General features: G+C 41.7%; 1 protein-coding gene across 4 annotated transcripts; it reads left to right on the top strand.

Annotated features, from left to right (window-relative positions):
* Positions 1–32306: 32306 nt before the first annotated feature.
* On the top strand, positions 32307–99805 carry RNF144A (ring finger protein 144A). Of its 4 annotated transcripts, none has more exons than XM_075201475.1 (8): positions 32307–32375; positions 66607–66752; positions 83131–83235; positions 87078–87138; positions 93857–94064; positions 95899–96043; positions 97187–97276; positions 99658–99805. In XM_075201475.1, the coding sequence occupies exons 2-8, from the start codon at positions 66618–66620 to the stop codon at positions 99787–99789; spliced, it is 876 nt and encodes a 291-aa protein (XP_075057576.1). In that variant the 5' UTR covers positions 32307–32375; positions 66607–66617; the 3' UTR covers positions 99790–99805. The 4 variants fall into 4 exon arrangements, with proteins under 4 accessions (XP_075057576.1, XP_075057574.1, XP_075057577.1 ...); XM_075201473.1 differs by lacking the exon at positions 32307–32375 and adding an exon at positions 32846–32962; XM_075201476.1 differs by lacking the exon at positions 32307–32375 and adding an exon at positions 56300–56386.
* The last annotated feature ends 9021 nt before the right edge of the window (positions 99806–108826 follow it).

Here is a 108826-nt window from a genome sequence, read left to right as displayed (position 1 = left end):
GGGCTATCAAGAGATGGCCACCGTTTTCCTGGTGAGAACCATTTTCCTGTATTGGTCTTCTTCTCGGCAAGGACCCTCACCAGTACAGTGGTGAGTAGAATACTCGGGTGAGATACTTCCTTGACTTGAGTATATGTTGCCCCATGCCCATGCCTAGAGTAACTCGAGGGGAACGCAATCAGGGAAGAGTTAAAGAGCTCTACGCCCTGTCGTCATCTTGTACACTCCCGCTCCTTCCAACGGTACACCTGCCTTTCAGTAATCTATCTGATTTGCTCCATGGGCCACGGTGGTGTGGAGGTTTTTGTGGGTCTGTGCGGACTGTAAGTGGTCCACCGTCAACAAGGTAGGACATCTGTGTCCATCTGTCGTTCCTCGCAGGCATTACAATATCTGTTTTATGAAATTTCAGAGTTTCATGTGTAACCCGCTGTCACTGTATGTAGTGTGAGGTGCAAAGGTTACACAGTGCACCTCCTTCTCAAGCCCTGGCTAGCTGATGGGCATGGGTGTACATGACCAGGGGGTCTCCACATGAAGGTGTTTCTTTGTAAGCAGCGGGACACAGGTGATGTCACTTTGTGATGCAGTGCAATAAAAGTCACAATAATTTGGGCGCCAGACCATCTCTATGACAAACTGAACTCTTCTCCTCTTCTCCAGCACGATAATCATAATGGTTGCAACAATAGAGAAATATATATACAGCTCCTTACTCTCTCCAGCATAGTTATTAATGAGCAGTAAGAATATGGTTGCAAATATATCTCCGTACTCCTCCTGCACAGTTCTTAATGTTATCTAAGACAGCTCACATGTTTCCTACACTCCAGTATTCCATACTTCACTGCAGTTCCCCCCTTCTCTGCAGGGGCATCACATGGATGCTAACAGGCAGGCAGGTTCTCAATGCAGTTGTGACACACGCTGTGTAACTCTTAACTACAACTCACCCCTCCTCTGCGGGGATGTCTTCTTCTTTGGGCTCTGACACATTCCTCTATGTACTCTCAGCCCCTCCAGCTCTGACACTTCAGCTACCATGTCTTTTGCAGCAACCCTCTCTCCAGGGTCTATTCCATGCAATATATCCCCCTCTCTGGGATTAGGGACTCCTCCCCTCTGTACATGCAGCCACACTGCTGCATGCAGCAATCCCCCTTTCTCTTTTGGGGTTCTTCCCCTTATGGGGCTCCCCCACTCTTGCTTAGGGGACAGTAGTGATTGTCTCTAGCAGCAGCCGCCACTCACCTGCTCCAGGGCAATACCAGGGGACCCTGGAATCTCCACCCCACTGTCCAAAGTCCCCAGCTTTCACATCATCTCTCCTCTGTCTTTTTCTCTGTCTCTCTGTGGGTCTCTCTCCCCCCTTCCTGACAGCTTCTCCTTCTTCTCACTTAGGGTGTATTTACTAAACTTCGGGATTGAAAAAGTGGAGATGTTGCCTATAGCAACCAATCAGATTCTGGCTGTCATTTTGTAGAATGTACTTAATAAATGTTAACTAGAATGTGATTGGTTGCTATAGACTAACTAACATTGTATTGTTCTTACTAAGGATTTTCACATCAATGAAAAATTTCACAAGATTTTAATAACTGTTTTTTTCTGCGAAATAACGACTCACAGCAGCCATTTTATTGAAGTCCACGTGGAGAGGCAGACACCATTTTCTATATTCATATATTATCTTACTCTCAACTAGGGTATTGAGGCTGCCATTTTCTTGAAGTCTATGCATTCAACATGCTGCCATAATTTTGAATGCACTCTTCAATACTCAAAGAGCTGTGTTTGCCATTTTATTTCCTAGGGCTATAATTCATTGAGGCCATTTTCAAGAAGTACAGGCCTAACTGAATAAGATTTAAAGCATTCACATATATTTAGAAATATTATAAATGGCAGATCAATAATAAGTACTGAATAATGAATAAAAATCTAGGTGAACAGATTCCACTAAAAATAGTAAAGAATACTAAAAAGAGAAAGAGAGAGGCCACTATGCATTAATGCTTTAACTGAACCGTTAATAATCCTGGCACTCATACATGTCATATATATATTTAAGAAATCTACTTAAAAGAATTTTGACATATTTTCAGAGATGTACTAAGGACATAGTTAACCACAAATTAAGAAACCAGTATTCTGGTGCAACCATTGTCCAGAAGAAGATGCACTTACTCAATAAAAGAAGATGCCTTTAGTTAAAAAAATAAAAATAAAAGAGGAAGCAAATAGATTTGAATAAAAATTCATATAAAATATATGCACAGGGCAAAAGTGAGTAACAGTTTAGACGAAAAAGATTTAAAAATTGTGAATTTCCTCAGTGCTGTGAAAATCCTTTAGCAAAATATAAGGCGGAGGAGATATGAACTGCAAGTCTGCATTGGGCGAACTCTACATTTTCACAAGGAGGCTTAGATCGGACTGGGTCATTTATACTGCCAGGAAATGTTAATGTGTTGCAGATAACTGACCTGTACAAAGCCAGAACATTCGGGAGTCTTGCAAATTACAGGACACTCTCCAGCAGGCTTGATGTCCTAATTTGCAGCGAACCGCATCATCATGGGCCGCACCTCTGCTGCACAAGGCAGCAAATCACAGTATTAGAGAATGCAATGGAGGGGAATTTTTTTAAATATGTGTTTTTTTTTCCTACAAGTGCTATTTAAACTGCATGCGTTTTGAGTAATCTCTTCTATAAGAACCACAACTAAAAAACTGTCTTTTTTTCTGGTGGTTTGCTGTGTGGTTTTGCATTTAGTAAATAAAACCACACATAAAAGCAAACAAACTGCGGTTTTAGTGAAACCGCACCTTGGTAAATTTCCCCTTCATCTTCTTCAAGAGCATGATGTTGAGAAAAGACTTTAAGTTGCCTTTACCGCTCTTTAACCACCAGGTGGCGCAGTTAAAGTGGTTTTAGGAGCTAATTGTCGCACTGTGGAATCATTATAAAAAATTATGCCAAAAGTCAAATAAAGAGCCAAAGAGATTAAAAAACTCTCTGAATTTATAACTATGTACAGCACATAGCATTAGCCTTGGCTAATATTAAATTAGCAGGATTTTTCATAGAAAACTTGTAAAGATTTAAGCACTTTAGTTAAATCTGCCAACCTTTCTGTCTTACAAAAGAACAAAAGGGTACACTCATCTTACTCTCATACACATAATAGAAACATCTATAAATACACATTTTCATAAAATACGTAATTGCCTAATAAAGATCATTTCTTTGCTCTGGATAGTTTATCTCTGTAAATGTTGGCAGTCTAATAACCATCTATGGCAGTGATGGCTAACCTGTGACACTCCAGGTGTTTGTGAAACTACAAGTCCCAGCATGCTTTGCCAGTAGATAACTAGCTGATAGCTGGCAAAGCATGCTGGGGCTTGTAGTTTCACAACACCTGGAGTGTCACAGGTTAGCCATCACTGATCTATGGGCTAGATTTACTAAACTGTGGGTTTGAAAAAGTGGAGATGTTGCCTATAGCAACCAATCAGATTCTAGCTGTCATTTTGCAGAATGTTCCAAATAAATGATAACTAGAATCTGATTGGTTGCTATAGGCAACATCTCCACTTTTTCAAACCCGCAGTTTAGTAAATCTAGCCTAAGAGTCATTTTCAATGTATAAAATCACAAATAATTAGTGTATATGCTTTTAGCCTTCTTTTCTGATTTTCCAATATCCGCCTTCATGGCTAAATGTGTAGATTTACAGCAACTATGAGGGTGTTACACTTTGCTCTAGATTGGAGAAGCAGGGCGGTTGTTCCTTGCGGAATGCAGGTTAGTCCTACTAATACATACAATGCTAAGCCCAAAAGATTTTGTGCTGTATAGCAACATACTTAAATGAACTATTTTTCGGTTTAGAGATTAGCCACAGCGCCTGTTTAGGAGCGCAAAATGACCTGATATTTACACATCCAAAGAAGTATCAGTCATTAACCATTACTTTCAGAGGCATTCCTTTTGCACCATCCATTAAAAGACTTTTAAAATGCATGAAAAAAAAAGTATTTCTGAAGTCCTCTAATCTCAGGAGTTACACAAGTATTTTAGGAGAAAAATAGAAAGTACACATTGAAGCAACACATTTCATTTTCCCAGCCTGTGTAGTCCTGTGGCTGATGGCAATTCTGCAAATGGTCACAAAAGACAGCTACATCCTAAAAGTGGAAAGGACTGTGCAAATTGTAAGAGCACAGCAGCTAACTAGGCGCATTTTTTGGAAAAATCTGCACTACAGACAGTATCTGCGTTTTTGCGGTTTTTATATACAATTTTCTGTATAGATCATCTAAGATCTGGGGCCTGATTAATTGAGGATCTTAACTTGAGAAACTTCTTATTTCAGTCTCCTGGACAAAACCATGTTACAATGCAAGGGGTGCAAATTAGTATTCTGTTTTGCTCATAAGTTAAATACTGACTGTTTTTTCATGTAGCAGTGGTCGATGTGGGGGTGTATATGGTGGTATGCCATACAGTCACTTTATTGTTATTAGTCTTTATTTACAAGGCGCTGCAAGAATTCCGACCATACAGGATAAAACAGCACAGAACAATAAACAAATAATACCAAGACTCCAAAAGCTCCAAGCATAGCTAATACCAGTGAATTTGGAGGGTAGAGACAGGAGGAAAGTGGGCCCTGCTCTTAAGAGCTTACATCCTAAAGGGAGGGGGCAAGCAGACAGCAGGGACCATGGGGAGTCAGTGTAGGGGTTTTAGCAAAGGAGGAGACCGTATAAGGAGAGGGGGAGAGAGAGGCGAGGAAATCAAGGATGGAGGGACAGTTAGGTGAATGTATGGTAGGCTTTAAGGAACAGTTGAGTTGTAAGTGAAAATTTGTAGGTGCACAGATTACGGGAGGGTCGGATAAAACGAAGGAGGTCGTTCCAGTGGAGGTGGACAGCCTGGGAGAATCTTTTAATCCGGAGTGGGATGTGGTAATCAGTGTGGAGGAGAGGCGACAATCATTGGCCGATAGCAGGAAATGGGGAGGTAGTGTGAATGGAGAGGAGGTTGGAGATGTATTGGGCGAGGGCCTTGTAGGTGAGGGTGAGGAGTTTGAAAAGGATTCTGTAGGGGAATGGGAGCCAGTATAAGGCAAGACAGTGAGGGAAGGCAGAAGAAGAGCTCCCTTCATTGTAAAACTGACAAATTCCTTTCACTTACATTCCCGTTACATTTTTCATACCTCCACGTTCAAATTTCCACTTCAACCACAATGTAATAGTATGAATTGGAATTCGATAGATAAAATCTAAATAAGTCTAACAAATGATTAATTAATGAAAAAGGAAAGAAAGCTTAGTAAGAGAGAGTAGTGTAAAAAATGAAAATAGTCAGATAGAGAGAGAAAAAAAGAAACAGTGAGAGACAGTTCTTGACATTCTGTCAGAAAGCCAGACAGTTAATGCCATTCAGTTAGACATTAATGATTTGTCAGTTTGCGAATCAAAATAAGAACTGCCAGTTAGCTAGTTTTTTCTCTAATCGTCAATTAGTTAATAACGTTTGTCAAATAACCAGTAAGTTAATGAAACCCTGTCAGTCAGTCAGACATTAAATATTTATCAGTTTGCTAATCAGCATACTTATAGTGAGACAGTATCAGTCGGTAGAAATAAATATCAGCCTGACAGTGTCAGGATTCCTAGTATGAATCACCATGGAGAATAATGTGAAATGGAACAAAGTGGTTTATTTTCAACACAGGTCATAGAGGTAAAACTGAGATGCAGTAAATGATAAGGCAAATAACACAAGTCCATAGATAGATGATGTGGACAGAGCAGAAACACACTGGATCCCAGGATACCCAGGTAACTAAGTGACTGGATACCTGGCCCAACAGATTTAACCACACGTATGGGTTAGACAGAGTAAGCAGGTTAGGCTAGGAACTGGAGACTCTGGTATTCCAAGTTATACCGTGGACTGTAGATACTGGATGTGAAGTACAGGCATAAAGAGATTGGCTTACCAGGTAGTAGCAATAGTCTGCAGATACAGAGAGTCCAAATGTCCAGGATAAGCAGGAAAGCTTCTGAGTTTGAGACCAGGCAGGTGAGATTAAGCATGAGGCATGAGGCACTGGAAGACTCACAGGAGAATCAGCCAAAAGGAGGGCTAGACAAGCCAAAGATCAGAAGCCAGAAGGTCAAACACGATACCAGGGAGAAAGCAGGAGAAAAGTCACAACAAAGTCGGGACTGGGTCATAAGAAGAGGTGGAAAACACAGGGAAAAGCAAGGGTCAATAACAGGAAGTCAGTCAGGATCAGAACACAGCAGTTACACTGAGAAACCAGCAGCAGCAAAGGCAATTGATGAACTGGCCATGACTGCTGGGACAGGAAGTCTTTTAAAGGCAGTAGACAGGTGAGCTTGATCTGGATCCAATGATGAGAGCTTAACCCTTAGTAGGCAGGATCAGGGTAAGGCACAGTCGCATCCACAGGGGAGATGCTGCTGTAAACAGAGACAGATCGTGACAGACAAACATCAAGGTGGAAGAGATCAGAAATTGGGGAAGGAATTGGAGTTATCCAGAGAATAGAACAGGAAAAGAGAATTAAGAAAACAGAGGTGAAACTAGCAATTGCAGCCAGGACGGCTAGTAGTCAAACAGAGTAAAGTAGGAGAAGGAGTTAGGATAGAGAAAGGAACCGCAGCAACAGTGCTAGTGAATCTCAACACATTTAAAGTGGACATCAGCAATGACTAGTTCATCGTCCACTGATATTAGGCTGAGCTAAACAGATAAGCGGTGCCGCACATGAAAATTGCACATTGAGCTCATCCCTAGTTGACATACATAACAAGTCAGCCCATGCCAGGTGAAAAGACTCTCAATCAATGCATTTTCCTGCATCCCTCCAACAAAGACTTACTGCCATTTAAGAGGTTCTAGTTGCTCGGGGTTTCATCTCAGTTGCATTGAGACTGGATGCGTCAACTCCGGAAATGGAGAGGACACTGCTGGCACCCCTCAAACCTGCAGATCCACCTCTAGACACCACACATAACTTGTCTCTCACAGGGAATGTCTTAATCTGACCACACAAGGGAAGTGTCCAACAAGGCCATTTAGTCATGTCTCCTCACATGTGTAATTGGTACAACATCACACAAAGGCCAAAGGCAGTCATCCTCTTACCGCTTTTACCAATGTGACCAAATATTTTCCGATCAATTTCAATCATGTTATTAATATGGGTCATTGTAGTTGTTCTCGAGTCACATGGGGGCCAATTGTCTGAAATCGGCTGCATGTCACTGTATGAGTTATGTATGAATAGGACTGATGAGCACTCCCACATTAGAAAAGCTTAGTATTCAGTTTGAGACAGGACCCACAAGCAACATAGTGACAGAGAGTGACCCCTTCTTTAATGGTTGCTTATAGATTGCCATTCAAAAATAAAGTACCTGCAGACTGATCGTTTATAAACAGCTCAGCAATCTAAAGAGGTTAAGTGTCCTCTGTTTGAATCATGCAGTTGGGAGTCTTTCCTCTTGGAAGTCCATACTCTTACAGGGGAGAGATGTAGCCTTTGGCTTTGGCAGATAAAATATCAATGGTGACGTTGGCCAAGGTGGTTTCTCTGGACGGAGGGGGCAGAAGCTAGATTGTAGAGTGTCGAGGAGGAAGTTATTGGAGAGGTAGCTGGTGTGCCGGTTGTAGACTACTAGACTAGTTGCTTGAGTATTTTGGATGCAAAGACGAGGAGATAGGGCAGTGGTTAAAGATGGAGCCAGTATCAAGTTTATTTGTTTTTTGAGAATGTGGGAGACAAGTGTGACACCTCAATGTAGTGAGGTGTTCAGTGTATAATGGATAGCACAGGTCAGATGGTTCCGTGTGTAGCGTAACTTGTGGGACAGGCTCTTGCTGTGGAACCCTGATGTCGGCAGCCCCTTTTATTCTATCCTTCAGTTAAGCTACAGCAGAGAGGCAAGGGTCTATCCCCAGTAGAGATTATAATAGATAAATTATACAAAGGTTAGAGGCTGAATAATTTCTGGTTTTATTAACTAAGTTCATAGCTGTAAACAGGAGAGTCAAATTCAGTCAGCCTTAATATGCAATCATAAACATTTAACATGTAAACAATGTATTTTACTATATAGTACCAATACGGAATAAATTCAAAACAAAACACTTTGTTTAGCTTACATATAAAGATAGAAATAACTATAAACAGTGCAAACACCTCTGAATACAGTATTTAAACTTGGTTTGCCATTAACTCGCTGCAAATGTATTACCTAGGCCAGTGGTTCCCAAACTGTGCACCTTGGCTCCCTGGGGTGCCTTGGAGATCTCACAGGGGTGCCTTGGTCAGGGCCAGTGGTAAGCAAGGCGGGGGTACTACTTGGTAATTATTTTGGCTTAGGGGTGCCTTGCAAAAATTTTGGAGACCCTAAGGGTGCCTTGAACTGAAAAAGTTTGGAATCCACTGACCTAGGCAGTAATGCTGAGTCTTTAGTCAGAGTTCCTGTTGCAATGTTACACACAAACTTATAGCTAAATATCTATATATAACCTGGGTTATCATAACTGTTTAATGTGCATGTTGGGGCCCTTGCTGTCTTGGAAGTATAGGATAGGAATTGTTGGTCTCTTCCACTTTACACAGATATGGTTGTCACAGTACTGTGAGTAAAGATGGTGCACACATGGGACATGCTTTATACAGTGTCCTTACTTGTTCTCTGGTCTGTCTATAGTATAGACAGACTACATGGTATAGACTCTATACCATGTAGAATAGGGGCTGGACACAGCTGAGGTGAAGTGCAAATATGTAAATTAAAAAAACAAACAAGTGTTTTACTTCTCACCACTGCAGACTGTCCTGGGAGCAATAGCTTTTCCCCCATTAATCATCAGTCACAATGTCCTTGTAGAAACTTGTGGTTGTCAGACACCAGTGAGTTATTTTTCCTGAAGTGACTCTGTTTTCAACTTGTTGCTCTCTCTTTTGTTAGACAGTCTCCTGTCAGCATACAGCACCTGCAGCTCAGCAGCTCCCTTGCAGTCTTTGTTTTTCCTGCACATTTCTCAAACACTCCCTCAGAGACCTCTCCTCTCTCTTCTACAACCGTTTCTCTCCCAGTGCATTCTGGTGAATTGTTACTATAAAGGCTCACCCAAAACGGCCGCCAGTTTTACATATGGGCTACTTAAATATGGCCGTCCACCAAGGAACTGACAGTCTGAATGATAGGTGAGTGAGGCTCTGCATCAGCAGGGTATCACACAAGGGCATGTTTGAATAAAAAGGAGAACGTACCGGTGTAGAGTGATAGTTTGAAGAGGTTTTCTTCTGGACATATCAGGCTTAAGCTTTGAACTCTGACATCCCAGCTCATCAACTTGAATTGGCTCAGGAGGAGACAAAGAGCGACCAGGATTCTTAAATTAAGGTTCTAGCAATGACACATGAAAAACAGGATGTACCTTCATGGAATCAGGAAGATCCAATTGAAAAGCCACTGAACGAATCTGCAATGATCTTATATGGACCAATTAACTTGCTTCCCAACTGAGTAGATGGTACCTTCATCCTTAAATGTCTAGTTGACAACCATACTTCATCACCAATATTAAAAATTGGAGCAGCCCTTCGTGATCTGTCAGCGTCACGTTTATATCTTTCTTGAGAAGTTTTCAATGTCTATTTTCATAATTCAAGATTACTTTGCATAACAATCAGTCTATTTTCCACAGTAGTAATTGGAAGGTCACAGGGTAGACATGTATTTGTATGCAGGTATTAATTGTAATAGTCCGAAAGGAGAAGTATGAGGAGTCTTAAATATGGCACACGTTGTACAAAAGGATACATATTTTGCTACATCCTCCTTATACTTGGGCCAACAAAATGAACGGTTTAACAGTTCTTGAGTTTTCTGGAGTCCCTTTATGGCCTGCTAATTTAGAGTCATGGAATAGTTGCATGACCGTTAACCGTGCTTTTTCTGGAACATATAGTCCATGTGCCATGTGCCAGACACTGATGTCATAGGTTAATTTTCATTTTTTTGTAGTATTCATGAGGGTAGAATCTGTATCATATCCATTCTTGATCTCTGTTAATAACTCACTTGTACAAATACCCCCCAAAAATTTGAATTAGGAATTATTGTGCGAACAGGCTTTACTTGTTGAGAATTCTCCACATAGGCTCTTGAAAGAGCATCGGCTTTTCCATTCTTCGATCCAGGTCTCTACGAAATTAGGAAATTAAAATGGATTAAAAATAGAGCCAATTAAGCTTGTCGGGGAGATAATCTTTTTACTGTTTTAAGGAATTTAGATGATCGGTGAGGACTATCACTTGATGCTTTGCACCTTCTAAGAGATGTCTCCATTCTGAAAAAGCAGCTATAATCGCAAGAAGTTCCTTATTTCCCACATCATAGTTCTTTTTAGGAGCAGTAATTTGCCTTCAATAAAAAGCACAGGGGTGAAGTAATATCTTTTCTGCTAATCTATGTGAAATTACTGCTCCTATGACTGAATCCAGTGCATCAGTTTCCGAAACAAATGGGAGTGTAGGATCAGGATGATTTAATATAGGAGCTGACGTGAACTTTTTTTTCAAAATGGAAAAGCTTTATCAGCTGTTGGTGACCACTGAAAGGAAGAACTCTTTTTGTAAGCTGAGTAATTGGGACAGCAATTCCAGAAAAGTTCTTTATAAAGCATTGATAAAAATTAGCAAAGCCCATAAATTGTTGTACATCTTTGCCATTTTTAGGTATGGGCCAATCTACCACAGCACGGACTTTACAGGGATCCATACACAGTTCTTGCGAAGATATAATGTAACCCAAGCCATTGAAGAATAATTCGAACATGTTCTTGATATTCTTGTAAAGAATTTGAAAAGATAATGACGTCATCAAGATATACAATAATAAATAGATTAAGCAAATCTCGAAAGACATCATTTATAAAATGTAGGAAGGTAGCAGGGGCATTACATAACCCAAACGGCATTACCAGATACTCATAATGTCCATACTTCGTTGGAAAAGCCGTCTTCCATTCATCTGGTCGAATGCCTATTAAATTGTAAGCTGCTCTTAAATCGAGCTTTGTGAAAATAGTTGCTGTCTGGAGTCTTTCTAATAATTCGGGGATGAGTGGAAGTGAACGTCTATTCTTTAGAGTAACTTTATTTATATCTCTATAATCAATGCATAAATGCAAAGAACCATCTTTATTTTTTTTTTAAAAAAAATAGAAGCCCCTGCCGGGGATTTTAAAGGAATAAAACCTTTTCCTCCAGGTATGTCTTTAGTGTCTTTAATTCTGGTTCAGCTAATGGATAAATTAGACCAAAAGGAATAGCAGCCCCAGGTAATAGGTCAATGGTACAATCATATGATCGATTGGGGGGTAATTTGTCAGCATTTTGTTTGTATCCGCAAAATCCTGATATTGAACAGGCAATTGTTCATCAACAGTAGAGGGGGCCACTGAAACCTGATTCTCTTGTACAACAAGAGGGATCACACTGATAGTATCTTCAACATTTAGGGTTTGATACTCCCAAATAGCCAGGTAGTTCTGTAGTAAACAGGATTTATTTTGATATATATAAATCTAAAGTATCCAACGAGTGAAAACAAAAGCCTCAAGTCAGATAAAGGTCTGGTAGAAGTATCAAACAGTTGCAATCCAAATCACAATAGGAAGTAAGTTTCTGTGGAAGCATCTAGTTCAGATACAAACACTCAAGCAAAGGCTTCAAAACAGGAAGTGCCTTTTCTAGGCCCAAACAGGAAGTGAGATTCAAGAAGGAATCTTCATGAGACAATCCCAGCCATCTTGAATGAGGGCAATTCTAAGGGCAAGTTCATAACAGGCAAGTTTATAACATACATCCAATTCATCTTCGAACACAAATGGTACTTCCGACTGCCTACATTTTCATGGGCGGAACGTGGAGGGGACTGGCCGTATGCACGTAGTCAATGTACAGTATGGACGTGTCAAGATTGATCGCACGCAGCAGTATCCAATTCAAACGTTGGGCATCTCTAAGATATATATCGTGCATCATTTGCACCAGTTACAATGCAGGTGTAAGTGCCAACTGATAGTAAAAATGCATTTTATGTACAGTAGGCATTAATAACATTCTGATAAATGTATTTCATGGGGAAAAAATGGAATACAATGTTTTTTTAATGTTTTTTTATTAATGACTATGTTATTATTGCACATGTGTATTGTTCATAACCTGCAGTGTATTATGTCTGCCTCAAAACAGAAAGAGCTATATATGCAGAGCGTACTTAGACCCGCATTCAACAAGAGATGTTTCTTCAGGTCCGCTTCTACGTGAATAGGGATGTGCGTATGCTCAAAATACATTCGTTTTGTGTGCCCCAATAAGTTGGGTCTAGTGCGTTCAGATGTGATCTGGTACCCTTCATTACCAGTAATGGGATGCATTTTATATAAGCATTCATATGAAAAATAGACAATTTAAGGATGTACCAATAAGCAATATTTGCCGACATGATCCTCCCCACAACGGGCTGCAATTCTGCAATGGGTTGCTTAAAGCATCTGTACAGATGGACATCATAACACCTGGCCGCCTGCAAGAATCTGATGGGTGAGAGATAGCAAGGCTGATTCACTTTATAGAACTCCTATAATAAACTCTGCTTATCAAATGACCATCTTGTTCTTTACAAAGATGTGAAAAGATAATAGTAAAATAAAATAAAAGTAGTAATAATTCATGTCCACATTATAAGTTTCCTTATATGAAGGTATTACAGACAACTTTCAGATAAATATTGTATAAACAAACATCATTGCAGAAACTGAACATATATATGATTTATAATCTAGAGGTCCGATTGTATAACTATTGATTACATAGAGGGAACTGCTCAGAGCCTCTTATGGAGGATTACATAGGAGACAACTGTACTTAACTTACTATCAAATATGTATCCAATGATAAACATCTTATATTCACCAGTTACCCAATTACACATGTCTAAGAATCCAAATACGTAGAAAATACATGTTTTCATATATAGTGAACTGAACTTTTATGTACACAAGTTATATGCTGACTATTCGTCATCCTAAAAATTAACCATTAGTCCTTTATTTTTTTTATGCTATCTTCAGATACTAAGTTAGCAGATTAATAGTGACGATGTATTGTCTCCAGATTTGAGTGCTTTAGAATTCTCCAAAGTTAGTGGCTTCAGAATATGCTTAAAAAAGTTGATAATAAGATAAAAATATTGTATTTTTTATGGAAAACGACCCAAGAAGCATCTCTCCTGTAATAGTAGAGCCACTTGTGAAAATCAGGTCTTGACTGAGAATACAGCTAATACCCCATTCATACTGCACCAAAATCCCGGGTTTTTGCCGGGGCGAGCTCAAACGACCCGGGTCTTGGTGCAGTATGAATGGTACAAGTCAACAATCCCGGGTCTAAAAACCCGGGTCTTCAACCCGGGATTTAATGAGGGGTAATTCCCGGGTCGGACCTGGGTTGCCTGCACTATGAATGGTGCAACCCGGGTTTTTCAACCCGGGTTGCACAGAAAACAAGCTGATTGGCTGTCTGCCAATTCTATTGTCTATTCTATTAATCCAATTGTCTACCTTTCAATGACATTACCATTTTTCAGCCAATGAAAACTGCTCTGGTGATGACTCCCACAAATTGCCAGGGCACAGACTTGTGCAGTATGAATGGGGTCTACCAGGGAAATTCCCGGGTCCGAGGTGCAGTATGAATGGTGTTTCTGAGCTGGGATGCTCCGAGCCCCGGCAAAAACCCGGCTTGAAAAACCCCGGATATTGCCGGGACGGCAGTATGAAAGCGGTATAATTGTTATCCACTAGTGACAAAATTGTTTGAGCAGGCATGCATGTTTGTAGTAGGCAGCCAGGAACTTTTGAGAAATATTTTGGGTTTGCCTTATATAGAGATCTGTATGAGTCACGGCTGTAATGTTCTCAAAATTTTTCAACCCCGTCGTAAACGGCTCACCACTACTACTCTGCGATTATTACAATACCCTATTTTCAGCCTTCAGTTCTGAGATCACAGGGAAATTTAACTCTTTTTTTACTAGTAATTAAAGTGGAAGGGGGATGATACTGTTTTTAGAAAACCAGTTATTGTTGTAGAATGTCCAGCATTGTGGTCTCTTTCATGTACTCCTAATCTGTCATTTGCCTAAAAAACCATTGCACAGAAATAGAGGTGAAGAAAGACTGAACACTGCCGTCTATTTAATTTAGGTGAATGTTCCATAGCAGAGAAAACTATTTAATTCCAAGATACATCCAGTAAATGCATTTAAAAGTAGTTTTTACTTTTGTAACATGATTGACTTTTCAGAGGCAGATAATAAATTAAAAGAGAACTATATGGACACATTAGGTTAGGCATTTAGACAACACAGAAGTCAAAGCATTATTATATCATATCGTTATAGAGAAACCTGGATTACTAAAAGATCTGAAAAACCGAAATGGTCAGGAGGTCTCAGGTGTAACAGGCTCACTTTAGCTATAGTAAAGGACAGCAACTTTGTCCTGGTGGTATTAGTATGTAAAAGTAGAGTGTGTGAAAAGAATAAGACACACTTCCTGAACTTTTATCAGAAAGAGTCCAGAGGTTCCAGGTAACCTCAAGCATGCTGTTCTCAGAGCACTGGTGCACATCCAAAGTCTTTTGCAGCCGGTAGGATGCAGAACAGACACTGGGAACCCGGGACTGTGAAACAGTAATAGTAATATAGTGTTTCTGTACCTGCATCGTGGCTTCCTCTGTAACAAATCCTCATTGTACCGGGCCTCTCTGTGGTTGTGGGGTTGGACTCTCACAGTCCCTATCCTGGCAGCCGTAGTGACATCTGACATTCCTTTGTGAGTTCAATTTGGCAGTGAATTACAATGAATACGTATCACTCTGATTCACTGCCAGACTGTCCCTGTACTGCTAAGGAGCTGAGATGTGGGAGGAAGATAAGTAATATGCAGGAGAATGTGTTGCTATTAGCAATGTGTTCTAAAAGGGTGATCTGTTTCCATGGGGGGCAATGTACTGCTACTAAGGGACCATTTGTTGCTACACGGGAAGAATGAGAGGGATTTGTTGCTATGGGGTGGGGGTAGGAACATTTGTTGCTATATTTAGGAGAGGGGAAATCTGCCGCTAAATGGGCGAGAGGTGAAATGTGCTACAACAATGGTTATACAGGTAAGAGGTGGGGGAGAATATGTTCATTACAGAGTTGAGGGGGCTGAAATGTGTTACTATAGAAGTTTTGGTGTGGGATAAATTGTGTAGGCGAAAAGCTAGGCCAGAAGGGGGAGGGGCAGTGAGCAAGGACTTACCTCCAACTTCCCTTCAGGACAAACATGTCAACCTGTCAACCTGTGGAATGCTCGTACAGTCCTTTCAAATAGGACAAATAAAGAAATGAAAGTTGCTCAATCAATTTATAGGCTATAGCAGGTGAGTGAAAGGGTGGGGTTATCCTGAAAGGAACAAACACACAGAGATCCCCCAGCACACTGCTATAGCCAGCAACAGATCTGCTATTTCTACTGTAGATAAAAATGCAAAAGTCTCAGTTGCACATATTTGCAAATGTATGTTAAAGCCACCCACCACACCAAGGTGCTTTTGCTAATAGGATGGTCCTACTCTAAACAATGAGAGTCCCATATATTTGGGCCATACATATAGGACAGTCTGCAAGCTGGCCCCTGCCTAAGGCTAATAATCCACCAGTGTTATTATATGCATCTTAAAACGCATGTAACTGACAGAAGTCCTTGTTTCTAGTGTCACTATAGCCACTGCCACTTTTACTAGCATTGTACTGGCCTTGTTCTACTCACAGCGTTTTTCACAGAAAAGTGCATTGTAGAAGTTTACAATGTGCCCCAAACATTACTAACAAATGTATGTCACACACGTTTAATATTTGTGCATAATGTATCTATACACAACCTGTACATCTGTCATACACACCTTGAGATAAGACTTACTGGTGCAGTTTGGAGGTGGAAGGTGAGGTAACCATTTATCGCTGGGCCTGTAAAATGCTACACATGGAACAATATTCACATAAGTCCCAACAGTCCAGATTTTATTTACAAGGCAATCCTGATTTTCACAGGCTAAAACCAGTGTGACCTTTTGGGAAAAGGGCACGGCCTCACCGGAAATGGATGTGACGTAGAGGACTCCGGATTGTAGATTTGGTAGTGACTTATTTCAGAATGTTCTAAGTTATGTATCCAGGTTCCAGCATCTTCAGGTTTTTGTGAATTCTCATAACTAAACCTAAATATACATGTTACTTATCCAAATCAAATGCACCTTGAGAATAAAGAGAAACACTGCTATATAAATGATGTAGGAAAAGAGCTAGTGATGCCAAAGATTCAGATTAAGCCCAGTGCAATTGTTTATTGAATTATTTTTATTGCTTCAGTGTTTATTGAATGATTAATAAATATAAATTTACACCCAAATTGGATTTTTCTTAGATAAACCAGTAGCAGGAACTGCCTGGGCTGGGGGGTCATCTGCCCCCTGGACCGGTCCCATAATCTACTTTGGACTGGGTCTCTGGGCTACCTGCAAATTGTAACTCTAAAATGTTCCCAATAGGCTGCTGAGCCAAATCGCCCCCCCCCCCCTACCAACCTCCACCACCCTCACAGCCTGACCAGTAGTAAATGCGAAATGAAACAGTTTGCGATTCAGAACATGACCAATATGCTAATTATTTATTTTTAATACAAGAAATCCTTAATACAATGTTTGTTAGATGAAAATATGAACTCTGTACATTATTTCATATAGAAAACATGACATCAGAGCATTAACTTATGTACTCGCTCCAGTATTGACGTCAATAGGAAGAGTCCTGTTTCTAAGGTAATATTCAGTAGATGATCTTGCCTGACTCATTTCTTTTAAGTGCTAAACGTGTATTTATAACTGCCAGCTGTGCACAGCTAATTGTACCAGGTCCAAGAAATCCTTTTGGTCACTCACAGTAGTTCAAGAACTTATATCTCAATAATAAAATGAACAATGTAAACCTAAATGACTAATCTGTTTGCATTTATTAAGCTGCTAGAAACTATTGTGGTAATTTCCTGTATCTATATATACACTATATGGACAAAAGTACTTGGCCACACCTGTTAGTTATTGAATTGTCCCATACATTGTCAGCTTGCGAGCAGGGTTCTCTTACCTCTTTTTCTGTATGTATTACCCAGTATTGTTTTATTAATGTGTGTTCCCAATTGTAAAGCGCTACGGAATTTGCTGGTGCTATATAAATAAAAGATATGAATCCAAAATTCGCAAGATTGACATTTTACCGTAAATAACATTTGACCTCGTTTTCAGATCCAAAATTGTTTAGTATTACACTGTAAACTATTGCTCGCCCTGCATATTGACCTTTTTGTGCAAATCAAGTTTTGCAGTGGAACAGGCCCTTTTGCAGAGGTGCAATCTTCCGCCAGTACAATTTTTGAATTTTGCTCTTGGTTTGTGTGACAGCACTGACTACAGCGAACATTCCGTCCTGAAGCCTTTTCATCATTTTCATTGGATGATGTAGATTTAATGTTCCTTGAGAATTAAGAACATTCATTCTTTTTTGGGGTTGTGGTCATTCGAGAACTTTTTATCCAAATGGACTTGTCGGTGGCACCACCTACAAGTCCCTTAGCCTGCGGGGTCCAGACATTGCTGCTTTAAATTAACATTAATGTACAGCGCACTGACGTGAAAGTGAAGTGCCGGACAGCTGCCTTATCGAAATGATTGCCTGTCTGCATGCTGTCGGAAAACTGGATCTTTGTTTTTCAGGTAAGTATGTTTATATTGGATTCGTTTTTTCCTGCAATCGGAATTTTGGTGTAGGTGTGAAGCCTGTCGTGGGTCTCGTCACCGTTAAGATGATTACCACTGGACTATTGTTCCCCATGTTCAATGGCAGCTGCTGTCACCAAGGAAGCAGCTGGGAGGAAATAGATATAGCAATACCAGTGACAATTGACAGTAATGACAATTAAACTCACTGGATCCAGCAGCTGAACTGAGATGTTGGATGTTCAGTTCTACAACTTAGTGTGATGACTCCTTGGCACCAGCATGTATGTTATTCCCCTCTGCCTTCAACAATTTTTAGATGTTTTATATTTGTGAGAAGATGATTATGTGAGAAGTTAAGCACAGAGCTGACCAAAAGTGCAGCCACCTCCAACTGCCGTCCACTTGCCACTCGATATGTGTGTGTCTAAGAATTGGGCTACACTAGAGACATGGACCTGCAATCAGTCCTTTGCCACCTCAGGGCACTGAGAAGTCATTAGCTACTTATGTCCTCTTTCTGTAACTGTCAAATCATTATTGGGCTGACTGCTCATTGTAGCTCTATGTTGTAGTGATGTCCAACAGTTGGATAAAGATGGAGCATCATTGTCTGACAGTCAAAGGCCAGCATGACATTCGACAGCTAGAGTATCTACTGCCATAGAAGGCTGTTATGTTGGTTACACATGCCGAGGCATCTACAGGGACAGTGACCGCAGAATGGCATCCATTTCTGTTAATGATTTGGTTGGTTCTATAAGGTATGTGTTGGCAATGATCACTGCAGATGGCTGCTATCTGTCTGTGTTTATAGCTAGATTCCAACATCACTGAAAGACTCCAGTATTGCCAGAAGAGATTCGAAAATTTGGCCCAAGCACTCTATGGCCATATAATTTGCATGGCCAACTTGGGCTCTGATCCTTTTGCTGAGTGACATGATTATACTATGTGCACAGTTTTATATGTTGTCAGGATCATGCGATATGTTCACAATTTTTCTTAATTCGTGCTAACTAGTGACTGATCCATCTCCATAGTACGTTCCTGCTGATTGGTTGCACTGTCTTCTCGTGCCCGGTGCAAGTTAAATTGGCACAGTGAAGTATTCAGGAGCCATATTGCCGGCAAACATGTGTTTTTGCCCCACCAGTGGTAAAAAAATAATCTGTTTTTAGAATGTATTTTTAATTCTTCACATTAATGAAATTGAACAACCAAATCTATGTATGCTTAAAAATTTATGTGTTCCATGTCTTTCAAGCAGTATTCCCAGGCACATGGTCACTTTTCCATGACCAGGGGCAGGCTGGGCCGGGGGGGCAGGGGAGCATCGCCCCCCCCCCCCCCCTCCCCTGGGTTGCTCAGAATCACTGCTGTTAGGGCTGGCCTACCCGGATGCAATATCGCCGATTTTTACCAGCGGCCGCATCTCATGACATGGGATGCGGCCGCGTCAGCGCACAGGCTGAAATCTGCCAGCCCGCGCCTGTCTCTGACCAAGCGCTTCCCCTTAATGGAGCCCTGAGAACTTCAGACTACAACAGGTATTCCCAGGGCTCTATTTCAGTTTCAGAGCACCCACAAATCTTTTATATTCACCACTTTAAAAAGGCTGCAAAGGACAGAACAATAAGAAGCTGCACTCACAGTGGCCACATTTTTGGCCACAGAAAATATTCCTTGAATACTGCAGTTACAGAGGACAGAAGAAAGTATGTACACCAACAGGTCACTCGAGTTTGTTTTGATATTGATTTATTCAGACAATTTGCAGCTACTGAGGATAAAATGCAGCTGAGCTAGATTGCTGAAAGACGTCATGTGTTACTGCTCTGGACTGGAGATGATTCGGTCAGGGAACGTGACAGTCAGAGAGTGAAGATGAAAAATGGTTTTGAGGAGATATCTTTGAAAGTCTGTTTATTGGTAGTTACAGCCCTGTTGTTATGCATTCTTTCAAAACTGGATTTAGAACACTTAGGACCTGAGTCATTAAGGAGAGCAAAGCAAAAAAAAGAAGTACATTTTCTCCTGGACAAACCATGTTACAATGCAAGGGGTACAAATTAGTTTATTATTTTACTCATAAGAAAATTACTGGCTGCTTTTTCATGTAACACACAAACATGTGATAGCTTTATTTTTACACTGAAATTTAAAGATGATCTAGTACATGCCCTATCCCAACAATAAATCTGTGCCCACATTTAAATTTGCCTCCCCCTCCAATGCAACATGGTTTTGCCAAGGTGCAAAATTTTTTTTTTTTGCTTTCCTCTCCTTAATGACTCAGGCCCTTAAAGTGTGATAGTATGTGGTGAAGTGGTTTGCTACTCATAAAATCACCTTTACACTGTGACACAAAATACTCACTACGGTTTTCGTTTCAGGATCCATGCACTCTATTCTGTGTTTATTTTAACATTTTGGAGGTGTTTTGTACAAACACACAAAGACATATCTGAACCTGCAGCTAGACATCCAACTGTATTCTTTCATTTTAGGGGTAGATTTACTAAAGCTTCAAAGAATAATAAGTAGAGGTGTTGCCATAGCAACAAATCAGACTGTAATGATAGCTACAGTCTGATTTGTTGCTATGGCAACACTTCTACTAGTACATTCTAGAAAATGATAGCTATAATCTGATTGATTGATATGGGAAACACCTCCATAGAACTTTTGTAAAGCTACCCCTTGGAGGGTTAAAAAGAACTCTGTCATTTTCAATGCTACTAAACTATAGGAGAAAACATATGCTAGTGAAACACCAGCCTTGGACCTCCATACACTCAAAATGTAAAAAAACCATAGTTGGTTTTTTTTCCCATCATTTAATTTTTTGGGCTCTTGATTGACTTTTTGTCCATGCTATTTTCGTTCTTTTTTTTCAGTACGTCTGAATTGTATGAAGTTATTCTTTGCAGGGGTTTTGTTATTCCAAAAACGCAATAACAGTAGATCACAAAAGCATCTATCTACCCAAGGGCTTAGCCTTGGTGGATTATTCATAGTGTGAGACTGGGTCTATATACCAGAGGTTATAATTAATCTATGCTTTTCATAATCCAGATTTATGGTCTGTTCACATTTGTAGGTTTGTGTGTTTTTTAGTTCGATAATGGAGTATTCCGAGAATATCGAGAAGTGTTTTATTTCATACTTACCCATTATCTCTGCAAATAAATCCTAAATATAGTAGAGATCATTTAGTAAGCACACAACAGTGGAGGTACAGCCCAGAATCAGCTTTGGTCCAGCTATGCATCTTGATTTCTGCCTAGATTTCCGCCAAAGAGCATCGGTTTACAGAGCAAGATAGCAGCATCAGCAAAGGCGGAGACATTTGCCCAGGTTGAGGGAGGCTGCTCCCTGCCAAGGGGGAGGTAGGTGGACAGTTTTTTCGTGCTGATCATGCGGAACAGCACAAAAAAAAGAGATTTAATTTTATGGAGCAAGATTATTGAAACAAGATAAAGACTTGGAGAAATAGAGAGGGTACATTTTTAGGGACACTCCATGCAGTGTGGAAGGGCGCACTCCAATTTTCATTACATTAAAGGACAAACATCTAGCAATAGCTTAGAATTCTGGAAATAACCCTCCTTCAATGTTGAATCGTGTTTCCAGGTGCCCTCCGAGCAATGTCATAAAAAGCTGCATGCGCACAAAAAACAACACATAATAAAAACAGTACTATTGTCCCATCGTTCTCATGAAGCAATTGAGATTTGTTGTACTGCTTTACATTGTAATTATGAGCAATATTTATATATATACATACATATATATATATATATATATATATATATATATACACATGAGAGTACAACATACTTACCAACTTCTGCAGCCAGCTAATACAAAAAAATTCCCAGAGCACTCCAATGAATATAAACAGCAGCCTAAATTTCATCAACAGGATAATCACCTTCCCAAAAAATGTCAATACAGCAAGCCGGATGGAGCGCTACATCCGGGCCCTGTACAAGGCTGAGGAAAAACTACTTCTGGTGTTATCCACTTGACAAGTGCACCAATACCCAATAAGAGGAATATCACCGAGCAACCACTTCACTCCCGAGGAACACCAAACAAAGAACAGGAAGACAAAGAACCAAACGACAGGAACATTTTCCAACAATTTCATCATCATCATCAACATTTATTTGTATTGCGCCAGCAAATTCCGTAGCGCTTTACAGCACTTTTACAACTTCATCACTTCTTAAAGGATTAAGAATACAATTGATCCTGGAAAAGAGATATAAGGGAAGATTCAAGTCCTATGGTGTGAAAAATCGATGTGTGAGAGATATGTTTATGCCTGCAATATTCAAGTTTGATGTAAGCATATTACCATAGGGGATGGTGTTGGAACCCATGGTGGTTGACCTAGTGTATATCATCACTTACCACTAAGAACTGGGGTGTCCATATATTTTTCCCCCAAGTGGTGAGGTATTGGGCTATTATCATTTCCTTATACTTTATTTGAGACGTACTACACTATTAGTGCATTTTTTTCTTTCTTACCGGTTTTATACCTGATGAGCATGAAAGAGTGACAAGAGAGAAGAAGAAGAAATAGATAGAAGATGACATCCATTTGAGGATTCCTCTCTCCTTTTTGAAGTACCGGTATCCAACTTTTTTGAAGTACACCTTGAGACTATTATTTATGTGACATATATCCAGCGTTTGTTGTTTTCATCTTTTATAGTTTTGCAGCCAGCTGTCCGGGAGGGGGCTCCATCTTGGGGGCGTGGCCATGTGAATCGCCCCATTAGGCCAAGACCCCTGTCAATCTTTGCCCATTTCAGCCTATCGGGGGTGGGGGCAGACCAGGATGACGCATTTAGCCCCACCCCCACGTGCTTCACAAACGAGGGAGCTGGACCCCGGATGTTGTCCTGTTCTCCTGGGAGTCCAGGATAACTCCCAAAAATTCGGGAGTCTCCCGGACATTTCGGGAGAATAGGCAACTATAGAGTACAAGGACACCTACTAGCATAGTGATAAAAAGATGTGTTCCATTATATATATAGAAAATAGCATACCAAAATATAATAATAAATGGCTTCCCTGCACACTCCTGGATTTCACAGAACTCTTGCCTCCATGGATCCAGTTAGATACAAAAAGAAAAAGACCAAGGGCCTGAGTCATTAAGGAGTGTAAAGCATAAAAAAGGAGTAACTTTGCACCTGGGCAAAACCATGTTGCAATGGACAGGGAGGTAAATTTAAAATGTGGGGACAGATTTATAGTTGGGGTAGGGCATGTCCTGGATCAACAGTAAATTTCAGTGTAAAAATAAAGTATCAAGTATTTGTGTGCTACATAAAAACACAACCAGTATTTAACTTATGTGAAAAATAATAAACTAATTTGCACCCCTTGCATTGTACGGTGGTTTGTCCAGGAGCAAATGTACTCCTTTTTTTCACTTTGCTCTCCTTAATGACTCAGGCCCCAATAGTGCAATATTGTCTTATAACTCACACCCATGTGACAATCATAACAAGTATCTGCATGCCAGAAATATAAACAGAAGTTTTTATCTGCCAATATTGCAGTTTGCCTGCGTGTCACAGTGTGCGAATTTCTCAAAGAAGTGGCCAACCTCAAACGTGAAATAAATATATACCCCCGCTATATACACGTTTACTAGCATTGCAATTGCACTAAACCACAGCACAATGTCGGACATTGGCATTCATTGTATAAATTACACAGGACAGTAAAAGTGAATTGCTGAGTGATTGCTATGATTCAGTGCAAGTTTTGCACCAAAAAATGCAATGTCAGTAAATGTGCCCTCAGGATTCAGCTAATGGAAACTTTAAATTTCATCAGTTACACAAATAAAGTACTGTGAGATTGGCCTTATGAAAAAAAGAGAAAATAGTACCACCGGACCAGATACCTAGCAATTTCAGTTCTTGTGTTCACCCCCGTGTATTAGTATGATCCGGTATGAACACATGTTTATGTTCCAGTTTGGTGCTAGTACATAACTTAAGTGGACATAAGTGGGCAACTAAGAGTTACACCTTAGTGCAGTTACAGATTGAGCTTAACAATACCTTTTATAGGGTATTTGCATACAATTGTTCATACTCAAATTATAATCTTTATTACATATTCATTAAATATTGTAGTCATCAAGGTTATTAAAACCAACAAAATAATTAACATTGTATAGTGTTTAGTGGCCTAAAAATCATTCACTGAGTGATATAGTGAATTATTTTGCAAATTAATTAATTCAATAGCAATCCATCCGCCTTTATTGTAAAATTCAATTACGGCAATATTCTTAATCTTAATGCAATAGCCCTCAGTTATTTGAAATGCAAATCTAGGATGTTAACTTGTTATAAGAGATTGTCATTATAACTGCAGTGCTTAGAAAGTGTGCCTTAGCAAACGATGAGCCAATGCATTGAATATTTTTATCTCTGCTAATGATTACTAACTTGGTTGCTGAGAGACTCAGGCTGTGTCCATGACATCTGTTTCTCACTGCAATGTGTGTTTACCATGTAGATCCATAGAGGCTTAATTCACTAAAGCACAAATGACAAAACAGTTTCTACATCAGCATTCATCCAGAAGCTGCTGTTGTTGCAGATGTTGCAGGCCTTGAACTCAGCTCTTAGATTTGGGAAGTTTGTGCATTAGGCTCTAAGTGACTCTTTTTTTTTCAGATTTACACTTTGATAATCAAGTTGGTTGTTTCACACCTGCTGCCTCTGACTTCACTCATACTAATGACACCAGTGATGGACAACTTGATACACTCCATCTTAAACCTTCCAGAGAGACACACACAATACCTATAATTTCAGTAAAAAGAAAACACAATGCACCACATCCCATTCAAGCTCCACGCTCACCCCAAAACAATCCTCAGACCAATCATCATCACCATTTATTTATATAGCGCCACTGATTCTGCAGTGCTGTACAGAGAACTCATTCACATCAGTCCCTGCGCCATTGGAGCTTACAGTCTAAATTCCCTAACATACACACACACACAGACAGACAGAGAGGGAGAGACTAGGGTCAATTTTGATAGCAGCCAATTAACCTACTAGTATGTTTTTGGAGTGTGGGAGGAAACCAGAGCACCCGGAGGAAACCTACGCAAACACGGGGAGAACATACAAACTCCACACAGATAAGGCCATGGTCGGGAATTGAACTCATGAGCCCAGCGCTGTGAGGCAGAAGTGCTAACCACTTAACCACCATGCTGCCCCTATCATGCTGCCCCTATCACCGTGCTGACCAATCATTATTCCCACTCACCGTCAATACCCTCATATACACTTTGATACCCAGTTTACCCCAAAACACCTCTCAGGCCTCTTACTTTCCCTAAACCACCCCTCAGCTTCCCCACTCACTAATAAAGGCTTTGGCTGCAGACGAATTTTGGTAGGGTGCAAACCAAATTATAGCAGCTGAGGCGGAGAGGTCATAAAGCAGGAAGGACTTGGGGGGTTGCAGGTAGAGGCCTGAATGTCCCAGGTGAAGGGTTGATGGGCCGCATCCGGCCCTTGGGCCGCCTGTTTTCATCACTGAATATGACTGTACATTGTATGTTAAACAGACTTAAACCCTATATTTTCATTTGTTTAATGTAAACATTGGTCTGAATGTATAAAAATATAGGATTTTATCTTGTTTATCTTTCTTCTATGGTTAGACTACTTGCAGAAGTCACCATTCAGAAGAGGTGTCATGTCATGTACTATCTATTCTACCTATTCCCATAGCTCTGCTGACAGTATTCATGAGATGTGATAATGCACTCAAATTACAATAGTTGGTGGTGAGCTCTAGTGATAAAGGATGTGTGTGACATCATTGGGTGCGGGCATAATTGTGAGCACGGGCTGGTGCAAAAGGGACCGAATAAAATTACAGAGAGCAGGCAAAGAGGTGGTAGATACTACTGTCTTCATTTACTCACAGCCCGTATAGAGGGATAACATAAAGCTATGTCTAGTCCTAGTGCAGGGTCAGTGTTGGGATCTCCGGCGTCCCACTTGCCCGCAGTAGGTGCATGGTACCTGCACTACTCAGAGCGACCAGAAGAGGACACGCCGTCTTGCCAAAAAAATATACTTTTTCATGGATAGGTGGGCTGGCATGGGACCCCAGTAAGTATGGTACCCTCGTGCCACGTTTACATGGCTTACCATATTCGCCAGCCCTGTCCTAGTATATGAGAGAGAGAGAGATGCTGTGGACAGTAAGTCCTGACATCCATCTGAAGTTCCAGGCAAGAGTGGAGGTGACGAGCGCAGCTGGAACAGGGCCTTCAAGATTCATTCAGTGTCCAGCTGGACCTGAAGCTGCATTTGTCAGGGAGTCAGATCCAAACCCTGAGGTATCAGATTCTAGGGGCAGGGTGGATATCTGTCCAACCAGCAGACAAGGATGTCAAGCCATTGAGGAAACCTGGCACAGACACAGAATTCAGTTTACAGCTTGATTAAGCTCCCCGCTCTGTTTATAGAGGACTGATTTCCTCTTATGTAGTCATTACAGTGATGGGAAGAGCAGCTGTCACATGTGGTGTCATTATAAAATCTATCACCAATGATCTGTCAGATGCAGGACTACCGCCCCTGCTGGGGGTGCAGCTCCCATGGGGCCTGGAGATGAGGGGGCCTGAAAATGCTGGACCACCATTCTGTTCCTCTGCACACACTAGCCTCCATACATGGTCAGAAGAGCAGAACAAGATCTTCTAGAGGTTGGCCCAGGATCACCAGGCCCTTCATCAAATTTTCCTATGGGGCCCATTTATACTGCGTTCTTTCCCTCATCAGATGAAAATGTTACACTGATATTTGAATGTTTAGAAATTGTATTGTATATGAAAATATCTTTTTTAGTGCTTTTTGATAAAAGACCATTTCAGCAATTTTATAAACAGATTGCTATAGTTGCCCTCTGTCAGGCGCCGTCCCCACTCTCTCCCTGGCAGACAGGAACAGTCGCCTACCTTGAGCCGTTCGTCCGGTTGCCAAGCAACGGGACATCTCCTTCCTGTTCTCCTTCATGATATCTTTATGAATGTTTATATAAAACTATTTTTAATTTAGATTCAGATAATTCATGGAGATAATTGTACTCTTTACTATAATTGTGTCAAAATGAATTTGCTGTGCCAAAATATCAATGAGGTAGTGTAATGGGTGCTGTAGGAAAAAGACAACATACTGTGTGTATGTATGTTAGGGAATTTAGACTGTAAGCTCCAATGGGTCATGATGTGAGTGAGTTCTCTGTACAGCACTTCGGAATTAGTGGCGTTATATAAGTAGCTGATTATAATAACCTGATCTCCACAGTAGCCGTCCGACTTCGATCCCACTTGGTACCCATAACAGCCCTCCCAGACAACTTAAGCCAACTCTAGCTTCAGTAAAGTAGACCACCCACAGCATGCATGAAGATCTTCGGAACTAACTGACTTCTGCAGCACAAACTATCACTACTACACACAACCCCAAATAAACAATCCAAAGGTACCAAACCCACTGTCACCATGTGAGACTGTGTCCTAGCTCCCAGGGCTTACTGTAGAAGCTAACCATCCATTGACTATGAGATGTCAACCCTCTCCTAAGGGCCAATTGATCACCCAGTCAAACGAAGGCCAGCAGGGAACATCACAAAGCAGATTGAGGAGTCCTCACCTGGAAACATCAGCGGGCGCTCATAGAATTCAGGATGAATACCTCCAACACCTCACGGGAAAACACTGCATAAATTGCAACCATCAGAGCTCAAAAATAAGCACCCAAATTGGAACCACCAGCGGCCACCACGGGAACTCAAAAGGGACTGTGTTGCACTACCAACTGGAAGCCTGCCAGACAAGGTCAGCCCACTACCCCTCCAGATACTGTAACCACCTCAGGGCACTAACAGGCTGCAGGGGCTTAACACCTTCCTGAAAGGATATATGGGGACATTACACTACTTTGCACAGGGACCTATCAAAGGGGAACAGAAACCAATTATATACTATCTGTTAATATTACACCCAACAAAATGGTTGCTATGGGGAATGCACAACTTTAGATAGCCCCACATATCTAAACTTGCTTATTTAAGTACAGACCTAGTATCTAAGCTATAACCCACTTAACGTTTTTCTTCGCAGTCCCCATAAATTAATATGGAAACTGCAAAGTTCTGCAATGCATGTAGCTTTGAAAAGCTTTGCATTGCGCAGAAAGGTAACGTCATCTCAGGGTGCCGTTACCTCTCTTTTTCAATGGGATCCTGCCGAAGCCTCTCCTGCTTCGCAGAATCCGTTACATGCGCTCAACAGTTCCTCCTATCACCGGTAGCGCTAGGCTGCCAGTGAACAGGAAAAAGACTTCGCAGAAGAGGGGTCACTTGGTCAAGGCTCCCAGAATAGCCCCAGCATGATGCATTCCAGCGGTGCTTAAACATGCATTGCTGTGATTTGCAGTGATGCATATTTAGTGGTACCGCATTTTATTCATGCGTAGACTCCAAAGTAAGTCAACGGGCTTATTAGTGACTACAAAATGTCAACCTGCAAACAAACAATTGCAATTATCCTTTACTCAACGTAAGAGAGAAAGGTTTAAAAATCCACTAATATATCAGAGTACTCCAATATCTATTTTAATTAATTATGGAAAAAATTCATAAACATCGAGGATTCTTTATTGTTTTTTACTTTATTGGGAACATTTATAAAAAGTGGTGCAAAGTTGCTTTATCCAACGGCACGCAGCCTCGGGAGAGGGGGCGGACAAGAAGCGGCCGTACCAGCGCCTAAGGTAGCTCTTATCAGCCCTGGTGCTGCCAATAGCTCAACAATTTCTAAACTGCACTAGACAAATGACAGAATCTGATTGGTTGTTATGGAAAGCTGTAACTTTTACTGTTGCATTAGCTGTGTTTTATGATCCATTTTGTTATCTCCACCCTCAAGCATTACAGAAGTATGTTTAAACAGCCATTAAACCTACAAATAGAATTTATAGTATAAAACAGCTTCTGGCTTATTTAGAAATATGTAGGACTCTTCACCCATTTGCTGAGTATAACCCTTTAACAGCCATGAAATTAATGGTTAGCATGCATACTGCAATAAAAAAACAGACACTTATGATTACATCACATATGACATGTAGGGTCTATTTAGCAAGGTGTGATCAGCCATGAAAACAATGGCAATTGCATAATTTATGAAGGATCTAACACAGGAGAAATCATAGATGTCTGTCCCATCGTCATACTGTTCCCTTTTTATAACACTGTTGCCCCCTTCATTACACCATTCCCCCTTCATCACACTGTTCCCCTCATAACAATTGTCCCCCTTATTACTGTGTCCTCATTATATTATCCCCCTCATTACATTGCCCCCCTCATTACACACTTATAATTTACTTACCTTCCTATGGTCTTCTCTTCTTCTCAGCAGTTCCTCCCAGCGTCTGGACGTGATGATGACATCACACCCGGTAGTCGGTGAGGAGGAGGCTAATTTGGTTCTACAGGGCTTCTGTAGTCTAGTAGAGGGACCCTATAGCACTGTCATTGTAGTGATGTAGGCAGCCTGTGCAGTCCGTGCACAGGCAGCCGCGTGGTATCCTATTCAATGTAGCTGCATCATTCATTAGGAAAAGCAAGGACCTGAATAGAGAGGAGCGTAGTTAAACGCCGGGCTTGTCTTGGGCACACTGATTGTTTACCTTAAAGGGTTAAATTGTTAAGTTTTTCATGGCCAATGAGGTGGCTGGGGTGGAGTCTGGATATGTGGTGATAATCCTGTGTGAAGAGGTGTTGCTCCTACTTTCTACTCATGGAAGACCCGCCCTCCCATCGCCTTGTTATGTTATATGTGATTTATATAGCACGTCTTATGTGTTGTAACCATACTTCTCTTTCTGCATTCAGTTGAGGGACAGTAGGCGGGAAAGTGGTGCAGGCAGCGGTTAATGCAGGGCGCAGTTAGTTTTGGTCCTCCTACCTTCGATCCTGTCTCTTTAGGGGGTCACATTTGCAGGTGCCCTGGCTATCGTTTTAGTAAGCGTACACATGAGGCCAGAGGTTTGTGCTGGGGTGGCCACCCCCTTTTAAAGTATTCTGATACAGTTGGTTTTAACTGGTAGCCTGCCTGCATCCACTTTCGTTGCCACCATTTTTTAAAATTTTTAACTAATTAATAAACTGTGACCTTAGTTCGCCAAAATGTATTACTGTGTCCGTGTGGTTTATTTCAGATTCATTATGGGAGTCATTATTATAAGGTATTTAGAGTTTAGAACAGTGTGGTGGAATCAGCCCATTGGCGTTTAATAGATTATTGTACTACAAGCGGTAGCACAATATTCTAAGAATGGATGACGTGGCCACATTGAGTAGTATGAGATGCGGTTACCTATGCACGGACTACATAGGCTGCCTGCACCCATTCCCACTGGAACACCAGGTGGCCCAAAATGGACTTTGGACGTCTGGCCCAGGGGGCACATGCCCCCCTTCCCAGCATCCCTTGCTGTTTAGTAAATGACCAACATCTCAGTCTGGGGTATCCCATGAAATGTAGGTTAGTGAAGGAGAAATCTCTTGCAGTAACCTCTTCGTAAATTGTGTAATGGCCATTTTCCAGAGAAAACGGCTGTTTTCTCAGGTTTTATTGCTGATCGCACTGTTATAAATAGACCACATAACGTTTCTTAAAGCATACCCTATATATCAATATAGGGACTCTGAAGTTCTCAAATTTATTAAGGTAACACCATCTCAAGATAGTTTGGTATTCAGAAATATAGGTCCACGCAGTGGCAAACCCAGGGGGGGCGATCGGGGCATTCGACCCCCCTAACAGCAAAAAGCTAGGTCCCAGCCGCCGATCACAATGGGAGGGGGCGGGGCCAATTGTGGGTGGAAGGCGGGGTTTAACGCGGGCCAGCCAATCAGAGCAAAGGAGGGGCGTGATTATGCAAAATCGCCCCCCCCTAAACATAAAGTCTAGATCCGCCCCTGGGTCCACGCTACATCCCTTTTAGACTAAAACTTAAAATATTAGCGCCTGTGGCGTGAAACAAAAATGCCGCCCCCCCCTAGCCCTCAATTTTAACCAAATGAACCTAAAATATTCATAAACTGCGCCCCCCTTCAGCGTTGCGCCCTGGGCGGTCGCACAGCCCTAGTTACGGCCCTGCTTTTAGTTACAACACTTTTTAACCCCTTCAAGTCTTAGGGGCATATTTAACAATAACCGCATTTTTGACATGATCATTTTAATTCCTTATCACAATGATAAGGAATTAAAGAGCGTGACCATTCCTGAATAGTGTTCTGTTGGAACAGCAGTCACAATGAACGGTTGTCCGGGTGAACAACTATCTCCTGTATGGCACAGTGCAAAATGGCCACCTTTGCAATAGTAACTGGAGGGAGACAAGCTAAGATGCGGTGAGAGATTCAAAGATTCATCTACAGCACTGTTCTGAGCCGTAACTAGGAATTCTAGCGCCCGGGGCGAGAAAGACAAATGCCGCCCCCCTAGCCCTCAATTTTAATCAAATTAACCTAAAATATTCCCAAATTGCGCCCCCCTTCAGCATTGCGCCCTGGGCAGTCGCCCCTGTCGCACAGCCCTAGTTACGGCCCTGCTGTTCTCCCATAGGATTTAATGGTTTAAGTCATCGGGCACAAGTTCCGAATATCGCTGATGCTTGGAACTTGGTAAATTAGTTAAATAGTTGTCCCAATAGAAACCTACAGGGACTACTTTGGTATATGATGACTGTAGGACCGCATCAGATATCGGAGATATGTGCTGCAAAACTTTGGTTATAAATAGCAGGGATATTGCGGTTGTCTCTGAAAACTGCATTTTTCAGGGCATTAGAAGATTCTTAAATAGGCTCCTAAAGGTGATTTACATCTCAGTGTTCAGAACTATTTTCATGGCATTGCACCAAGTCGGTTTAAGACAAAATAACTATTAACGCTTAATATGCCCATGTTTTTTTTCTCTCCTCGTGACATTAAGGAATTTACTCTGTAACACGTGATCCAATGGGAAAATACTTCTTCTGTTTTTACATTAGACAGTATAGCAAGAAGCTACCCCTGAATGTATTTATCTAATTACCCGAGTACATGAATAACAAATATATGTAATCAAGGTCTTAGTGAGCGACAGTGACAGAAACAAGGGTATTTCTATATGTGTCTTATGTCAGTCTCTTCCAGCTCAGGGCTTCTTATTACTGCTTTATAGCAGCATCAGGAGCAGCCAGCGCTGTATCCCAGCATCCTGTACTGCGCATGTGCAGCTCGGAGACCACCTCAAGCTGTTGTACGAGGGCTGTATCTCAATGCCTGCTGGTAAGGAGTCCCTTATGGTTATTCATCTATTATTTCTGATGTTCTTCTGCCCTATAGGTGCTGTCAATTTGCTTTATTCAGTTCCATGCATCCTTCTTTAATGGTTGGAGGCTGCACCTTGCAAGGACTCCATGGCCTTTTTGATTGTTGCTGCTTTTACTATTGTGCATAGATCCTGGGGACTGTAGACCCAGCACTGATACAAAGCCACGGCTCTGTATCTTTTTTTATTTGTTACTATTTATTTGGGCACCCTATGTTCTTATGGATTGTATCTGCCATTTATTGCTACAGTATAAATGATAAAATGAGTGATGCATATTTCCTAACTCTTACAGCCTGTGCAGCATTTAGACCTGGTGTGATTATCAACAGATAATGACCCCCTCCCCTCTCTCCCTCCTGGTTAGGAGACTGGCAGGCACTGTACTCTCTCCCCTCCTCCTGAGGCTGCAGGCGGCGCTGGTGAGGTCACCAGATAAGGAGGAAGAGGGAGGAGAGAGCTCTGTCTGCCTGTACCAGCTCTGGGAACTACAGGACTTCTCCAACAGTGTGCTGTCAGCAGAGGAGAGAGGAGCTGAGTGGGGGTAAGATAAGAATATGTACCTGTATCTGCAGACTGCACAGTGGGGTGCATGGGGTACACAGGGGTGATCAGTGTTGGCACTGGTACATACTAGAGTCACAGTGGGCTGCTTTCTCTTAAACAGCTGGATGAGACAGAAAGAGGAAGGAATGCTGTGTTACTTTTGTTGCTACATACTACACACATAGCACATGCCTGTCAGTGTTTGTTTGTATTCTACTGTATACTGTTTGGTAAATCTGCAAGTTTATGTTACACGTGAGAACTGCTTTAGTGTCTTCCTATGTGTGTAGCAGCAGAGGGGATAGACACAGTGTTACTGCAGGATATTGTCCTCACACAATTAGAGGTTTTGTGTTACATGAAAGGGGTTCCTTACACAGAGCTGCACTGTGTACATTGTTCCAGTGGCTGTGTGTGTGCATATAACACGTTGATGGCTGTCCTCCTACTGTAACACCCAGCTCACTGTTTGAGGTCTACAGTGTCATTTGCCAAAGACTTAACTACTTGGTTTTTTTTCCAGACATGTTAGATCCTTGAGGCTTTGGGTGTTTACATTTATTGTAAGACATATTAGTTCATTGTGACTGGTATCTACAGCAATAGCCTTCCTTCAATAAAGGTGTTTCCATAGTTCTCCTTTTAATCCTTATTTTAAAGGAATTGTGAGCAGAGCCGTTCAGATAGCTGCTTATAGGTCATATAGGCCAACTATTTATCCTAAAATGCTGGTTTCTAGCACAGATACAGCTAATACGCTCAAAAGAGCTGAATGCAAATTACATATCATCATCAATTTATTTATATAGCGCCACTAATTCCGCAGCGCTGCACAAGGAACTCACTCACATCAGTCCCTGCCCCAATAGAGCTTACAGTCTAAATTCCCTAACACACACAGACAGATATAGTTGAATGTCAGAAGTTATATCCATTCATACTGATGTTAAATATAGTGACCCATAGTTACACTATTCTTCTATATAATTTAAAGCAAAAAATCGGGATTTCAGGATAGCAGTAGTATTTTTTTTCTTACAGGATCTACATGTAATAACATAAAAACCTGTACACAATCAAACTTTCTTTTGCAGTCTTCCTGTTCAATGTTGAACTAATAATTTGGATAGATTTTTAGTTTAATTTTTATATCTATGACGTTGATTTTGGCTAGGTCATTGGCAGGAAAGGTCAACTTTGCAGAAATTTGTGGCACTAGTATGGTACAAATTTGGGTTTACCCCATGCTTTTGCATGTAATCAGGAGTGATGATTTCTGATGTATAACTGTGCTATCAGATATATGTGCAGACCTTCACCTTAAGAAAGGATAGGGGCACCCTGTTATCATTTCATGGATCCCACCTGTGACTCTTGCATCATTACCCTACCAGAGCTTACCTCTGTAATGTAGTTATGGATGATATAGGAGAGTTGCTGACAACCTGTCATTTAACCACTGCAGGGTCATTGAGACATCTGCCGGTACTGTTACATGCAGCACAGAGTTACAGGGATACCGTTATAGAAATGCTTGAATCTGAATGTGGCGGAATATAGAGTGGCCTGGAGGGCAGATATGCCTAAAGATAAAGATAATTAGTACTTAGGACAGAACAATAGAGGTATGTGTGGCAAGGAGAAATAGCCTTGAGTAAGTAAGAGATAAGGCGACAATCTACACAAATAGAAGGCTAAACACAGACTTTTGCAGGTGATATGGGACAATTTTCAGTTAATTTAATTCCATATTTCATTGAATGCATTTCAATAGAAAGAGTACATTCTACATCTCTGGAGAGTAGTCAGATTAGATATTACTGTGCAGCAGAATGTACCATACCAGTGATGGCTAACCTATGACACTCCAGGTGTTGTGAAACTACAAGCCCCAGCATGTTTTGCCAGTAGATAACTAGCTGATAGCTGGCAGAGCATGCTGGGACTTGTAGTTTCACAACACCTGGGGGTAAACTTGCCTTTACAAGCCATCGCCCCTTTAAATTTTAGCTGAAAAAGCGCTGATCTCCCGCGAGATGAAAAAAACGGACTTTGATACATTTACCCCCTGGAGTGTCACAGGTTAGCCATCACTGTACTATACCTACACATAGTAGACAGCCATTGTGTGACCTAAACCAATATTCAATAGGCTGGGTACACACTACAGAAATGTTCGATTTTACCAACGACTAATAAAAAAAAAAAACAATGCCTGATCAGCATGCTGATTCATGTGTACACACTATAGACCAAGATTTACCTTCAGATCTGCGCTCCTTATCTGCCATAACCATTGAAAAGATCATGGGGTATATTTACTAAACTGCAGGTTTGAAAAAATGGAGATGTTGCCTATAGCAAGCAATCAGATTCTAGTTATCATTTATTTAGTACATTCTACAAAATGACAGCCAGAATCTGATTGGTTGCTATAGGCAACATCTCCACTTTTTCAAACCCGCAGTTTAGTAAATCTAGCCCCATGACTCTGTAAACTCTATGGAGATCCTGATCATGTGTGCATACACACTGCAGGATTGGAACAGCATTGATCCATCCTGGAACGAGAGTTTAAGTTCAGTTTAAAAATCAAATGTAACGATACGATGGGCTTTGGAACAATAGTCGCTCTCTGTTTTAGTGTACACCATACTTGCCAACTATCCTGGAATGTCCAGGAGACTCCCGAAATCCGGGTGGGTCTCCCGGACTCCCGGGAGAGCAGGCAAGTCTCCCGCATCTCGCAATTACCTGGCCAAAATAGCACGATTTGCGGTGAATTTAGTAATTTTGCCCACCCCCCCAACGGGAGTTTTGTCATAGGGGCGGGGCCAAAAAGACTGTCTCGCCCCCTCCCACCCTGTCTGGGATCTTCTGGACTTCAGGCAAGTATGGTGTACACAATAATACAAAATTGGGTCGAACTGTTGTTTATCGGGTGATTGGCCCGATAATTGTCTGAAAACCCTGTAGTGTGTGCCCAGCCTTAGAATGCAGCCTATCAATTTACTAGTATCAGCCCCTCAAAATGACAGCCTCCAATGTGTGTCAGGGAAAAGAACAATGTAATACCAGGTGCTGCTGACATCTATGTTACAGAATGATAAGTTAGTTTGTATTTGTGTGATTACACAAACCAAAATTAACATTTCTAGGACATGTTATTCTGATTATTCTGCATTTGTAATGTATTATGTCTTAAATACAACATTGGATTTCCACATTTTTATTAGGGTTATTTACTGTGCTTGATCGTCTTGCCTGTTTATAGGCAGAACTGCAACATCTTGAGGGTTTGTACAAAGTCTGTATTGGTCTTTAGGTTACTAGGGAAACAAGTTATAGGCCTGAAGCCTGTCTTCTGGAATGCACACAAAAAGTAGTTAAGCAAAATGACAAAATTCTTCTCTCCTGCATAATGTTTTCCGAACAAGACTCCCAAGAATTTCAGTTTAAATTTACTTTACTTTATAGATTCTGATTGTCTGATTTTAGTAAATTGTGCAATGATAATATTGCTATTTTTACACAGTGATTGCATATCTATTGCTGAATTCTCCACTGAAGTTCAGCTGTATAATTATTTTATTTATGTAGTTTAAGCAGAGGACAGTGTGTGGTGGAGACAGATGGCATTGAAACTATTATACGTAAAAGCATCAAATGTACAAGTTTGTTCCCTTTCATTGATTCCAGAATAATGCAAGGTGTGCCCAATGTATTTTGCGATAAACATGAATTATGCCAGGAATAGAAAACAAGTCACTGAACAGGTGTTATTCAAAGAGAATGTGATTTGCATGGACCTCCACATCCTGTTCAAAGGACGCTTTTGGTTTTGTTTTTTTTTTGCAAGAAAAATTAGTTCTCTTCCTGCATCTGTAAAAGCAAAAATCTATTCATCATCTGTCACATTAATGAAAATAAATTGTAGTCATAGAAACATGTATCTGTGAGATTAGCTTTTAAGGCTTATGTATCTTTCATATGTTGCATTTGCATGCTTAGTCAGAGAGATTCTAAGCCTCAGTTTTTACTGTAAAGCCTCAAAGGGCCACTAAACCTAAAAAAAACAAGTTGGTTTATATAAAATCGTTATTAGTAACTTCCAGGTTTCCATACACAGGCAAATTGGCCAATATAGCAGTGTCTATGTGCTGAAATAATTGTGATCAGGTAGAAATCCTGAGGGCCATTCCCAGGCTTGGTAGAAAGTGCAGTTGGCTGATGACTGCTAATAAGTCAATTTTGGTCTGTTCGCAGATCAAAGTCTTTCGTGTGACCGGATCTTGCTACCTTTAGCCACCCACGCATGTGACTGAATTGAGTAGTAGTCTAGATGCTTGACACTCAGGTCTAACTGCAGGATTGGCTTAATGTGGCCAGCTTAAAATTTTGGGAGCTTATAAGAATTGAAGACATTTGAGATGAAGCTATGATCTTGGGGGGAATAATATTTTTCAATCATCCACTCTGGGGGACACTGCTACCATGGGGTTGTATGAGGGCGCATGGAGTTGGCACTTAAATAGTTAACAACTAAACTTGCTGCTGACTCATCCACTCTGCAACCCCTACAAGCCTCAGTTTAATTTAAGTGCCCAAGGAGTTGGGCTGCACATGGTACTGCTCTGCAGTACTTGCTGTTTTAGATTTAGTTTTTTTCTTGTTTTATTTGTAGCTATGCAGGATTGGATGTCAGTGACAAGCGCGCGGGTCATGGCTGTCACTTATTGCTCCTGTCGGGTCCACGTTGCCATGAGCATAGAGCACCGAGTCCCGGTCAGGTTGGGCGGCCATGTTGGGAGATACCAAGTTCCCCGCTGAGGCATAGGGGGGGGGACTTGGATCTCATGGGGCAATTCTAACGTAAAGGAGGAGTGGTGGCCAGTGTGTATACTGCAGAGACATCCTGGGCAGCCACGGTTTTGATCTATAAGGAACCAGAATTGGATTCCATGATTAGTCAGGATACTGGGGGAAGGAGTACGTTCCTTCCAATGAACGTTCCAAAAAGTGAGGACTCCGGCAGTCCTTTTGTGGGAACCCACCCTTCAGGGGAGTCCACTGGTGGCAAGAGGGCAGGCCGATAGAGGCAGAGGGTGCCACTCCAAGAGGTGTCCGTCATCCAAGAGTTCGGATAAACAGTCAGCATGAAATCGTAGACTGCTGGAAACCAACTCTTGTGGTTATTTGTCACTTAGGAGTAACTGTGTGTAGCCGGTGTTTTCCTTAGTGTCATGCTCCCTGCTGGAGAAAAGGCCTGGACAGTTGTTTCCCATGTTCGATGGCAGCTGATGTCAGCAGGGACAAACGCCCAGTGGGCGTGACAAGCATGCATGGGGGCGTAGCTATAATTTTAGACAGTGCTTGGCTGCTCTCCAACTTTTCCTATCCCCATAATATACATGGGCAATGCTGCGAGCACTACTGTTAGGTGCACGTAGCTATCCCTTTTCCAGCAGAGCCGTGTGAAGCGGGGGCAGGGTCCAGCCACCTTAATTATACAGTGCCCCAGGCTTAGAGGGGGGTTTCCGGGCACTAGAAAAAGACCTTATAGTTATCGCTTCTTCAAACATTTTCCATGCACTTTGGATGTGTTGTGCTTTTACCAGTGCAATCCATTTGGTATCACACATTAATGCATGAGAAATGCAAACAACCGCAGAAAAATATATACAAAAAAAGTGTAATTTTCTGTGCGTGTTGAGTTGGATGAATTGCAAGATGTTTTCAAATAAAACAGTAGTATTTACACTAGGCATATGTCCAGCTTACAAGCGTGTATACTAACTCTTATCAGTACAATAGACATGCGGCTTGACAAGTAAACGTTAAAGTCACTTTGCCCTATTTCTACACAATATAATAATATAATGAAGTGTCATATACATAAGAGAGAATAGTGTCTTGACTGTTTTTAATAAAAGCATATAAAATGTAACTAAATACAAACGCTACCACATCTGTTGTTTACTCTTTTAAACATTCATTGGGAATTTACAATCCTGCAGGAGTGCAAATGTAAATAACAAAGTAATACGAATAGATGATCGCAACTTGATATAATATTTATATTGCCAATGTAGTCCACATATATACTGATAGCTTAATTGGCTGCTGACTAGTGTGTGTTTGTGTTTTCAGGAATTTAAACGGTAAGCTGCAGTGGGGCAGGGACCGATGTGAGTGATTATTCTCTGTATAGCGCTGCGTAATATGGTTCTTCTATATAAATAAACAGTAATAAATAGACACAATACTGATTAATTAAGTACTGTCAGCTGGAGATGTCAGTAGCAAAACAGTAAATCAGAAGTGACTGGGTATTACTGCTGATGGCCAGTGTCATCGTATAGCTTTGTCACAGCCCTCCAGTATATGCAAGAGATACACCTCCTAGGGATGCGTCTTATTATGTCGCGGTTATGTGAACATGACCTTACTGTGTACAGTTCGCGCTTACTCGCCTTGTTCTGAGTAAGGGGGTGCAAGTCTATGCTGTGCAAAAATCTAGAAGCAAACGTGTTTTTGGTGCACACGCGTAGTACGGAAATGTTTATCTTACACAAAACAATTTCCATTTGCCTACTCCTAAATAAGGGCCTAAGTGTCCCATTCTGTACAAATGTAGTGATCCAAATTGGATCCCTTGGAGCACAATAGTGATACAAGTCGATGGCCGACTGTATTTTCCATTTATTATTTGGACTTAGATGAAGATTGGGTCACATTTTAGGCATATACAGCATACTTGCCAACTCTCCCGGACATTCAGGGAGACTCCCAAAATTCGGGTCGGTCTCACGGACTCCTGGGAGAGCAGGCAAGTCCCCCGCATCCTGCAACTGCCTAGCCTAAATGACGAGATTTGCGGTGAATTGGACACGCCACGCCCCATCTAGTCACACCCCTCTCCCGGACTACGTTTGCCAAAAGTAGGCAAGTATGATATACAGATGTATATTATGGATACCACTTTACGTTCGTTTTCGAATGCCAGCCCCACGCACAGTGTCGGACTGGCCTGCCGGGGAGCCGGGGTATCCCCCGGGAGGCCCTGTTGCCTGATAACCCCGCCCTCTTTGTTGGTGAGGCAGAGCAGAGAATTACCGAGTTGCGGTCAGTCTACATATGAAACGGAGACTGTCAAACTAATCCCTGCCTACAGCCAGCACGTGAGAACACTTCCTGCTCCTGAGACAGAGAGAGGCAGAAATGCTTCACAGTGACACAGATCTCAGATTACTCCTTCTGCTGTAGTTGCAGGCGTCCTGTAGTCATAAAGTTGCCATCCTAACTGCAGTGTGAGTCCGTGTAATCAGTAAGTAATAAATCGTGCAAACTTCTCTAGAGCTCTCCACTGTGTGACCTCGGAGGGAGGGAGATAAATTAGAATGGCTTCATTGCAATATACGTCTTCAGTGCCTCTATAAAAGGATCCTATTGCAGCTGACCAATGAATGGATTCCTAATAAACTAGTAACCAAATTCACTGTTTATATCATGTTCCATGTTTATTTGTTTTCAATCAATTGTGGGACTCTATTCCCTATAGAAGCATATCTTAATCAGAATAAAACACATTCAGACAGTTAGGTCCTTATAGGATTGCATCTGCTATATGCTTTAATATTAATGTTTTGCTTTTGTCCTTTGTAGTGGCATTGGATTATTATTGAGTGTACATTTTGTGGGTAGATCATTTTTTAGAGTCCTGTTTTTATTTGCCAGTGTCTAGAGTGTAATTAGATTTATGTAATATTTTAAATGTGCATATATTTTTATGCTAATAATTTTGTGGTCTCCATAGTGCTTCATGGATATATTCATTTTTAGTCTATACCCTTATATTGTGGTTTTCATATGATGAATGGTTGATCTCTAGTACTGTAGTATAGCATTTGTTTTCTGTGTACACTATGAGGGGAGAGAACACTAACCACAAAGAATGGACAGCACACAAATAGCTGATGATGATTGATTGTATTCAATTCATCCCTCCCCTTTCCCTGTCTCCCCTGTTTCACACAGTGCCCTCCATGCTGCATTTGCTCCCCTTCACTTACTTTCCTATTGACTTCTTTCTTCTCTTCTGTCTTTTCCTTCGCGGCTCCTCACTGCAAATGTCCTCTTTTTCTTTATGGACCATACTAAGGTGCTATACGTTGTCCTCCATGGCCTGACCTCATCCCCTTTAATGACTGACCACAACCCCTCTTACAGTTGGCCACACCCCATTGTAGTGGGCCCCTACCGCTGCATTTCCCCCGGTGGGCCCTTCATGTCCCAGTCCGACACTGCCCACGCAGGATTAGCATTTTGTCTTGTGTAAAAAATTACACCTGGAACTGAATTCAGCACAGTGGCACAGTGGTCAGTATTGCTGCCTCACAGGGCTGGGATCATGTGTCTGATTCCAACCAGTCTCCTTTCTGTGTTGAGTTTGTATATTCTCCCTCCACATGTCCCAGTTTCCTCCTACATGCCAAAAACATACAGGTAGGTTAATTGGCTCCTGACCAAATTACATAGAATGTAAGCCCCATTAGGGCAGGGACTGATGTGAATGATTACATTTTCTCTGTAGTCATGGTGCATAAAATGATTGACATGATATAAATAAACATCAATAATAATAATAATGTCAGACAGAATACTTCTATAACAATTATTCTGACTGACAACAAAGAAACAATGCCTGACATGGACTAAGCCAATGGGAGGATGCTTGTGAGTGGCTTTGTGTCACATAAGTGTCAGACAGGTCACTTAGAGCTTGTGTTTTATACATTATGATAATTCATCGATGAGGCCACAATAGTTGTGTCTTTCCTTTCCATAGGCTTTTCTCTTTTCCTTGTCCTTTTCAGGAAACCGTACTCTATAAATAATTGTTGTTGTGAGTTTAATAAACTGTTCTCAAATAAACACTCTACGTAACACAAGGGGGGGATTCAACTCTCCGCTGAATTTTTTTTAACGCTACGTTAAAAAATGCAAAACGATCCGCACGGGTTTGGAGATGCAATTGCGACTGTTTTCACTTAACGCAGCGTCAAAAATCGTGGTATTCAATTTGAAAACAGGTAACGGCGCCCCCCGCGCGTTAACCATTGGTGCATGCAAATTTTTAGTGGAGGGGAGGGTTTAACGCGATCATCTAGAATAAAATAAATGCATTGGCATACATAAGTATACATTTGAATTGCATTACACAACCTTCTATTCTATAATATCTACATACAGTACTTTATTTTACTATACTTTTTTTTTTTACTCTTTTTTACTACACAATTATTTATACCATTACAAAACACATTAGTACTTACATATTAATACATACATATATTAATTAGTGATTATTGTATTTATTAATTGTATTTATATTTTTACATGCTTTTTGTAAAAATTGAATCCCCTCCAAGGTACTTCTTGCTTAGTGACATTGATTCATATTCTGATGAGTCTAAATAATTATGTTATTATTATTACTATTGTTATTATCCCGTATAAGTATAAGAGCTCCAAAGTTTACTTAGTGCTGTACATTTTGTAAAATTGCAACTTTTAGCATAAATGTGTTGTAATTCGGTCCAACATTGCTTCAAGCACACTACAGTTTTGATCTGACAAAGGAGAGAGACATTATTGGATTTTAATTGTGCGATTATAATACAAGTTTCATTCATTTCCAATGCATTTGCATTTAGTTGCTTTTAATAATTCCAAGGCAGACGGATTGTATTATCAATTTATTTGGCTATTTGGCTATTGGATCGACGGTCACCACATACAGCTTGATTTTTAAACAATTGGGTGGTGACGTGTGGCCAGGGTAACATTCTGAGGATGGTCAAAGCTAATATCTCAGTTTATGAAGCATATATGAACGATTTTATTGTTACTAAAAATGTAATTTTACTGCTTCTTTATGAAACACATGACATGTTTTTCTACGCTCTATACATTTCTATACATAAAATGATGGCATTTTGCACACAAGAAGCTAAAAGCAAACACACATATAATTGCCAAATGTATAATTCCAGATTTTAAAGATTTGTCCCTCATAATGTTGGTCTCTTATTCTGTTGAATGCATACTTCTCTTCTCTCACATAATGAGACTCCCTCCCACATCCTGCCCACTTTTTTGTGAAGTAGGCAGGATTGGGGGGTTTCAATTGAGGCACAAGAGTTGGATTACTGCGAAAGGGGCAGTGACGTGCGGCCAATCAACGGTAGCACCTTCGATTAGTCATTGACTGCACTGCTCTCCTACCCACCGCTGAAACTCTTTAACGGGTTACCAGCCCGCCATACAGACCCCGGAGTAAAGACCCTAAATGCCTGTATAATTGAAAAATGAAAAACTAACCCTTGATTTGTTAAGTGTACTCCATCAGGACGGAAAAGATGAGTGTGCCTTACTGTTATCCACGGGTGAGCTATCACAGAACCTCCTAGAGCGATAACCACTTTATCTGTAGCTCTGTTATCTTTCCTCATTATTGATGGCATAATGGAAGCAGCAATGGGAACCCTCCAGTAGAGATGGGGAATAATATGTGACCAACACAGCTTATTCATGGGCCACCTAGCATGCATTGCCCTCAAATCCTCTCTCATATCTATAATTAAGTCTAAGGATTTTGATCGACCTAAATCGTTTCCTCCAGCATGCACTAGTAATATATCAGGGGGGGCCACAGTTACAGATCTCATCCTCTAGTAGGGGCATGAGCGAATGCCATATAAGGCCCCTTCTTCCCACCCATTTGATGGCTACCGGGCCAGGGAATAAGGACCAGTCATAGGTAAGGTTATGTTTCTCCGCCCAAAAAACATACGAGTGACCCATATGTTAATCCTCTGGTTCAGATTACCTATGACCAAAGAAAAATATACCACTCGTTAGGACCACTTAGATAATTATGCTCATTTTAGCGGATGTAGATTAGTGGATTCGATAATGGGACCTGACCTCCGCAGACAACAGTAGGTCATAATAACTGTACCAAATAAAATGAAATGCATAAACACCAAGCAGGTCCAGTTGCAAACATAGGACCGCTTTACTATCCATGCTGATGCGTGAAAGAGGATCATATCTCACCAAGCGTAATCCTTACACACAGGACCGCTTTACCAAAAACCGACCATTATGTATACTTTAACCATCAGAAAAAACTAAGCAGCCCCGAATACATGGGACTCTTTAACACTTACGTCTCCAAATTGATTTAATAACCCACAGACGTACAAACTATTATTATGTTATACTTAATGATCGTGACAAAGGGGAAAAAGGAGGGAGGGAGGGTGATCGGTAACCCATATGAAAGACAAAAAACCGACAAACCCCGGAGGCCAATAGCCAATCAGGCATTAATCCAAGGAGAAATAGGAAAAATCCCCTCATGCTCTCGCTAAAAGCGATAGGCGACAAGCAGCCTAGCCCTGGGTTAACGAAATGGCGAGGCAAAGCCAACTATACTAGGGTTGTGTCACGGGCACTAGGAGTCTTTACCCAGGGATCACCAGATGGTAGGCTTACCAGAGCAATGTAGATGGTAATAGGGTACTCTGGTAGCTGGGTGATCACGGAACATGAAATGATGGCCGATGAGATGCTCAGGAAAGTCTATGACTAGCAACACTGGAAATGAGGTAATGATAAACAAGGAACTGTATGGACAAGGACACGTGAAGGTAGTCAGTGGTCTGCGATAGCAAGTTGTACCACTGCTATAGTGAGGAGGAATGTCCAACAGAAACAAGGAGGTGATGAGAGTCAGCGGTCTGCGGGTAGCAAGTTGCACCGCTGTCTGAGTGAAGGAATGGAATCCAAGTGGAGGTATCCAGGTAGTCAGTGGTCTGCGGTAGCAAGTTGTACCACTGCTATGTGAGAGAATGATGGAACAGGTGATACCGGAAACAGGGATCAGTGGTCTGACATCAGCAAGTTGTACCACTGAATATATATGTGAGGAGGTGCACAGGGGAAGACTGCAACACAGGATATACACAGGCACCTTATACACGATCCACAGTAATATGCACAATATAGATATATATATATATATAAATGACTGAGCAGGTCTGCAATCTAGAAAGTCTCTTGAAGTAGTCCAGCACAATAATAACACAGTCAATGATGGCAATAGACTCAGCGGATAGCAGACTCCAGAGAGAACCAAACACAGTCCAGCAAGGTATGCAATACACAGCACAGTCAATGAGAAGTATGCATACCGTGGTTCAGCAGTAGCAGTCAGATGGGATTGCAGCGGTACCTGAGCGGCTGGAGGCCGACTGGATAGGAAGTCCCTGGATAGGTGAAGCAGCGGTCAGCAGGTGCAGCGCACAGGTGAGTAGACCGACAGGGACACGAATCCACAGGAGTCAGCAACAGGTGGAACTGGACTTATAGGAAACCCAGGAGAATGGAGATGATCCAGCAGAGGGTAGTAGAAGAGATACAAATCCAATGCTGACAGGAGGGTAGAGACCAGTGGAACACGTGAAGGCGTGGAGAGTGGATCAGCAGGAGATGGACGATAGCGCTGACCACAGCGGCAGGACTCAGCGGCACACGGAGGTAACCAGTAGCAACCACAGGAACCAACAGCGATGGGAAACAGGAGTGCAGCGCAGGGCAGGAGCAGATGATCACGAAGTGTAGCAGATGATAATGAAAAGCGGCAGTCTCGAGGAAGCCACAGCAAAGATGAGATGAGAGTGTAGTGCACGGAGGCAGCGGGTAACAATCAGCTGGCAGTCACGATGTTGAACACAGGCGAGTTGCAAGCAGGAGACTGTAGTGCACAGCGGCAGCGGATAGTAGTCAGCTGGCAGTCACGATGTTGAACACAGGCGAGTTGCAAGCAGGAGACTGTAGAGCACAGAGGCAGCGGATAGTAATCAGCTGGCAGTCACGATGTTGAACACAGGCGAGTTGCAAGCCGGAGACTGTAGTGCACAGAGGCAGCGGATAGTAGTCAGCTGGCAGTCACGATGTTGAACACAGGCAAGTTGCAAGCAGGAGACTGTAGTGCACAGAGGCAGCGGATAGTAGCCAGCTGGCAGTCACGATGTTAAACACAGGCAAGTTGCAAGCAGGAGACTGTAGTGCACAGAGGCAACGGATAGTAGTCAGCAAACAGACTTGATGAGAAGCAGGTGAATGAGGTAGAAGCTGGAGTGCACGGAGGCAGCGGATAGCAATGAGCAAACAGTAATGATGATACATTGATGGTAGAAGTGGTATGGAACCACAGAGATAGAAGTGGTTTGGAAACCACAGGAATCAGCAGGGCTGAATACACGAGTAATACAGGAACACCTTCAGAGACTCATGAGGAATGAGACTCCAAGATCAGGCAACGTGGTGTTGACCACAGGTGCTTAATATAGGGAGGTTGCCTGATCTGCCAATTAAGTTAAAGGAGTATACACTGAAATATAGAAAAGGGCTGCGCATGCGCAGACCCTCAGGCTGGTGGACGGCCACGGTTCCTAAATGTCCGGGAAGAGGCACTCACGGTCCGGTGAGTGACAGTACCCCCCCTTTTAAAGGTGGGCACAGAACGCCTGGAACCGGGCTTGTCCGGATTTTTGGAGTAAAACTTCTTCAAAAGGGCAGGAGCATTAAGATCTTCAGCTTTGATCCAAGAGCGCTCCTCAGGACCAAAGCCCTTCCAATGAACGAGGAAATGGAGGACTCCTCGCGAAATTTTTGCATCTAGTACCTCGGTAATCTCAAAATCCTCCTCCTGATGAACTTGAACTGGCTGCGGAGCTGAGGGAGGAGTTGAAAAACGGTTGATAATAAGAGGTTTGAGCAAAGATACATGGAAGGCATTAGAAATCCGAAGACTCTTAGGAAGAAGGAGTTTCACACATACTGGATTGATAACTTGAATGATCCTATAAGGACCAATAAAACGAGGGGCGAATTTCATGGATGGAACCTTCAAACGAATATTTTTTGTGGATAACCAAACACGATCTCCAATTTTCAGTGGTGGAATAGCCCGCCTCTTCTTATCAGCGAAAGATTTATATTTGACAGATGTCTTCTTTAAACAGGTTCTGACCTGAGACCAGATATTTTTAAAGGTCTGACAAACCGTTTCCACCGCAGGAACTTGGGTGGGCGGGAGGGCAGGAAATTCCGGAAAAGACGGATGGTGACCGTAGACCACAAAGAATGGAGTTTTGGATGATGACTCATGGTACATGTTGTTATGGGCGAACTCAGCCCAAGGGAGTAACTCTACCCAGTTGTCTTGATTGGCTGAAGAAAATATCCTTATAAAAGTCTCAAGATCTTGATTGACACGTTCGGTTTGTCCATTGGATTGTGGATGGTAAGAAGATGAGAGTGCTAATCGTATGCCCAAGGTTTTACAAAGGGCTCGCCAGAATCTGGACACGAATTGTACTCCTCTATCAGAGACAATCTCAGATGGACATCCATGGATACGGAAGATTTCTTTAATGAAATGTTCAGCCAGGATAGACGAGGAAGGCAAACCAGACAGAGGGATGAAATGAGCCATCTTCGAAAATCTGTCCACTACCACCCAAATAGTGTTATGGTTCTTACTAGGTGGTAAGTCAGTAACGAAATCCATACTAATATGGGTCCATGGTTTGGACGGAATGGGTAGTGGTCGCAGCAACCCTGCTGGGGTTCTGCGGGAGGATTTGAATTGCGAACATAATTCACAGGAAGCAATGAACTCTTTGACGTCTCTCCTCATTGAAGGCCACCAGTAACTTCGAGAGAGGATCTCAAAAGTCTTATGTTCACCGGCGTGTCCAGAAAAACGAGAGGCATGGAACCACGAAAGGATTTTCTTCCTTAGAGTAGGAGGCACGAGGGTTTTCCCAAATGGTAGCGTTTTGGTGGATGAAGCAGCCAGTGAGATACATTTGGGATCTAGAATGGTATGGTTGGAAACCTCTTCTATATCAGAGGACGTAACAAAGGCTCTAGATAAGGCATCAGCTTTTTTGTTTTTGGCAGCTGGTTTGAAGGTAATTATTAATTCAAAACGGGAAAAGAAAAGAGACCATCTTGCTTGACGAGGGTTCAAGCATTGGGCAGACTGGAGATATGACAAGTTCTTATGATCCGTGAAGATCGTCACCGGATGGCGAGCTCCCTCCAACAAGTATCTCCATTCCTCTAATGCGGCTTTGATAGCCAGTAATTCCTTGTCTCCGATGGTATAATTCTTCTCTGCGGGTAGGAGACCCCGAGAATAGAAGGCACAAGGGTGGAATTTTTGCTGTTCCGAGCGTTGGGAGAGAATAGCTCCTAAGCCCACATTAGAGGCATCTACTTCTAGAAAAAAAGGGAGTGTCACATCAGGCTGACGAAGGATTGGAGCCGAAGAGAAGGACTCTTTTAATGTTTGAAAGGCTTGAATAGCCTCAGTAGACCATTGCTTAGGATTAGCCCCTTTTCGAGTCAGGGCCACAATAGGAGATGCAATGGAAGAAAAGTCTTGAATGAAGCGTCTATAGTAATTGGCAAAACCTAAAAAACGCTGGATGGCACGAAGAGTAGTTGGCTGGGGCCAATGTAGTACAGCATTTACTTTGTCAGGATCCATCTTCAGACCAATTCCGGAAACAATATACCCCAAGAATGGAATCTGGGGTAATTCGAATGAACATTTTTCTAATTTACAGAACAATGAATTTTTCCGTAGCCTGGAGAGGACTTCTGCCACATGTTGGTGGTGAGAAGGCAGGTCCTGTGAAAAAATCAATATGTCGTCCAGATAGACGACGACACATACATATAATAAGTCCCGGAAAATCTCATTGATGAAGCCCTGAAAAACAGCGGGGGCATTACATAGCCCGAAAGGCATTACCAGATATTCGTAATGCCCGTCTCTGGTGTTAAACGCCGTCTTCCATTCGTCACCGGAACGAATTCTGATTAAATTGTAGGCACCACGAAGATCCAACTTAGTAAAAATACGGGCTCCCTTGATGCGGTCAAATAGCTCAGTGATCAACGGAATGGGATACCGATTCTTGATAGTAATGGCATTGAGTCCACGAAAATCTATACAAGGGCGTAATGATCCATCCTTCTTTTTGACAAAGAAGAACCCAGCTCCAGCGGGCGAGGTGGAAGGTCGAATGAACCCACGCTGGAGGTTCTCCCGTATATATTCAGATGTAGCTTGAGTTTCAGGTAACGAGAGTGGATAGACCCGGCCCCTGGGAGGAGTCTTGCCAGGAAGAAGATCAATCGGACAATCCCAAGAACGATGAGGAGGAAGACGTTCAGACTGAGCTTTATCAAAAACATCGGTAAATGAAGCATATTGAGGAGGGAGTCCCGGTGAAATAGCTGAGATGGAAGCTTGCTGTACCTTGAGAGGAATGACTTGGGAAAGGCAATGATGGTGACATTCAAGCCCCCAAGACGTGACTTGAGGGGTGCGCCAGTCAATCTGGGGAGAGTGACACTGAAGCCATGGAAGGCCTAGGACAATCGGACTTGTCGTAACAGGAAAAATTAAAAACGATATCTCTTCATGATGCAGAGCACCAATCTGAAGGGTTACTGGAGACGTACTCTGGGTGATGAGACCGTTGATGAGACGTGATCCATCAATAGCCGTCACAGTAATGGGAGTTTTTAAGGTAATCATTGGTAGAGACCATTGATTAACTAACGATTTGGAAATAAAATTTCCTGCTGCTCCGGAATCAATCAATGCCTGTGACTCAAAGGTCTTGGTAGCAAAGGAAATAGTCACATCAAAAGCGCAGACTTTAGATTTCATAGACGATGGAGAGGACTCCAGGGACCCTAACTTCACCTCTCCAGAACTAGTTAGGGCCTGGCATTTCCCGATCTCTTAGGGCAGGAGCTGAGGACATGAGTGGAATCAGCGCAATAGATACAGAGTCTATTCTTGACTCTTCGTTTCCTCTCCTCAGAAGATAACTTGGAACGTCCTATCTCCATGGGAATCACAGCAGGTGACACTGGACGAAACTGAGGGTTAGAGCGAAAAGGTGTTTTAGCAGAAGTCGTTTTCTCAGCCTCTCTTTCACGAAATCTCATATCAACACGATGGCATAGAGAGATCAAATCTTCAAGTGACGAAGGAAGCTCTTGGGTAGTCAGTGCATCTTTAATTTTATCGGAAAGCCCCTGCCAGAAGGCGGCAACCAGGGCTTCAGTGTTCCACTGAAGTTCAGAGGCTAGGATCCTAAATTGAATGACGTACTGGCCTACAGTATGAGATCCTTGTCGCAGACGGAGGATACTGGAAGCAGCGGAGGTCACACGACCTGGTTCATCGAACACACTTCGGAATGTAGAAATGAATTTGGCACTATCTTGTAATATTGGATCGTTCCTCTCCCACAGAGGGGAGGCCCAAGCCAGGGCTTGTCCTGAAAACAAAGAGATAAGATAGGCCACTCTGGAACGATGGGTAGAAAAATTTTGAGGTTGGAGCTCAAAATGGACTGAACATTGGTTAAGGAAACCCCTACAAGTTTTGGGGTCTCCATCGTACTTTGACGGAGTAGGCAGGTGAAGCGTGGAAGCTATAGACACCTGGGATGGCAATGGGGAAACGGAGGAAAGCACAGGAGCTTCAGTAGTAGCTGTCACAGTCTGTCCAGATGTTCCTTGGGAGGTTAATGACTGATAACACTGAAGTAACAGCTGTTGGCGGGCATCCTGTTGCTCCACACGGCTAACCAGATGTTGCAGCATCTCTTTGGCGGTAGGTTCCACATCTGGGTCTGTCATGGCCTGATCTTACTGTCACGGGCACTAGGAGTCTTTACCCAGGGATCACCAGATGGTAGGCTTACCAGAGCAATGTAGATGGTAATAGGGTACTCTGGTAGCTGGGTGATCACGGAACATGAAATGATGGCCGATGAGATGCTCAGGAAAGTCTATGACTAGCAACACTGGAAATGAGGTAATGATAAACAAGGAACTGTATGGACAAGGACACGTGAAGGTAGTCAGTGGTCTGCAATAGCAAGTTGTACCACTGCTATAGTGAGGAGGAATGTCCAACAGAAACAAGGAGGTGATGAGAGTCAGCGGTCTGCGGGTAGCAAGTTGCACCGCTGTCTGAGTGAAGGAATGGAATCCAAGTGGAGGTATCCAGGTAGTCAGTGGTCTGCGGTAGCAAGTTGTACCACTGCTATGTGAGAGAATGATGGAACAGGTGATACCGGAAACAGGGATCAGTGGTCTGACATCAGCAAGTTGTACCACTGAATATATATGTGAGGAGGTGCACAGGGGAAGACTGCAACACAGGATATACACAGGCACCTTATACACGATCCACAGTAATATGCACAATATAGATATATATATATATAAATGACTGAGCAGGTCTGCAATCTAGAAAGTCTCTTGAAGTAGTCCAGCACAATAATAACACAGTCAATGATGGCAATAGACTCAGCGGATAGCAGACTCCAGAGAGAACCAAACACAGTCCAGCAAGGTATGCAATACACAGCACAGTCAATGAGAAGTATGCATACCGTGGTTCAGCAGTAGCAGTCAGATGGGATTGCAGCGGTACCTGAGCGGCTGGAGGCCGACTGGATAGGAAGTCCCTGGATAGGTGAAGCAGCGGTCAGCAGGTGCAGCGCACAGGTGAGTAGACCGACAGGGACACGAATCCACAGGAGTCAGCAACAGGTGGAACTGGACTTATAGGAAACCCAGGAGAATGGAGATGATCCAGCAGAGGGTAGTAGAAGAGATACAAATCCAATGCTGACAGGAGGGTAGAGACCAGTGGAACACGTGAAGGCGTGGAGAGTGGATCAGCAGGAGATGGACGATAGCGCTGACCACAGCGGCAGGACTCAGCGGCACACGGAGGTAACCAGTAGCAACCACAGGAACCAACAGCGATGGGAAACAGGAGTGCAGCGCAGGGCAGGAGCAGATGATCACGAAGTGTAGCAGATGATAATGAAAAGCGGCAGTCTCGAGGAAGCCACAGCAAAGATGAGATGAGAGTGTAGTGCACGGAGGCAGCGGGTAACAATCAGCTGGCAGTCACGATGTTGAACACAGGCGAGTTGCAAGCAGGAGACTGTAGTGCACAGCGGCAGCGGATAGTAGTCAGCTGGCAGTCACGATGTTGAACACAGGCGAGTTGCAAGCAGGAGACTGTAGAGCACAGAGGCAGCGGATAGTAATCAGCTGGCAGTCACGATGTTGAACACAGGCGAGTTGCAAGCCGGAGACTGTAGTGCACAGAGGCAGCGGATAGTAGTCAGCTGGCAGTCACGATGTTGAACACAGGCAAGTTGCAAGCAGGAGACTGTAGTGCACAGAGGCAGCGGATAGTAGCCAGCTGGCAGTCACGATGTTAAACACAGGCAAGTTGCAAGCAGGAGACTGTAGTGCACAGAGGCAACGGATAGTAGTCAGCAAACAGACTTGATGAGAAGCAGGTGAATGAGGTAGAAGCTGGAGTGCACGGAGGCAGCGGATAGCAATGAGCAAACAGTAATGATGATACATTGATGGTAGAAGTGGTATGGAACCACAGAGATAGAAGTGGTTTGGAAACCACAGGAATCAGCAGGGCTGAATACACGAGTAATACAGGAACACCTTCAGAGACTCATGAGGAATGAGACTCCAAGATCAGGCAACGTGGTGTTGACCACAGGTGCTTAATATAGGGAGGTTGCCTGATCTGCCAATTAAGTTAAAGGAGTATACACTGAAATATAGAAAAGGGCTGCGCATGCGCAGACCCTCAGGCTGGTGGACGGCCACGGTTCCTAAATGTCCGGGAAGAGGCACTCACGGTCCGGTGAGTGACAGGTTGTTGGCGTATATATATCTTGTAGGCCTCGGACCTCCAACGGCCAATAGCCTGTATGTAAGAGGAGGATGCGCCTCTCTCAGCCGCGGCTGTAGCCGCCCCAATTCTAAAGGAATGGGTGCCATAAAGAAACGGATCTAATCCAATATATACTAAAGAACGCTTAAATAAGGCGTTGAATTGAAATTTGGAAAGAGGGGACCCATCAGCGTGTAGCAGCCACATATCTTCCTCTCTAGGGTGAACCAAAGAAAATTTCGAGCACAACAACGCAGAGCATATGGCCGGGTCATCTTGTGCGGATAAATTAAACCAATGCCCTTTATTAAACTGGTCAGTTTTTGACCGGGGCAAATTACAAGAAACATGAGTGTCGGTAATATATGTGTATTTTGCTAATAGAGTATTTCCTATGTCAGTGCTAGATCGCGATACTAGCTCGCTTATCCGGAATGCCTCATGGAAAGCCAGACTAAAGGCAGTGCGCTAAAAAGAAGTTTCTCATATGGATCCGATGCAATTGCCGAAAGCGCTCCTACCAATTGCTTCAAAAACGCAACAGAAATGAGGCGTCTTGTGTCAGCTTCAACGGGGCGTTCTCTCTCCCAGCCCCTCAATGCTTTAGAGATCATGAAGCCCCTGGTGGGATCTGAAATGCTATTCATCCGCGCCATAAAAGAAATACCGGAAAGGGTAGCTGCCATGTTGGATTTAGTAGCACCTTGTAAGTATCTACTCCACATGAAGTCTAAAATGGGATCAGTCTGACCTGAAGAAGGACCTCCAGAGTACGAACTCAGAAACAACTGTCATGGCTGCCAGGAAGCCCGATAATACCGTCTCGTAGATGATGCCAAGGAGGATTCCGCCAGGCCCATTATACCGACTCGACCATCTGCCAAGCGGAAATGGGACAGGGAATTCCAATTAGCTGTTCGTGAGGTGATAAGGACCGAAAAAGCAACGCCATTGAAAACAGGATAGGGAGTCAGCCACATGATTTTCTATGCTGGAACATGCCTAGACTGAAACGAGATATCAAACTCTAAGGAACGCAGCACCAATCTTCGCAACAGGTTAACTGCAGGTAGCGAAGATGAGCTTTGCTCATTAATGGCCTGAACCACCCTGAGATTGTCGCACCAGAACAGTATGTTCCGACCCGACAGACGACTGGACCATAACTCAAAGAACAACACTATGGGAAACAATTCTAGTACCAGTAGGTTCTTTACTAGCCCATTTTGCCGCCACTCCATAGGCCAAGGAGCAGAGCACCATTCACCTTGAAAAAGGCTCCGAAGCCATGAGCTCCAGAAACATCCGTGTGAAGCTCTAAATCCAAATTAGACACTGTACGATCCGGCAAAATACGTACGCCATTAAAATCTTGCAAGAATGTCACCCAAATCCAAAGGTCTCAGATTTCAGCCATTAGACGAAGCCGCGGATGCGTCCTCGTTAGCCCTACTGTGGCTAATTGCAATTTCCTGCAGAAAATCCTTCCCATAGGAATGACTCTGCACGCAAAAATGAATAATCCCACCAATGACTGTATCTGCCGCAAGGGAATAGTGTCTGAGCTAAGAACCTCTGCAATAATTGACCCCAACTTATCAATCTTTTCCTAAGTTAGACGATAGTATCCTACAATGGTGTCTATTACTATACCCAAGAAAGACAGGCAAACAGCAGGACCTTCAGTTTTGTCATGAGCTATTTTACTGCCATAACGGCAAAAAGAGATTTTGCTGCAAACAAAACCTCTGAGCAAACCGTAAATGAGCCCAGGCCCATAAACAAAAAATAATTCAAATAATGAGCTAAACCAACGTGGCCTGTTCCTGCTTGTATACCCCAATGCAGGAAGGAGCTAAAGCGCTCAAAGTATGCACAAGATACCGAACAGCCCATAGGAAGACAGCGATCAATATAATAGCCATACTGTAGTTTAAAACCCATGAATCTAAGATTATGGGTTACTCATGTTCTCACTCCTGTTAAAACAGCCGTATTATCATAGCGTACCATAGGGCCACCTATCGATGCGCGAGGGGCTGCTACCGCAGGCGCCACCTTAGTGGGCTGAAATAAGTGATCCTTCAGTAGCTTTAGCAGCTTGCGCAAACCTTGTTCTTCGTCAGACGAATTACCATCTGTAGATGACATTGGGGCGCAATGTGTGTGAGACTGTTGTGCAGATAAAGCAATGTTTTCACCAACTGTGGAAACCAGGATCCCTTGTCCTTGCTGTGAGGTGCTATATTGAGATACATTTTCCGCTGTGATATTTACTTGTACTATCTATACTCCCGCAATTGTAGCTTGTAATAACAAAACAATCCCTCTAGCTGCAGAAGTTTCTCCTCCTTGTTGTATCTGCATTACTGGACGAGAAGATATATTAGGTAGAGGCGAAACATCTGACCTATAAACACCAACTTGCTCCAAACTACTGAGCGAGGGAGGAGCAACGCCATCTAGGTTCTTATTAAGGTGAAAGCCAGGAGCTGGTGGATGAGCCAGTGCGTCGCCTGCCAAAGAGGGATTAGGCATCTGGATGAGACCTTGAGGGTGAAATTGGCCTTGATGAGGAAGAGGCAGAATAAACCTGGGGCAGGGGGTTGGGAGCCATCCAATGCGGCAAGGCGCTCTGCTCAACTTCTGAAGCAGGGGGCGGATAAGGGAGAGACCAGGCTGCTGGGGGTTAAATGGGGGCACATTCTGCAAGGGTGGGGGCAGGTACTGCACCTGATTGGGTAGTGGAGGATATGTCCTGTTCCCTGGCTGCGTAACTGTGTGGTCACGGTAAAGTAGGGTGTTACCAGCACCTGTTGGCCTATACGAGTAATTATCAAATGAGGAATGAGGTCTGTGATAAAGCCACAGGGGGATGGGTGTGAGCTATGTCCCAAAGACAAATGATTTTGTGAAATAAGGAGGGCAGAGTGTGCATCTGCAGTGAAGGGGACACCCAACGCTGCAGGAGGACCGCCAGAGGAAAGTGGGTGGCCCCTGTATCTCGACCACCCCTCGGCCATGAGTGGTGGTAACTTTGAAGGGGCATTCACTGCTTGAAAAACTGGGGGGTTGTGGCTCCAGTGACTGGTGGGGGGGGGGGGAGTTGAACTTGTAATTAATACATTGTAATTATCAACCTGGACAGGAGGGGGTGTGTGTAGAAAAAAACCTACCCCCTTGCATTGCACCATAACTATTTATGGGTGAAGTGACTGTCCCTGACATTATTCCCTGTCTGCAGGGACATTCCTATACTGACAAGTAGCTGAAGGAGAGGAGGCGCTACCCCTCCGCCCCCCTCTCCTACCCCTCTGCTGCCTGCGTGCTGCAGCATTGGATGGGCGCACAGCCCTCTCTGGAGAATGTGACCTCCTATTTCTGCCTAACCTATTATGCCCCTGGCTTCCGGAGCCCCTAGCGAGCTTCGGCGCTAACACAGTGATGTTAGTGTCGGAGTCTGCAGCAGCGCGAGGCTCACCTACGCTGCTCGCAGGTTCGGCTAGTGGATTTAAAATGGCCGCCGGGGTAAGTGATGTGGGCGGGGCTTCCGCCAACACCTCGTTGGCACTGGGGATGTTGGGCATAAATAACGCTGGCAGTAACACATTGCGGCGGGGACGGGACATGATCAGGGTGAAATTAAAAGGGGATGAGGTGAAAGTGAATGAAATGAGGGGAAGGCTATGAGAATGGGATGGAGCTGGAGGAGAGGCCACTATCTATATGGGAAAGGGGATAAATGTGTGACCGGGAAGGAGATGTATTGCTCAGGTGAGAGAGGAAAAATATAAAACAAAAGAAAATTTATGAGGAGAAAAGAAGAAAGGGGTGCCCCAAGGCAAGAAGGCATAAAGAAGTATAAAGATATACAATTGACAGAGCAAAAGGAGTACAATAAGATACTAAGGGCTAGATTTACTAAACTGCGGGTTTGAAAAAGTGGGGATGTTGCCTATAGCAACCAATCGGATTCTAGCTGTCATTTATTTATTACATTCTACAAGATGACACCTAGAATCTGATTGGTTGCTATAGGCAACATCTCCACTTTTTCAAACCCGCAGTTTAGTAAATCTAGCCCTAAGCCTTTATTGAACACCAGGAGCTGCTTCCTATCCGAAGATCCAGGAACCAATAGGGCCAGCCCACAATGGCGGTATGATTTATCACATTAACAATAACCACTCCCACAACTATGATTGGCTGGCTGCGACTGAAATTTATCCCATAATAGTAAGTGCTGGGAAAAGTATATATTTGAATTGCCTTCAGCTTATGGCTTCACTTAAACTAGTGAAAAGGAGTACATTTATCTCAAACAAAAATGACATAAACAGCATCTTCGGTAAACCTATTGTGATGGGGACTGTAGTGCCTGAAGATTCACCATTGGTCCTGTCAGCTGTGGGTCTCCTGAGCAGAGGGTTACTGTGATCCTCTTCTTCGGTGGCATAGTGAGCACAGGGGCAATCTATGCAGGAAATTAATCTATAATATTCTGGATATCTTCTCGCCAGCATGACTATGAGTATGAGCACTGATAACGTCATGCATTGTGAGTAATAGTGACTGCACACCAGTTTATGTTCATGGTTTATTAAATGTTTTGTGCCCTAATACGCTTGTCTAACAATATAACACAAAGCTGCTAATTGGTATGAATTATTGCATACTCAAGGATACAATTCATGAAGATAGATGTTCAGAACAGCCTGAATAAAGTATACAGGGACATAATTGTGTGGTAACACATTGCACAGCCAATGTGCTGTACACTGAGAGCAGAAGCTGTTTTTGATGCAAACCTTGGGTCCTTTCACAGTATCAAGCCCATGTGCGTCACAAGGTGAAAAGCAATACAGTTACTGAAGGACAACAAGGATGTAATCATTATATCCAGAAGAGGTGCTATTATCGTTAGTATAAAATCCAGTAGACTTCCTGAAAGAAGCAATTCCCATTGTCTGAGATTGAAAAAATAAATAGGTTGCTTTCAAACACCTAATAGAGACTTGCAGTCTCAAGAGATATCAAGCACAGGAATATTTCACTCAGTAGAAAATATTTTGAATTCCTTGATAAGTTAACATAGAGTACATCTGCATACCTAACAGTACAGATTTCCTGGTCAAACGACCAGTGGCATAGCTGCCAACCCGCTGTAAATGTAAAGCATCATATCCGTGATTCAGCTTAATAGTAAACTGGCTTATGTTTTTCAATACTCAACATCATACTTTCAGGCACTGAAGTCCAGGAGATACAGGACATGGGGTGTGACTAGTTGGTGGGAGGGGGCAGGGCGTGGTCAATTTTGTCATTTTGGCCCTCCACAGGAAAATGAAGTTTTGTCGCGAGGGGCGGGGTCAAAATGACGCGATTCACCGCGAATTGTGTTATTTTGCCCAGCGAATTGTGGGATGCAGGAGACTTGCCTGCTCTCTCGGGAGTCCGGGAGACCGACTCGGATTTCGGGAGTCTCCCGGACATTCTGGGAGAGTTGGCAAGTATGCTCAACATACAAGCAGGACAGCACTGTAAAGACAAATGCATGTTTTATATGTATAGAAGAGGATAATCTTTAGCATAGATTTAGGCACACACATCAGCAATTACAAAACAATACTTTTTACAGCAGCAATTGATATGAGTAAAGTGCATCATGCAACCGTATAGCAATATGCAGTATGCATGCATGATGCTCTTTACCATTAGTTGAGAGTCTTTAGTGACGGTGTGATGTATGACAGCACAAGTCCTTTCCTCGTCCCTGACTCTGCCCTTGGTGGTCACCTAACTCCTTATTTGTGATTACCAATTGATTTTGACTTTTACTCTGTAATTTCAAAAAGTGTTTTTAATTGTACCTAGATGTATTTTTATTTTATCACGTGTCCAAGCAAAAAGTAGGCAAATTTAACCTATTAACGCCTGTCCAACACTGTTCTACATTGAGCAGCTATGCGCACTGTAAATGTCTGTGTTGTTTTTGTTTTATTTTTTGTCATCTAAACTAGGTTATATACCCTCAACAAATAAAATGCTGTTCATTTAAAAATGCTACCAAAAGAACGCCCTATTTGTTACAAAAGCGCCCCCCCCAAAGAAACCACTACAACATTTACTCTGATACAGTACTTGTCACGAACGTCCTGCCTGTCTCAGATACAGCAGTCTGAAACAGCTGGAGTCACCTTGGTCACTTACCATTGAATACACCCTTTCTGCAACCACGACGGATTTACTATGGAGTTCTTGCCTTCACCAACACCACTTATTAATATTACACCCTTAAATCATATAGACCTGTAGCATGAGCCTCACTTGACTTCGTAAATTCACAAAAAATCACAGAGAATTTGCTAGATTAAATGTATTTAATCTGAAAAATGTTTCCAAGGCTTAATTACAAAACAATTAATAACAAGACATACTAAATAAGTTGCACAAATAAGTTTCAGAAATAAAATAGGAAATAAAATCAGAGTTGCTTACTTACCAGTTTAAGACTTGGCGTGAGAGGAGTACACTTTGGGAGAGATGGCACATCCTAACCTGGACACAGGTCTCCTCCACAGAAATGCACAATATTACAGGGTAACAGCTGATTTTTTAAACTCATACTGCTCTTGCCCCAACCTTTGGAGATTAACTATGTCAACCCAATGTCAGGTAGTTTCCCAGAATGGCACAGGGCTTTCGAAAATGAGTTAGACTGTCTACCCTGGTTACTCTCAAAAGACTATTAACACTTGCCTAGGTCAGAGTCAAGTCATTTAGTAAAATACACTTTGGACAGGTTACATACAATAGACACATTGTCATACTTGAAAATCAAGGAAAAGTAACAATCAGTGATTAGACGTAATACATACTCGTCACAGTACTAAGTGAAAAAGTTGTGGTTTTTCAGCACCAAACAAAAATGCTGAGATGTTCACACAGCTGTAGAGTACGCTGGTCATTAACGGGTCAATAAGTTGTGTCTGCCACTACTTCTCTCTGTTAAATTTTTGAGTCTCCATGTTTGTCACACAGGAATAAAACTATCAGGATTATTCTGAGACAAAAGAAAGAGAGTTGGAAAGAAATAAAAATAATGGCAGTGTACTGAATGGGGAGCTCTCCTCGCCCATAGAGGAGCAGATCCGACCAACCAGGCCTCAGCATAGAAAGTGTGACCAAATAGGAAAGATCTCACCCTTTAGCTTGTAGTGGCTCTATAGGCCCAGCAGGCGGCCATAGGACCGCGGCCCTCTGAGACTTCATCTGTCATGCCCAGCTCCTTTGTGGTTTATTGTTGGGATTGTTGTTATAGCATATCACTGATCACTTTGCTGTCATTGTCTGACCACAATCCCAGCCAGCCTGAAAACAGATAGATCCTGATCATCCGTGTGTAAAGATACCGCTAATAATACCTTTATAAACGCTAGGCAAAGGCCTATAATAAGCGCATTATTACACATCATCTCTTAATGTTGCCATCATAAAATGAAAAATATAAAGCAATATAATTAAAATCAAAATATAGATAATAATGTTAGTGTGTATTTAAGGGATGCCCTCTAGCATAGTGAATATTTATAACATTCATTCACCTTTTGACAGCCAGCCTTGCCCATTTACAGCTAAATGTGTGTTAACATCCAATGCATTGTAAATGCTGCATGCAACATATTAGACGCTCTGGACTTTAATACTCACTAAGCTGTCAACGGGCAAGAGCCACTGACATTTTCCTTGCGTAATGCCCATAAATTAAAAATGCATTTACCCTATGGTACCAAAAGAAGTCTGCCTGTGCAGAGTAACCCCCCCCCCCCCCCCAAAAAAAACCCAAAAAACAACAACTGTGAAACTGAGAAAAAAAAAAATAGGGTACACCTTCACACCTACCTACTCCCACCTATACTACTCACACTGGTACACCCTCACACCTACCTACTCCCACATATGCTACTCACACTGGTACACCCTCACACCTACCTACTCCCACATATGCTACTCACACTGGTACACCTTCACACCTACCTACTCCCACCTATACTACTCCCACTGGTACACCCTCACACCTACCTACTCCCACATATGCTACTCACACTGGTACACCCTCACACCTACCTACTCCCACATATGCTACTCACACTGGTACACCCTCACAACTACCTACTGCCACCTATACTACCCACACTGGTACACCCTCACATCTGTCCCAATCTCCACACTGGCTCCTCTTATTTCAGCTTTGTCTTCCTCCATTTAGATTGTAAGCTCTCTGCTGAGCAGGCCACAGACTACTCTTTATATTCATGTCTGCATTTATCTTGTCCACCTTGTATATCCCATTTTTATGAATGTCCTGTTTTCCCCACTGTCCGCTGCTGCTGAGCACTGTCTGCGCCGTACACACCAGCAACAATAATAACTTACTTATTAATTACTCTTTTTGTGCTAATTTGATCTCTGTTTCACAGAACAAACAATGTGACAGTTCGCAATAAAAATATATAGAGATATTGGCTAATGTCTGAATAATAACTTATTTCTATAGATTTTACTGCAGATACATTAAATGTGGCAAAAAGATAATAAACAAGGTATGTTTTCTCTTTCAAACTAGTCTTTTATCCCCTTGCCTGATATCATACAATCTTTTGTATGTAGCGTCTCTGTACGCAGTGTCAATAGAGCAGGGAATTAGAAAACACAGATCGGTATTAGTAACCATGATTTTGTTACCTAGGAAAATAATAATGTACCTCTTAGTGTTGCTCTAAGTTTCATAATTTCCCATAGTGAAAATAAGAAGCTCTGTCTGTTTCAGCTGTGTTGAGTGTGTTTTTTTTTGGGCCTGATCTCTATTTTATTTGAGGTTAATGCACTATTTAGTTAATTTAGTAAACTATACATCTGTAGTCTTTTCTGCCCAAACATTTGTGTGCCAATACTTGTATACCCACCATGATGACCCATTTCACACAGGACTCATTGATCACAGTTTTCCCAATTTCTCCATCGAATTAACCAGTGCTAAATTTATTCGTAGTATGGAATCACAGTTTGTTTTTATGGATATGATAACAATACTATTTTATGGATTCCAGCTTTGGAACGATCCATTAATTAATAACACATACGGGGCCTAATTAGAATGTTTTGCAACATCCTGGCAGGTTAGCATATTATCGGGTAGATTTATCAAACCGTCTGAAAAGGAAAAGTGGAGGTGTTGCCCATAGCAACCAATCAGATTCTAACTATTATTTATCTAGTGCACGCTAGAAAATGATAGCTAGTATTTGATTGGTTGCTATGGGTAACAATGCCTCCATTTTTCCTTTTAGAAGGTTTGATAAATCTACTCCTATATGTGCTTTATATAAAATAATATATAAATAATGTTCTGTGAGGTCTACATCAGAGTCAATCTGTCCATGTGAAGTTTCTGGGAATTAGGCAGACAGAACTCACACATGCTTTTATATTCAATGTGTAATTTTGTTTGCTCTGCATGTGTCCACTTATATGAAGTGGAATATGTTTCATAATTCACTGGTTCTTACGTAATGCTGTATGATAGCATTTAAAATTGCATAATGAGTAGCTTTAACTACCTCTGCCAACTTGCAATCCAATTAAGTCCTTAGGGTATAATCTGGTCATTGAATAAAGTAGTAGCTGTGACCCATAAGATTGCATGTAGTCTGTCGATGTGTCGTTACAGTACAATAAGCTTTATATATATCTCTGCAGAGGAATTGCTATTTGGTTTTCAACTTTTTATTTATAGAAAACACAGTTTAAAGGAACATACAGCATTCATCACCTGCACACATGGGAAGCAGCCTAGGGCAATATTCTCAAGACTGCAGCCAATTAATTGACAGGGACCCAGTTCCTCAGTGACATCAAAGGTTACTGGTGAATTGATTAGTTGCATTTTTGTGAACACACGATCAGTCCACTTTTTTTTTTTTTATAAGCCTACTAATACAAACATTACATCTACAGCCTATAAAATAAATATAATGCTATACTACATATTTATAATGGTAATGTTGACAAGGCAGACGTGGCATCTCTTACCCGTACACCTGTTATCATCATCACCATCTGTTATCAAGAAAGTTCTGAAAACGGAACAGGTAATAATTTTCTGATTGTTGGTGATGATGTCATGCACAAAGAGGGGATCGCTGAGAATTTAATTTATTAACAGTTTTTATATAGCGCCTACATATTGCGCAGCACTTTAACCATTCACATCGGTTTCCTGACCTAGTGGAGCTTACAATCTATATTCCCTACCACACGGACACACTAGGGTTTAGTTTGTCAGAAGCCAAATAACAGTCATTGGGGCATATTCAATTAGCTTTTCGGTCCACAAATACGCGCGGCTGCATGTGTAAAGTGACAAAATGGTACTGCAAAATGGCGGATTTCTCTTCGCAACCCTATGGGGTGCGTATGGAAATCCGCGATGTTGCGGTATCAGGATTCGTGCAGCCACGCATAAGCGCGGACCGAAAAGCTAATTGAAAATGCCCCATTATGTTTTTGGAGTGTAGGAAAAAAATCAGAGCACTGGTCGTAAACCCACGCAAACACAAGGAGAACATATAAATGTCACACAGATAGGGTCATGGTCAGAATCAAACCCATGAACTCAGTGCTATGAGGTAGCGATGCTAACCCACGGAGCTCACAGTGTCACTTATGAGGAGCACTGCTAAACAATTTGGTAAGAAATGGAATGCGGCCAAAAATTGGATTATATATATATACCCCGACTTAAACCACCTGCATAATATTGTGTAGGTCCCCCTCATGCCGCCAAAACAGCTCTGACCCATCAAGGCATGGACTCCACAAGACCTCTGGTTTGGCACCATCCAGTAAGTTTCGAGCTGGGGCCTCCATGGCTTGGACTTATTTTTCCAGCACATCCCACAGATGTTCAATCGGATTGAGATCTGGGGAATTTGGAGGCCATGTCAACACCTTGAACTCTATCATGTTTTTCAAACCATTTCTGAACAATTTTTGCAGTGTGGCAAGGTGCATTATCCTGCTGAAAGAGGCCATTAAGGAAAACTGTTGCCATGAAGGGGTGTATTTGGTCTGCAACAATGTTTAGGTAGGTGGTACTATCAAATCCATGTAAATGTCAGGATCCAAGGTTCCCCAGCAGAACATTGCCCAGAGCATCACGCTCCTCCACTGCACGAACTTTCAGTCACAGCAGTGTAGCACCTTTGATATATCTGGAAATTAGAGCAGCATCATCATCATCTATTTTATATAATTCCGCAGCGTTATACAGAAAACTCACATCAGTCCATGCACCATAGGAGCTTACAGTCTAAATTCCCTAACATACACAGATAAGAGAGATTAAGGTCAATTTGATAGCACTCAATTAACCTACTAGTATGGTTTTGGAATGTGGGAGGAAACCCACACAAACATAGGGGGAACATACAAACTCCTAACAGATAAGGCCATGTTCAGCAATCAAACTCATGACCCCAGTGCTGTGAGGCAGGAGTGCTGACCACTAAGCCACCGTGCTGCTCATAGCAGTCTGGTTTCTACCGATACACCTTGCAGTTTAGTGGCAGTAATTGAGGTAATTGCCATATTCTAAAATTAGAAATTGTTAATGTAGTTACCTATCTGAAAGAGGTCACCTTGATGTGGCATCCACAGTTTGCTCAAATTGTGCACTAAGAACCTCACATTTAATCTAGTTCTATTATAGAGTTTAGATGACTACAGAGTTTAACACATATCTGTCTTTAATTATGTATAAATATGGTCTTAGTGCTTAAAGAATACACCTGTATCTTGGATTGTGTATTGTACTTTCAGTTCCAGCAGTGTAGCACCTGTAATATATTTGGAAATTAGTGTGTGTGGACCATCCCCTCTTGGAAGTTTGTAGGTTGTGACTGCCTTCTTTTTTTGGCCCAGCGCCCCACCCATCTGTCCATAGGTGGTTTTAATCAGATCAGTATAGCTCCTACCAATACTCCTTGTAGTTTAGAGGCATTAAATGAGGTAAGTCCCATAAATTGTACAGAACCTCGTGTTTATTTCAGTTCTATTATAGTGTTTATAGGACTGCAGAGTTAAAGATATATCATGGTCAGAGCAGGGCCACCTTAACTACATTATGGGTCCCCAGGCAATGCAGTGCACCGGGGCCCCTAAATATAAATATATATATTTATATATAAATATATGCGAGCACAGCACGGAAGAGGAGGGAGGGAGCTGGATCGTCAGCTGACGTGACCGCAAGGTAAGTATTTTTTTTTTTTTTGCAGGATTTCTTATTTCAGCGCTGCCTTGGATGGGCCCCCTTGCCCACAGGGCCCCCGGGCACCTGGCCATTGTGCCCAATGGAAGAGATGGCCCTGGGTCAGAGTGCTAAAAGAGTGCACCTGCATGTTGGAAAATATATATATATATATATATATATATATATATATATATATATATATATATATATATATATATATATATGTGTGTATATGTGTGCCCCAGGCTTTCAGAACAATAGAGCCCACACCTGTAAGTAAATATATACACATATACTTAGAATCATAATGGCCTAAGAATATTGTTATTGTGTGCTTGCTAGGCATAGAAACCTAGGCCATATTAGTCTCTCCCACTCCATCATTACTCCTTTGATATCTGACAGTAGGCCCATTCATTCTATTTCTGTCTTCTATAGCTTTCTCTGTGATCAGGAGCTGTAACGCTTCCCTCCTATAAAGTCCTGCACAAAACAAAAGACTTCTGGTCATGTTTATTGTTTTGAAAACTTTGTTTTCTCTAATGTTCTCTGTATTTTACTCTTTGTTAGCGTTTCTTGGTTTTATTTGTTCAGTTTGATAAGCACAACATACTTCCATGCATTTAGCGTATTGAGGAGTAATAGGATTTTTCCTTTTTCCTGAATTTTGAGACGGGGGGGGGGGGGGGGTACATTTATCAAGCTGCTGGTTTGAAAAAGTGGAGATGTTGCCTATATCAACCAATCAGATTCTAGTTATCATTTGTTTAGTACATTTACAGAATGATAGCTAGAATCTGATTGGTTGCTATAGGCAACATCTCCACTTTTTCAGACCTACAGCTTGATACATTTACCTTTTGGGAGTTATGTATATCTGACTGCATCCATGCCTGGAAACTCATCTGCTCTCATCCCAAACAAACTACCTGGCTGGTATAGAGCAATGATGGGCTACAGACGGCCTTTACCTGCAGCCCCGGCTTCTCCCTGCTTTATTGTCAGATTTGTTTATTACAGCTGGTAACACTTGTTTAAAATACTTGCTGATATGTTGTTACAGATAGTTATATATTGTTTTCACTTATTAGTCAGATTAAAGGTAATGTGCGGCCATTTTAAAGGTTAGAGGGCCGTCCATGTGGCCCCTGAAGTGCATCAGGTGCCCATCACTGTTCTAGAATATTTTTCTACACAATGAATGACTGACAGGTGTCAGTCAAGCAACAGACAACCAACTGCTTCTGTCTGTCTGAAAAAAATGAGAAGTTGTCTGATATCTAGTGCTGGGAACTGTTGGAAGCCGTATTCACATCAGTATACGTCTGGGAAATGTAGTAATAAAAAAAAAAAAAAGGTATAAATAAACTATTAGTTTGTTTATTGTTTTAAATGTTTACATTACTTTTTTTTTTTTTTCTTCTTTAAACTCCAGATTAATCTGCCATGACTACAGCAAGATACCGACCAACGTGGGATTTGGCTTTAGACCCACTGGTTTCCTGCAAACTTTGTCTCGGAGAATATCCAGTGGAACAGATGACTACAGTATCACAATGCCAGTGCATTTTCTGCACACTGGTATGTATACATTTCAGTACATGATGGGGAATAATAGGACTTTAGCCCCAAGTAAAATAATGTCTAAGTAAATAGTACATTTGTTCATGATATTTGAATTCTGTTTATTATTATGCTGTGATTCTTTGATATGTATTTTGTATAGCTTTCAACAGTTGGTTTGCAAATTTAGGACAAGTGCACCTGTTACTTTCAATTGATATTTCTGATTGCATTATATTGAAAAAAATTTTTTTCTAATGTAGATATCAAGTGATCAATGTTTCAAATATTCTTGTTGGGGGGGGGCAGGGAGATAATCCTGAGGGTGTGGTCTAGTGAAGGATGCAAGGAACGAGTGTGACATCATCTTGCGATTAATCGCTCTCAGCATGCCCAGAAAGTGGCCGCAGGCATATACAGATGCGCATGCTTGTGCCCGGCCAGGAGGAAGGGGCTTTCTAACATTAACAGAGTGCAGTAAACGTGTGGTTAAGCAAATGCGGCTCATGCAGACCCACAGAGACACGACCCCTAACATGGGTATATGAGTATGTTATGCACCTGCTATACGTCAGGTGCACACACCTGCTCATTATAATGACTTATTGTAAACCAGGCATTTATGCTACTAATGCAGAGCCGGATGCATCTCCAGATGTGTACGTCTCTGCATATGGCGGAAATATGTTTTCCGTGCTCCCTTTTGTTTTTTAAAGTTAACTCTACATCAGCCACAGAGTGTTTTCCATACCCACAGTGCTCGAAGTGGGACAGTATGTGCTTGTAGGACATTTCTTCAAAGCCAGGGCCCGCGGGGAGTGCCATGCCGCTCTGCCTGCTTATTCCACTTATCCCCTGGTGCTGCATCCAGCGAGCGTCTGCGTCTCTCTCCTCCTATTCCAATCTCCCCGACAGTCCGGCGTGGCGTCTTCACGTCTCGACGCTGACGGTGAGGAGTGTTGCGGAGAGGAGCCAGGACATAGAAGAGAGGTGATAGAAAGGTAAATAGAGAACTGAGGGGGCCAATGTGATGGCGGAGAGGCAAAATGTAAATTCACTAGGGCAGCACGGTGGCTCAGTGGTTAGCACTTCTGCCTTACAGCACTGGGGTCATGAGTTCGATTCCCGACCATGGCCTTATCTGTGAGGAGTTTGTATGTTCTTCCCGTGTTTGCGTGGGTTTCCTCTGGGTGCTCCGGTTTCCTCCCACACTCCTAAAAAAAAACAAAAAACATATTGGTAGGTTAATTGGTTGCTAACAAAAGGGTGACGCGAGAGAAGCAGAATGTGAGGCACAGGGGAGAGCAGGAAGGGAGGGAGAGAGGGGGGATACCTGCAATGACGATAGGGGCACATAGGAACAGAGAAGGAAAACAGATAAGGGAAATATAAAGGGTAACATGGGAGATATTTGGGAAAATTTTATTTTAATATTATGGAGATATGAGGGAAAATGTAAGTACATAAAGGAGACATGAGGGAGAGGGGAAGGACACAGGAGCGATGGGGGACACAGGGTAGCTAGTCTTCCCTTATTTAATATTTTATTTTATACTATATAGTGTTAAAAATACATCTAAATATAATGTAACTCTATCAGAATCCCTAAACCTAGGCAGCCTTACATTTCAAAGTAGAAGTTCCATTCCAACACTTCTAAATGTCCACTGCATGCACATAAATTGCTGATATAATGATGAAACTATGCAGGAATTCGTGCATAATGTAAAAAAAAAATTAATAATAAAACAAATTGGTATTATTGTATGACTTTCATGCTGCCTGAGCGGCTGACATGAGTGTTGTGGATGGGCAAAAGGCTGCTGTACTGTATATCAATGAGTCTGACTATCCTTGTATTATGGGCAGGATTGTGATGGTGGGCATAGGACTGTATATAGAGGGCACTAAATCTTGGTAGGCATGTCATTGTTGTAGGCATAGGGCTTATATGCTGGATAAATGGCTAAGTATATAGAAGTAGGCAATATTATTTCTGCATGAAAAAAAATGACCTATGCTTTGCATCACAACATGGTTTATCAAGGTGCAAATTTTCACCTTTTAGCTGAATTTACTACTAACTTAATGAGGCCCATTATGCATTTTGACACCCCGTCACCCCGAATTGCAGAGGATATATTGTATCCTGATGGACTCTAATCAAGCCTACATTTCATATTAAAACCCTGGGCTTATCCATTAAAGTTTAGAGGATGTGCTGTAAAAGGGGTGTTGTCTAAATCGTCGTCTTTTTGTTTGTTTTATGCTTGTTTTATTTTTTCATTATTTAATACAGTGCTGCTGTGGCTTACCATATAGATAGAAAGAAGGGACATTGAATGTTATATTTAATTATCTTATTTTTGCACATGTCTCAATTCCGTTCACATATTATAAACAAGTTCTTTAATATCATTTTCTTGGCCTAACTTGCACTTTGAGCTCTTGGCTCCACAACAAGTGTAGAATGTCCTGTCTTAATTAAAATGATAAAATGTGCTGTCACATAACAGACTGCTGCAATTGTCCATATGCTCTGGTTGTTGAGGTAATCTCCTGCACATCTCTATGGCTGAGGTTGCTAAGCAATTATTTGCCAGCGTACAAAGACTTCTTTCTTAACAAACACCCCTGTTTACCGTTACAGCTGAATAACATAACGTTGGCAGAAATAACTGGTTGTAATGGCACCTCCCTAAACCCTCTGTCTCGCTCTTACAGCTATATGAAGTCTGATTTAATAGACATGTCCACCTTAAATACATTTGTGCAGAAACATTTATTATATTATTTATTTATTTTTTGGAAACTGACTATCTGTCTTTTTCAATTCATAGTTGTATTTATAACTGTCTTGGTTTCTTGCTTGTAACAGTTTTGCCCTAGTTAACATGGGATGACTTCTGCTTCAAGTAAAGTGTGCCCACAGGGTGGTAGCCAAAAGTCTATGCATACCAACCAGTGACGTAGTAGGGAATGACGGTGCCTGGAGTAAGCACCCACTACAGCACCAAATCGCACCGTTGGAGGGGCATCGCCATCATGTAGAGGGTTGGGGTCATATGTGAGGGAGCGAGTGGGTCATACATGACATATGGGAGGTAGGGTGAGGGTCAGAAATGACAAAACTGTGAGACCAGCCAGTCTCTGGACCAAAATCAGATGGTGCTGCTTTCGCTTACCTGTTCTTGCACATTTGACTACCTGCTGCTGGTGTCATAAGTTCTGTTGCTGCTTGGCCGAATCCTTGAATGTTGGGGACCTGTATAAAAAATTATAGGTACTACTCACCTACTGGAAAACTGAGCACAGAGTGGACAGTCTAGGCCTCACTCCCCCGTAACCTGGCTAAACGTTTAATAATTGGCACACACATTTAATAAATACTCCCCCCATCTAACCAGCCCTGACATTAAGTCAATAACAGGAACGGTGGCGGTCAAATTTCCGATGGGAGAAATCCCGACACTTCTCCTGCTGATATGAAAATGCTGAATAAATGCAGACTTTTTCGACCGTGTGATTGCCGACATTAAATGAGCGATGCCTGCGGGTCCAGTGGCTATACAGTATGTACAGGCCGGGGCCATCAGCAAAATCTGGGGTTGGGAGGAGGGGACCAAAAAAGTGTGGGCCCCCACATTTTACTAGAACATGTGCTAGGCTGTGCCAGCACTATAGCAATGGAACCCACAGCATGGGGTTCCCCTGCCATGACACCAATCAGCCCCAGGCTGGTTAGCACAGGGCTGGATTCCCTAGGGAGATGGGGTCCACCAAAAAAAAGAAAAGTAGGTCAAATGCAAAGGTTGGCATTTATTCTGTCAGCATTTTGATCGCAGGAGAAATGCCGGGATTTCTTCCATCAGGATTTCGTACCCAACCCAGCAGGAAGGAGTCCGTAGCATCCACATTTAATAAATAGGCCTCACTTTCCCCAACCAGCCCCGACATTAAATGAATAGCACACACATTTTACAGAGAGTCCTATTCCCCACTAACCAGCCCTGACACTAAAGCAATACAACATATGCTTAATAGTAGACCTATTCCACCCCACCAAGCTCCAATCGCAAATTAATAGCATTCAAATTTCATAAATGGGTCTGTTTCCCCAATGACCCCACCTTTAAATTAGCCGCCATTTTTAACAGACCCAACATAGCATTAGTAGGCCCTAAAATATATTATCTGCCACCAACCTTACATTACATTAGTAGCCCTGCAATTAATAGACCCATAATAAATGAATAGTCCCCACTTTACATCGGTAGCCCCACCATCACTCACATTACATTAATACCCCCCAATTACAGTAACACAGCACCACCTCACTTACTTGTTAGACTGATGTGCAAGTCTTGAAAGCTTTGTTTGGCAGATTCCTTTGTCTTTGCAAACTGTGAAGCTGGCACCAGTCCCACAACTGCTGAAGACTGGAGATGGAGGACTAGCAAGGGTGGAGGAGCAGATCAACACCCCTGCCCGAACTACCAGTGGCAGGTTGCTTAGTAGTCAGTGCAAGGGGGCTGCTCCCTGGCCAGGCTAGGGCTCCATGTCACCATTCCTCCCCAGGCTTGTCATAAGAATAGATGAAAGCAGCAGCAGCATGGGGTTCCTACATTCAGCCAGTGTGAATGTGACACTGTCCATGGCGCCCTGTAGTGCATCTAGTGCTCTGCATATACTCCACAAACTCAAACCCTGCAGCCAACTGCAGAACCATTGACTCTGTCACAAAATTCATACTCTCAGTGTAATTAGCTTGCTGTGCTAGGACTTTTGTGGCAGGGAGGGAGCTGCTCCATGGGCATGCTAATTAATGCAGGGGAAACTATTTAAATACTGAAAGACAAAAAAAAAAAAACTTGTAGCCTGTACGGTTTGAGAAAATGTTACTTAAGGCCTCAGTGATGTGACTGCACAATGCTATCACTGTTGGACATGTCTTTTAACAACAAATCTTTCCAATTTGCTGTAACAGATTGTAGTTGCTGTGGAAATCCGCATATTAGTGTTGTTTATACTATGTAATCTATTGAGTTTTATAAGGCATCTTGGTGTTGTCAAAACACTATAGTTATTGTTGTGCATGTTGTGGTTTTTTTTTATCATGCAACATTTGAAGCTCCCTTGTGACTAGAGCAATTTACCACGGACTAAATTTGATAATAAGGGGGATTCAGCTGGATAAAGGCAGCGTTCAATCATCCCTGTGCGACAGCACACGTTTTGATTGAGATCTGCAGCACTTATATGTGGAAACAATTCTGTATATTGTGACCTACACGACAGGAAGGATGCTGTGAGAATAGCAAATGTGGGTCTGTATACCACGCACCGTGGCTCTAGCCTTGCATCTTGCTGCGTCAGTTGGCCTCTCTTCTGTTTTTCTATCTTTCTTGCATAGTAGAGGTGATTATTATCAGTTTTGCATGACCCTATCCACTTCTACAATTAATAGATGTCCGGCCTTTATTGTTTTGTGCCTGTCCCTGGTCGGTAAGTGGACATGTGGCCTAGAAAGAAAAAAAACAAACAAGAAAAACCCTGTGAAATAAAACCTTAAAAACCCACGTAGCTGACATTGAACCAATAATTTTTAGCACATTTTTTTACATTTTAGATTGTAGAATATGTGGCCTACACACTTTGAAGTTGGAAGGTCTAAGGAATATAGCAACACGCAGTGATAAAACTAATATATACAGTATAGAAAAATTGGTAGTATTAGTAAACGGTGATCTTCTGGGACGACGAGGCAATAAGCCTTGTACTAAACATCAGTTACACTGTCAACACCATTTCTTTAGTTCTGGAAAAACCACAATACTGGTTGTTAAATCTTTTGAAGTAAGCAGCACTTTTAAAAGCACAGCTTGATATATTTAATTTAGGAAACAAAATGGGGAGGAAACGATTTAAGATATACTGGACAATAAAATTGTATTTCATAGCTCAGATTAGGGCCTCATGCAAGATAGCCGTTGCCCCGTAGTCATGTTTTTTCTTTTCTACTATTAAATGCTTCAGTCCTATATGAAGGTACACTTGAAGGGGAAACAAGCCACATGTACAAAATTAAAGTTTGCTAATTTTGTGATGACCATGGCAACCACAGTCACATGACATATGTTGTAATGAGCAGAGAAGTTTTGTTACTCTCTTTTTAGCATGCACAATCCCCTTGGACTTCATCAACTTTCTCATTCTTCTGTCAAATGACCACAGAGAAACTTCCTCACTTTTGAAGGAGCTAGATATGTAATGGGTTTCAGCTGTGAGACACTAACATGCATGATGCATCTTATTACTTCTCTTGTCTCTCTATACAGAACTTTCCAATATTGTTCTCTGTCAGGAACTGTACCAATCATACTCCCTTACCACCTCCACTCCTGCTGTATTGTAGCAATCCTCTGGAATGCATTATCTCCCTCAATTGAAAGATATGAGTGCCCCATTAAAAAACACCTTTATTGGGAAGTTTATAATATTTCCCAAGTGCAGAGGCATTGGATTCCTTATTTTAATGGATAAGCCTACCTATGCACTCTTATTACAACATTGTAACTTAGTCTACTAAATTTAAAGTCAATTAATAATGAACAACCTAATAGAAGTATATCTTATTCACAATTTATTAATTGCTAGGTTTTACTTATTATCACACTCCTTTTTCTATTCTTATTGTCCTTTGTTGCCAGGAACTGTAGACTGCTTTACAGCAGCTTGAATTGGACTTACCCCTCCTACACCATGATTGATAGATCCACCACTACTACTATTGGTGCTGGGTCTGACAATCAGTAAATTCAGTGCAAACTGATGAACACATCAGTGGCATGTGGACTGCAATTGGAGTAAGCTGTACACTGGCTTAGATCTGTGTCCATGCTCCCAAGTTTCTTTATTCTCACAAATATAAAGCATTGGATATTTCTGAATACTGTTGGCAAACGTCACAGCAGCGCCGAGGATTGACTTCATACCGAAAAACAAGGCGGTTTTAGGATCTACTGGACTATATAATCTTTGTTCAGATGAGGGACCCACATTGCTCAACTGTCAATGCTGTTTCAACACCTGTTCAGCTGCCCACTGAGCTCAATTGAGATTGCTGTTGTCATCTCTGTTTGGCTGCTGGACCCTCTACACCCAACTGTCAGGGGGCGGTAAAGTGTCCTTCACCTCTTCCATTGCCCTGCACAAATTGGATCAATTGTTCCGTTCCACTCTCTCATTATTTACCACAGCTAATACACATTCACTCACTTCTCTCACATCTTTACATCATGCACCTACTCAGTTTACACTCTCTCCTATTCACTGTCACTACACTTCCCCAAACTCCTTCATTCTCAATCATCCTGTTTCTCCCTCCCCTATTATGATTTCCCCTTTATTACTTCCCTCCTTGCTATTCTACACACATGAACAGTTTTGTCTCCTGCACCTACCACGCTCACCAGCCTACATATACAGAAATAAACCTCACACACACAAATCCTCCTTACGTGTCTTCTTTCTCACCCTGCACCTTCTCATAGCTGCTGGTGGTATCTCACCGGACCCATAGCCCTGTACAAGCCCTGTACAATCCCCAAAATTTTCCATCCAGCCATCACTTGCAATCCTGCCAACCTTATATCTCCCCTACCCTTTCTTCCCTTCTGCTGTGCACTATGGGAACACCAGATCTGTTTGTGAATAGATGCAAGTTTGTTGCAATCTGTTAATTTCAAGATCCCTCAACCTCCTTGCTCACCTACTCTGACACTTCATCTCCTGCAGCTCTCTTCAACGGGGGACTCTCCCTCCACCTTATTCCCAGACCCAGAAACAGACAAGGTGGTGGAGTAGGCATTCTACCCTCTTCCTTTGAAGTCCACACTGTCCATCTGTTTTCATTGCTGTCATTTATCGGCCCTCTGGTCCAGTTTCCCAATTTCATGACAACTTTTGTGGCCTGGCTCACTTATTTCCTATCCTTTGATATTCCCATTGATAATCTCTTCTGCCAATAAATTTCTTTCACTTAGTTCTTCATCTGATCTCTCCCAGTGGACCTCATATCCCACCCACTGTGATGGACACTCCCTCGACCTTGTCTTCTTCCGCTACTGCTCCGTCTCTAGTTTCTCCAACTTGGCCTTTCCACTCCTTGACCACAACCTCCTTTCCTTCAGCTTCACCTTACCTCATGCTCTCTCAAATCCACACGTTCACAATGACACCTAAGAACTCCTATCCCAATCCACTTCTCATTTTTCATTAAAACAACTATTTTCACCTATGACTGCATTGTCCTGCCCTAATCAGGCTGCCTCTTTCTACAAGAAAACTCTCACTTCAGCCCTAGACAGTGCAGCTCCAGCTACCACATACAATTTGTGACGATTCAAACTCCAAACCAAACTGACCCCCTACCTGTAAACGTGCTCGCGCACTGCAGAACGGCGCTGAAGGAAATCTTGTTTCTGTCCCGCTTTCCTCCACTATAAATTCATCTTTTCATCTCGCAGCATTGCCTATCAATTGCCAAATAAACATACTTCAAATCTCTAATATCCACCCAGTCTTCTAACCCATATCGCCTCTTTGCCATCTACAGCTCACTTTTCTCGCCCACCTCCACCTCCACCACCCTTCCTCCTGCATAGCCAATGATTTTGCCACAAACTTCAAAGACAAAATCAACACCGTTCAACAAAATATTTCCTCACGCCAAATTCCACACACTCTAACTACTTTCACCTACACTCCTTTAATTAATTCTCTGCAGTAACAAAGTATCTTTCATTCTCTCCCCCCACAGCATGTCCCTTCGACCCTATTCCCTCAAATTCTTCTCTTCCCAACTTCTCCCTTCCCTCTACTCCACTGCATGTTCACTTTTTCAACCTGTCTCTCTCCACTGGCACATTTCCATCCTCCTTTTAAACATGCGCTCTTCTCATCATTTCTAAGGATACCTTCTCTCGGTCTATCCTCCCTCTGCAACTACCGACATATTTCTCTCCTCCCATTTGCCTCCAAACTACTTGAGCGATTAGTGTACAAATGCCTGACTCACTTTCTCTCCTCTCCACCCACAACATTCAACTGAAACTGCTCTCACAAAAGTGATCAATGATCTGCTTACTGCAAAGTCTAAGGGTCATTTCTTCATACTCATTATCTTAAACCTCTCTGCTACTTTTGACACGGTTGATCAATCTCTTCTCCTACACATCCTTCACTCTATTGGCCTCTATGACACAGTTCTTTCCTGGTTCACTTCCTACCTATCTAACTACTCCATTAGTGTTTCTACCTCTGGCGCATCCTGCTCTTCACTCCCTCTATCTGCTGGGGTTCTACAAGGCTCAGGTTTTGGCCCTTTTACTTTTTTCATTGTACACCTCTTCTTCTTTTTTCATTTTCTTTCTTAGAACATTAATTCACTCATTCGGCCTCCAGTACCACCTCTATGCTGATGACACTTAAATCTATATCTATTCCCCAGACCTCTCCCCTTCTGTACTATCTTGTGTAGCAAACTGTCTTTCTTATATTTCCACATGGATGTCACAATGCTATCTAAAGCTCAACATATCCAAAACCGAGCTTATCTTCCCGCCTGCCAGTCACCACCACCCCTCAAATCTCCCTCGCCATCATTAACACCACAATTTCCTCAGTCTTCCAAGCTTGCTGGCTTGGTGTCACACTTGACTCCGCTCTCTTCTTTATTCCTCACATCTATACTCTCCCAGTCTTGTCGACTCCACCTTAAAAACATTGCCGGAATACGCTTTTTGCTTACTCACGTGCTACCAAACCTCTTATCCATTCTCTCATCTCCATCTCGACTACAGCAACCTCCTGCTATCTGGCATTCCTGACACTCATGTACCCACACTTCAGTCCATCATAAATGCTGCTGCAAGACTTATCTTCTTCTCACACCGCTTCACATCTGCTGCACCATCTTGCAAACCCCTGGAATGGCTCCCTGTGTCCTCTAGAATCCAATTCAAACTACTCACCCTTACCTACAAAGCCTTCAACACCCACCCACCCCCATATATCCCAAATAGCATATCAAAATACTCTCCCTCCCATCCTCTTAGATCTGACCGGCATCTTGTCTCGTCTCTGGTAACCACCTTTCACTTCCACCTACAAGACTTCTCTCGTGCTGCTCAAACCTTATTTTGTCTACCATGTATGTCATCCTATTTTCTCTACTGTACGACGCTGCAGAGCACTATGGCACCTTACAAATCTACAATAATAATAATAATTAGCACCTTATAAATGGCAATTGGAGATACAAGAAGAATGAAGGCAAGCATGTACACTTTAGCAATACTCCTACCCTCCAGCTTTTGTTATATTCAACACAATTTCTGTATGTGCTTGGATGGCTGGTTCATACAGCATCACCTATCTTGTGATAAAGGTCTTCTACTTGTGGGTACATACAAGTAGAGCATAGGACTGTTGCTTTATGCTTAATCTCCCATATCTCCTTTTTAGGCTTTGTAAACACAGACCTGAAAATGAAGCCCACAATAGATGTTCAGTGTATGTCACCTTTGCTTTTCATCAATTACTTGCAGTGTTTTATGATAGTTAATGCTTGATACAATATAATAGAGTTCAGTGGATGCAATCATTTAATATATGGAAAACGTTTCTGCACAGAATCTTAGAGCATGCGATAAGGACAATGTTTCTTGCCAATTCTATTATCGGGCATTGTTTTTCTATAACTGTGTATGAGGCCGTAAGATGCCAGCTGTAGGTTTCTGTTTCAAGCAAAAACTGTACATTTGGCAAAAATCTGCTGATCATGCAGTTTGCTTCTTAAATAGAAATCCCAGAAAATGTAAAGCCGTAGATTGTGCTGAGTGCACAGACGCCATGAGTAGATTGTGTACCTACAGCGCCGGTGCTAAGGTCCTTGGCGCCCTAGGCACAGTGTGAAAATCGCCGCCCCCCCTTTAAAAATCGCCCACCCCCCCCTTTAAAAATCGCCGCTGCGCTTCCCTCCCTACCCCTCCCCATGTCTTTCTTTAACTTACCTGCATGAAGCTGCTCCTCTCTGCTCTGTCTTCTCCCCTCCACTCAGACACTGTCGGGCCGTGATGATGACATCATCACGGCCTGTCACTGTCAGTGAGCGGAGGGGAGAAGACAGAGCAGAGAGGAGCAGCTTCATGCAGGTAAGATTCAATAGCCCCTTCCCTCCTCTCCTCCCAGTGGATTTCCGTTTTTTTTTTTGTTTTGTTTTTTTTAATTTCGAGGCGCCCTGCAGGTCCCGGCACCCTAGGCAATTGCCTAACCTTGCCTAATGGGAGCACCGGGCCTGTGTACCTAGCAACATGGTAAGGGTGCAGAGAGTATGCAACTGAAAAATAGAATTGTTCACTTAGGGCAGGTGTCACTGGTGAGAAAGTGGAATCAGTTCCCCACTGATTTTATGAACTTCTCTGTGCTTTGCGACAGTTCTCCTCAAGGTTTTCATTCTTCCAACATCTGTCAGTGACTGAGGATGTCTGATACAATAACTTCCTGGTTCACCCAACCCCGCTAATTGCGCTTCAGAAGCATTAGGCAGGATTAGGGGGCCTTGGCAAACCCAAACATGGCGAGGTCACACACCCCTCTGTCTTGCACAATTGTCCGGATTAGGAATGTTCAAACATAAGAAGGTATTGGTGTAAGTGTTGAGAAATATGGACATGTTGGAGTGACATTTTCCAAGAATCTGGCACCAAGTTTAGCATAGGAGAAGGTATAGGTCTTGTGACATTACTATTCATTCATGTCTGGGTACAAAATGATTTTGAGAAAAGAGTCCATATAGTTATCAGATTATTGCGGTAATAATTATAACTGTCATAGTGTTTCCTCAGTGTCTTTGCCTAGAAATCCTTTCATGGAATCAGAAATGCAAACAAAATCTGGCAGCATGACTTAATAAGGGGATATCTACTGCCAGATGTCAGCTCACTTGTTGTGGCAATTATATCCTGAAATAATCTCTCTAAAAAAGCCAGTTGTGGATTTTTCTTTTTTTTTGTTTATACATTATACTTGAAAGTCCTGACTTTGTTTTCTCCGAACAGTAAGAAAGCTGCACATATGCATAAAAGAAATACTGTCAGCTTACATTGCATAATGCAACAATTCTTAGTTATTATAATGTTTTACCGTTAAAAAATGTTACACTTTGAGACTTGATTCTTTAAACTAGATATAAACAACTTCACATGCACATAAATATTTAGGGGATGTACCTATTTTTGTGTTTTTGGGGGTCCTCTTGGAATTGTGGGTGACAATAAGATGCAGAGGCAGAACTAGTGAGCTCTGGGCCCCTTTGCGGGGAGGAGGGAACTTGGGCCTCTGATCGACTGCATCTGCCATGCAGTGGGCCCCATTATCTCCATGTGCACCAATGGTAGTTCTGCCACTGGTTAGATGCCTACTAACTCCCTCCCCCCCACTTCATCCTTTACGTTTTTCTTCTTAACAGCTCAGTTTAGCATCCTTTTTGTGCCTTTTTAAATGAATCCCAAAACAATTTAGTGTGTTTGACTGTTTTATTACATGTGTTTTTATATAAAAGAATAAAATCTGATTTTCACACTTTCTACGTGTTCACTGTCAAGATTTTTTGCGACGTATAAATTACATTGAGTGTACATTTATGTCCTGTTCAACATGCTGGTGTTTGTGGTTGTTTGTTTTTTGTTTGTTTTTTTGTTTTTTTCTAGTCCATTAAACGGATGATATGGCTCTGCATAGTAGGCTTGACACCTGCCAGAGATGGCTATGCATATTAAACTTAAAAAAAAAAAAAGGTCTATTGTGACAGGATGGACAGCCTATGCCACCCTGTCTGTTGTTGCTGGGAGCCGGCTGCTGGGCTTACTTTGTCATCGTTCCCTTTCGTTATCCCATATGTGCGTTAGGAGGCACTTACAAATACTGCCACCACTGGACTCCTTTGCCGGCATCCAGAACCGGGTTTCTTCTGGATAACTGACGCTGCAAATGTACCCGGTTACTGGTGTACCTGGGTTGGTACTCCTGACTTGTTCCTATGGATCAGGGTTGCTGCGGATGGATCCCCCCTGGCCTCTCGCACTGGCCAGAGCTGCTGGGTAGCGGGCAGAACCGTGGTACTGGATGCTGGGTCCAAACCTCAGAAACAGCCGGGAACGGATTAGATTTTGGGTCTAATCTGTGGGTCACAGGATTTTCAGCATGGAAGATGTTTTCAAGCAGGTCTTTGATGCCAGTGATGTTTATTTGCTGTCAGACTGGTTAAAGGTACCAGTGATCAAGTCAGATGGAACCAGAGGAACAATGTTTAATACAAGATTTACCTTCAGATCCGTGCTCTTCATCTGTCATTATCATCTGCTGATAAGATCTATGGACACTGACGGTCGTATGTGTATACACGCTGCAGAATTGTTGTGACTACATCATTCCATTGTTGAACGAGATTTTTAGCTTGGTTTAAAAGTCAAATTATACGATGCGCTTTCGAATAATTGTTCATTCTTGCAGCATACACACTAATGCAGTAACGGGCGAATGGATATTTGTTTATCGTGCAGTTGGCCTGATAGTCGGCTGAAAATCCTGTAGCGTATAACCAGCCTAAAGTAGGATAGTGTTTAAGATAATTGTAGTTTTATATTTGGTGGTCCTTTTTAACACATTCGTATGGCGGAATGTTTCTGCCCAAAAAAGTCACAACTTGGCTATAGCAACTTTTGTCCCGGAATGAACAAGTCTTTTTGTCATTGTAACTAAAGACGACGTCCTGAACCTGTCTGACAGGTTTCCTGACTGATAGTTTAATGGAGAACACAGTTGGGGACCAGTCTCTGGTCATAAACTTCTTATACCCACTTAATACTCAAATGGTATCTTCAAAACACCAAACACTGATTTCTGTGGACGGTTGTATTAGAACAAGGAGTAACTGTTGTAATTGCCTTCTCTATTCTATCCCAAAAGCTGATCTCCCTGATTGCTACACTAGTAGAAGCTGCTGAAGTTCTTTCTTTCCTTTACTCACATTAGGCTGGAAATTCCAGCAAAAATCGGTTTGTCAGTTTATTACATACTTACTCTGGAATTTCATGAATTGGAACAATTTAACCCTTGGATTGACAACATATGTTTCACATTGACACTGTGCCACACTTGGTTGATGACGTGGGACATGAAGATGTGGGACTGCAGCTCTTAAGTACTTTGTGAGGACACAATGGAAGCTGGACCTGCTGCAGAGGTGATTGGCCAGGCATGCCTAGCCAATCACAGCAGGCATGACCAGAGCATCACATGCTGCCTACTGCTGGCTTACAGGAACACTGGTATGAAAATAAATAAATAAATGGATTTAGTATTTTTAGATTCAGCCGATTCATTTCCAGGAGCTAATGCGTAAACCACAAGTGTGGCGGCTGTATCAATATTTTGGTTACTAAGAAAAACTAAGCAAGTAAGAGGCTTGAGCCATGATCCGGAGTTCTGTGGGGTACATACAGTATGTAACTAAGATTTGGTACTAATCTTCAGGAATGTGCCACTTCTCTGTGCCAAGATAAGCTCTAAAATACTCAGCCAAGTTTTTCTTGGCTTACGGGACCGTCCCAAGTTGATCCAAACATTTTCTCTTCTTGCACCATAAAAATGGCCATTGTTTGTCTCTGTATAAGACAAAATAAACCGCCAGTAAATTAATGTGAACTATACAATAAATGCATTATGTTTTAATGATTTATTTTGATTGGTCTGTATCAATTAAATGGTTATGTTATGAATGACACTAAATACAACACCAATTATCACTTATAGGGAACACTTATAAACAACTGGTGCACAAGTTACTGTGCAAAAAAAGTGCTGTAACCAATAGCAACCAACTAGGTTCTACATGTTACTTTTCTAGTACAATTTTCAAAAATAATTCCAGATGCCTGATACAACAGCTTCTTGCATAGTGACCTGTGCTTTAGTTTCATAAATGCTCTCCCTCTGCACTTGTAGATCATATAAAACAAGAGGGAAAACTAGAAGGATGTAAATAATGTTTGGAGATGGTTGCTAATGGTCATATTTGTAGTTTCTGGATAAGAGGAATAAAGAGCAGGATTGCTACCAGAAACACATTTTTAGTTTGTATGTTTTCAAACGCTTGACTTGCTGCAAGTATACACCTATGTCACCTATGTGGTTTCTCCATAGGCTCAAGAAAATGTCCAGTTTTGGACATCTCCTCTTATTTTTTTTTGGTTGTGAACTCTCTTGGTACCAGCGAAATGCCCTCCGCCTAAATGCTAGACCCCCAAGTTATATCCTTAAAGCCTTCCAGTCTCATGCCTAAACTCCCACCGGTCGGCTACCTCTCTTTCTCATCCCTTCTTCCCTTCTTCCCTTCTCCCCCTTCCTCCCGTCTCTCCGTCTCATCCATGTGTCTGTCTGTCTTCCCCTCCCTTTAGATTGTTCGCTCCTTTGAGCAGGGCTCTCCTACCTTCTGTTTTCCATCACTTTTAACTGCGCTCTCCAGCTACTCAGCTCACCTCCTCTCAGTCCCTCTGTCTCCTCTCGCTTCTCTCCGCTCCCCTCAGTGACTCTCAACCTGTCATCCGTGCCCACCCTCTTGGGCCATAGTTACCTGCCTGTACTCACTTTTCCCCTCCCTCCCTCTCTTTCATGCTGTGCCTGAGCCCCCAGAGTTATAGTGCTTACTGTTACTTGTACTGTGCTGTTTCACCTTGTACTGTGCCATTGTTTGTCCTTGTACGGCGCTACGGATACTTTGTGGCGCCCTATAAATAAAAATTAATAATAATAATATATTCGGTCCTCATGGCATGTAATTTTAAAGTTTGAGCGCAAATAACTCACTGTATTCCAAGTTTTAGATTTGGTTCCTTAGGTGAAATGACCGTTGTAGGTCAACTAGTTGGCGTGAGGCCAGCCGATGCAGAGATCTGTCTGTATCTAACCAAAGAAATGGAAAACAACTTAGTGCTCCGACGCACACATCCCCCGTGGGGGCCCCACCTGTCGGGGAGTGGTACCACTGTTAAACAAAAGGTGAATCCAAGGTGGATATCTCCATTAATGCTTCGTAAAGCTAACGAAGTACAGTACTATGCCAACAATAAAATGAGAACTGCAACAAGAAGCCATGTCCCATATATTGTAAGCTTACGAGCAGGGCCTTATATCTGTCTGTCTATTAATCAGTATTGTTTTATTACTGTTTGTTCCCAACGCTACAAAATTTGCTGACGCTATATAAATTATATTTAAATGTAAATCCAGGACTAATCTGAAACATAAACATTCATTTATCTTTTCTCTACAGTGTTTGAAACAATACATTGAACTTCTTATCAAGGAAGGCTTAGAAACTGTGATTAGCTGTCCAGATGCCGATTGTCCGAAGAGAGGCCACTTACAAGAGAATGAGGCAAGTAGACCTGAGATTAAGCCATTCTTTGTCGTTGTACAAAATAAAGGTTAAATAAAACGCAAAGCAAAATAACAGTGGAATGTGCATTGCAGTAACTTGTTAACTTTATTATATTATTCTATAAATGTATTATATATTCTATAAATCGATCTTCTTTAATAAATGTCAAGTATTTTACAATCTTCTAAATCATTCTATACGCCTCAGTTTTCTTGCATGTTTTCAGGGTGTGGTAGTAGCATTTTGGAACAATACTGCAGGTTTTAGTGTCAGTCCGGTAAGCCTAGAGGTCAGACACAGACACAAAATGGAAAATGTGGAGTGTTTTACAGACTGAATTGTTTAAATCCTTGGTGGGGGGAATTTACTATGGTGCAGGTTGCAGATCGACAGACTTTGGGTGTGGTTTTCAGCAGGGCTGCCAAGAGGAATTCAGGGCCCACGGTACAACAAATTATAGTTGAGTAAGCAAAAAAATGTCATGGGTATGGTCACACAATTGGGGGCGTGGCGATGCGCCATTGGGGCGTGACTAGCACAATAAAATCACTAGTTCCTGAATTCCCCGAAGTGTGACATTTGTGACATCTAGCACCCTTGTGTAGTATAGAAAGAATGCAGTGTGTACAGAAAGAGTTCAGTCTTGGCCTGCGCCCACTGGGCTCACCAAACATTGGCATTGTCCCTACTAGAATCACAACATTTCACACACTATGCTGCTCTGTCCTACCTGTTCTTCTCACTTTCACCACATGTGGCTGCTGGTTTCTTTAGTTGCGGCTTGTCCAGATCCTGGAATGTTGGAGGACCTATTTGGAATAAAAAATGGCTACATTTAGAAAATTACAGCCAGCCCCACCGTTAAATCAATAACATCCATGATTAATAATTAGGCCTTCCTCCAGCCCCAACATTAAAATAATAGTATTCCCATTATCCCGCAAACAAAATAGCAGCCATTAATTAGCCACCATGTACCTCACACACACATTGCCAAAAGCTCTGTGCCATCACACACACATTACTGTGCCCCTTTATCATCACCACGCTATGCCCCCTTATGATCCCACTGTGCCCTCCATGCTGCCTTTGCCCCTTTCTTTAACCCCCTGTGTCATACTGCTATTGTCCCTCCTTTCTTTAACCTCTCTGTGTCATGCTGCTATTGTCCCTAATTTCTTTAACCCCTCTGTGTCATGCTGCCCCCCCCCCCCGTTTTCCTCCCTTCACTTACCTTTACTTCTCTCTTCCTCCTTGTCTTCTCTGTTGCTCTGTGCTCCATTGCTCCAGACTGACTGAATGCTGGGCGTGACATGATGATTTCACACTCGGCATTCAGTCAGCCTGGAGCAATAGAGCACAGAGCAGCATAGAGGAGGGACGCCGGCATCACGTGAGTATGGTTTGGTTTTTTTTAACTACCCTGCTACCCCCCTACCCCCACCAACGACCGAGTTCCCCCCCCCCTCCCTTGCCGGAAAAAAAAAAAAAGTTAAGAAAAAAAATGTAAAAATAAATCGTCAGCGCCTGGGCCGGGCCCCCTGACATGCCCGGGTAATTAGTACCCGCTTCCCCCCCCCCCCCCCCCTCTCAGCGGCCCGGGTTTTCAGATTCGAATGGCAAGATTTATCACCCTGCCAAAAAAAGATTGGGCCGTGTACCAGCCCGATGCTGACTAGCACTGTGCCTTTCCTGGTAGCCCTGGCCTTTGTGAAACAGGATAATGCTGAACAAATGTAGTCGAAGCTCCTGTGGGCACTACACGCTTGCAGAATCACCTGTGCCAGACTGCACATGGCACAAATGCATACTTGCACTAGTGCCACAAGTGTCGCTCCCATGAGAGTTAAACTATTAACTATTCCCCCCCCCCCCCCCCAGGAAAAAAAAAATCCCCAAAACCTTTTTTTTTTTTTCTTCTTTCTTCTTCTATTAAACATGTTGTCTAAACTACACTACATGGCCAAAAGTATATGGGAAAACCCTTCTAGTTAATTTTGCAAATTTTAGCCACACCCATTGAACAGGTGCATAGGACCAAGCGTAGAGCAATGTAATCGCCATAGTCAAACATTGGCAGCAGTACTGGTCGTACTGAAGAGCTCAGTGACTTTCAGCGTGACATGGTCATAGAATGTCATCTTTCCAACAAGCTCTTCATGGAGTTTCTGCCCTGCTAGAGCTGCCCCAGTCATCTGTAAGTGCTGTTATTGTGAACTGTACATTTCTAGGAGCAACAGCTCCTTTGCTAATATTTAGGGGACACAAACTCGCCGAACGGGACTACAGAGTGCTGAAGCGTTTAGCATGTAAAATCGTCTGTTCTCTGTTGCAACACTCCCCTCCGAGTTCCAAGCTGCCTCTGGAAGCAATGGCAGCACAAGAACTGAGCTTCGTGGATTGGGTTTTCATGGCCAAGTAGCCGCATACAAGCCTCAGATCGATGCCAAACGCTGACTGTAGTGGCGTAAGACACAACGCCATAGTACTCGAGCAGTCTGAAGTGCAGTCTGTGGAGCGATGGAGTCTGCGCACTGCCAGCTGGGAAATTTAAAGGAGGAGAAATAATGGTTTGGGGCTGTTTTTTATGGTTTGGCCTGGGCCCCTGAGTTCCTGTGCACTCAAATCTTAATGCTACAGCATACAATGACGTTCTAAAAAATTGTGTGCTTCTAAGTTTGGGGTAGGCCCTTTCCTGTTTCAGCATCACAGTGCACAAAGCGAGGTTCATCAAAAAAATGGTTTCCCACGTTTTTGGTGGAAGAACTTGACGGCCTGCACAGTGCCCTGACCTCTGCTCTATCGGACACCTTTTGGGGTGAATTAGAAGGCTGAATTGATGTGAATCCCTGCAGCCACGTTCCAAATTCTAGTTAAAAGCTTCCCCAGAAGAGTGGAGGCTGTTCCAGCAGCAAAGGGAGGACCAACTCCATATTAATGCCCATGGCTTTGGAATGATACCATACACACATGAGATATTCGGGTGTCCACTACATTGTCCATGTATTAGATCTCACCTGTCAGAACAATATTTTTTTATTTCTTTCCTATTAAGCATCGTTGTTGATGTACAGTTTTACAAACCACACTTCAAAACACATGAAAACCTGCATTTTTACTAAGTTTCCCCCTTGACCTTGGCAAAAAATCAAACCCCAAATAAAAGAAAATCTATTTAACAATGACCACAGCACATTTCACTTAAAGCTACAACTGATCTGAATACGCTGTGCCAAACTAAAATCACCTAGAAGCCAACTATAGTGATGCATATACTGAGAAACAGTAAAACTGCTTTTACAGAACATGTTAACTTTATTAAAATAAAATGCTTGGTAATTATGCCAAAAATGAATTCTGCATACAATAACAGAGGATCTCGTGGTAAAAATGTTCACTTCCATGTGTGCTTTTCTCTCTGTGGGTTTGCCTTTTAATTTGGCTCCCAAATTCTAATGTTGTTGTCTGGCATGGTCTGCCTGGCTCTATAAATGTTATGTACCTTCTTTTTGTATGGGGTTTATTCCAGATGGCACTTACATATGGAGTTATCAGCGATTAGACTTGTATGTTACTCATGGATGCTGTGCGACTATGAAACCATGTTTTTATTGACTAACAGTGCACTGTAATCATATTAATGTCATGGGCCATTATTATATAGTACAGTATATTAACTAAAGGCCACTTGCCCTACAATGCAATTTGCTTTGTACCAAACTGTTATTAATAGAAGTGTGTGTATGTTTGGGATCATTTGTGTGTGTGTGTGTGGAGATGGATGGATGTAAAGTCTTTGATTATTTGTATATAATATATATTTTATCCTTTTTTAACAGATTGAATGCATGGTTGCAGCTGAAATAATGCAAAGATATAAGAAATTGCAGTTTGAAAGAGGTAAATGTACCGGCTCTGTTTCTTAGTGTAGTCTTGAAGGGACAATTTCAGTCTTTGAGAGGTGCAGATGAGTAACTGGAATTTCCCATTGATTTGGGAAGTCAAAGTGTCAACTGTCAGTCACGTGACCTGAGCAGTCTGACCTATCCCCCCAGCTAATGAAACAAAGTGTAACTGAGAGGGTGCACCAATTATAATTTAATGCACTTCAATATATTTTTTGCCCATTGTATAGGAAAAATGGACAAAAAGAAAAAAACAAACACTATCCTTAAATCTTCCCATAGTCCTTTTGAAACAAGTAGTACAGCCCACATAAAATGTTAGATCACGTTATTCGATAAATAAAAGGTATATCCTTATGTATGGTGTTTGGTCCATTGTCTTCTCTTTATCTATTTGTATGACTTTGAGGATCTGAACACATTTTAAGGTCCCATTCATGTAGCGATTCAAAAGGGTTCAGAAACTTTCTACCACCACCGTGTAGAAGTGAAGAATAACTCATCAAAATGAGGCTGATTAAAGGCTAAGGCATAAAAATGTGTGAAACTAAAAATTTGGGAGAGACGGATCTGAAACGGACTCATGTCATGTCTCGCTGTCCATTTTCATCTCCTTAACTAACCCCCTTACCCCCAGTGTATTGTGCAGATGATCAAAACTCTTGTTGCAGGCGATATGTGACAATTTCAAAATGTTTAACCCGTCAGTGATTTAGTGAAGATAATCAGAAGCGCAGTTTTTAATTTCTTTTTCTAGTCCTCCTTCTGATTTAATCAATAAAAAAGGCTTGTCCCATAATTGATAAGTTAATGGTGTCTCCTTTTCTGTTATAAATGGCAAGATAACACGCTGTTTGAGAAATCTCCCCATCAGAACCACTTCTTAACTGGCGGCTTTTCCGGAGGTCTGCAAAACTGCTTGATACATTCTCATGCATTGTTTACTTATCGTGGCTCAATATCAGGATGGCGGTTTGTAATGAGACTGTTACGGCAATTTTCCAACAGCTCGTCCTTTTCATACATTTTTGTTCACAAACCGCAGCTTGACACGATTCCACCTAATAGTCGGTTTTCGTGTGGGGTTCAATATGTTATATAATACTAATGAGTAATAATTACCCAGGATTGGGGACCACCCCTCCAGATTCAGCAGGTCCCCAGACACTTGTATGGCTCTCCTTTCTTCTACGAAGGATGATATTTTTCAAGCTGTCAGTGTTGTTGGTGCCACATGATTGGAAACTTCACGCAGCATTGACGGCACCACTGACTGTTTGAAAAGGGTACTGGCAGAAGGAGTGAGGAGTATTGCTGGAGTGTTATAGGCATCTGAAGAACCACTGGAACTGACCCCAATTAAGTATTGATTAATATTATAGTATAGTATAGTATAGAATATCTGAAACTTCATTTTGGGTGGAATTCTTTGCAAATTATAAAAAATGAACATATAAATTTTATCTAAACTGGCCCCCAACATAATTCATTTCTTTAAGCAAAAATAAATAATTCTAGATTGTTTAACTACATAAACCTTGTGTTATTATATATATTTTTTTCAACACTCACTAAAATCTACTATAGCAAATGAAACTATTCCTTCCTTGTTACTACAAAATCCTTCTCTTTCCTTTTACTATTAAAGGATGTCACTTGCATGTTGGGACTTGTAGTTCCACAATAGCTGATAAGCCACTAGTTTGGTTACTTGGCTCTAAAAGGGAATGTCGCATAACAATTACACAAGTCATGAAAATTCAATATTTTAAGCTTTCCATATACACAGCTTTTAATAATTGATTTCTTTTTTTCACTTTAAGATCAAAGATTAGGAAGTCAAACGCTCATAAATGTATCTCATTAATCACCAGCCAATCCTTAGCTCGTGCTGCCCTGTCCTTTCATCTTTGTGTTAAAATAGAATAATTTAGTATCAGGCATTTCTGAGAACACAAACAACTTATTATAATAACAGTATTTCAAAGAAGGTTAAATAATTCACTTGAGAATTCCTCCTTTTATCCAACGTTTGCTGTAAAGGCTTTTAATGGTATAAAGTGGACCTGGCAGCTTTCTATCAGGTTGTAACCGTTCTGACTCATGTGTATTCCCAACACATAAATTATACAGTCATTTAGAAATGCTTAAATAGTCATAATTACCATTTTCTCTGGCCCTACCTTTATTATTCACAAACAACTCCACATTGCTGCATGTACATGCTAGTTAATAAATTACCAATTGCCTACCGCTGGTTCACTCAGCTCCCAAGAAGCAAAGGAACTGCTTCTGTGAGGGGGGGCGTAGCAGACCAATCATCCAGAATTATCCATTCTAGCAATCAGAAAAAAGAATAACTGATTGGGAACACTGGACCTTATATATCACCTCCAACATAGTGACAGCACAAAGGTTTTCCTTTTTTGCAGACTTTTTTTTTTTTTTTTTTTTTACTTCAAAGACCACATGGTACATGGAGTACAGGGGCAAACGCAGGATTTGTAGAGGGGGGTTTCCACACCACGCCACCAGTGGGCGTGACCAGCATGCATGGGGGCATGGCTATAATTTTAGACAGTGCTTGGCTGCTCTCCAACTCTTCCTATCCCCCCTAATATACATAGATAATGCAGCGTGCACTACTGATAGGTGTTGTTTTTTTATTTATTTATTTTTTTATTCTCGTTTCAATAATATTTTAAGCTCACACCCTTTAAGGTGTCTGAAATTTTATTTTGTGTAACATGAAATATACATGACCCATAACATACTAAAAAACTAAAGCAAGTTCAGCATATACAGAGAATAAACGTATTCTTTAAACAAAATTGCACATTTCTCTCATCATCACCATTTATTTATATAGCGCCACTGATTCCGCAGCGCTGTACAGAGAACTCATTCACATCTGTCCCTGCCCCATTGGAGCTTACAGTCTAAATTCCCTAATACCTCCAAATGATTGCTCAGAAAGTTTTACAGGGTGAGTTACAAATTTGGTAAGTAACTTGTAGCTAGCTGTACATTGAAGTAAAATATCTGTACGCTTAACATGTGGTCAACTAGTCATTGGAATTTCTGTCTATTCAGCTTGGTCAAGTTAACTTTGCTGAAAGTCAGAAAACCTAGTCAGGCCCTATATCTAACTGAAAAGCAACGTGTTTACAACTTTTACACTTGATATTAAGACGCATCACATTTCTAAATATACTGTTGCATTGACCATTAGATATCATGCCGCAAAGTACCTTCACATACGTCCTTCTCTTAGCCACACCTCTAAATCGCCTTGGCCACATGTATAGATTCTTCCCAGGTCATATCCACATCCCATGTATTGCTTCTTCCAGTTATCATATCTGACTCTTCTATCATCATCTATTTATTTATATAGCGCCACTAATTCCACATGGCTGCACAGAGAACTCGCTCGCATCAATCCCTGCCCCATTGCAACTTACAATCTAAATCCGCTAACATACACCCGCATAGACCGAGAGAGACTAAAGGCAATTTAATAGCAGCCAATTAACCTACCAGTATGTTTTTGGAGTGTGGAAGGAAACCGGAGAACCCAGAGGAAACCCACGCAAACATGAGGAGAACATACAAACTCCACACTGATGTTAAGGCCATGGTCGGGAATCAAACTCATGACCCCAGTGCTGTGAGGCAGAAGTGCTAACCACTAAGCCACCGTGCTGCCCACTATAAATGTATTCACCCTGCTTTGATTCTCAAAAAGACAAATCTAACCCCTGAGAAATTATTCTATCCCTTACTAAGGATGCTTCCCCCATTTTGATCATCTCCCAGGACTGAGCAACAGTATAACCTTTGGTGAGGTGAATTAATCTAGAATACCAGCGACTATAATTATGCACTAGTTGTAGTTATACAGTGCTGCTTTGGTAGCTAATTGAATTGCCAGTAGAGACAGTTGGAGAATGTAGAATTGGGATGTACAGGCTAACAAAACGAGTCTTGTTCGAAACACGAGTAGAGATACAAAACAAAACTTAGCTCCTGTACAGGTTTGATAGAACTGAGGGACTTTATAAAGGCTACAAGCTGGTGAGATAAATTATTCTGTTCATTGGAGTGCTAAATGCAGAGTGAGTAAAGTTGTGCAGTAGTCCAGGTAAGGTGACTAGCTGGATTGCTGTTCTTAGCAGAGTGCTGATTACAGGAATAGAGAGAAGGTGTTTGTAGATGACATTGTGAACTGTTTTCTGACAGCTGTCATTTGGAGCCAGTGTTGAGAATGTTCACAGTGTCCACCTTTTTAGTAGCACACTCTGGATACAACTCTCTAGGCTTGTCAAGATTCAGCCTGAAGAATTGGCGAGCAGTACAGGTGCATGAACAGTGGCTGACTAAATCCAAGAGCATATTTCATGACTGAAGCCCTTCCAGCACACCAGATACTGTACTCCTCTCCCAAATGTACAAGAGTCAAGGATTGACTGAAAGATGTATTCTTGGTGGCCTCTACCTCCACTGCGTGAGGAGAAACCACCACTTGTTTAGGAAATGGATCCTTCACCACAGATTTCAGAAGGAAAATGTTAGCCTTTAGGCTACTGGATTTATCTTCCCACTGATTGGACATGGACCAATGTACCTAGGCCCCAGTTTGAACAAGGGCATCATCAGGGCGATGTTTTGTGTGGAGAGTCAAACTTTATTGTCCACTGAGAATACCAGCCATTCCCATCTCCTCTGGTTAGAAACCTTTTTTGGTTAGCTACCACCTATCTGCAGCCTTTTCCACAGATCCTGGAGATCCTGTTTGTCTACCGAAGGGACCCCAGAGGTGGCATGTGAAGACAGAATGACCACCGGATGGAACTCATGATTGACATAGAAGTGGGATACCCCTGTGGAGTCCTGCAAGTAATTGGGATTAGTCGTACTGGGCATCCGAGACAAAGCACCACAGTAACTCTTTGATTAATGGGTTGGCACGCTTTGTCTGTCCATTTGACTGGGGTTTGTACCCAGATGAGAAATAGAGTAAAATTCCCAGGCCCTTGCAGCAAGTCCACCATGAACTGAACCCCTTTGTCAGACACTATCTCCAAGGGTAGTCTGTGTAGCCAGAAGACCACCTTGGTAAAGATCTTGGAGAGTTGGAGTTCCGCCAGCAGATTCTTCAAGTTCTGAAGTGGCCTTCCTTGGAGAAGCGATCCACTACCAGGATGCTGGTGTTTACTTGAGAGCTGGGAAGGTCTGTGATGAAATCCATGGACACATGGCTTTTGTGGAATGGACAGAGGCATCAAGAACCCTGAAGAGTTTGTGTTATTTTGCTACGTGCACAATTGGATGAAGTTGGCATCATCTTCCAAGACAGTGGGCTGCAAGAATTCTTGGAAGAACAAATCGATAGTCTTCCTGATAGCAGGATGCCCTGGCAAATTGTGAGGCCACCCCCCCACCCCACCTCCCTTGCAATTGGGTAGAACAAACCTCTTTCCTTCCAGTGCGACAGGCATCTTGATGAGAGCTGCAGTTGTGACCTAGATCCTGTCTATCAAATGGGCGCTCCAGAATCAAGTCTGGATGAATAATGGTTACGCCCTCCATGGTGGGTCTTTGTGGAGAGAAGTGCCAGGAGAGAGTGCCTGCCTTGGACCCAGACCAGTATGTATGAGGTGTGTGTGGGGTGGGGGATGTCTGGCCCCCTCTAGAAGGTGCCTCTACTCTGTAAGAGCCAGGATGATGGCCAGCAGCTTACTGTTGATCATAGCAGCCCATGTGAGGTCATAATTGACCTCACATGGGGTAAACCTTGTAGAAAAGTGAGCGGGGGTGGTGGACGTCCTTGTTGTTCATCTAGGAGAGAACAGATCAAGCTCCACACTCGTGTTTCCACAGAGCGGGATACATTCATGTTATTTCTAAATGTGTTGTGTGTGGGATGGATTATATGAACACAATGGTGTAATACAGTAGTCGTTAAGGTTGTCAGAAAGTTGGGGCATACAAGTTGAGGAGGGTCATCTCTAGCACTGGCTGCAATTTGGCTAATCCTATTGGACAGGAAAAATCATATATTTTATTAATCTTTCATTAATCTTTGGTAAAACCAGATATTTCAATAATCTTTGGTATCTCTATAAGGGATAAGTATGATTTTTTTATTTTTTTTTAGATGCATTTTTATAACAAGGTCCATGCATTTCTAGTTATATCTGTCCACTATGCCTCCATCCATTGAAGGTATAGTCATGCTTATCAAAGGTGCAGTTTCTAGGGTCACTTAAGAGGAGAAGGGCAAGTGTGATGTCTCATGTGGGAGACACATTATTGGTAAGCTTGGACAACAACTCCTATAGGGACTGTTCAGATTGGAGTTGGTAATAATAGTACACAGGTCTACAACTTGGATGCTGTTGGACTTTACCATACCAAGTTGCACTATTTCTCTATTTACATGCTAGTGGACAAGGCCAAAAAAGTATGAAGTCTAATAGAATTGTAATATTGCTAATATCAGCTAAGAATGGAAGGTTCCATAGAAAGGACATGGTTTATTTGTTGCTTTGTCATACACATACTAATGGTTTTGAATTTTAGCCAACTGTGATATAATTGTTAGTTTCTACTTTAAATTTATGTAAGGTTCTATAAACAGTCTACTGATGTAAACATTGCATAATAAGTGATTTTCTAGTAAGTAATTTTTTTTATATATCTGTTAATAGAAGTCCTTTTGGATCCATGTAGAACATGGTGTCCCTCATCGTCCTGCCAAGCGGTGTGCAAATTACATGAGAGAGAGCCACAGAATCCGCAGCTGGTACAGTGCACGTCTTGTGACATTGAATTCTGCTCATCCTGCAAGGCCAATTGGCACCCAGGACAAGGTTGTCCAGAGAACTTGCCAATCACCTTTCTCCCCGGAGAATCGAGGTATAAACACTTTCTTTCAGCTAATAATAATTATCTAGTTAGTAAGCTAAAGTTTTTTTACATCGTGCATTTTTGTACCTTATATCATGAGACTCTCCCACCATACGTTACTGTGATACCAGGTCACAGTATAAAATAGAGAAGAGCCATTAACAGGTCTTTTTTGAAAATCTACAGCACCATTGTTTTGAGTTCCTATTATTCTTTTTTCAAGCCGAAACATTGCTGCTGTATTTTGGTAAGGAAAAATCTTCCCCGAAGACCTGTAAATGCGTCTCATCGATTTTGGTTTGATTTACTCGCATAAAAAATGAGTAATATTTTGATACACTACACTGACGTTTTGGTGGGGCGGTGACACGTTGGTGCCGTTCATTCAAAGCCTTGTTTCACTTTTCCAAGCGCTGTGCTTCCATGCTCTTTGGTTTATATATACACAAACTTATGACGAAAAGCCCCCTTAAATTGGTGTGCTCCAGATCCAGTTATATAAATCATGGCAAGAAATCCTTGTGGGTTACAAAAATGTGTCTTCATAAAATGGCAAGTGACATCAAACACACAGTTCCCACTTAAATGAATACACAAGCAAAATATTGACAATAAAAGAAATTTCTTGTGTGTATTGTTTTTACATGCAGTATTTTAATTAAATTTTAATACAGATCTAAAGCAATTTCCCTAAGAAGTTTGTAAAAGTTCTCTACACTGAGACCTGTGCATCCTGATGTTCGGGGTCCGGCACGATGATGCACAGGGTTTCATTAATGTTCTGTCTGTCTGATAGATGTATCTGTATAGATAATTGCAGAGCTGTACTTTAAGCGTCCAGGCTGGTTTTCAGTCCGTATTGTCACTCAGCATGTTTTACCTGTCATCACTGAACCTTATTTTTGTTATCAATCCACCAATACACACTGTTTATTCCTGTACGAGTCTTAAAAACTGTCTGCTTAGTTAGTGAAGCACCTCCCTCCTACAGGGTAAGTGAGACAGAGCCTAGTGGACATATATAGTTCCACATAAACACTTAGATGTTGGCTTTAAGAGTAATGTACATTATGCAGGTTTTTTCCTTCTGTGCCAATGGATACAGATTTTGACCATGCTTGCCAACTTCTGCCATTGCCTTCCGGGAGCTGCCGTGGGGGAGACGGGGGGCGGGGCTCCAAAATTGCATCATTTTGGACCCCCCCTGACGTAATGATGCAGACGTGTCTGTCATTTTACAGTGGGGGGCGGGGCCAAATGCAGCGATTCCCGGAGAATCGCTGTATTTTGTCCTTATTCTGCAGATGCGGGAGAGACTCGCCCAAAATGCGGGAGTCTCCCGGACATTCCGGGAGAGTTGGCAAGTATGATTTTGACGTGGTACAACTTGTGTATCACAGCCAACATTTATGCTGCTATAATATCCGTACATGCTTAGTTGAACACTGCTATCAAGGAGGCGGCTATGGGCATTGAAGTGAGGTAGGTTTGGCAGTGCCGGGTCGAACCCCATCTCTTAGGCCTCCACTTCCCCCTGAGGCGCCTGCTCAGCTCTCGAGAGTTTTGTTGCATGAGCATTGGGCTTATTCACCAGACCATGCATGCTCAATAGACCCTCCAGGAAGTGAAACCACATGGCTGGACCACTACCCAAACTTTAGTATTGGGTCCTGTAATGCACTGTTCTGCCTCTGACTGCTATGGAACCAGAAAAGAAGGAACATGGGGCATGTCAATAGATGCTAGCACAACTTTAAAACAATCTTATTCATAGATTAGTAAAGTTCTCATCTTTGATGTATAATGTTTGGTTATTGTGCTCAGTCTTTGGTTTCTGTTTCAGCTCTGCATTAAAAATGGTTATAGACGTACCGATTAAACGTTGTCCTAAGTGTAAAGTCTACATAGAAAGAGATGAAGGCTGTGCACAAATGATGTGTAAAAACTGCAAGCATGCGTTCTGCTGGTACTGCCTGGAGTCCCTGGATGTGAGTATACCGTGTCGTATTTGGCACAGTTTCAGAATGTAAATCTCCAGTTGTCTTATCCAATGATCTATACCGCAGCATTGATCACGATAGTGGTACCTGCATTACTAGGTTATTACAAACCTATTCCACACATATATATCTGCTCAGTATCACATAACATTCCCTTTGTCAAAGTTACGCTACCATGAAAAGTAAAATTAAGTAAATGTTTATCTCTCATTGATGTTGAATTGCTGCGTCTGCTGCTCCTTGATTCGTCTACAAGAGGACTGCACAGCATTCAGGTCTCGCTAGCTGACATCCATTGGTTTTGTTCAATATCTCATACATCAGTGGTGCCACCAACAGGTGGCCCAAGGGCTGCCAGCAGCCTGCTGAGCCTTTACCGTGGCCGCCAGCCCGCTGCTCCCGATATCGCTCATATCTCAGATAAGTTTCTGCATGCAACAGCTGGCTTCCTTGTCATGTGAGCTCCTCCGCACACTGCCGGAAGTTCACGCAACACAGCCAATCAGACAAGGGGAGGAGTTAATGCAGTGCGGTCTGCACTACATCCTCTTCCTCCTTCATCTTTGAGCTCGACTGTGCAGTTAAGTGTGTGGGGGGATGTAAGGGGCATGTAGGGACGTCTAAGAATAGTGTCGAGTTTCACAATACATGTATGCAAATTGTGACAAGTGGGGGTCTGAGCATCAGATCTTTATAGCATATATTGAAAATTAAAATTGTATGCATCACTTACAATTTAAAAAAACGTATTATGATTTGTTCTCTTGATTTATGGTTGTCCAAATTGGGTGAAAAAAAGGTATAAAATTCGGGGGAGAATTTTATTGGCAAAAAAAGTAACCCATGAAAAGCGTACGGAAAAAGCGTTAAAGCTGCATCACTAAAATACTTATAATGCACAAATTAGGTTTCCTATATCTTACCCATTTTCACAACACGTGTGAATGAGCCCTAAAGTTTCCATAGTATTCTCACACCCTTAGTGCTATTTTTTTTTTCGTTTTTTGGAAGTGAAGTTTCAGAATCCTGAGAACATCTCAGACATTCTGTTGCTATTCCTCATGTCTTGTACTCAAGCTCATGTTCCTGCTATTGATTCCTGTTAAAGATACTATATTTCTGATTTAACAGGATGATTTCCTGCTCATACACTATGATAAAGGACCTTGCCGGAATAAATTGGGACACTCCAGGGCATCCGTTATATGGCACAGGACACAGGTTGGTGAGAATGTTGTGTTTTCCTTCATTTTATAGGAACAGCAATTATAAATGTATTTTTGTTTATACACTAATTACTATTAGTGAGGACGCTTGGTTAACACTGTTTGTGTATTCATATTATGAACTTTAATTTGCCATACGTTTCATTAATGTTTTATTGTAAGAGTCTGTCCATGATCCTTACCAAGTACTTGTGTCTATTGTCATGTTTTGCTGACCAGCGCCACCTGGTGATCATATAGAAGTCAATATCTGTAACTGGTATAGTGATGCATGTAGACATAGATGCCACATGATTATTTTTTCATGCTATACCAGAGTACTGTTTAAGTATTATAATAAATACAGAATTATGAATAGCTATGAGCATGTTTGATAAATTTGCTTTAAAATGTATTTTGCATATAATCAGTATTGCATGTTAACTATTTTACTAGTGTTTTACTGTCACTGGTACAGAATTATTTTGAGCTGCACCAAGATAGGATATTATTATGATAGTTTGTAGATAGTCATAATAACTTCTTTTTTCAGGCAGTACAAATACAGTATTGTGGAATATTTAACGGATACATAAATAATATAGGGCTTGGTAAAGAAAACGAGAAGGGATACTTTAGGTACCGTATATACTTGTGTAAAAGCCAAGTTTTTCAGCACATTTTTTATGCTGAAAAAGCCCCCCCTCGGCTTATACTCGAGTCAATAAGTATTCCCAGTTTTCTGTGGTCCTCTGCTTATATTCGGGTCGGCTTATACTCGAGTATATACGGTATGTCTTGCCCTGACCAATATTCATGTTTTCTCAATGTATCTCCTCTTTGGAATTAGCTTTGATATTCATTCTCCAATGCTCCCCCCACTTATGGAATTCCCTACCATGCTCAGTCAGACTTTCCCACAGCCTTCAAATCTTTAGATGTTCTCCTAAAAACCCATCCCTCTTTTTAGAGGTGACCTTATCACTGATGATACTATTGACACTAATACACCCTCACAACTGTCCCAATCTCCACTCTGAGCCACACTCACTCCTCTTGTTTTAGCTGTGCCCTCTTCCACTTAGAATGTAAGCTCTCTAATGAGGAGGGTCCTCTGTACCCTTTGTTTTCAGGTCTGTTTGCATTTATTTTGTCTACTATGTATGTTCCTGTTTTATGTATGTATGGTCTTCCCCACTGTACGGCGCTATGGAGCACTGTGGCGCCTTACAAATCTACAATAATTTGCGTACCTTTTAGATTTGTTTGATGACGTGTAAGACTTTTTTGTTCAGTAACATTTTAAAAGAAATATCTTGTACATTTTAAGCTTTGTGTAAAATATGACTTCTTTCCAACCACACAAAAGTGTATATCCACACTGCAAATGCTCTTTTTTACTATTGCGCAAGTGTGACGCATTTTCCGGTTGTCCATATAGATATGCCGGATAATGTGGTATACAGGGTGGTAAAGTTTATACTGGGCGTTCAGTGGAGCAAGGTGTGTTTTGCTTAGAAACAATATTTTGCAGTTAGGCACCCAAATAAAAAAGGCTGTTTTAATTTTACTTAATTACTTAAGTAGCTGGTAGCGGTGAGGAAGGTGTGTTTGGGGAACCGTTCTTGGTCTTACGGGTGGGCATGCAGCATCCCCTCATTAAAATATACCAATTACCAGGAGTCGGTTGCATCTAAAAAGACAACCGTAATAAAATTGTAAATAAAATATTAGATTACTTGCATTTTACAGCATTTTTGCAATTGGAATAATTTAATGTAGACTTTATCATAGCCTTTTCCACCCTTAAGAGGCCACTGACTTAGATATTATGTCACTTGACATCCACTCCTGCTGTATTCTGAGCTCTGGTTATTGCACGAAGCTTTAACCTAATGTCATAATGGCCCATTGAGAAACCAGTCTTATAGAGAGCACTATCGGCATGCATCATAATGCCCCCTCCCCCTGCTCTAGCCTCTAACAAAGGTCATATATCTGATATCCCTGTAAATGGTGGTAGAGACTGAATAAAATAAGTGGTATACTTCACGGAGTTAGTTTGTGTGAAAGGAAAAATCATGAAATAGTGAATTGAAAAAATACATTTTCCCCATGTGATGCCCATAAATTATGAGATATTTACCCAACTATCATACCAAAAGAAAGGTCTATCTGCCTTGGAGGGAAAAAAAATCTAAAATTTGTTTGGGTAGTGTGAAAATAAAGTTACTAAACCAATGCAATATGGGAATGGGAAAATGTCTGGGCCTCATGATGTCACTGGAAAATGTAACCTAGCAGAGTATAGACACAAAGCTTACAGCAACCAATACAACATTGTACCCTAAGAGATATGTACTACATCTAACTGACACTGTGTCTTCTCTTCCGCAGGTGGTCGGAATATTTGCAGGATTTGGCCTTTTGCTTTTAGTAGCTTCACCTTTCCTTTTACTGGCCACCCCATTTGTTTTGTGCTGCAAATGTAAATGCAGTAAAGGAGATGATGATCCTCTTCCAACTTAACGAGAAGGAGAATATTGTGGCTTAATAAAACTTTTCAGTATACTGTTTATGGCTGCACAGTTCATGGGATATATGGTGTCCTTTCCTGCTCAATCAGCCTTCAGAGACACAAACTGTTGTACTAAAGTCACCTGTTCTTGTAGTGTCTGAAATCACTCTGGGATCGTGATATTGACGTCAAGAAGATCAGAGTTTGCACAATGTACAGAAGATCTGCATAATCCACTGTGCTCAGACAGTTCTTTAAATTTTGATGCACACATTGGTCCATTTTTATAATATTCTTAAACTTGTCCCCACCACATTTTTACTTTATGCTGTTCCTTATTTCTTACATATATGCTTTTTTTTTTAAACTTGTTCTTGGGTTTGTTTTTGTTATAAGATGCTGTATATTTCTTAAACTGCATTGTTCTAAAGTGGAATGTTTTTAAGTTGATTTTTTTTTTTTAATATCTTGAGGTACAGAATGCACTGAGCCTGTTTGTTGCATACATAAAATTCAGTCTGGATTGACCAACGTATATACTGTTCATTTAATTTTTTTATGTATATATTTATGCAACAAAAGCATGTTTGTACATTTACACGTGTGTGTATATGTGTGTTTTTGGCTGAAAGATATGTTATGTCGCATGAAATTAGATTGATCACATTTTAGGACTAGGTGACTGTCAAATCTGTGATTTTACATATAAGGACATAATGAACAGTGTGTACTTTTCACATTACTGAGAAATATGTACAGTCTGACAGATCTGACACTGTTCTAGGGTCCTGCAGTTTTATAAATGTATATTTTCTTATATTATGCCACATCTTCACACCAGCTCATTGTGCTTGAGTATTAACTAGTTTTCTATTAAATGTTATTTTTACAACCTTTTTAAAACACTTTATTTTACATTTAATTTTTAAATCTTCAGAAGGAATTAGTATAAGGGGAGGGTTTGATGGACCTTTCCTGCATACGAACACTATTAAATTCAGTTTTACTTGGATCTAATGCTCCTTTTATGTAAATTGCTGTTACATTGGTTCCTATACCATCATGCAGTATTTTGCCTGTTACTGCCAGTCCAGGACTAACAATGGTGGCACGTTCTGGAGTACACAGCAGAAATTCTCGTTTTGGGTCAACACAAGGTAATTATCGGGCCAAATATGAGTCTACTGTAAACTTCCAGGGGGTAAATGTATCAAGCTGTGAGTTTGAAAAGTGGAGATGTTGCCTATAACAACCAATCAGATTCTAGCTATCATTTTGTACAATGTACTTAATAATGACAACTAGAATCTGATTGGTTGCTATAGACAATATCTCCACTTTTTAAACCTGCCTGGAAACTCAGTGTGATGCATTTACCCCCAGGAATCCCAGAGATGGGATCTCTTATCCAGAAACCCATTATGCAGAAAGTTCCAAAAGCCAGAGAGAAATAACAGTATCTGCTGCTTGATTGGAAAAACTAAAAGATGTTGCTCAGTACAATACCAGAAGTGTTAGGTAATCGTAATTCACAGAAACACCTAATTGGAAAATAATCATCATATTTATCAACAAAATAAAATCATAAATAATGAATGTATGGACAAAATGAATAAAGCATTAGCCGACTGGATGGCCCAAATAACTGGTACTCTAATCAATGTATGCTCAACAGTTTGAACTCTTAAGTAATAAACTATTAGTTTTTCTGGCCCAAAAAGCAATTAAAAAGGTAGTCAGAAGCCGGTGTTCCACTCTTCTCTAAAAGCAGACCATGAAATCCAACATTTAACAGTTCATAGATAGAAATGTTCCTCACATTCACATTTTCACATGCTGGCAGCTCCCAGGAAAGAACCAATTTCCTGGGGTAGCTGTTAGAGAAAAACCATCTCCGGCCAAGTCACTTAGTCCTGAGCAGACTGGTAGTGAAGCACAAGCTGAAGTCAAAGGATTCTATAAGGTAGAATAGTGGTGGACAAAGTCAAGGGATTCGAGGAGGTAAAATAGTGGGGAACAAAGCAGAGGCAAAGGATTGGAGAAGGTAGAATAATGATGTAAAGTCCATTAAACAAGTCTTCAAAGCACAAACAGAGAGAGCCAAAGCAAAACTCTGCTCCTGCAAAACTTTGGTAGATCTGATGACTTTTATAAAGGCTACATACAGGTGAGATGAATTGTTCTGATTGACTTCACCTTTTAACTGAAGGGCTGATTGCAGAGTGGGGAAAGCTGTGCAGTAGTCCAGGTGAGGTGATTAGATTGCTGTTTTTAGCAGAGTGCTCATTACACAGGTCTACAACCAAAAAGCTGTTTTCATAATTTTATCTAATGCTTATGTTTTTTGGTGCGCTGCATTAGAAAATGACCACCGTTTTTTCACAATTGAAATGTGCCTTGGTCAAACAGGTAGCTGGAAATCACTAAATTTCATCATACTTGGGGGGGAAAAAAACATGAACATGTAAAATCAAATTTATTTTCACTGCCAGTGCTCTTAAAAACATGAAAATACATGTTTATTGGTCCTGATGGTGATCACTGCATTGTTGAGTGTGCTTGCTAGGGACATGTTCTTTCATGCATTAACTTCTTCTCTGAGTCCTCCACAATCTTGTATTTCATTTCAGTCGTCATCCTGCTATTGTCTGTGTGGTTCAAAATTAGTACAATGCCTCCAAGAAAGTGTGTAAATTCGCCTGACAGTTTGTTTCATATGTGGAGAGTCCATGGTGAAAAAGCAGCAGAAACCAAAACTGGTTGGTATGTGGGGATTTAAAAGTATTGTGTATATTGCTGGGACAACAGGCTGGGTACAGCAAATACCCTTGTTTTCTATGTTTATGGGACAGTAGAGACCGACAAAATCACTGTAAGCAAAAAAATTGACCACCAAGAAGTCTAGTTGTTGGTGAAAAGAATGTTCTCAGAGATACATTGGTACCCCCTGAGAAGGTTTTATTACCACCACTCCATATAAAATTAGGATTAATGAAGCAATTTGTTAAGGCACTTCCCAAAGATAGCGAATGCTTCAAGTACTTGGGATCCAAGTTTCCAGGTTTAACGGAGGCAAAACTGAAAGAGGGGGTTTTTGTTGGCCCAGATATAAGAAAACTCATATCTGACAAAGACTTCATCAGTTCAATGACTCCAACTCAAAAAGAAGCGTGGGTTGCCTTTACTGTGGTCATACAAAACTTTTTAGGAAACCAAAAGGACCTAAATTACAAGGAAATGGTGGAAACAATGTTGAAAGCGTTCCACAAGCTTGGTTGCTCCATGAGCTTAAAAGTCCATTTTCTCAACTCACACCTTGACTATTTTCCTGAAAATTTGGGAGCAGTGAGTGAAGAGCAGGGAGAACATTTCCCTCAAAATATAAAAGAAATGGAAAGAAGGTATCAAGGGAAATGGAGTGTTACGATGATAGCTGATTACTGCTGGATGTTGTACAGGGATCTTCTGGAAGCCACCTACAAGAAGAAAAGCTCAAAAAGAAGTTTAGAGTTTAAAAAAAGACGATTTCACAAGCAATCTACTTGAGTGTGGTGTTAATTTTGTCGTCACCTGTGCAAATGAGTTAATATTTTTCATGTAAATAAAATATTTGCGTTAGATTTTTTTAAACGATGACCACCCGTTTGTTCGAAAACCTGACGTCCCAGGACAAAACGGCTGCCATTTTTTGATTCCGCGCACCAAAAAACAAGAATCGGTCAACTAAAACAAAACGGTTGTCCAAAAATTTTTTTTTGCAGACCTGTGTTATCGGAATTGTGAAAAGTCGTTTGTAGTCATCTGACAGCTGTCACCTGGAGCTAGTGCTGTGAATCCTCATGCACATTTTAGCATGGCTTGTGCAAACTGGCAAAAAAATGCTACTGATTGAAGGTAGCAAATATTTTTGTGCATAACAGATGGATAAAGTATGGGATCTTATCCCAGGTTTCAATTCAACCCTGTGTTTTCTCTCCGTTTGTAGCCATCTGTTGTAAGAAAGCAATGTGACCCAAACTGGAAAAAATCATTCACTGGGAACAGTCTCCTTTGATATAATAGTCATAGTTCAAATATAGAGATGTAACAACAGCACAGAAGTGAAGAACTATGACCCTTGGCTTGAAACAAAACTTTCAATAATTAGAACTGACTTGATGAGTAGATGGCTGCAAAACATAAAATACGGTCAGAGACGAGACGAGTGTACTTTGATGCTGGTAACTTGGAAATTGTCAGGTGCCTTCCTACCTCGGCAGTACACTTCCGTCATCAGGCAACAGCACCCAACTTTCGAATACACTGACTCTGCCCACCCGTTTCTAGGCAGCTGACTGCATCTTTGTCTTTCCTGTTCGACGTTCAGCTGGCATAACGTCACTGAGCACCTGAATTACAATGCAGCTAATGGTATTTAGAGAGGACTCTTGCACTGCTCCAGTGCCAGAATATTAGATCACTCCTCTAATGATCTGTTGTTGGTTCCAAAGGCTTAAAGTTCCTCAGTACTCCTAGGTTCTATTTGTATATCCTGGTTCTGACTCTGCCTGTTCCTGACTTTTTTTTTTGCCTGACATGTTTGTTCTGTTTAGATCTTCCAGTTATGACTTTGGCTATTCAAGACTATCCTTCAGTTGTCTGTTCTGGTTCTGACCCACTTCTCTCAACTGTGATTCCAGCTACCTTGCTAGCGATTGGCTTTGAGGGCCGAGACCTGCATGTTCCATACAGTGATGCCCAAACCACCTTGTGGGGTTGCCTGGTGAACATTCGGAGGATGTTAGACTCTGCGCCTCTTTGTCTAGTGGTGTCAACTGCTAGCAGGTATACGTCCATGCTTCCTAGTGTGTTGTGAAATGGATACTCTGGCACAAAATTGGACGGTGCTGGAGAACCAACATCTTGTGCTTTATGTGATCATTATTATTAGCATTCTTTATAGGGCGCCACATGAGGTCTGCATCGCTGAATAAAGGGAAAGCAACAAGATAGTGCATAGTATGACAGTACAATACAGCAGACCAATAACACTACAACTCTCAACACAGTTATTGGGGTGAGAGTATGTATGGAGATGTAGGCAGCAATGAAGTTGGAGAAGGCCTTGTATGAAAGGGTGAGGAATTTGAAGAGGATTCTTTAGGGGAAAGGGAGCCAGTGTAAGGCTTGGCAGAGTGGGAGGCAGATGTGGAGTGGTGAGAGAGGAAGATAAGTCTACCTGCAGCATTAAGTATAGATCGAAGAGGAGCCTGATGGCCACAGTGGGGGAGGCCACTAAGGTGATGGTTCCAGTTGTCAAAAGAAATGATCAGTGAGTGGATAAGAGTTTAGATAATAGGGGGCGTAGTCTTGCCGTTGGAATTGATTTTAGCACTGGCCAATAGATAAGGTATGATCCTGGGTTGGTGGTACTATGGTCTGACCTTTCCACCTTTATTGGTTTTGCGTTGCTGACTGCCCTGCTCTCGTCCGCATAATAGTCCTCTTAGTTTAAATATTAATAAATACTGTCATTCATTCCAACTTTAATTTGGTGTCCGTGTCGTTATTGGGTTTGGTAAAAGGTTATGTCACAGTGTGTGTTATTTGGGGAAAACTTGCCAGCTTTGCATTTTATTAGACTGTATTCCGAGTTTATGCTGAAGTGTAGAAAGAATTCCCTGCCAACCTGTGATCAATAGCGGTATTTAAACTGGGACCATGATTGTGCACAAGCATATATTGATTTTATTTCCTCTGAAGAAGCCACGTCTGGATTGTCGGGAAACGGATTCTGAGGTTTTATATCTGCTGGGCAAAGGTAAGAACTTTTATATTTTTATACTGACAATGAATGTAGTTCTCTTGTAAATTGTGTTTGAATACTTACCAAGTTACCAGCATAGAAGTGCACTGGTCTCTGGGCACATTTTATGTTTTCTCTACTCAGTGAGTCACAGTTCTAATTATTGAAAGACTCCTACAATATCAAGCCGTGTGGCACAGTTCTTACGTCTGTGCTGATGTTACATCTCTATGTTTGAACTGTGACTATTATATCAACAGCGATTGTTAGCAGCGAATGATTGACTCAAACTGAAATAATATTTTTTTGTTACAACAGGAGACTGCATACAGAAAGTACAGGATTTAACTGAAACTTGGCCTGAGATCTGATACACTATCTGTTACGCACAACAAGATTTGCTACATTCTAACTATCAGTAACAATTCCTTTGTCAGATTGCTGCATGTGAATGTGAGTCCTTAAGAACATTTGTATCCAATATCTAATATATACTGGATTTGATGGTCTACTATTAAATAGGAGTGGAACACCAGCTTCTGATGTCCATTTTCCTTGCTTGCTGGACAAATTTACTAATGGCTTATTACTCATAATAGCTCAAGAGACTGTACATACATTGATTAGAGTACCAGATATTTGGGCTAGTGGTTAGCTACAGGTTTATTGATTAATTTTGTCTTTTTGACCATAGTATTCATCATTCTTTATAATTGTATAAATTTGTTATTAAATATTATGATTATTATCTAATTAGGTGTTGGCTGTAAATTAGATTTAGAATAAGGCCCCAAACACTTCTGGTATTGCGCTGAACAATAACTATTACTTTTTCCAGTGAAGTCTATTTTGAGAGATATTTTAGTTCCTCTCCTGTTCAGCTGCATTCCAAACTTGCTGAGTGCCCTTCATTGTTAATATAATTATTATTACTGTTATCTGTTATTTGTAAGGCGCAACAAAAGGTCTTCAGCGCTGTACATGGCACATACAGAAAGCAGTGATCCATAACACATCACATGATACATGAAGAACAAAGTACAGAGACCGGACATTATGAATAAACAAATCTACAGATAAGACGTTAAAGCAGATCAAGTTATTTACGGGCCAGTGAGTGAGAGTGAAGGTAGTAACCAGCGAGAAGTAGGCCTGAGCTTAAGAAAACAGGACTAAGGAAGCAGGCCAAGAGGTACAGAGGGTGATGGAATACTAGAGGGATGGCACAGCAGGCTTGTGGCAATGTAATGTGTGTGTGGTAGGTGGTGGCTAACTAATGGGTGCTCTTTTGTTTGTGGGGTGATGGTTAGGCAATTTCATTTTATAGTTGGGACTATTAATTTAAGATGGGGTGGTTTGGGGGGTAATAATTGAATATGGGGCTGAGTTTGAGGAGCATGAGGTCTATTTATTAAATGTGAATATGAATTATTTAATGGCAGTGATGGTTGCAGGAAATTAGGTTTATTTATTATACGTAAATGCGATTAATATGTTTATTAAATGTTAATACTATTACTTTAATATTGGGGCTGGAGGAAGGCCTAAGTATTAATTGTGGGTCCTATTGATTTAATGCCAGGGCTGGTTGGAATTTTCAAAATGTACCCATTATTTTTTCCAAATAGGGCCCTCAACATTCCTGGATCCAGACAAGCCGCAACTAAAGAAACCAACAGCCACAGGTGGTAAAAGTGACAAGAACAGGTAGGACAGTCTGTCAAATGTTCTGAGTGTAGTGCAGGCTTGGTTAACCTGTGGCACTCCAGGTGTTGTGAAACTACAAGTCCCAGCATACCCTTCCAGCAATAAGCTGCTATATATTGGCAAAGCATGCTGGGGCTTGTAGTTTCACAACACCTGGAGTGCCACAGGTTAGCCAAGCCTGGTCTAGTGGGAAAATCCCGATTTTTGGTGACTGTTCTGCCCAATCTAAGGGGCAGGTCAAGACTGTGTACTCTTTATATACACACTGCATTCTTTATATACTACACGATGGTGCTAGCTGCCCTTTGTGGGCTGACCACTCCCCCTCTAGTGTCTGGTCTCGCCTCTATGATGGCTGGCCACACCCCTCTGGTGGGACCCTAATGTTGCAGTCCCCCGTTGGGCCCTTCATGCCCCAGTCCGACACTGGCTAGGTGTAAGTAAATTCCATATACATAGGCATCATCACTGACCATATCCTCCTACAGTCACTTTGATTAGCACCAATGAACAATTTAATGAGGAGGGAAATAGCAGGGACAGTGTGACAGGGGTCATTTTTAAATGTTGTTTAGTACATTTTACTCCAATTTATCGGAGAAAAAAAAACCCTTACTCTCAGAGCCCAGTTCCAGCCTTTATTTTGTTCATGAAAGGGATGTAAGATTGCCATACAACTGTTTCCAGCTTCTAATCAACAGTGGAAAAACATTCATCAAAAACAGTCTGATTAAAGGCTAACAGCCAGTTTTGTGGGGAGTTCAATATTTTATACAATAATAATGAATGCTAATTAACCAAGGACTGGAGTTCCCCCAGATTCAGCGGGTTCCCAGATACGTGTAATGGTCCAGTATGGCTCCCCTTGCTGTGTGAAAAGGTTATTGGCAGAAGGAGCGAGGAGAGTATTGCTGGACTGTTACAGGCATATGAAGAGCTACTGAATCTGACCCCAATTAAGTAATGTTTATTATTATAGTACACTATAGTAGAAATTACTGACACTTTGTTGTGGGTGGATTTCCTCCTCAATTATAAACACACAATCAAACACGAATTGACTTAAAGTGAACCTATTATCCCAGCATAATTCACATTTTTATCAGTAATTCTATATTGTTTGTTAAATATAGAAAACAACTTTCATAATTATAGTCTCACAAAACCTACACTAGAAAATAAAAAAAAATAATTGTTTCTGCCAAACAAGTTATTGATGAGGTCAGTGTGAAGAAAGACAGGGGTCATTTTTATGGGATATTTCCATCTTTATACCAGTTGCTTCTATTACATTTATTAGGCCCCAACATACACACCTATACCTCCCAATGGGAAATAGGCACACACTGCGCTGTTTTGGAACACTGAGCCTTATATATCATTTCCAACATAGTGACAATGTAAATGCAATGTATTTGAACAGTTTCAGTATATTTAAGCTGAGGCTGGGTACTCACTACAGCAATTTCAGACCAATGTGTTATCTACAACGATTCTACCAAGGACTGAAGTAATGAAGTTCTAATCAGTCTGCCTATAGTGCGCACACACTATAC

Source organism: Mixophyes fleayi, chromosome 3 (genome assembly GCF_038048845.1).
Source record: "Mixophyes fleayi isolate aMixFle1 chromosome 3, aMixFle1.hap1, whole genome shotgun sequence".
NCBI lineage: Eukaryota > Metazoa > Chordata > Amphibia > Anura > Limnodynastidae > Mixophyes > Mixophyes fleayi.
Note: the sequence above shows the minus strand (reverse complement) of the source record. Positions and strands in the feature narration are given on the sequence as shown.

Coding starts and splice junctions, on each gene's coding strand:
- RNF144A (XM_075201475.1), top strand. CDS start 66,618: ATGACTACAGCAAGATACCGACCAACGTGGGATTTGGCTTTAGACCCA. Junction 66,753..83,130: donor AGTGCATTTTCTGCACACTG/GTATGTATACAT, acceptor TTTTCTCTACAG/TGTTTGAAACAATACATTGA. Junction 87,139..93,856: donor GAAATTGCAGTTTGAAAGAG/GTAAATGTACCG, acceptor ATCTGTTAATAG/AAGTCCTTTTGGATCCATGT.